Here is a 144179-nt window from a genome sequence, read left to right as displayed (position 1 = left end):
TTTTTACATAATCTTTACAAATGAAAGTGTCATTCAAAAAAATTAAAGGAAAAAAATGTAGCATGTAATACATAAAATGTAAGCAGCGCTGGCGGCGCGCTGGCGGGGACAGAGAAGCACGGGTGTGCCCGCGACCTGCGATATGGGTCGCGGGACCACCCGTGACAGTAGTAGAAAACACCCATAGTACAATCCACTAATGATCTTTATCAAAGTAAATAAAACTAATCATTTTAAGTCAATACTAATCAAATATCCTATTGATAATCTTAATCCAAGACATCTTGTTTTGGAGCACTTTGATATTGAGTACAAACCTAGTCAAGGACAACATGTTCTCCCTGTTTTTGTGGTGCCTACTCCTAGTACTATGCTTTGATTTCCTTCCAAAAGCTTACTGCTAATGTATAAGACTTAAGAAGAGAGATTATATTTTGAATTTCAATGCAGTCAGGTACATAAATAAATTGTGATATTACGATAGAGCTGTAGACTATTTCAGCAACACATAACCAACGGAAAAAGAGACATTTATTTCATGATAAATGTTCTAAGAAATTAAATAACTGCACAATAGCATCATCACTACAAAGTTTTCAATGATTGATTTCTTTATTTTAAATTAAATTAATTGGCGGTTATTGCTATGAAAACGTATTAAATGAATCTTACAGAAAAATTCTCATTAGCAAAGTGTAATCCATTAAAAATAAAAATAGAGATTGTAAAATGTATTAATCATGTGCACAATGTATTAGTTTACATGTATTTGTAATATGCGGGAAATAAAGATATGGAAATGGATTAAATTACTGCTACCACATCTGTGTTTTATAAGGAAGAATGTGAGATTTACAATTTTGAATTTGCTTGCAAACAAAAGTTTGAAATTTGAAATATCCGCATGATTTTTGTCTTTCACGCAGGGTGAACTAAATACTTAATATTAGTAAAGTCAAAATACAAATCTTCACCATGTATGGAGCAGTCAGAACAAGAGATAAAAACACTGTAGGTCTTTTCCTAGACCCTGCGTTAATAAATATTTTGAACAAGCCTGACATCACTGGTACAAATGAAGGGCACTAGTATATTGTTGTACTATGTATTAATATCACATTTTTTATTATAATGTATATAGTTTCTTTCTCTAATAGGCATAGCCTCAATGGCCCACATCTTAGGTAATGTTAACAAAGAATGACATACTTTATGTACCAAATCTTGACAAGACTTTCTTCACTGCACTGTCTTATTTTTGAGTTAAATAAAAACCATTTAAAAGTCATTGAAAGGATCAAGGTAACACACTGCCCCAGATTTCTTTACCCAGCACATTTACTTACCCGGTCCAGAGGAGTGCTCGAAAGTGCATTGGCCGACGACAATACACTGTGCCGCGATTCAATAAGATTGTGCGCCCAATTTCTTGAATGTGCCGCTTCCGCTGAAGTTCACCATCTTCCTCCTGGTGTATGTAAGGGCATGTCTTGCAACACAATTTTTAAGTTAAATCTTGCAATTTGTCCGAATCCGTCGGATCGTCCTACAGCCCACCCCCCGATTTGTGTCGCATGAAAGTTGGCGCGATTGCAGCAAAATCTGATTGCTTGCAACACAATCGCCTGCTAAATACCTGTCCCAGTGGCGCGATCCCTGAAAACTTCGGAAAAACCGGACGGAAATGCGATCCGCAAACCCGTAGTAAATATAGAAAATAAGACTGGAGCTCCCGATTCTCTTGCTTCCGTGTGTACTTCTTCTTCCAATTTGTCACTCACAAAATAGAATAGTTCACACTCCTCCAGCACAAATTCCTGAATCCTCTGATAAGAATATACCGTTATTCAGACCAACACTTCTGCGATTCTCCTGTGACCTCCTCCGTATGCAACATATGTTGTGGTAGATCGCTGGAAGAAATTCACCCGCATAGATAGTACAGTTTAACACTCACGATTTATTTAGATTGAAAACATACTCACAAAAGCGATAAAAATGTGCATGTAAAACTCCAACATGGGACCCCAGCTACACGTTCTCGCCCAACTCTGGGTTTCGACCTGTATAGCTTTTTCTGGGGCGTAGCAACGGAATGGACAGAAACTCCATTTTCTAAGGGACAACATGGTTACATTTATAGGAAATTATCTTAACACAGGTCATTCATTTCAAAAACAACCACTTGAATAAATATGTATTTATGACAGATGAATGAAATTACAGTAGGTACATATGTAGAATTTGGTATTAGTACTTATTTAAGTATTTAGACCCCTTTACATTTTTCACTTTTTGTTTCATTGCAGCTAATTTGTAAGATCAAGAAAGCTCTTTTTATCATTAAAGTAAACTCTACATATATTATTGACAAACCCCCCTCAAGAAATGTAGATATTTTTGCTAAATTATTAAAAAATAAAAACAAAATACTGAAATATCACATGGTAAGTATTCAGACTCTTTGCTGTGACACTCATTTTAACTCACATGCTTAACATTTCCCTCTGACCCCCCTTGAGATGGTTCTACTCCTTAATTGGAGTCCAGCTGTGTTTAATTAAACTGATTGGGCTTGATTAGGAAAGGCACACACCTGTCTATATATAACACCACACCGCTGAGGTCTAAGGGACTGTTCAAGGAGCTCAGAGACAGAATTGTGGTAAGGCACAGATCTGGCCAAGGCTACAAAAGAATTTCTGCAGCAATCAATGTTTGTAAAAGAAAAAGTTTGGGACAGCTATGACTCTTTTTCAACCTGGCCGTCTAGCCAAACTAAACAATTGTGGGAAAAGAGCCTTGGTAAGAGAAGTGTCTTGAACTGTGCATAGGTCTGCCACCTGTGGGTCATTCATCCTTATTATCAGGTGAGCCTTATAATCCAGTGCGCCTTATGTATGAAACTAGACGTTTTAGCAGGCATTTCTTGATGGTGCGCCTTATACTCCGGTACGCCTTAAAGTCCGAAAAATACTGTAAAAAAACCCACAAGATCACTTCAGAGATGCAGTAGGAAGATGGGAGAAAGTTCCTCAAAGTCAACTATTACTGCAGACTTCCTCCAGACAGGGCTTTATGGTTTCGGAAGCCTCTCCTCAGTGTAAGCTCAAAGCCCACATAAAGTTTGCAAAAAAAACACAGGAAGGATTTTCAATCTATAAAAAATAAGATTCTCTGGTCTGATTGAACTTTTTGGTGTTAATTCTAAGCAGTATATGTGATGAAAACAAGGCACTCCTCATTACCTGCCAAATACAATCCTAACAGAGAAACATAGTCGATGCAGCATCATTTTATGTGGGTGTTTTTCAGATGCAAGGACAGGACGACTGGTTGCAATTACAGGAAAGATGAATGCGGCCCGGTCCAACGTACTCGAGACCTAAGACTGGGCTGAAGAATCACCTTCCCACAAGACAATGACCTTACGCACACAGATAAAATAACAAAGGATTGGTTTAAGATCAACTCTGTGTCTATCCTTTACTGGCCAAGATAGGGCCTTGACCTAAACCCAATTGAGCAACTCTGGAGACACTTGAAAATGGCTGTAGGCCAGCGTTCAACTTCCAACCTGAGGGAACTGGAGAGGATCTGTAAGGCAGAATGGCAGAGGACCCCCAAATCCTGGTTTGAAAAACTGTTTGCATCATTCCCAGGAAGACTTATGGCTATACTAGCTCAAAACGGTGCCTGCACTTTATACAGAGCAAAGGGTCTGAATACTTTTAACCATGTAAAATTTCAGGTTTTCTTTTTTAAAATATTAGCAAAATATCTACAGTTCAGTTTTTTTTTCTACCAAGATGGGGTACAGAGTGTACATTAATGTGCAAAAAAAATGAACTTTTTTGATCTTACAATTGGCTACCAATACTTTCTGTAAACACTTCAAGCCCTGTAAACACAGATTTGTAAATAAGTTTCTTTTTTTTTTTACAATTTTTAACTTTTACCCACTGTATCTAGGATGGTCAACTGTGATGCCATTTGCTGAGAGAATAGGTGGATGATACTGTCTTAGCATCTAATACAGTATCTAAGATCATCAATTATTATCTCCCAACTGAACTCCTGTATCTATGCACATGGAGTGTTATACAAATGTAGACCAGTAAAGGGGAATAGACACAAAACCACAAAGCAAGAGTGCATTGGTTAGTGCACCATGAGAACCCATAAGCAGCCACACTACTGACATAGTGGTAGGGCGAGTTAAAACCATGTACGTAACCAATTTTTATATCATTTAACAGAATATTCACACATACAATTGATAATATGATTACAAAATGTTAATGTAGATAATATCCACTGGGTTTTCATAAATGTATAAACGTCATTACTCTGAAACATGAAATAAGAGCTTACATGTTACATGTACCCGAGTTACTATATGTTCTGTATCTGTATCTCTTAGTAACTGGACATCAGACTGCCATCTTGCCCCCATACTTACCTACAAGCCCTGCGTCGGCAATCCGCCCATCTTCTGTAGCTCCTGCACCGCACGGCCTATGTCACGTGACTGACGCGACAGAAGGTGGGCGGATCGCCATTAGGAGTGAAGGTACGCGGAAGAAGACATCAAGGGTAAGTATATAAGGTTATTATTTGTATAGGGAAGGCAGCTAGGGTCTTTTTTATTAGTAAAGGGAGGCTGGGGCTTTTTATTAGTTAAGGGAGGCCTCTGGGGCCTTTTAATTAGTAAAGGGGGGCCTCTAGGGCCTTTTAATTAATAAAGGGAGGCCTCTAGGGCCTTTTAATTAGTAAAGAGAGGCCTCTGGGGACTTTTAATTAATAAAGAGAGGCCTCTAGGGCCTTTTAATTAGTAAAGGGAGGCCGCTAGGGCCTTTTAATTAGTAAAGGGGGGCCTCTAGGGCCTTTTAATTAGTAAAGGGAGGCCGCTAGGGGCTCTTAATTAGTAAAGGGAGGCCGCTAGGGTCTCTTAATTAGTAAAGGGAGGCCGCTAGGGTCTTTTAATTAGTAAAGGGAGGCCGCTAGGGGCTCTTAATTACTAAAGGGAGGCCGCTAGGGGCTCTTAATTAGTAAAGGGAGGCCGCTAGGGTCTTTTAATTAGTAAAGGGAGGCCGCTAGGGGCTCTTAATTACTAAAGGGAGGGCACTAGGGGTTTTTATTAGTAAAGGGAGGCCTTTTATGACTGTTTTAGTGTCATTTTGTGCTATTTTGGTTGGTGGTGTGCCCCAGGATTTTCTAAGTATAAAAAGTGTGCCACGGCTCAAAAAAGGTTGAAAATCACTGCTCTAGATCTCTGCTTGCTGTCCTTCCATAGAAAGCATCTATGTTTACTTCCAGTGGACAGAAATCTGACCATGGTCACATAGCTTTAGGTTCCTTATATCACACAGCTCTGATTGCTTTCTGTGATATTATGAGCCGTGCACCTGTGTGACCATGGTCAGATTTCTGTCCACTGGAAGTAAGCAATGAAGCCTCCTATAGAATGACAGCAAGCAGAGATCTAGAAAACCATGAGGATTTGATACTTTTCATTATATAAACAATAACATTAATATACCAAAATGCTTAATACTCAAGCAATGCAAACAATTACATACTGTACATACCACTCCCAGAAGGTTCCTTTTAAATTGACAACTACTTCAGCTGTACAATAATAATAACAACATTATTTTCTTTAATATCAGAAACATTTTGTTTCCATTTTCTGTTCAACAGTAAAAACATTTAGGAAGAACACTTATGTTTAGTCATTTACATGCAGACAGAGTTTTTCTGGAAAGCACAATACTGAAGGATAAAACTTTTTGTGATATGACCCCATCCATGATAACGCTCACATCTTGCACACATTTACATTTGAAAGAACTCCTTGTGAAACTAAGTGAGAAAAAATTGTTTGATCATAACAATATCCATTTCTAAAAGGGTGAACTGAAATTTATAGCACTGCCACCAGAAAAAAACAAAGATAATCTTTACATACAGATGAAGCAAACATCTCTTTTCATGTCCACATCTTGCTAATGGAAATAGTTCATTCTCTTAATCCCTTATGAGAAAAAAAATTGTGCAAAGAGATTAACAATTTTTGATTTATTTTGTGTGGTTCTTTGCATTTAGCATTACTTAAAACATATTGGGGCTTATTTACTAAGGGCCATGGATCACACTTTCATCAGACTAAGCGCTGTGCTACACATCCAGATCACGGTCCCCATAGATGTCTACAGTGCCCCAGTAATTAATATGCAGCCCTCTCAGTAGTTAATAAATGTACAGACCCCAGTAATTGAGAAATGTACAACCTCCAGTAATTAATGTATACACCCCCCAGTATTTAATAAATATACAGTCGCCCATCAACTAAATATTAAGGTCAGTGTCAGTGCTTAACTCTTATCAAGGAATAGTAGTTCAAACAGAATGAGTGGTCTCACCACCTGTTCACAGGTTAAAAATAGAAGATTGCCCAGGCACGCTGCTTTACTTTCCATCTCCCTCCTATGGATCCAGTGAGGAACAATTAAGAGTTTAAATTTGCACCAAGACCGAAATTTAATAAATTCCAGACATACATAGACATCCATAAGTTCATCAGAAATATTGATCAAAAAAAATTTAGACCAACAGAACTTTGTGGACAGGACCCACAGCTTAGCAACACCCTGCATTCTAACCTGAGTGAAGCATCTTCTTTCATACCTAAGAACCACACAAATGAATGTATAGATGCCTTTAAGTGAATAGTCCTTAATGACTTGGATAAGATGAAAATTTACTACTTTAGGGATAATTTATCTAAAGAAGAAGGGGGGCTTTGAAAGAACTTAAGAATAACAAAAATATAATATTGAAACCAGCAGATAAAGGGGGGGGTATCCTAAATAGGGGGGATTATGATGAATAGACTGCTGAGTGATGAAAATACATATGCCAAATTAAGGACAAATCCCACCGAAAAAAATAAGGAAGAACTGCAGACACTCCTACAGGATGCTAAAAATTTGAATATTATTAATCAAAAAGAATATAACTATCTATGTAACAAATATCCCCGTATACCTGTAATATACTATCTGCCCAAAGTACATAATGTCACGGGTGCTCCCGCGAACCCTGTCTCGGATCGCGGGTGCACCCGTGCCTTCCCGAGGTCCGGTGGCCGGCTTCTCTCACCTTCCCCGGCTCCCGCGATATCCTCTGCTGCACCCACGGCTCGGCGAGCGTGTCCCCGTCTCCTAGGGTGCGCGCGCCGGCTTGCTAAGATTTAAAGGGCCATTGCGCCATTAAATGGCGCTGGCCATTTGACAAATTCTATATAAGCCTGCCTCTTCCTGCAAGCTCTTGCCGGATATTTGTGCCTCGCAGCCTGAGAGAAAGCTATACTGCGATTTGCCTGCGATTCCTGCGTTCCTGTGTCTTCTGCATTTTTGTGTCTCCTGTGTACCTGACCTCCTCCGTGTTCCAGTGTTACCTGACCTCCTCCGTGTTCCTGTGTTACCTGAGCTCCTCCGTTTTCCCGTGTACCAGTGTTCCTCCATGCTGCTGTCCTGTATGCTATGTTCCCGTACCCTTCTGCTTGGACCTCCTGTTGCTGACTCTGGATCGGACTCTGACGTTGCACCTCTGCCGCCTGCCCTGACTAGTGCCTGGACTTCGACCACGAGATTGTCTGCCATCTCTGTACTTCTACCTTGGCCGCCACTGCAGACAAGTCACACCTGAGGAACGACCTGGTGGTACCACGCCGCAGCTTGTCTAACCCGCCTTGCGGCGGGCTCTGGTGAAAACCGGGTACCACTTAGACTCTGTTCCCAGGTAGTGGCTTGCGTCATCGTCTGCAGTGGTCCAGAGGATCCACACCTGCAAGCCTGACACATAACTGTTTACAAAAACCCCCTGAACGACTTTTTATCTCGGGGATACGCTATCTTACGAGCCATTTGTCAGAATACATTGACCTCTTTCTGCAAAGACATGTAATTAGAATGTAGTCCTACTTGAGGGACTCACAACAGGTTATCGACCTTCTGAAGGACATAAATCTGAATGTCGAAATTTCCCTTTTATGCAGTTGCGATGTTGCATCGCTGTACACCTCCATCCCACAGGAGATGGGGGTGGAAGTGATGAGAAAACGATTAGAAAAGGATAGTGAACTTACTGAAGAACACAAGAGTTTTCTTATAAAATGTCTAGAGTTCTGTTTCTTTCTTTTGAGAGCTAACCCATACAAACACTACATACACGTCTTCAAGAGATATATAGATGACTGTATCATCTTGTGGTTAGGTACGGTCCAGGAATTAAATAAATTTATAGATTATCTAAACAATAATCAATATAATCTAGGTTTCAATTATGAATGTAATACTAACAAAATTAATTTCCTAGATTTAGAAATATTTATTGAAGGGAAGTAAATCTTGACCAGGACATATTTCAAGGCTACAGATGTCAACATTTATATTGAATTTAATAGCTGCCATCACCGTCCTTGGATTAGAAACATACCGAAGGGACAGTTGAAAAGAATTCAAAAAAATTGCAGCAGAAATGAGGATTTTAAAATACAGGCTGAAATAATATTGGACCGTTTTAAAGAAAGGAACTATACAGGGGAAATTCTGGATAAAGCATTAGATGAAGTCCTAAGGGATACACAAGATAAGGAGGGCGAGAATAAGAAAAGACACAATACGACAGACCCGATATTTGTCACTAACTGTTGCGAAGAGGCATTGACGGTGAAAAAAATTATAGAGAAACATTGGCATTTGATTAAGAATGACCCCATTTTGGGTAAAACCATTACGGATAAACTAATTACTGTATTTAAGAGAGCCAATAACATCAGGGATTTGGTCACCTCTAGCTATGTGAGGAACGATATTTCTGAGGGCAATAAAATGAAAGGCTTCTATAGTTGCAAGAAGTGTCAGGGCTGTAAATATAGAGACTGGGCAGATAGAGGGGTTGTTAAAGAATTTGGAGGAAAAAACACATCCCCATTATATAAAATAAATGACTTCATAAATTGCGACACGTGTGCCGTTATATATCTGATTATTTGTCCGTGTGGACTGAAGTATGTAGGGAGGACTGGAAGGAAACTAAAAATAAGATTGGGTGAACACACGAGGAACATAAAAAAAAAGGATTAAAGACCCATAGCTTATATGCCCATTTTCGGGAGATACACAATCACAATCCCAAAGGATTGCGTTTTTTTGGTCTTGAAGCAGTCAGGGCAAACTGGAGGGGTGAGGATCTAAACAAAAAACTCAACGTTAGGGAGGGATTTTGGATCTAGCATTTGGAAACCCTCCAGCCACAGGGCTTAAACATAGACTTTGAATTAAAGAGTTTTTTAAACTAAGAAATATTATCCTGTATGATACGTATATACTCAAGAATTCTCCCCATGTGTTTTTTCAGTTTTTAGAATTATCATGATTTAGTTGCTATTTGCCGTCGTATTTAGAATTAACCACAACATTCTTTCAACAGTTAAAAACCTGTTCACACTACTCAGGGTGTGGCAGCTTCTCTTGAACATGCGGGCTGTGCGAACATTAGGTTGGAGCCGCGCATGGGGAGTGGATGAAAGATGGGGGTAGGTCACCTAACTCCCTCCATGCTAGGCTGGTTAAACGGGCTCTGTGACACTAAAACAGCACAGTACTAGAACACTTTAGGATGTGGATCTCTGCACTTTAAAGCGATCATCACTATGAAGGAGTTTATATAAACTTTGTAAACTTTTTGTAAACTTTTTGTTTACTTTTAACAAAAACCTTTTAACAAAAACTCTTTAATAATGTCTATTTGAGAATGTCTATATCTAATTAGCATAAATAGATTTAAAAAACTCTTTTGCGGTCGACATCAGCTCACAACTTAGATATGTATGTGAGCAGGTGTCACTGGATATGCTTTATATAAACTTTGTTAACTTTTTGTAAACTTTTTGTTTACTTTTAACAAAAACTTTTTAACAAACTCTTTAATAATGTTTATTTGAGATTTTTACGATTTATGTGTGCCAGAATGTGAAACACATGCAATACTGAATATCTTTGCAATGTTTATAGGGCTATATGGGTGATTAATTTTATTTAGAAAACCTGGGCTGCGTTCTACAAATGTCTCTGTTCTATGCAAATTTGGTATTTAAACACCTGTTTCTGCGTCAAACACCATGCCCCGGAAGAAGCCTGAAAAGGTGAAACCTGGGTCGTTTGACGCTACATGCTTTTACTGATACACACGTTTTTACTGATACTTTCTGACTATACACAAATAAAAATCCTTTCTTTACCCTGGAGGTCTGCACTATCTTTCCATTTGCTCCCTGGTATAGGATCTACAGTACCCCACATTTACGGGGGTGATACGAGAACTGGTTCTGGATCCATAGGAGGGAGACGGAAAGTAAAGCAGCGTGCCTGGGCGATCACTCATTCTGTTTGAACTACTATTCCTTGATAAGAGTTGAGCACTGACACTGACTGACTGTGTTGTTTTTGGTTTTGTTTTTTTGGGGGGAGATTAGTAGTCAGTAGGTCCTCACATTTTATTCTCCAGCTTCAGAACAGTTAATTTTCTACATTTATAACTAAATATTAAGCCCTGCCGCAATTAATAAATATACAGCCCCCCAGTTATTAATAAATATACAGCCCTCCAGTAATATATGCAACCTCCCAGAAATTGAAGGGGTATTCTGAGAACATGAACGTCTGATACAAAAACCCAATGTCACAAACCTCAATGTCATTGGTCCCAAAATGGAGCTTAAAGTGTGACCGCCATTTCAAAAAACTTTTGATATGTTGTGGGGAAGGAAATGTTAAGCCCTTTTGCAATTGGCTTAGTTACCCGAATCCTGCTACCTCCTCTTGTATTCTGCAGACTTCCCCTAGATGGCAGTGACTGCTCAGATTGCTGTTACTATGGACATTCCGTCTTCATAAAGAAGCTTGAGACTACGCAACAGGAGACACTCCTCCATCCCCCTCCCTGCAGCCAGCTGATTACCTCATGTCTCCCTTCACACAGTTGAATACCTCATGTCTCAATGCTCACAGCTGATTACCTCATATGTCACTGCCCCAGCACTCAGCCATGTGCAGGAAGAAGCCCCCACTAATGTAGTGAGCAAGCACCTACATTCTTATCTCTCCTCAGCTTTCCCTTACACTTGTGTATATCAAATAATCCACACTGACAGAAACTGCAACCCCCCCCATCACATCACACAAGGAAGTGGCAAGAGACACGCCTGCAAGCTGTGCCCTCATGTGCTGTGCTGGGGTTTTCGTCATTAAACGTTTTTTATTCAATGGTTTTACAACAGCAAAACAGTCTACAATGACAGGAACATGTTTTCAAGAGGAGAATACAGGGTGTTACATAGAGAGAATGGGTGACCGTAATACAGTATTTAATAACAGTAACATCTCGTCTCCTCTTCCTGAAGGAGGTAGCAAAAAGGGTAAGGCAATTAAATTTCTATTAGGAACTGTATACCCATGGTTTTATAGCAGTATAGTCAGCTCGATAAGAGCTGCAAAGAAATATAAAGCAGAAATGTCATGTACTCTCGTGAAGAAAAGAACAAAGGGGTTACTCTACAAACTAATTGGAGCGTTGGGGAGGAATGAGGAGGAAAGAGGAAATGGTAGGGGCTAGGGATAGTGCAAGACAGTCGTTTGGTAGTCTCAGTTGATACATCCTTAAGGGGGAGAGCGCTTTCTCATTGAAAGGTGGAAAAGTTGGGGGACCGGTGGAAATCCATCCATGGCCCCCAAGTCTGGAGATGTTTTTCAACCGTGGAGTGCGAGTCAGCTGTGAGTTCCTCCATCCTCTGGAGGGACAGGATTTCCTGTAGGAGGTCATGTAGGAATCATGGAGAGGAGAAGCTGGGATGGATCATTTTGCAGTCTAACACCTGAGACTTTGTAGATCAGTCTAATGATCATCTTCCAGAAGGGTTGGAGTATCGGGAATTCCCAACAAATATGTGTCATGGTACCAGGTGCCTGTCTACATCTCCAGCACTCCGCTGGGCAAGATTGGTGAATTGCGTGGAGTCGGGTCGGGACCCAGTACCATCGTGAGATAATTTTATAGTTGGTCTCTTGTGCCTTATTGGAGATGGAAAGTTTGTGACATAGCTCAAAAGATTGGTCCCAGTCCTCTGCACTATAGGTCGTGTTTAGTTCTTTGTGCCACAAATGGTGGCATGTTATCTGCCCATTTGTCCAAATATAGGGCATAGATTGCAGATATTGGTCTTAGTGTGGGAGTAGAGGCTGTGCACATTTGTTCAAAGGGGGTGGTCTCTCTATGAAGCTGTACATCGGATTTAATGGTCTGATAGAAGTGTCGCAGTTGTGTGTACTCCCATCGGAAGCGAGTGGTCAATGGTTGGAGCGGAAACAGGACCTCTAAAGGGGGAAGATCTCAGCCCCGTAGTATAGTTTTGAAGGTGAGTGGGTGGTCTGATCTTAGAAGGTCTAGAAATGTGATGGCCTCCCCTGGGGGGGAAGTCTAGGTTGTCAGTAATAGGCGTGAGGGGGGCATTGCACTCAAATAGATGGTAGACATTGGGAGTTTTACGCAGGGTTCTTAAGATTTGTTCTGTGACAAGTGGAAGTTTCACAAGGTGATGTTCATGGGTGATGTAGGTTTTTGTCCAGGGAAGGGATTGTAGTGGGGTGTTCGATTGGGCTGCCTCTAAACCGATCCAGAGCTTACCTGTCTTATGGTGGAATAGGTCAAGAATATGAGCCAATACCAATGCGTAAAAATACCCCTTACAGTCCGGGAAACCTAGACCACCCTGCAGTTTTCTGCGAAAATGCGTGTTCTTTGCTATTCTTGGGGGAGAGGAGGACCAAAGAAAGCGGCTCAAGATGCTGGACAGACTGTGGAAGAAGGATGAATTGAGAGTCAGGGGGATAGTTTGAAAAAGATATAATAGCCTCGGGAGAACAGTCATCTTTATACAATTTAACCTGCCTATCCAGGAAATCTTTTTGGTTTTCCATTTTGAAAGGTCTGTCTGAAGCGTGCGAAGGAACTTACCATAATTAAGTGGGAAGGTGAGGTCAAAGTCTGCAGGAATGGAAGTGCCTAGATAGGTAATGGCTTCAGTCTGCCAGGGAAAGGGAAAGCTTTCCTTAAGTGATTGTACAAGGGCTGGTTGTAGACCTATACTCAATGCTACTGATTTTGACATGTTAATTTTGTGGTTGCAAAAATGTCCGAAGGTCGAGAGTCTGCCAGGGAAAGGGAAAGCTTTCCTTAAGTGATTGTACAAGGGCTGGTTGTAGACCTATACTCAATGCTACTGATTTTGACGTGTTAATTTTGTGGTTGCAAAAATGTCCGAAGGTCGAGAGTGAAGACATAATGCATGGGAGAGAAGAGGACAGGTCTGTGACATATAGTAAGACATCGTCTGCGAAGGCCGAGCATTTGTGGTGCCTATCTCCAATTTGAATGCCCTTAATGCCCGAATTGGACCTGATCGCTATAAGAAGATGCTCAATAACCAGTGCATAAAGAAGCGGGGAAAGGGAGGCAGGCAGCGGGCAGGGGACACCCCTGTCTTGTTCCGTTATTAATGGTGAATTGTGGGGAAAGTGTACCATTCACCCTTACCTGGGCTTGTGGATGATCATATAGGGCTTTGATTCGCGCTAACATTGAGGAGCCCAGTCCTAGTTGTGTTAAGGTAGCCTCGAGGAATCCCCAGTCCACCCGGTCAAAGGCCTTCTCTGCGTCAAGGGAGACAAGGAGTGTAGGGATATTGGCTTTTTTAGCGTAGATTATAAGGGAGAAGGTCTTCAGGGTACTGTCCCTGGCCTCTCTGGAGGGGACAAACCCCACCTGGTCCGGGTGGACTAAGGATACCAGGAGCAGCGCCAAGCGGTTTGCAATGAGTTTAGCATAGATCTTAGCGTCTACATTAATAAGGGAGATTGGCCTGTAGCTGGGACAAAGTTGGGGGTCCTTCCCTTATTTGGGTATGACCGTGATGTGGGCTCTAAGTAGGGGGGGAGGGAACAAGATGTTTTCGGAATTTGAGTTAAACGCTTTAAGTAAGCATGGGGAGATGGAGTCCTGTAGTGCTTTGTAGAACAGGGCAGTGTAGCCGTCCGGTCCCGGACTCTTTCCTGAGGAAAGTTGTTTAATGACTTGTGCTAGTTCTTCTGCAGTGAAAGGGGCTTCTAGGGCTGTGCTTTCTGCAGAGGATAGGGGCGGTAGGGTTGTTGCTTTAATATATTCAGATAGTGATTGGGTGGGGGTAGGAGCTGGGAATGTGGATGAGGGTGGGGGTAGGTTATAAAGGGACCTGTAGAAAGAGGTGAAGGCGTCCGCGATGTCTTCTGTAGTATGAACCTGTTCTCCCGCTAAGTTTTTTTATCGCGGCTATATATGAAGATGCCTTCTTATCCCTGAGAGCCCTGGCTAGGAGTCTGCCTGGTTTGTTACTCCACTCATAAAACGAGCATGAGAACAGCTGGCGGATCCTATGCTGCTTAGCCTCCAAGATAGAATTAATTTTGTGTCTAACTACAGTTAGTTCCCTTAAAGTTGTAAGTTGGATTGTTCGCTTGTGTTGCAGCTACAGGGAGTTGAGCTTGGAGAAAAGAGTATGTGCTGGAGTTTTACTTAGGTAGGTAGGTAAGTAGATAGACAGATAGACATGTATACCTACATAGATAGATATGATTTAGATAGGATATACATAAATAGATAGGAGATAGAAATATATGAGATAGATAGATAGGAGGGATAGATAAATAGGAGATATATATATGAGATAGATAGATATATAGATAGATAGATACACATGGAAAGTTCAAGTCCGCACAGTGAAAAACTCCTTCAAAGGAGGGGTGCAGAGCCCCCAAGGATCCTGGCCAGGTCCTTACTTGTATATGCGTTGGAAATGGTAGGCAGCACTCCAGAATTCAGGTCAAATAAAGGTGATTTTTATTAGAACAAGTGGCGACGTTTCGGTGCGATACACCTTTCTCAAGCATCAGGCTGCCTACCATTTCCAACGCATAGATAGATAGATATATAGATAGATAGATAGATAGATAGATAGATAGATGGATAGATAGCTCTGGTGTCATTGGTCAGCAGCAGGCGCTTGTGATGAGGGGACAGGAGGCAGGCTCCGCCCCTCCATCTTGCTGATTATAGTTTTTTGAGAAACCATGGTCGCTTTGGGCCAAAAAAGGTACTAAAGTGTAACCGAGGTGAAAATACTTTGAGGAATGATTTCCAGGGACTCCTGGAGCAGAATTATGTATTTTAGTTTTTTTTTTTGCTCAGAATGACGGTTACACTTTAAATAGTTTGATTTTATGATTTGCAAATGTTATGGGTTTTCTAAAGAATGCAGAGTTATCACCAAGATGACAGCCTCTGGAAACTACTAGTCCCATGATCCTTTAGTTCTCACTAACTCTTCCTCCCTCTTATGCTCTCCTCCCAGTGATTATGTAACAGACTTTATTGCTCTGTTACCATAGTAATGATGTGTGTAACTGCCATGTACATTGCTCCACTGAGATGATGTCTAACCACAACACTGGCCATACTGGATGCATTGCTCCCAACCGACTACAGCCAAACTTAGTGTTGATCACATGATCTACCCAGGCAGGTTCAGGACATGTGATGTGGACATGTGAACAGCGGCCATCTTCTGCCCTGTGTCTGCTCTGCACAGAGAAAATCAATGGACTAATTAAAGGGCCAGTAGCATTTAAATTCTTAATTAAAACAGCATTTTTCTGCTAAGGGGAGGTACATTTTAAATAAAAACAAATGACATATACGCTTATATTTTAATGACCCATTTGTATATGAATTATGCTTATTCCTGGAATACCCTTTAATATATTTAGCCCTTAAAATATAACTTTTATTGGTGTACACCAATTAAAGTTATATTTTAATTCCTAAAGAACTACATCAGTGAATCTTCGAATAAATAAGAGTAGTTGGGATACTTTACCATATACACTCTCCAGTGAACCCAATATATATATAGCCTCAAGTAATAAATATATACAGCCCACCAGTAATTAATATGTAGCACAAGGTAATTAATATATACAGCTCCCAGTAATAAATATATACAGCCCCCAGTACTAAATATTTACAGCCCCTCAGTGATATATACAGCCCCCAGTAATTAATCATTACAGTTCCCCAGTATTATAAACAGCCTCCCAGTAATATACACAGCCCCCCAGTAATTAGTATGCAGCCCACCCAGTAATTAATATTTACAGCCCCCCAGTAATATATATAGTCCCCAGTACTTAATATGTATCCCCCTAAAATGATTACGTACACCCCCAGTAATTAATATATACATGTTATAATATACAGCCCCGAAGTAATATATACTGCCCCCCAGTGTTTAATAAATATACAGCCCCCAATGTACAATATACCAGCCCCCCCAGTAACTAATGTACTATATACTAGTTACTAGGGGGCTGTATATTGTACACTGGGAGTTGTATACTGTCCCGTGTGCTATGTGCTTTGTAGCTATGCCATAGCCATAAGTGTACTGGCTACCATCTGGTTCTCTGAACCAGGCGGGGAGCCAAACTTCTACCCGAATACATATTGGGCGTTACGGCAGCCATTCGACCACCTGAATCGCCCACACTTGGGCCCCCATTTAAGGGCAAAGTGATGGAGGCCCCAGGGCGCTCACCCCGCACACACCCTATATTCCGGCCCTATCTCTAATTGCATTGATAATAATAATAATCTGCTGAGATATAACTGAAAGATATGAAAGATCTTCATAGTTATATCTCTATAGGCAAATATATTATGCCATCAATGAACAAAATTTGATGAGACTTAAATGACATTTTTCAAATACAAGGTGAGAATGCTGCCTCTGTTGCCAAATTCGGTGAACAAGTGCTGTGCAGCCAATGAAGCAGCTTGCAACACTTACCAAAGACATGTATGTCCTCGGTAGGCATATCTGCAGTTGGGCAGGTTATACATTTGACTATGCAGTATAAAAGCAGGGTCACATACCCAGATGCCATTCCACAAAGGATACAAAGTTAAAGAGAGGAAAGACTAGACAGGAATATTAGAATTTACTGCATCATCCAGTAAGATCTTGAAGGTCCTGTCTCTGTATAGTTTTCATCTCATAAATGTGCTTCTGTAAATGAATAGCGTACACTCATACCAAGATTGTGACGGTGCTCTTGTTGGTGAATAGGGTACATATATGCTAGATTTTAAAGGTGCTCCTGTCAGTGAATAGCATGTATTATTACTAAGAATGTATAGGTGCTCCTGTCAGTTAATAGTGTGCACTAATACCAAGAATGTATAAGTACTCCTGTTAGTGAATAGCGTGCACTAATACCTAGATTATAAAGGTGCTCCTATCAGTGATTAGTGAGCACTAGTACCTAGATTGTAAAGATGCTGTCTCTGTATTATTTGGTACTGCAGGATAGCAGGAATTAAGGCATGGGGACATGGCTGTGATCTGCCACTGCTGGTGGTGATGAAGCTAGTGCTGCAGAGAAAAGAGAAGTTTAGTCTTTGCCTGCTCCAAGTTCCTCTTCTGCTAGTAGGTGCCAAGATGTGCAACATGTACTCAACACAAAGTTGAGGCATTGGTCAATTACATGGCAGACAGTGCCTTAGGTTCCATAGGATTATCTTCACCACACTCATCCTTACTCAGAAGTGCAGAGCCTTCCACCTCACCCACCTTCAAAGTAACAAAGCCAATTGAGCCACAAATCATTGAACAGTCATTAATGCTGTACAATGATGATGACTCTCGTAGCTGGCATTCCACGGCCCATTCACCTGTCCAAGTAGCAGAAAAAGAGTCCAGAGATTCCCAAGAACTTTTATTTGAGGATGAGGGTGTTGGCGGTGGACAGAAGAGACCTATGATAACAATGAACACACAACTGGCAATGGCTTTGACTTTCTTGAATGTACGGACTTAGAAGGATGGCAGCAGTGAGGTCTCAGTGGTAGAAGAAGTGAGAGGTGTTGATAAGGTCCTGGACCCAACATGGGTGGTAGTCTTCAGAGGAAAAGGTGGTCAGGAGGTCAGGATGGCCTGGCAGCCAGCAGAACAAGCCTAGGCGGGCCAAGGTGCATGTTGTCGCCCGCTACTGCCAGGGAGCCAGCAAATGAGGCCTTCCCAAAGGGTGTCTACAGTGTGGCATTTTTTAATACAGAGTGCAGAACACAGAATTTGTGTTATTTTATTATTTTAAGTACTTTTCTTAACTCATTGTACATATACACAGAAATTTTAAAGCTTTGGAGGAGGCTTTGGATTAAGTTAGGGTAAGCCCTTTTTTACTGTTTTTATAGTCTTAATGCCATAAAGGTTAATGTAAACCAATTTGATGTTGAAGATGTTATCTGAGACATCAACAAAGGTCAAGCACGGCTCACTTATAACAAGCATTATTACCCACTGAGTCAATAATCCCTGATTAGAACTCATGTTCACATAATAATTTGTTCCCTTATGTTTGATTAGATATCTTGATTAAAAAGCATTATGTGATTAGAATAAATTGAAACAACAATACAAATAGCTTCAAGTATATAATTTAAAGTAGTACGTGCAATACACTGTAACCAGTATATTTCTTGAATAATAATTTTTGACAGCAAATTAATTATGATTGTTTGAATGGTGATTTTTTTTTTGTTTCCACTTTGAAATACCCTTTAACCAGCATGTTTTCACAACCATGTTACATATATGTATATATTTCAAGTATGAAAACATTATAAAACCTATACAAATTTGTTCAAAGAATAAAGTAGACATGTCATTTTGGGCACATCGTGAAAGCCGTAAAATCCAAGCCCACAAGAAAACGGTGCATATGCATTTTTTTCACCATTTTCACTGCATTTGGAATTTTTTTCCTGCTTCCCAGTACACCACATAGAAAATTCAATAACAACACTGTAAATGCATTTGGATACACAGAAAACAAGCTGTTACGAACTCTTTAGGTGTAGGAATAAAAAAGTTATAGATTTTTGAAGATGGGGAGGGAAAAATTGAAATGGAAAAAACAAAAAAGGGCCAGATCTTTAAGGGGTTAAAGCCAAACAGGCGTCTCTCTCCGTGCTTCAGGTTTATGTTTGGGGGAAACAAAATCTAGCTGCTTGATTGACTTCTGAGCAGCCAATTAACCAGCTTGCAGTCTTTAAGCAACCCCAGGCATGTCCTCTTTGGGAATGCCTGTTATTTGCCAGGTGGGGCATGTGACTCCAGATGTCATTACGCAGAGTTCTATTAATGATTATGTATCAATATAGGTTACAGTTACAAATTTTTTTAGGGTCAGTCAAAGTATAGTTTGCAATTTACATCAAAATCTTTAATCTTTAACAAATGCAGCCAGTTTATAGCTTAGGGCTCAGCCCTATTTGTTGTATTCTGACATGTGTCACTTTTATATGGTTATGACTTTTGAACACTGTTACTTATCAAAATGATTCTGAGTTTGTTTTTTTCCGCACATGTTGTACTTCATTTTAGTGGTAAATTTTGGCTGATAAGTTTTGTGTTTATTTACAAATAAAAGATAATTGCGTTTTCAGGCAGATAGATTTACCACTTAAATAAGTTTCTGAATAATATTTCCCATTTTCATAATTTTTTAAATCTCTGATTAATTTATTTTGATGTCACACGGCTTACAAATTGAATAACAGTTTTCCGTATCTATAGAATTGACTATTTTGGGGATAAATACTGTTTTGAATTAAATTTTAAATATTTTGCATTAAAAAACCACCTATATAATCAACCCATTGTCAAATCTGAACCCTCATCTATCAGAAACAGCTTTTAGGAAGATTGTTCCTAAAAACCCCTTGAGATCTTCATAGTAATGAAATCAAAATATAGGTGAAATTTATAATGAACAAATTTTGTCAGTTATGCATTAATTTTCCCTAAAATTTACTAATTTCCTAAAGGTAAAAAGAGAAAACAACCCATCTTATAATTTGTTCTGCAATTTCTCCCGAGTACAGAGACCGCCCACATATACTTGTTATATGGGCGAACAGTGAGTCGCAGAATTGAAGGAGTGCCCTGCAGCTGCCAGGATTTTAGTTTTCTCATTGGCCTCTTTTGTAGGTAATGAAATATAGCTTTTTTTTTAGCTTTTTTGGGCCATGTGACAACATTTTTTTGCAGGTTGAGATTCTTTTTCCAGTGTTACTATTTTGGGGTTGGTATCCCCTATTGTGGAAAATTTATGAACTTTTTTTATGAAAGCAAGAGTAGAAAAGCATCACTACTGTTTTTTTTGTTTTGTGTCAACTGTATAGCCCAATAATCATGTTATCTTTATTCAATAGTTCAATAGGATTACGGGAATACCATACTTGAATAATTTTTTTCTTACATTTTAATACATTTGCCAAAAAAAAACCCTAATGTGGGGAAAAATCATTTTTGCATTGTCGTCTTCCTAGTGGCATTACATTTGCCAATGGTGATGGCTTGTTTTTTGTGGCACATGTTGTACTTTGCAACAGTATCATTCTGGAGTACATATTTTTTTGATCACTTTTTATTGCATTTTTTTGTGGGATTCAATAGGTAGAAATCATAATCTTTGGTAGCTAGCTAGGACTCAAGGCTTTCTCCTGTGATCCAATACAGCCAAAGACGTGCCATGCTCAGCCCTATTTTAAAGCGACATCCTCTCAAGAAGGTGTGGATAGAGAAAGATTATTGTTGAAGCTCCTGCTCTGGCTCCCCTGATTCTTCCTTTTCAGGGGACCCTTTAGGTAAGCTACAATCCAAATTTCTACATCATCTTTCTATTGTATTGGTGAACTCCGGACACAAATACGATTAAAATCTGTGATACTATAGGAATCAATAAGTTACTACTTAAATTGTCATGTTGGCACTGTGTGACATATAAGTGGGCTTTGGTCGTAGCTGGGGCACTCTGTCTCCAAAAGGTTCGCCATCAATGCACTAGGATTTCAGCTGTTAGTTACAGCTAGGACCCCATGCATCAGCTCAGCAGTGGATATATTGGGTGCTGAGCGTTAAGTCACTGTGCTAAGCATCCAATATATCTGACGTAGAGCGCTAAGAGGTTAATCAGTACAGCAAAATCTTAAACGGGGTTGTACGGCTGCAGACATTGTCCTCCACTTTCCAGATAAACTAGAAACATTCCCTACACTAATTCAATGTTATCAGTTATAAGTGGGGGTTTTGCAGATAATTAGATTACAAGTTAGAAGGTCAGCGGGCGTTTCTATGCACCCATCTCCAGGCAATTTACAGGTACACAAACAAGGCATGATGTCTAGCAATATTCAGTAGTGGAAGTATATGCACGGCAGCAATTAATGTTTGGGGCATAGCCACCTCTCCATTAATCCCATGGCCAGTTGAAGAGTTGCCCAAGCTGTCCACATATCAGTTGGTGGGCTGCGTGGAAATTAGAAGTGGGAGAATTTGCTGAAATTTGGTTTGACCCGATTCGCCGATTTTTTTGTAAAAATGTGAATTGACCCGAATCGAATCATGATGAATCACGTAAAAAAACAGGTATTTTCTGGCTGCAGCGAACCTGTGGGGTGTTGTAGAATATTGTGCCATGCTTAAATATGCATAGGGAGCGTGGTTTGGTCTTCATATAATGCTGTGTTTTAGTATGACATGCACATGACAGCCACAACACTTAGAATCATTTTACTCTTCAATTCCATGTGCACTTACAGAGGTCAACTTCACCAAATAAGCAGAGCGGAGACGCAGCCTGACAAGGTAACGTCTGTGCCAGCTCAAAAGGACTGAGCTGAGGGCCAAGATCCAACTATAACATCAAAGAGCGCACTCTTTTTGCACTGACATCAGATGATTCCATAGATTACGACAGAACCTGTTCTGTTAAATGCAGATACATGTAGAAACTCCCATCTGTAATTCTGCATTGATGTCACTGATCATTTTGCCCTTCATTTCATCCATCATCAGTATTTGCATGTCCTCTGTGTTCTGTATCCACTCCTGTTTTTGCCTATCAATCCTGAGGCTTTTCTTTCCTTCTGACAGATGAAATATAGGTGAAAATTAAACATAGTGGTAACATCATAGAGCAATGTAGGGTGAAAACAGCATTATGGAAATCACAGGTTGTTCCAGGGAGACAGCGGTCAGTTGGCAGCAGCATAAGTAGGCCGCAGAGTGGCACAATGAGAGTGTAGAGGTGGCAGCAACATGGAAAGCCACAGAGTCGCACAATGATAGTGTGGAGGTGGAGGCAACCTGGTAAACCACAGAGTGGCACAATGATAGAGTGTGAAGGTGGCAGAAACCTGGTAGGCCACAAAATGGCACAATTCCAGACTCTGGTAAAGATTGTAGGAGGCAGATGGAGCAAACTGGCAGCAGATGTGTGGCATCAGGCGGGTGACAGCATCAGAATAGTGGCTAAGGCCAACGTTTGGGGGAGGCGTCATGACTGAACTAATCTGATGCATAAGGCATTGGCGAGTTGAAATCCGGCCCCTTGGGGTAACAATGGCCGTTGCTGCACTCTACACACGCTCTGATGCCAGAGCTTCTCTAGTGAAAACTCTGCAAGTTGCGCCCACGCATCAAGTTTGGCTTCCCACTAGTCCATGGGATCCTCTACCTGGGGTGGTAAAGTGCTGTCCAAGCACCACCTGCTGGGGCAGGGTCTGCTCCATGTTCTGCTGCTGCTGATGGTGGCGGCTACCCTCCTCACTAGGAGGGTGAAGGAAGTTGCTCATTAAAGACTCCAGACTTAAGCTGCTTCTGATGGAGCTGCTACTGCTCCTACCCTCCCATCTCGCCACAGCAGCCGTGGCAGTAATACGTGAGCAATCACTGCCAGGAATCCCTCAGTCAGACCTGACAGAGGATGGACAATGGCACAAAAAGGCAGTGGTCAACTGTCGTTTCAGTATTTCTCTATAGTGCGCCAGTTGTTCCTCCCTCTTGGCAGCTGGATGGGTAGCGAGGGTCCAAGAGGGTGGAGAGACAAAACTCATCCCTATGCCAGATGTTGACTATTCGGCTGTCACTAGGTAGGCAAAGCAGCATGCTGTGGACTTAGGATCTCCACACGCTCCACACTTAGGATCTCCCGGCCTCTATCTCCACTGTATACTGCCACAGTGCTTCTTCTCTATTGTCACCTGAATGGAAAAACCACTGATTTCACAAGACTCTCCTTGTAATCCAATGTCCTCCTCCTCCAGTTCAGCCCCCACCGGACTCATGTGGCCATGAGATGTAATCTCCACTTCTCCAGTGCCCTGACCAGACAGATTTTTGCAGCATGAGTTCCAGGACATGAAGCAGTGGAATGACGTTATTCATCCCGCAGTCCTGGTGACTGACAAATAACGTGGCCCCTTCAAAGGGCCTGAGCATAGGCAGGTGTCACGCATGAGCTGCCGGTGGCTGTCATCAAAGTTACACAGGGGAGTACTCCGGTCCGCTTGCATCATAAAAAAAATAATTAATTAATGGGTGGAAACATTGCATATCAGACTATGTTGGGGGAGGCCGTTCTGATGCTGCAACTCGGGGAGGGTGTGCTTGGCTTTGTAATAATAGAAGAAGTGCATGCACAGTTTTGTGGGCCATTTTTAGAATGTCTTGAAGATGGTTGGAAGACTTGAGGAACCTGATGACAACCAGATTGAACAAGTGCGCTATGCAGGGCACATGGTCCATCCCTCCTCGGTGCAGCGCGGACACCATGTTCCTCCCATTGTCTGTCACCATGGTTCCGATTTTCAGTTGTGGCAGAGAAAGCCACAGATTGATTTCTTGTTGCATGACGCAGAGCAGTTCTTCCCCTGTGTGACTTTGTTCACCCAAGGAAACCAGGTGTAGAACTGCGTGACACCGTTGTGTCCTGCACATGTGGTATGATGGAGCAAGACTTAGACTTGTGGAGGCTGAGGTGGTGGTGGAGAAGGAGGAGGAGACTGACAGTGGCACAGGAGAAGCAGTTTTACAACGTGAACGAGAAAGCAGCGTCTCTTGTTCAAGTTGTTGGTGTGGCTGGGTGGGAAGCACATTCACCCAGTGGGCCGTAAATGACATGTACTGGCCCTGACCATAGTTACAGCTCCACACGTCCTGGCCCACCTTCTGTTGTACATATTTGTGAAGGGCTGGTACTGCCTTTTTGGAAAAGGTGCCAACGTTAGCTCCCTGGCCATGCTTCACTTTCTGCCCACAGATTCTACATATACACACGCTCCGCTACTCTGGTGTCTTAACAAAAAACTGCCACACCACCGATGTGGTGATTTTACTGCCAACACTCTGCATTGAGTGGCTACTTAAACCACTGCCTTGCTGACCCCCTGTACCACTGCTTACTTGGACCTCCTAAGCGGGGTTTATACCCCATGGCCTTTTGGCTCCCGCCCTCGCACTCCTGCCACCCTCCTGACTCACGGCCACAACAGCGACTTGCTGCCTGCTCCACTGCCTGACGCACAAGCTGACACTCTCTTCGCTAAACGATGATGAATCCCTTATATGTTTCTGATGTTTTTACTTATTTTATATGTTTTCTAGGGAAATCAGTATTTTTTTACATTCTAAATAAAATTTTCACTTGCACAATATACTGAAATGCTACTGTACAGCAGTTCATTGTGAATATACTTTTACTATGAGAGGTTCCCAGTTGTCAATACCAACTGATTGTTGCCCCCCTTCCCCTTTACAATAACATCTGCAATTTTTAGGTGTCATAGTCAGCCCGGAGAGGGACAGTTTTAACAGATTGACAGATGTCCCAGTTACAGTAGAAAATGCAAATGAGGTGTGCAAAGTAAACTTATTCCTTATCCTAACCCAATGACAAATTACAAAATGTGGGGTTATTCAGCATGGAGACTTCCCTATATGCATAAATGTCTGAATTGGCAGTACAGAGGTATTTTCCAAAGATCTATACCTAGGCTTGTGACCAGGACAAGGAGGCATCCTCTACACCTAGAGGAGAGGAGGTTGTACCATTGCCATTGAGATTCTTCTATGAGAGAGCGGTGAGACAGTGGATCTTTCTGCCACAAGATGTTGTGATAGCTGATACTTTCTATTTGTTCACGGGAAAAAAAATTGTTAATCTTATAGATTGGACTAGATGCTAACTAAGAGCCATGACTAAGACCACCTAACGCTTGAAACGTGTAGGAAAAACCTCTGCTATGTCCCCTACAATTTTAACATGAAGATAAAAAGAATACATTGTTTTTTAAGAAGTGCTGCAACCCTTTGTTACATTGGACTAGATCGTCTGCATCATTTTTGCATCCACTATGATATTATGATACTATGAGCCAAATGGGAATTTTGTTCATATAGATTCAGACAAAGGCTGTATTAGGACGCAATTAAAAATGTAACTTTTTATGTTAAACATTTCCTAAATAAGCATTGTTTTATTAAAGACTTAATTAATATAATAAAGACTAAAGTCTTGTAGCTGATATGTATGTATAATAAGGAAGTCAATGCTTGCTGCTTCCATCTGTCAGGGGACATTTTGACAGTCTTTTGAAGATAAACTCATTAAAACTTTATCAAAGAATATATATATTTAAGGTCAAAGAACTCCCACACACATAGTGGTAAAAGACACGCTGCTATCGGCAAATTTACAGCATCAAACAACAAAGCATTGCTAATTCTTTTGGCATCTGTTGAGACGCCATTAATCCTAATGCTCTTATCTGCTATTTGTGTGGATGTAATATAAAATTCCATGGGAGTCCTTGTGTAATGCACCATTTCCTCATTCTTGAATTGATTTGCAATAGACTATTGCACGTCACAGCAGCAGTTGGAAGTTAAAAGCCAAGTACTTGCAAGGACATGAAAAAGATGGAGATGTTTGGCTGATGACAAACTGAGATGGCTGTGCAGTTGACATTTTCCAGAGCATGCTGACATCAATCTTTATAAAGCTGTAAACACATAAAAAGATACTGTATTTTTTAATAAAAGGAAAATATAAAATGAAATATTAGTATCTTAAAATCTGCAATGAAAGGTAATATTAACTGTATATTCATTCTTATAGCAGTCTATTTGTACGTGTACTAGATCTAAACTTTTTTCTAGTAAAGGTTTACCTTAAGTGTTATGGAAAATTATATATGCTGCACCTACAGTTAAGGAGAATTAAAAAAACAATAAAGGTAAGATAGTGTTTTGGCATAAAAAAAAAATCAATACTAAATGTATATTTCTTGTAATTAGGTTATGTGTATATGAAGCTTTTTTCATACATTGCGGAAAGTTCCATGTGAAAGTCAGCTGTTCAATAAATAATTTTATTAAATAATTGCCACCTTTTTGATTTTATGTTTCTAGCTTTTTTGTGACCTATTAACATATATGTGTCCACAATCCAGGTGGGATAAGGAATGCAATTTCTTGTGAAACCACTTCACACAATGGGGGGAAATTTAATGAAGTGTGGCTGAACAGACCAATGCAGAGTCAGACTTCACAGTTTTTTTCTGCGCCTGATAATCTATGTTGGAGTTGTACCTTAGCTATTAGTTGATATAGTTACATACTTACCAGGTGCCCAGGCGAGGCCGTGATCCTTTTCCACAAGTCCATGCCCCCTTTTCTAAAAGTCAGGAAAACTGCCTAAAATGGTATAAAACCCTCAGTTAATTTGGTGGATGGCATTTGACAATAATGCAAATGACTCCATAATTCTGGAGTAGACAGATTGCTAAATCTCCCCTAATTATCTTGAAAAAAACCCTTAAGATTACACTTCCGACTTTCCTAAGAGAGTCCATACAGATTGTTAACGTGTGTTCAGATTCAAATTAAGGATGGCTACATCTGTATATAAAAATACTATTATTACTTTTATATATTTTTAGATCCAGAGAAGAGAAACAGCGGATGTGTAGAAAATATCAATTTATTAATTCATAAACAAGACAATAAAAACATTTAAAAACCCAATGAAGGGAATGACAAACATAAAGGACTTTTATAAAATGATATGCAACTTCATTAATTAAAAATAAATACATGCAATGATGGGTTTTTTTTAAACTAATGTAAAGAAAAAAATATATAAAAACAAGAATACAAAGACTCCTACTCGCTTACCCTCCCCTCTTTGTTTTCTTGTTTTTATATATTTTTTTCTTTACATTAGTTAAAAAAAACCCCCATCATTGCATGTATTTATTTTTAATTAATGAAGTTGCATATCATTTTATAAAAGTCCTTAAAATGTATTCATATTATTTTCAGTGGACATGCGTTCCCTGCCAGATAAGATTACAGCCTTTTCTCTTTCTGTTTTTAAATGTGCAGTTGTGATTTTGGACACTCAGGGGCATATGTAGCAGAACCTCAATTGCGATTATTTCTCCCAATCACCAGTGGGACATGAAGGGGCGTGAAGGGGGCACAGCAGGCCGGGAGTGGGACGACACGGGGCATTACTGTCCACATGTGAAAAGTCACCTGCTGCGCTTTCTTTTTAGCATTTCTATTGCTAGCACCGATTGCACGTGCCGTTGGCACCATTTATAAGATTACGACAAGTGAGCGCCACAATTTTCATTTTAATCATTGCTCCTCGTGATGCCATCAGGGAATGGCAATCTGTTGCCATGACATCCTACAAAGACCTGAGGCTATCTCGTTTTAGCTTATCTATTGCAATGTGCTATTTTCACATTGGAATAGATGATGTGGAAAAATCCCTTTAGACTGCCATACTGTACTATGGCAGTATATGGTTGGATCAATAAGACAACCTAGAGTTAAAATGCCCTAGGGCAGTGATGGCTAACCTATGGCACTGGTGCCGGAGGTGGCACTCGGAGCCCTTTCTGTGGGCACTCAGGCCATCACCAGAGATGACTCCGGGTATCTTCCTGCAGTCCCAGACAGCCCAGGACTTGCTGTGCACAGCGCTATTTTAAAGTGACAGCTGTACCTGGGACTATTTTCTGCTTTATTTGTGTCATCAGGGTGCTGGTATCAATGAAAACTGTGACAGAGCAGTATAAATCATAAATTAAATTTCTCTATTGGCACTTTGCGATAAATAAGTGGGTCTTGGTTGTAGTTTGGGCACTCGGTCTCTAAAAGGTTCGCCATCACTGCCCTAGGGGGACTTAAAAATATTAAAAGATAATAATAAAACTAAAAAGTTCAAATCACTCCCCTTTCCCTCAAACTGATAAAAATAAAGAAGTTAAATCATAAACATATAAGGCATCACCACGTCCCAAAATGTCCAATCTATCAAAATATAATAATGATTATTCCCGTTGTTGAACCCTGTAACACAAAATAGATCTCAAATGTCCAAAATGCCACTTTTTTGCCATTTTGCAAACATTAAAAAAAAATTACAAAATGGTTGTAGTCCTGAAAATGGTTGAAATGAATACATCAACTTATCTAGCAAAAAATGACACTTTATACCATATAGTATGAAATTATTAGCTTCAGAAAATATCAAAATGATTTTTTTTTTTTTGTATACAAGGTTTTACTTTTTTTAATTGTATTAAAATACAATAGAACCGGTATGAATTTAGTATCCCCATGATTATACTGAACCAAAGAATAAAGTAGAGGTGTTATTTAGAGCATACTGTGAAATTTGTAAAAACCCAAAGAGCCCAAAGAAAGTGGTGCTAATGCGTTTTTTTCACCAAATTCGCCGCATTTGGAATTTTTTTCCCGCTTTCCAGTACAAACCATGAAATAATAAATACCATCACTGCAAAGTGTAATTTGTTATGCAAAAATGAGTCCTCATACAAGTCTGTACACCGAAAGATTAAAAAGTTATAGGATTTTTGAACGTGAGGAAAAATTTACTAAAAAAGGCTACATCCTTAAAAGGAAGAAATGTGGCATCTAGGATAGAGGATATTACATGTATAGTACATATATTTTGTAGGGGTTCAGCTCAAACGTGGGGGTCAGCAATGACAAAGCTCTCAGCAGGATTCAAGTTGAAAGTGTGCATTTATTCCAGAAAAACGCGAGAATCAAACAAAACATCAAACAAAATCCTTGCCTGTCCGGCTCTAACTATACTATACTATGGAGGGCTTCTCCCCACCAGCATGAAAAATACTTTCAGCAACTCTGTGTCACTCACGTGTGGCTCTTACACAGTCCAGCTTCTGTGTCTCCAGGTTGAGAGCCACTTCTGACTGCTCCACACCCTTCTTTAAGGGATTGCACACCTGGTGCATTGTTAGACCCATTAGAATCTGGATCCTTTGGTCTGGAGTGGTGATTACATTTGTCTCCACTCCAGCAATTAGAGTCCCGTACCAGGTCTTCTAATAGACCAACACATGGAAAATAGCTTCCAGTGTGACCTAAGGCCCCTTCCACACTTGTGAGTGTGATGCAATGAACTCGCATCATACTCGCAACGCATCGCACGGCCTGAACGCTGCACATTGGGACTGAACTCAGAATGTCAGTTCAGTTCCAATTTGCAGCATTCGGGCCGTGCGAATCTGAGCGACACTCGTTGCAATTGTGATGCATTTAATTGCATCTCACTCACTGGTGTGGAAGGGGCCTAATTCACATTCTGGTTCGCTGTGATACACATGAACATTCATTTTCTCTCCAATTCAATAGTGACCTTGTCACAATATATATATATACACTCACCGGCCACTTTATTAGGTACACCTGTCCAACTGCTCGTTAACACTTAATTTCTAATCAGCCAATCACATGGCGGCAACTCGGTGCATTTAGGCATGTAGACATGGTCAAGACAATCTCCTGCAGTTCAAACCGAGCATCAGTATGGGGAATAAAGGGGATTTGAGTGCCTTTGAACGTGGCATGGTTGTTGGTGCCAGAAGGGCTGGTCTGAGTATTTCAGAAACTGCTGATCTACTGGGATTTTCACGCACAACCATCTCTAGGGTTTACAGAGAATGGTCCGAAAAAGAAAAAACATCCAGTGAGCAGCAGTCTGTGGGCGGAAATGCCTTGTTGATGCCTGAGGTCAGAGGAGAATGGGCAGACTGGTTCGAGCTGATAGAAAGGCAACAGTGACTCGAATCACCACCCGTTACAACCAAGGTAGGCAGAAGAGCATCTCTGAACGCATAGTACGTCGAACTTTGAGGCAGATGGGCTACAGCAGCAGAAGACCACACCGGGTGACACTCCTTTCAGCTAAGAACAAGAAACTGAGTCTACAATTTGCACAAGCTCATCGAAATTGGACAGTAGAAGATTGGAAAAACGTTGCCTGGTTTGATGAGTCTCGATTTCTGCTGCAACATTCAGATGGTAGGGTCAGAATTTGGCATCAACAACATGAAAGCAGGGATCCATCCTGCCTTGAATCAATGGTTCAGGCTGATGGTGGTGGTGTCATGGTGTGGGGAATATTTTCTTTGCACTCATTGGGCCCCTTGGTACCAATTGAGCATCGTTGCAACGCCACAGCCTACCTGAGTATTGTTGCTGACCATGTCCATCCCTTTATGAACACAATGTACCCAACATCTGATGGCTACTTTCAGCAGGATAATGCGCCATGTCATAAAGCTGGAATCATCTCAGACTGGTTTCTTGAACATGACAATGAGTTCACTGTGCTCAAATGGCCTCCACAGTCACCAGATCTCTATCCAAAAGAGCATCTTTGGGATGTGGTGGAACGGGAGATTCGCATCATGGATGTGCAGCCGTCAAATCTGTGGCAACTGTGTGATGCCATCATGTCAATATGAACCAAAATCTCTGAGGAATGCTTCCAGCACCTTGTTGAATCTATGCCACGAAGAATTGAGGCAGTTCTGAAGGCAAAAGGAGGTCCAACCTGTTGCTAGCATGGTGTACCTAATAAAGTGGTTGGTGAGTGTATATAATTCCAAGAAAACGAGCAGCACCCTATTGCACCCTATAAGCACCCTATTGTTAGGGTGCTTATATTGTTAGGACTATATATTGGTGATGCCAGGATGACCTATATTTTGTCACAATAAATAAATACATTTTTCTGTCATCCATTGGTACCTCTAGTCGGGGACATATACAAGTTATTAGATGTATTATTATACGTGTGACTATATAGGGAGAGAGTAAACGCAAACGTTTACCCCGTTTATTACGAGGGGTCTATATGGATGCGATAACTCTCTTAAGGTGATGGTTTCCCCGGGAGGGGTTATTCATTATACACCTGTCCCCGGTCACTGCTGTCTATTACAGCTGTCGTCCCGTTTGATGACTGAGGAGCCGTACATTAATGGTTAATTCTAATAGGTGCTGATTGTATTGTCGTGGTCATCACCTTTTATATGATCTAACAGCAAATGTCCCATTCAATTCATACATCGCTCATTGCAGCTAGTTTGTTACATTGTAACTGCCTGTGGCACACATGTTACATTGTATTTTGTTGCTATGACGCCGGACACGGCATTCGGCGGAAGCCACGCATGCTGAGTACGCACAAACAGTATGCATGTCAACACTGCGTTCCAAACAAGCCGCACTGCTATTTTTTGCGGCTCTCCTCCGGACGATCGGGGTATGGATTCCACACGGGGACACATCCTGGGACTGCACATCACGATTTGGGCTTGACACAAGAATCACTTTTTAGCACGAGGTTAGTGGCGAAGATCCACAAACACATGCAAATGAATGTTTTTTATAGTTATGCATCAAGTATCTTTATTTATTATGTATTTATTATGCACCTTAATTGTCTATGTATATATGTATTTTTTTTAATACAAAAGATATTGTATCACAAATATGTAAATTTGGTGGGCTGCTTCTAGCAGGTCATGTGACCACACTTTTATGTATATATATCCACCATTTTCACTATGTAATTGGCTTGAAAAAGGCTCTCTTGAGCTGAAACGTTGCTACTGTTGTTACCAATGATGGAATAAAGAAGACAAACACTTTTTTCACTTTACATGGAGTGCTGCTCCTTTTCTTGGAATTATTTACAAAGGATTTGTGGCCCGGTCCTGTGAAGCCTGCACCCACCCGCTAATATTTTCTTGTGTGCTGCTTGAACTTTCTGGTGTGCGCCAGCGTATGATCGCCCCGCCGCTGCAAATTCGTAGCACAGCGTTTATCCTACGCCAGGCAGGGCCTGGCATAAAAAAAAACACAGCCGGCGACTTTTCACGTATGAAAAGTCGCCGGCAGCAGCGAGTGCGCACCGGCCCACTCCCACTCCCGTCCGCCCGCGCCCCCCGCTTGGCCGGCCGCGCCCCCCCCCCCCTTCACGCCCCTTCACGCCCCACTGGCGTGAAGGTGGCGGATTGGGGAAAATAATCGCAAAAGCTAGCAATAAGCTAGCATTTGCTGTTATTTCAGGGCCTCTGCGCCACTGGCGGTGCGCAGAGGTCCTGATAAATATCCCCCTCTATCTGTATGTATATATATATGTAAATTTATCAAGATATATGGATGGGTAGATGCTGTATATATTCACAGACTATATAAAACAGTGTCCTCAATTTTGCAAGCGGTCAAAATATTTTGGTAGGATGCTTTTCTTCTAGTGGAAAAGTGCTTTTATTATTTATTGAATAAGAAAATAATCTTTACAATATTACTGAATTATGACTAGGCTGAAACGTTCACCTTATAAATTTAGTGATAACCACAAAGGACTCATAAAATGCAACAGATTATATCTTTGTGTTTACCATCAATTCTTTTGTGAAATATGAACCATGGGCTTTGGGAAACATCTAAAATGCCATTAGGAATAGGAAACACTTGTCTACCAAAATCAGATTTTCACATTCTAAGCTGCATTGATATTGTTGATAGATAAATCAAGTGGTAAAATTACTGGAACCAATTCAAATCCAATTTCATGGCCATTCCTTGGGGAGCATCAGTGTTACACAGAGATAACCAGCATGTTTCTTTTAACTCTTTCAACATACACAGTTTATAATAAATAAGAAATATGTATTTTATTACAAAATGTACAAAATAAAGTCTATGTTAAATAAAGAATATTTATTTTATTACACATATAAATAAAATACATATTTTAAAACAGCGCTAAGGCTGCTACCATGTAAGATCTCTTATTCTTTTCACTCTACTTTACCTGTTTCAGTTATCTTCATAAACTTTATATGGGGTTTCCATTTCCATTTTCCATTTCTAAACATGAGAATCATTCAAAACCTTTTATATAATTAACCAAATTGCATCTGCCTTTATATGTAATCTATTTAACCACTGGCGCACGGCAGGTTAAGACACAGATCACAAATAAATCAAAAGGTCTATGCTGGTGTGGGTTGGGTATGCCGACCCCAGTCATTTATATCTTGCAAATAAATGCAAGGGTTTATCAGAAAAAACACAACATACTGTATAAATGACACCTGTGCTGACTGGTTAAGGGCAATACCTGATAAAGAGAAATTTAAGGGAAACACCAGTAACCAATTGTCACGTCTGTGCCTGCTTCCTCCTCTATCCATGTTAATAGGTTTAGGAGACATTAAGTTTTACTCTAGTTGTCTCATCTAAACTGGTCTCTAGTGGCTTACTGACTTCATATATGTCACACCCGTCACTTTGCCCTCTGCCTTTGTCTTGTGTTCCTCTGATTGCTTGCTCTTTCCACCTGCAGGAGGGCCTAGTCTTCCAGTAAGTATCTACCTAAGCCTACACGCCTTGCTGGTCAAACTACTGTCAAGCCTTATTCAAACTCGCTCTGCTCTTGCATTTACTATCATGTTGGTATTTGATCTCTGCCTGCATTTCTGACCCCTCTATTTGGATTGCGATTTTGTCATTGTTTGTTCCCAATGTTGCCAACTCTGATTGTCTACCTTGCCTTATTGTTTTCTTATTCATGTGTGGACTGAGACATAAGGAGGGATCATCTTCTAGTTGTCTACTTACTATCTAGGTGAGGCCGGACAATTGGAAGGGACAGCTGGGGACTGGGGGGTTCACCGTCTTTGTCATAAGTCTCTCCCCAGGCCCTGTATTACATTTTGACCAGCCCAAAAAATAATATTAGACTAATTGACTTGGTATCATGGAGGCTACTAGCATCCAAATACCATGCTCCTTCTGTTGGGTCTCTGTTTGAACCCAAAGTTAAACTGCCTGATCTCTTCAGCGGAGATAGAAAGCATTATTTTTCCTTCAGGGAGAGTTGCAAGAAGTATTTCCATCATAAAGATGTTTAAAGATTAGGCATCATTATTTCACTCCTTAAAGTTAGGCCTCAGGAGTGGGCTTTTTCCTTATTCTCTGATGCTCCTTAGTTGAAATCTGTAGATATATTTTTCTTAACCTTAGGATTATTATATGAGGAACCAGACAAATCCAGTTATGCTGAAGAACAGTTGCCTGCCTTACGTCAGGGCGAACATGGGGCAAAGGATTATTGCTTTGAATTCAGGAGGTGGTCTATTGCAGCTGGCTGGGATGAATGGGTTCTTCAATATCGGTTTATATAGGGTCTGTCAGAAGCCAATATTAATGGGGCATCCTGAATTTAAGACATTAGAAAAGGCCATGGCTATGGCAATCAGGGTAGACATGCGCTTTACAGAAAATATGCTTGAACGTGTGTTTACTCTACCTGTTCCCTCCACCCTGCCTTCTCCTTCTGTCAATCCTTCTCCATCTAAAGACTCTGGGGAATACTGAAGAACCTAAGCTGGATTCATGTCCCGCAAGATCATATGAAACCATCTTAAAAGGAATTTGCTTTGTTTCTACTGTGGGAGTTCTGGTCATCTGATAAGATCATGCCCCACAAGACCTGCGACAGAAAATCAGGCACTTCCTGATACAATCTTGAAAAATCTATTACCTCTAACCCTCTTAGTCAGTGAGAGGTCAGTTTCTTGCAAGGCTTTTGTGGATTCAGGGGCCACAGCAAATTTTGTTAATTTGAATCTTGTGATGGATGGTGTTAATTTGATTAAACAATTTTTTAAACTCCTCAAATTTCTTTGCTGGTTGGCTTCATTCACGCTGAGTTGCTGCAGTTTTTTGTGTTCAATAATCTGTCTTTTGATGTTATTTTGGGTCTTCCATGACTAGCTCTGCATCCAGCTTTGACTGGACCTATGAGGAATTGTCTAAGTGGGTTCAAACGTTATCCTCTTGTTGTGCTTCCTAGCTTTTTACTGAAACCCAGTCTGAAAAAGTAATTCTGCCATTACAGTTTTGCTGATGTTTTTAATAAAGGTTATTCTGAATGTTTACCTCCAAATAGACCTTACAACTGTGGAACTGATATCCTCCCCGGGTCTATATACCCCAAATAAAGGATTTTCAATTTGCCTACCCAGAATCTGAGGCTATGCGCAAGTACATCCAAGACAATTTATTAAATTATTTATTAAATTCTGTCACTACGAAGTGCAATTTGTTAGGGTACATTTACACAGGCATACGCCCGTCCGGCCAGGCGGGCATATTATTCCATCTAACACTCCTATGGTGGCAGGAAATTTTTTTGTTGGTTAGACAGGCTGTGGTCTCAGGCCTTGTATACACAAATAATGTTACTGTAAATAATCAATACCCTCTCCTGTTGATCACTGAATTTTTCAATTAGATAATGGGAGCCCATTGATCTAATTTATCTGCATGGGGCCTAAAATCTGATTCGTATCAGGGAAAGGGATGAATAGAAGATTGTTTTAAATACTCCAGAGGGGCAACTTTGAATACCTGGTTATGCCTTTTGGCTTGTGTAATTGCCCTGCTGTTTTCCAACATATAAACAATATCTTCCAAGATCTTCTGGGTCAATATGTTGTGCTTTATATAGATCATATTCTCTCCCCAGATTTGGCCACTCATTCATCAGAAATGGGTTATGTAAACTATTTGAGAATCAGTTGTTTGCAAAACTTTCCAAATATTTGTTTGGAATCCCAAAAATATCCTTCCTTGGTTATAACATCACTCCTGAGTCTTTTGGTATGAATCCCATCAAGGTCCCGGCTATAGAAAATTAGGAATGGCCTACTAGTTTAAAGCCTTGCAGCTATTTTTCAGGCTTTTCTAACTACCCTGTTTCCCCAAAAATAAGACAGTGTCTTATATTGATTTTTGCTCCTAAACCGGCGCAAGGTCTTATTTTCAGGGGATGTCTTGTATTTCCATAAAAAATAATTCACATTTATTGTTGGACAAAAGAATCAACTTCTCTAATCTCCTTATGACTCTTCAAACTCTGAATTTCATGCAGAATTTCTTGTGACTCCATTACTATTGGAATTATTGGCCACAATAGCAATTGCACTTTTCTTCAATGATCCCCTTTTTGTAAGCCCTTCTTGTCCAGGTGGCTGCTTGTATCACATTTTCAGCACAACAGTCAGAGATTTTATCCCATGATTTATTCCCACATGTCACAACCTCTTGTGGTATCTAAATGATCTATATAGGGAGCATAAGAGTCCTTAATTTTGGGATTTCTGTAGTGTATTTTTATTCTTTATTAAACAATTGACCCAGCCACCATCACATCTTCTAGAACACTTGCCCTATAGACCTCTCTCCATCACAGATACCTCATCTCATTAATGAGTAAATGACTACAATAGCACCCCAGTCTAGGTGTTTATGTAATCTCTCAAATGGGTATAATCTACTATTGCACACCTGTCCTCTGAAAATACATCAACTATTTCCTATTGTTCCCTCCACATTTACACTCTCCTCAGATGTCCTGCCTAACCTCTTCTCATTATATACTCAGTCCTATGCATTTTGCCAGAAATTATGCTGGCTCATAAGAGCCTAAGCTAATGACTAAAGCTGTGACATTCATCATGTTACAACAATAACGACAATGGTGCTAGACACTGCAACTGAGTGTCCTTATAAGCCCTTCAGCTCCTAACCTTCCCAACACACCTCCAACTGGCTTCCAATCAGCTTCAGGGGATTGGTTAAGAAACCTGATGCTCCACCCTGTAGAGCTGCAGCATCCTTGAGGATGGAAGAGGTTGCACCACACAGTCATGGAGACCTTACCGCACATCCTTGGCTTATCCTCTCTTCTGACACTGAACGCCAGAATGTCATATTCATAAAGCCTCTCATGCAACAAAGTAAGATACAATTCTGTCTCATGCCCTTCATATCATATATTGGGGCAGATTTATCAAGTGTCTGAATGTCAGAATATTTCTAGTTGCCCATGACAACCAATCACAGCTCCCCTTTAAAATATTCATGAGCACTGGTAAAATGAAAGCTGAGCTGTGACTGGTTGCCATGGGCAACTGGAAATATTCTGACTTTCAGACACTTGATAAATCTGCCCCATTGTGCCTTTCATGCATCATATTGCATGTTGTGCCTTTCCTGCAGGTAATCCCAATATTAGGTCTCTTACCCAGGATACTATTAATTAAACAGTCAAAAACCATATATTAATTAAACTAGCAACTTCTATATACAATGCTTCATCCTTATTTAATTTTGAGAGGTGCAATAGTGACCAAGAAAGAGGCTGCGTGCACCTACTCTCTAAGAATTTAAAGGACCCGTGTCCTTCTTATTGGCGCTGGCATTTGCAGCTCTGCTATATAGCCTGGTGACTCCCAGCATCTCCGGCCGGATCTTCAGGTCATTCTGCTGAAGAGAAAGCCTTCCTGAGCGTTTCCAGACGCCTCCGTGATCCCTGAGCATTTCTAGATGCCTCCGAGTTTCCTGAGAGTTTCCAGACGCCTCCGTGTTCCTGTGGTGTTCCCATGTTCCTGTGGTGTTCCCTTGTTCCAATCCTGTGGTGGTCCTGTACTCCTGTGGAGGTCCTGTAATCTTGTGGCGGTCCTGTAAGCCTGTGGCGGTCTGGTTATCCTGTGGCGGTCCGGTATCCTAGTGGCCTGCCGAGGCCCTGCCAGCCGTCCATCCAAGGTCCTGCCAGCCGTCCATCCGAGGTCCTGCCAGCCGTCCATCCGAGGTCCTGCCAACCGTTCATCTGAGGTCCTGCCATCCCGAGGTCCTGCCACCTCAAGGTCTGGACTTTCCGTGGTGCAGCCTTCCCATGGTCCTGCCTACCCTGCTTTGCGGCGGGCTCTGGCGAAGACCAGGAGTCCACTTAGACTCCGCTCCCCGGTTGTGGCTGGCGTCTTTATCTCCCGCAGTGGTCCAGGGAGTCCACAGACTTTAGTCCCAAGGGACTATTCCCATATACTGTGACAATATGACTCATTTAGTTGGGTGAAGGATGTACAGCTCTTCACCAGAAAACTCCATTGTCACAAATATCTTGGGATAGGAGAGTGTGTGCAGAGAATTAAATAGAGATGGCCCTAATATTTCTGAGGACCTTGACATATTTGTTAGAAAATGAATATAACTAAAGATCACAAAGATGCCTCCAGAGGCAGAGGCCATTATCTATTCACTCAAAAAAAAATCACTTGAGCCTTTAAAAGGCAGTGATAGGGAGAGATAAGTTTGTGTCAGAAAGAAGGAGTAATGGTGGGTAGTTTTGTAAAGGGTCCTGGATTGGGAGTGATATCACCAGTGGCAAGAAGTATTAAAGGTAGTGATAGCTGGTAAGAAAAAGATAGAGAATGAGGTGGTTGCTACCACTTACAAAGCCAGTGTTATACTCAGGTAAGCATCTGCAGAGACCATACATTCAGGTCATTAGCAGGTGATGGTATATTGGGATAACGGTGAAGATGTAAGAATAGGGGGAAACCTATTGTTATTGCTACAAATAACTTTATTTTGGGCAGGATTAGTGATGGGTTAGTACTTACATATAGTTTGTTTTGATCAACTTGGTTTTATTCTGGTACAATTCAGATGTGCACTTAATAACTGTACTGAAACGGCTGCACTGAAAACCTAGGGAAAGTTTGGAATATTTGAACACCCATCCTTAAAAAACAGTTATAGGTGATGTCTGGTATACCCCTTGCAAAACATCCTTCTTTAATAAATCAAGCAAAATGTATATGTTGTATTATATTTATAGAAACAACCTAATGACATCCTGCTGAATAAAGTAGTCTAGTGCCATTAAATATTCTATTCATATAGTTGAAAGGTAAGGCAATCATGTTAATTAACGAAGAAACATGATAGAACTGCTAAAGGGCAATTTTACTCTAGTATTCCATTTAAATAGCTCTACTGCTCTAAGATGTAAGGCAAGTGGCCTGAAATATCAAGATTATACTTTGTTATTACCTTATATGTTTCTCAAATCCCAATAAATGTTTTTCACTTTTTTGATTTGTGCATACATGTTATTCAAATTTCATTATCATGCAGTTCATTCATTTTCTCACAGCAGTTTATAGAATGAAAGCTGAGCAAAGCTCCATTCAGCAGCAACTCACCGGGAGAAATTATACCCCATTGATCACCCAGTGTGAGCCTCACCCTCCGGTACCATGGGGAATACAACCACACCCAGGATGGCAAACATGGCACACGCATTGATACAGCCTCCCAGCACGTACCCTTTCCAGCCCCGTCCTCTCATTCCTCAGTAGAGTACTCCCCAGTTCTCAGCAACCAAGCTCTATTGCACTCCTTTATTCCCACGGAGGCCATATCTCTGGCTAGCAACCGGAAGCTGCAGGTAGCATTACAGACAGGAGCCACTCCGGTTCATGTAATCCAACAAGGGACATCTAATACCACAGCCACGTTTTCCCCTAAGGGACATTCTTGTCAGAGGACTTGCTTAAATCTTTATTAAGTGAACTACACTCATCGCTCCAGCGAGACATACAGTCTGCTTTATCTGTTTTTCAAAAGGAGTGTAATGAACTGGGCGAGCGCACAGCACATGTGGAGGCAAAGATGGCAGAATTTACAGGGGCACATAATGAGCTAGTGGATGCAAATAATGCATTAGAAGAGGTGAGAGACATGCACCTGAAAATGGCAGATATAGAAGCTTGTTCCAGGAGGAACAACGTAAGATTCAGGGTTATCAATACAACAAGAGATGCTGGAAGAATTCCTAACAGATTTTTTTGTGGCTCACCCCAGTCAGATTTGCTAATTGATGGAGTACACCGCTTACCTAAAGTAAAGTATCTTCTGCAATTGGTGCCTAGAGATGTCATTGTAATACGAATGAGTATTACAAAATACATGCTGACTAGAGATGAGCGAACACTAAAATGCTCGGGTACTCGTTATTCGAGACGAACTTTTCCCGATGCTCGAGTGCTCGTCTCGAATAACGAACCCCATTGAAGTCAATGGGAGACTCGAGCATTTTTCAAGGGGACCAAGGCTCTGCACAGGGAAGCTTGGCCAAACACCTGGGAACCTCAGAAAAGGATGGAAACACCACGGAAATGGACAGGAAACAGCAGGGGCAGCATGCATGGATGCCTCTGAGGCTGCATAATCGCACCATTATGCCAAAATTATGGGCAACAGCATGGCCATGACAGAGTGACAGAATGAAGCTAGATAGCATCTAAAACATCCAATAATTGACCCTGACACTATAGGGGACGGCATGCAGAGGCAGCGGCAGCAGGCTAGAGAGTGTCATGGCGACATACCCTAAATGGACTCAGGCTTCAAACCAATGGGTGGCAGAGAGGAACCAAAGGAGGTGAGCAAGAAGCGCTCAAATAATATCGGTACATGATAAAAGTTTGCCAGTATATTTTGTGGATTACACAGCAGGGTGGCGACAAAGTTAACATGGAAGCCATGAAAACAACCCAAAATTCTGCCTGACACAGCTCGTTTGATAAGGGGACGATGTATGGAGGCAGTGAACTAGTAGTAGATTAAAGGTGCTGCAGTTAAAACTATGTTAGTTGGATCTTGGCATGGAGCTGGCGCTCCGCTGCCAGGCGAGCTTTCGCCAATCCAAGCCCCTGTCTCTAGGCTACTCCCCAAACAGCACTTCTAAGAACCTTTTGTATAAGATCAAGTGTAGTAGCGTTCTTATAAGTTTAGGATATGCCGGGTGAGGGGAATGTAAACAGATGCGCAAGAAGCGCTGAAATAATATCCCTAAATGGTAAAAGTTTGCAAGTATATTTTGGGGATTACACAGCAGGGTGGCGACAAAGTTAACAACTTTGATGTGGAATGCCCTGTAATAGCTCTTGGGCGGTGTGCCTTTTATCGCCTAGGCTCAGCAGTTTCAGCACCGCCTGCTGTCGCTTAGCGACGGCACTGCTGCTGTGCCTAGAGCTACCGACTGATGGCGCCATGCCCACGGATGGTAATTCGGAGGAGGAGGAGGTGGAGGAGGGGTGGGAGGAGGTATAGTAGGCCTTTGAGACCTGGACCGAGGTAGGCCCCGCAATTCTCTGCGTCGGCAGTATATGACCAGCCCCAGGGTCAGACTCGGTCCCAGCCTGCACCAAGTTAAGTGTAGTAGCGTTCTTATAAGTTTGGGATATGGCGGGTGAGGGGAATGTAAACAGATGCGCAAGAAGCGCATGATGCGCATGGAGCTGGCGTTCCGCTGCCAGGCGAGCTTTCGCCAATCCAAGCCCCTGTCTCTAGGCTACTCCCCAAACAGCACTTCTAAGAACCTTTTGTATAAGATCAAGTGTAGTAGCGTTCTTATAAGTTTAGGATATGCCGGGTGAGGGGAATGTAAACAGATGCGCAAGAAGCGCTGAAATAATATCCCTAAATGGTAAAAGTTTGCCAGTATATTTTGGGGATTACACAGCAGGGTGGCGACAAAGTTAACAACTTTGATGTGGAATCCATGAAAACAACCCAAATTTCTGCCTGACACACCTCGTTTGATAAAGGGACGATGTATGGAGGCAGCTATATGGACGACTTTTGGAGGTAGCAATGGAGACAACGTGTGGAGGCTGCTATGGAGACAATTTAATTTGGATAGTGCCTGTATGTGGCAGTCCCAAACATTTTTCAAACCAGAGGAGCAGGTAGGTGGCCCTCCAGTAAAATGGGATAGATTGAGTGCCTGTATGTGGCAGTCCCAAAAATGTTTCAAACCAGAGGAGCAGGTAGGTGGCCCTCCAGTAAAATGGAATAGATTGAGTGCCTGTATGTGGCAGTCCCAAAAATTGTTCAAACCAGAGGAGCAGGTAGGTGGCCCTGCAGTAAAATGGAATAGATTGAGTGCCTGTATGTGGCAGTCCCAAAAATTGTTCAAACCAGAGGAGCAGGTAGGTGGCCCTGCAGTAAAATGGAATAGATTGAGTGCCTGTATGTGGCAGTCCCAAAAATTGTTCAAACCAGAGGAGCAGGTAGGTGGCCCTCCAGTAAAATGGAATAGATTGAGTGCCTGTATGTGCCAGTCCCAAAAATTGTTCAAACCAGAGGAGCAGGTAGGTGGCCCTGCAGTAAAATGGAATAGATTGAGTGCCTGTATGTGGCAGTCCCAAAAATTGTTCAAACCAGAGGAGCAGGTAGGTGGCCCTGCAGTAAAATGGAATAGATTGAGTGCCTGTATGTGGCAGTCCCAAAAATTGTTCAAACCAGAGGAGCAGGTAGGTGGCCCTGCAGTAAAATGGAATAGATTGAGTGCCTGTATGTGGCAGTCCCAAAAATTGTTCAAACCAGAGGAGCAGGTAGGTGGCCCTGCAATAAAATGGAATAGATTGAGTGCCTGTATGTGGCAGTCCCAAAAATTGTTCAAACCAGAGGAGCAGGTAGGTGGCCCTGCAGTAAAATGGAATAGATTGAGTGCCTGTATGTGGCAGTCCCAAAAATTGTTCAAACCAGAGGAGCAGGTAGGTGGCCCTGCAGTAAAATGGAATAGATTGAGTGCCTGTATGTGGCAGTCCCAAAAATGTTTCAAACCAGAGGAGCAGGTAGGTGGCCCTCCAGTAAAATGGAATAGATTGAGTGCCTGTATGTGGCAGTCCCAAAAATTGTTCAAACCAGAGGAGCAGGTAGGTGGCCCTCCAGTAAAATGGAATAGATTGAGTGCCTGTATGTGGCAGTCCCAAAAATTTTTTAAAACAGAGGACCGGGTAGGTGGCCCTCCAGAAAAATGGAATAGATTGAGTGCCTGTATGTGGCACTCACAAAAATTGTTTCAAACAGAGGACCGGGTAGGTGGCCCTCCAGAAAAATTAAATGCATAAAGTACTATAGGTAGAGCCAGTGGGCCCTGTCAAAAAATAGCCAGTTTCCTCTGCTTTACTGTACAAAGAGCAGGAGAAGGAGGAAAATGAGGAGGAGGAGGAGGAGTGGATAAATTATTCAGGTTGAGCTTCCTTCACCTGCTGGAGATTGGAAATTAGGAGAAATCCATGCTTTATTCATCTTGATAAGCGTCAGCCTGTCAGCGCTGTCAGTCGACAGGCGTGTACGCTTATCGGTGATGATGCCACCAGCTGCACTGAAAACCCGCTCGGACAAGACGCTAGCGGCAGGGCAGGCAAGAACCTCCAAGGCGTAGAGCGCCAGTTCGTGCCACATGTCCAGCTTTGAAACCCAGTAGTTGTAGGGAGCTGTGTGATCATTTAGGACGATGGTATGGTCAGCTACGTACTCCCTCACCATCTTTCTGTAAAGATCAGCCCTACTCTGCCGAGACTGGGGACAGGTGACAGTGTCTTGCTGGGGTGACATAAAGCTGGCAAAAGCCTTGTAAAGCGTACCCTTGCCAGTGCTGGACAAGCTGCCTGCTCGCCTACTCTCCCTCGCTACTTGTCCCGCAGAACTACGCACTCTGCCGCTAGCGCTGTCAGAAGGGAAATACTGTTTCAGCTTGTGCACCAGGGCCTGCTGGTATTCATGCATTCTCACACTCCTTTCCTCTGCAGGGATGAGAGTGGGAAGATTTTGCTTGTACCGTGGGTCCAGGAGAGTGAACACCCAGTAATCGGTGCTGGAATAAATTCTTTGAACGCGAGGGTCACGGGATAGGCAGCCTAGCATGAAATCTGCCATATGCGCCAGAGTACCAACGCGTAAGAATTCACTCCCCTCACTGGCCTGACTGTCCATTTCCTCCTCCTCCAACTCCTCCAACTCCTCTTCTTCTGCCCATACACGCTGAACAGTGAAGGACTCAACAATGGTCCCCTCTTGTGTCTCGCCAACATTCTCCTCCTCTTCCTCCTCCACCTCCACCTCCTCCGATATGCGCTGAGAAACAGACCTCAGGGTGCTTTGGCTATCAACAAGGGAATATTCTTCCCCCGTCTCTTGTGACGAGCGCAAAGCTTCCGACTTCATGCTGACCAGAGAGTTTTTCAACAGGCCAAGCAGCGGGATGGTGAGGCTGATGATGGCGGCATCGCCACTGACCATCTGTGTTGACTCCTCAAAGTTACTCAGCACCTGACAGATATCAGACATCCACGTCCACTCCTCATTGTAGACTTGAGGAAGCTGACTGACCTGACTACCAGTTCTGGTGGAAGTTGACATCTGGCAGTCTACAATCGCTCTGCGCTGCTGGTAAACTCTGGATAACATGGTCAGTGTTGAATTCCACCTCGTGGGCACGTCGCACAACAGTCGGTGAGCGGGCAGTTGGAGGCGGCGCTGCGCTGCCCTGAGAGTGGCAGCATCTGGGCTGGACTTCCTGAAATGCGCACAGATGCGGCGCACCTTCGTGAGCAAATCAGACAGATTGGGGTATGTCTTGAGGAAACGCTGCACTATCAGATTTAACACATGGGCCAGGCATGGCACATGTGTCAGTCTGCCGAGTTGCAGAGCCGCCACCAGGTTACGGCCGTTGTCACACACAACCATTCCCGGCTTGAGGTTCAGCGGTGCCAGCCACAGATCAGTCTGCGCCGTGATGCCCTGTAATAGCTCTTGGGCGGTGTGCCTTTTGTCGCCTAGGCTCAGCAGTTTGAGCACCGCCTGCTGTCGCTTAGCGACGGCACTGCTGCTGTGCCTAGAGCTACCGACTGATGGCGCCGTGCCCACGGATGGTAGTTCGGAGGAGGAGGTGGAGGAGGGGTGGGAGGAGGAGGAGGCATAGTAGGCCTGAAACACCTGGACCGAGGTAGGCCCCGCAATCCTCGGCGTCGGCAGTATATGAGCAGCCCCAGGGTCAGACTCGGTCCCAGCCTCCACCAAGTTAACCCAATGTGCCGTCAGCGATATATAGTGGCCCTGCCCGGCAGCACTCGTCCACGTGTCCGTGGTCAGGTGGACCTTGTCAGAAACGGCGTTGGTCAGGGCACGGATGATGTTGTCTGACACGTGCTGGTGCAGGGCTGGGACGGCACATCGGGAAAAGTAGTGGCGGCTGGGGACCGAATACCGAGGGGCGGCCGCTGCCATGAGGTTGCGAAAGGCCTCGGTCTCTACTAGCCTATAGGGCAGCATCTCCAGGCTAAGCAATCTGGAGATGTGCACATTAAGGGCTTGGGCGTGCGGGTGGGTTGCACTATATTTGCGTTTCCGCTCCAGCGTCTGGGGTATGGAGAGCTGAACGCTGGTGGATGCTGTGGAGGATCGTGGAGGCGACGATGGGGTTTTTGTGGCAGGGTCCTGGGCAGGGGGCTGACTAGCAGCTGACACAGGGGAAGGAGCAGTGGTGTGCACGGCCGGAGGTGAACGGGCTTGTTGCCACTGAGTGGGGTGCTTAGCATTCATATGCCTGCGCATACTGGTGGTAGTTAAGCTAGTAGTGGTGGAACCCCTGCTGAGCCTGGTTTGGCAAATGTTGCACACCACAGTCCGTCGGTCATCCGGTGTTTCCTTAAAGAACCTCCACACTTCTGAAGATCTAGCCCTCGCCGCAAGAGCCCTCACCACGGGAGCTTCACTAGTTGACAGTGGCGCTGATGCACCAGCTCTGGCCCTGCCTCTCCGTCTGGCCCCACCACTGCCTCTTCCAACCTGTTCAGGTCGAGGACTCTCCTCCGTCTCAGAAGCACTGTGTTCACCCGGCCTCTCAACCCAGCTTGGGTCTGTCACCTCATCATCCTCCGATCCCTCAGTCTGCTCCCCCCTCGGACTTCCTGCCCTGACAACAACTTCCCCACTGTCTGACAACCGTGTCTCCTCATCGTCGGACACCTCTTTACACACTTCCACTACGTCAAGAAGGTCATCATCACCCACAGACTGTGACTGGTGGAAAACCTGGGCATCGGAAAATTGCTCAGCAGCAACCGGACAAGTGGTTTGTGACTGTGGGAAGGGTCCAGAAAACAGTTCCTCAGAGTATGCCGGTTCAAATGCCAAATTTTCCTGGGAGGGGGCAGACTGGGGGGGGAGGAGGCTGAGGTGCAGGAGCTGGAGGAGTGGCGATTTCGGTGACATGGGTGGACTGCGTGGAAGACTGACTGGTGGTGGACAAATTGCTCGAAGCATTGTCAGCAATCCACGACATCACCTGTTCGCACTGTTCTGGCCTCAACAGTGCTCTACCACGAGTCCCAGTAACTTCAGACATGAACCTAGGGAGTGTAGCTCTGCGGCGTTCCCCTGCTCCCTCATCAGCAGGTGGTGTCTCACCCCGCCCAGGACCACGGCCTCTGACCCCTGCAGTAGTTGGACGCCCACGTCCCCGCCCTCGTCCTCTACCCCTAGCCCTCGGGTTAAACATTTTTAAAATGAGAGTTATAACTTTATTTTTTTTTTTACTTTTTTTTGTTTTTTTTTTTTTTTTTTTGTGTTTTTTGTTTTTTTTTGAGTTTTTAAAACCAAACAATGCTATCCTATTGCTATGGCTATTTTCTAGCCAAGTATCAAAGGAAGCACAGTACTATGCCAGATGAGATGACACTGAGTTATTGCCTAATAGAAATCCAACCCCTACTGAATTTTGCCACTTCGGCCTTTGCTATGGATATGTGCGCCACTAAGCGCAGAACACAGCGGTCGCAAGTCCCACTACAAATTGCTCAGAATTGGCAAGTACATGCACTGCAGAAACTACAGCCACCAGCAGATCAACCAGAAATCAAATATATAGAACGCTACTGTAGGCTTCAAGATCAAGAAGCTGTTTGTATTCTCCTATGGCTATTTTCTAGCCAAGTATCAAAGGAAGCACAGTACTATGCCGGATGAGATGACACTGAGTTATTGCCTAATAGAAATCCAACCCCTACTGAATTTTGCCACTTCGGCCTTTGCTATGGATATGTGCGCCACTAAGCGCAGAACACAGCGGTCGCAAGTCCCACTACAAATTGCTCAGAATTGGCAAGTACATGCACTGCAGAAACTACAGCCACCAGCAGATCAACCAGAAATCAAATATATAGAACGCTACTGTAGGCTTCAAGAAGCTGTTTGTATTCTCCTATGGCTATTTTCTAGCCAAGTATCAAAGGAAGCACAGTACTATGCCAGATGAGATGACACTGAGTTATTGCCTAATAGAAATCCAACCCCTACTGAATTTTGCCACTTCGGCCTTTGCTATGGATATGTGCGCCACTAAGCGCAGAACACAGCGGTCGCAAGTCTCACTACAAATTGCTCAGAATTGGCAAGTACATGCACTGCAGAAACTACAGCCACCAGCAGATCAACCAGAAATCAAATATATAGAACGCTACTGTAGGCTTCAAGATCAAGAAGCTGTTTGTATTCTCCTATGGCTATTTTCTAGCCAAGTATCAAAGGAAGCACAGTACTATGCCGGATGAGATGACACTGAGTTATTGCCTAATAGAAATCCAACCCCTACTGAATTTTGCCACTTCGGCCTTTGCTATGGATATGTGCGCCACTAAGCGCAGAACACAGCGGTCGCAAGTCCCACTACAAATTGCTCAGAATTGGCAAGTACATGCACTGCAGAAACTACAGCCACCAGCAGATCAACCAGAAATCAAATATATAGAACGCTACTGTAGGCTTCAAGAAGCTGTTTGTATTCTCCTATGGCTATTTTCTAGCCAAGTATCAAAGGAAGCACAGTACTATGCCAGATGAGATGACACTGAGTTATTGCCTAATAGAAATCCAACCCCTACTGAATTTTGCCACTTCGGCCTTTGCTATGGATATGTGCGCCACTAAGCGCAGAACACAGCGGTCGCAAGTCTCACTACAAATTGCTCAGAATTGGCAAGTACATGCACTGCAGAAACTACAGCCACCAGCAGATCAACCAGAAATCAAATATATAGAACGCTACTGTAGGCTTCAAGAAGCTGTTTGTATTCTCCTATGGCTATTTTCTAGCCAAGTATCAAAGGAAGCACAGTACTATGCCAGATGAGATGACACTGAGTTATTGCCTAATAGAAATCCAACCCCTACTTAATTTTGCCACTTCAGCCTTTGCTATGGATATGTGCGCCACTAAGCGCAGAACACAGCGGTCGCAAGTCTCACTACAAATTGCTCAGAATTGGCAAGTACATGCACTGCAGAAACTACAGCCACCAGCAGATCAACCAGAAATCAAATATATAGAACGCTACTGTAGGCTTCAAGAAGCTGTTTGTATTCTCCTATGGCTATTTTCTAGCCAAGTATCAAAGGAAGCACAGTACTATGCCAGATGAGATGACACTGAGTTATTGCCTAATAGAAATCCAACCCCTACTGAATTTTGCCACTTCAGCCTTTGCTATGGATATGTGCGCCACTAAGCGCAGAACACAGCGGTCGCAAGTCTCACTACAAATTGCTCAGAATTGGCAAGTACATGCACTGCAGAAACTACAGCCACCAGCAGATCAACCAGAAATCAAATATATAGAACGCTACTGTAGGCTTCAAGAAGCTGTTTGTATTCTCCTATGGCTATTTTCTAGCCAAGTATCAAAGGAAGCACAGTACTATGCCAGATGAGATGACACTGAGTTATTGCCTAATAGAAATCCAACCCCTACTGAATTTTCCCACTTCGGTCTTTGCTATGGATATGTGTGCCACTAAGAGCTAAACACAACGGTAGCAAGTCCCCCTGCTAATTCCTCACAAAATGGTAAAAGATGCAAATTAAAATAAAAAAAGTAGAACGTTATTGTAGCCCTAAGAAGGGCTGTTGGGTTCTTTGAGAATCACTCCTGCCTAACAGTAAGCTAATAGAACACCCTAACGCTTTCCCTGAGCGGCAGCAGCTCTCTCCCTAGCGGCATCCAGAGACAGAATGATCCGAGCAGCGCGGCCAGCGGCTAGTCTATCCCAGGGTCACCTGATCTGGCCAGCCAACCACTGCTATCGACGTGTAAGGGTACCACGTCATGCTGGGTGGAGTGCAGAGTCTCCTGGCTTGTGATTGGCTCTGTTTCTGGCCGCCAAAAAGCAAAACGGCGGGAGCTGCCATTTTCTCGAGCGGGCGAAGTATTCGTCCGAGTAACGAGCAGTTTCGAGTACCCTAATGCTCGACCGAGCATCAAGCTCGGACGAGCATGTTCGCTCATCTCTAATGCTGACATCATAGTATCACATCTATCAAAGTTATTAAAATCCATTCAATGTTGGGGCACAATTCCTAAAGAGATGCAGTTGGCAGCCATCTCAACTTTACCTAACCTGGGGAAAACTTCCACCCCATTTCATTGCTTAATACTGATCTTCAATTATATTCAAAGATATTAGCTAAGAGGCCGGTCCTTCTCCTGCTGAGGCTCTTACACCAAGATCAGGTGAGTTTCGTCAGGGGAAGGGTTTCGTCAGATGGCACTAGGTGATTTATAGATTTGATGAACTGTATAGAGAAGGTTCGGACGCCTTCCTTCATTGGATGCAGTGAAGGCATTCGATCGAGTGCATTGGGGATATTTAAAAGAAGCTTTGCTAAGGTCTGGGTTCATGCCTAAGGCACTAAAAAGTATTATGGCTTTATTTACTGTACCTACTGCATATGTCACTATGTCTGGGTATTCCTCTACCCCCTTTGGCATCACAAATGGAACCCGTCAAGTGTGCCCCTTGTCACCATTGATCTTCACGTTAATGATGAAACCACTAGCAAAGACCATTAGGGCATCAACAGAAATAAAGAGAATCAAAATAGGGACAGTAAACCATAAAATAGGTCTATTTGCTGATGACATTATAGTGCTACTCACACACCTCAAAGAATCAATCATCCTAGGAATGAATTTAGATAAGAAATTAATAGAGGAGCTCAAATCAAGTTACCCATTTGCTTGGGCTGATGACCATATTCCATACCTGGACATACAGTTGACATACCCTGCTCATAGATTATATCAACATAATTAAACTCCCCTTATAGACCAGATAAAGTTAGACATGTCACATTAAGCAAAAGCATATGTATCCTGGGTGGGCAGGCTATAGCCCTTTTATCCCAGTACAAGCAGGAGGTCATCAATGGGAATGATACTCCCAAAACTCACGGTTAATTCTAATAAAAGTGGGGGATCTTACATGCGAAGTGGCATTTCAGTTATTAGGTGATTTAGACCTTCAAAATTGGATAAGAAATGGAATCCATGGGATAACAGATATCTGGGATAAGGGCCACTTAATGGCGTTTGTAGATATTCGCAAAAAAAAAAACATCCTTAGACATGATTTTTAGTACTTTAGAACTTAAGACTAAGATATTTTCATTTAGAAATTCCTTCTAACACAAAAGAGACTAAGACAGCCTTTGAGAATGCGTTCTTAAATCCCGAAAAAATCTCCAAAAGTAGTACATTAGCATATGGGACCATTGAAGACGGTTTACTGTCTCCCTCATTCCAATGTCTGGAGAAATGGCAAAAAGACTTAGGGATAACAATTCATGAGGCATGGAATGGAATATTCAGGTTAACATCCTCTCTCACTAAATGCACACTTCATATGGAAAATAGAAGGGAAATATTGTATACATGCTTTTATACCCCTAGTAAATTAGCAAAAATATTCTCAAATTAATTCAACACTAGCAGGAGATGGAGATGTCTAGCAGGATGTGGAGATATGCTTCATATATTTTGGAAATGTACTGTGATTCAGAGGCTATGGCAACAGCTTGAAAACTTATTTACGGATATCCTACAATCCCCTATCACATTAACACCGGCCTTAGCCCTTCTGGGGCTTTCACAGGTATTTAAGAAGTATCTGCACTGGTATTTTGGCGCACATGATCCATTTGTGACGCAGCTGTGCCAGCTTCCATGTGACACAAATTAAGAGACGTGCCGTCGGACTGTCCGACTGATTCGGACTGAGCGTGGGATTTAACTTTCAAATTGTGTTGCAAGCCCAAGCACTTTGATGCACCACTAAAAAGATGGTAAATTCTGTCAGACCGGAGCAGGGAAGCGACACATGCTTGATATCGGGCACATAATCTTCGTGAATCGTGCCACAGTGCATTACAGTGTGTGAATTCCAGAAGCTCTGTAAGTAAAAGGCCCCGATATGCCTGCCCTGGACTGGGTTGGTATAAGTATTATTTTTAAAGGGAAAGCATCTATACGATCCATTAACCATAAGTAATTATCTGCTGTGTTATCTCAACAGTGGTGTGATTGATCTAGGACTGAAGAAAGATAATAATCTCTCATGTTAGTGACCCAAAACCTCCCAGCTTCTTTGGTTTCATTATGGAATGCCACCCTGAGTTTACGGTCTTGCCATATAAAGTGTGTAAGTTGGCTATAAACTTTAGTAAAAAAGGTATTTTGGACAGGAATAGGTATTGTTCTAAATATATAAAGGTAATTTGGCAGCATCATCATATTATATGTCGCCACTCTGAAAGGATCAGTTTATTATAGTCAAACATCTCTTTTCTTCTTTTGTTTATTAGTGGAAGATGATTGTTGCAATATACTGTAGTTCTAAGTAAGATCTATGTTATGGCTGCCAGTCAAGGTGGGATATTGTTTTTATGCTCTCCAATGCATATAAAATGGAAGCTTTAATTTGAGTTTGTTCACACTATAAAAGGAAATTTCCCTGTTCGTGTTTAAAATATAAAATGTAGTGACCATCAAAATTATGTCATCTGGAAAGAGTGACATTTTCTGCTCTTGACTGCCTATATTCCCTAAATGTCTGTATTTTGTATGATAGTTTTTCATAAGGGCTCAATCGAGAGCATGAAAATGTCATGATTCCTGCGACGGAACGCACAGGGAAACGGAGCCTATGCCATAGCATCAGTGTATAGAAGAGGACCTGCCGGGGGCTGTCGGAAGGTGAGTACACTTTTTGTTTTTTTCTTGACTCGATTATAAGCCAAGTTAGGGGTTTTCAGTTAATTTTTTGTGCTGAAAAACTTGGCTTATACTCGAGAATATATACGGTATGTGAAATACTTTTCTGATGTGTGTTGTAAGCGCCAGATGTCAAACAGCTCATTTTCCCACAAAAAAGAGTTTAGTGTCAGTGATCTATTGACTGTGCTAGAAATAGAATGAAATTGCTTGTGGGTAATGGCATTACAATATCTGCATAGAAAAAAAAAAAACTAAACCGACTTTTTTGAGCATAACATCCTGAGAAGGAGATGATGATCCACAGTATTAAATGCTGCTGAGAGATACAGAAAAATGAGATGAGGATAGTGCCCTTCAGTAAGGAGATCATTGGAGACTTTAGAAAGAGCAGTTTCAGCAGTGGAGTGCATAGAGTGGAAACCAGATTGTAGGGGATCAAGGAGGGAGTTAGCTGAGAGATAGCGGGATAGTTGAGAATAGACCAGGCGTTCCAGGAGTTTGAAGATGAAAGGGAGATTAAAGACTGGTCGGTAGTTAGCAGCACCGGATGGGTCCAGGGGTGTTAATAGGAATGTTAAAGTCTCCCATGATAAGCGTTGGACTCTCACAGGATAGAAAATGCAAAGAAGCAAAGAAGCGAAGTGGTCGAGAAACTGGTAAGGGGAGCCAGGAGCACAATATATTAGCCACACAAAGGGAGAATGGACTGAATATCCTGAGGATGTGGACATCAAAAGAAGGGAAAATGAGAGAGGGTACAGGAGGAATGACCGGAAGGTGCACCATGGATAGAGGGTTATGCCCACCTATGCTGCCTGCCTATTTTCAGGTCTAGATCAGTGAGAGAATTGCAAGCACTTAAAGCACACAGCAGCAGTCGATGGAATGTCATCCTGCTCGATACATGTTGCAATGATGGCCAAATGGTCAAATGACTTAGAAAGAAACCGATCATTAATTAATTTTATTGCACACAGAGCATGCCATCCAGAGGCCAAATTTGCTTGTTACTTGCATCTTTTTAGCCTCTCTCTTCTTACTGGAGTATGCAGGTATCAGGGCTGCTTGTTTGCTTGGCATTTTGCTCTCTAATTGCTTTGGCTGCTGCTCTGTGAGAGGTGTACAGGCCAAAACTCCTTCCTCATGCGGCCATCTTACTCAGCAGCCAGACCACAGCCCGCTATCAGACCCTTCTGATAAATGTTCCCCATTGTGTGAATGCAACCTGAGTCCATATTTGTAAGATGCACTTGAATTGTGTTTTGAAGTGCACTTCAAGCGCATATGTAATAACTCTTCACTGAATTATATTTTTATAGATCTAAAAGCTTGCATTCAGTAAGTAGCAACAATGTAAAAAAAACTTGTTACTACCCAAGCATTTAAGTCTAAACACATTTTTGTTTGAAGAGGAGTAACTGCAAGAAATGCTCTTGAAGTGCATTTTAAAATGCAAATTAAGTGTATTATGTGAGCATGGACTTAGGGTCCATTGTTATTACCTCCTAAGCTCCCCTCGTATTGTTTCCACCTCACATTATGGCCCCATTCATATTACCCTCATCTTGTCCCCATCACATTGGTGCCTCATATTGTGGCACCTTTCATCTCCCCTTCATATTGTGGTGCCGCCTCTCATTTTACCCTCACACTGAAACCCTATTCTCAGTAGCTAGAAGTGTTCATTTTTTGCCTTCTTTCCCCTTTCCTTACCTCTATGTTGTGTAGACAAGACTTCAAAAACAATGCTCAATGCAGAGGAAAGAAGAATCAGAAAATAGGAGAAACTGCTTTACCAAATGAAGAATACTACAATGATAATCACCTTCCCTTAATTTCCAAACATAATTCTGGTGGTTTGAGGGGTTGAATAATAATTGACCCATACTTTTATGTTTAAAATTTATTAAAATTTAACTAAGCAACATAACTTTTTGGTTTGTAAGATTTATGCATCTGTTAATAAATCCTGCTCTTGTTTGAAGTTTGAAGGCTCTAACTTATTTGCTTCTTATCAAACCTGCTAAATCTGCAGGCACTGTATACAGAAAGCTTTTTGTTTGATAGGTCAGCAGGGAATATGTGTTCACACAGTGCTATTGGAGTGCTGGAGGGCTTCTGGGACAGCCTCCAGCCACTCCAAGTATACTTGCTTGTTCATTTTTCCAGGTCTTATAATGTAGTATACCTTATTATTTGTCAACAGTGTCCAACCACAGGCCTTTATGTTGGGGAAGCATGCCAGAGATTCCATCAGCGCATGAACTGATATTAAAAATGAAAGAAAAGATATCCCAGTAGCTGCACATTTCTCCAGTGAGGTACACACAATGGAAAATTTGCAGATTACTATTTGAATGCGACATTTTAAGACACAGGGGGAAAGCAAAGAATGGGAGTAAAAATTTGTAAAAATGGGAGTAAAAATGTGTAAAAATGCAGAGATTCAACGCCTTTACAAAGGGGTCTTAACATTCAATGGCAGCTTCATGACCTCTTGTCAGGCTCAGTGGATCCTCTGAACCACCACGGATGCTGACACAATCCGACAACTGGGACCGGAGTCTAAGTGGTATCTGTTTTTTTTTGCCTAAGCCTGCCGCAAACCAGGTTGGGTTTGTTGCGGTGTGGTACCACTAGGTCGTTCCACAGGGTGGCAGCAAAGGTCGAGGTACAGGAACGGAAGGCAATCTCGTAGTCTGGGACAGGCAGAAGGTCAGGACGGACAGCACAGGATCAGAGTCGGATCAGAGTCGGGGACTTAGCAATAGGCGGCAGAGGAGTTTAGTCAGGAACGGAACCGGAAATCTCAATAACAGCGCAAGGCATAAGACACAGCTTTCTCTAAGGCACGAGGCACGTAGATCCAGCAGGAGTGTGTGGGGAGAAGGTGGGTTAAATAGACTTCTGGGTAAGGCCAGCACCAGTGAACGGTGCGCTGGTCCTTTAAATCTTGAGAAGCCGGTGCCCGCGATCCATAGGACACGGGGCCGGGCGCACACGCTCAAGGACTCTGGAGCAAGAGCGGGGATGGGTAAGAGGCTCTTTCCTTTGATAAGACTTTATGACATATTTTTGTTGAAAGCTCCATTTTAAAAGTCCATACAAAGTTTGTTTTGTATATATCTCAATGCACATCTATTTTTAAGGTTTTATCTGCAGATTCAATTCAACTTCTTGTGTGAAAGAATATCACATGACTCAAAGAATAACACAAGTCAAAGATAACACAATCACAATCATTAATTTCCATGCGATCAGTTACTATGGTAAACTGTTAGCATTAAATCTTTACATTTCCTGATTATAAATAGTTACTTCCACCACTCACGTTGCCTAGATCCAATTAAAACATGATTGTAATTAGATTTATGCCTACAGTACTTTTCATTTGTATTCCTATGTCTAAGTAAAATGATTAAATGCGAAATCTAGATGTTAACAATAGTAAAAGGAACATTTCAAATATATTTTTTGACTCATTCCAAGCTATATAGCCAAGAGTAACATTTAGTTGCAATCAAGTCCCTTATTAGACACTGAATGCAGTCTAAAGGAGTGAGCGATCAGCATGTTGGAAATGCAGCACCTACTTTATCCTGAGTGGTAGGTGCTGCATTTCCACTGCACTACTGTAGTCTTCACTTTCTGCCTCATGGTTTTAGACAGCAGCAGCAGATAACGGCTCCTCTATATGGTGGTCAATAAATGTATTTTGGAAAGTGTGGGGTGAAAATTTCGACTCAAAACATAGGCTGTGCAAAATTTGGTGATTGTAAACGGGACAGTGAAAATTAGCGGACATGCATACAAACACACACACACACACATACACTCAGCTTTATATATTAGATATGAGGGTTTGTTATCTGCAGGAAAAATAATATTTTATATTATACAATATATTGATTTTATTTAATATTCTGAGCCATTTACTGTGATGCTGAACTAAAAAAAATAACAAATTTTAAATTGGCAAAACATTGGGCAATGTGGTCATGGAGATATCAAATATAAATAGTTTTGTTATTTTTGAATAACTTTAAAAAAAATACAAGAACATTGAGTCTTCCATAGCTGTATGGTATAAATGGAGATAACTTATCATTGTTCTTTTGGTCTATGTTTGGCGGTACAAATGTTACTTTCCATTGCACTTTCCATTGCACTGAATGAACATAGGACAGTGCAGAGTCATAGACTCTGCTTGTACCAAATGCATTATTTGCATAGACAACTTTTCACAGTTGGGCTGAATTTATGATTTGCTGTTGCAAACAACTCACATAGCATTAGACACTGCCAGCAGGTTTATCAAGGACTAAAGCCTTTATAATACTGACTTATTTGACTGCAGCTGAACTCCAAAGACATAGAACTGTCGTAAAGGACTGCCAAATGATAAATTATCCCCAGTGTGTTTATATTTTGAGATTAGAAAGAATGTCAGTGCTCTACTCTGTATCAAAGACAGTCGGCATTCAATCTCACCTATCCTTCTGGGGTTAAAGACTCGAGGATCCCCTCGGCTGCACACCTCTCCCTGTGTTGTATTCCACCTTCTTATTTCAACATGAACCCTGTTACACTTCTTGCTCATGGTGTACTGCTGATCCTAATAAGGAGACAACGGGTATATAGTGCAGATAACCGAGGTAGAGAGGAAATAATACTCACAGAGTCATAGTTAAAACACGCGTGTAACAAATCTTTAAAACTCCAAACACCGCCTGACCTAGGTTTCGCCTACTCAGGCTTCTACCGGCACATATCGGCATATATTTGACATAATGGGCATTTTAGGATGCATGAATATCTAACTTTTTTTTGTTTGTTTATATAGATTTGCTTTCTAGGAAAAGAAGGCAGATTTAAATATTTGGGGTTTTGATTTTTATTTTGTCATATTTTTTCAAGTTTTATTTATAATTATTTCAGGCTCTGTGTAGGTGTGCCACTGGGCACCGGATTTGGCAGTTAGCTGTTGTAAAACACAGTGGACACCAATCCTGTACATCTGTTACCCCTCTCCATACATCCCTCGACAACCATTTTCAGATTGAACTTTCTAAAGGGGTTAAGATTTCCCATCTCACTTTCACGATCATAATTTTAACATCTGGCTCCAGGTGATAACACTGAAAACTAGGCAATGGAAAACTTTTAAGGGGGTTGTGTTATTCTTATTATGAGGGAATAAGGAAGCAACATGATGCCAAATGTTAAAAGCTGGTGTAATTTGACATTAAAAAATCAAGCAATTTGAAAAAATAGAAGCAGAATGTAAAGACAACATTGTGAAATGGACCAAAATATAGGGAAATTGACATAGAAAGATAGATATGTCTATTAAAGGTATATGTTTTTTTTTCTTTTCTCTTCTCTGGTCAGTTGGGAGGGAGTGGGTGGATGCATAGGGTTTAATATTGTTTAATAATGTTGTGTTAAATAAGGACCGGCTCCAGGTTTCAGTGGGCCCTTGGGCAACAGAGCCTCAGTGGGCCCTTTTGCAGTAAATTCGCGTAACAGCATGTATACATTATATACAGCCTCTTGACCCCCACAAATTAATTATTTGCACCCCCATGGATTAATTATATAAAGTGCAGGCCCCCTCACCACCCATAGTTTAATTAAATGTAGCCTCCTTCCCCTACATGGATTATATGCAGTCTTCCTCCTTTCCCCCCAAACATTATATGCAGCTCCCTCCTCACCCTCAAAACATTATATGCAGCATCCTCCTCACCCCCAATACATTATATGCAGCCCGCTCCTCATCCCCCATTCATTAAATACAGCCCCCTCATCACCCCACAAGCATTATATGCAGCCCCGCTTCCCACATGGGGTATATGCCGCCCATCCTCCCCCACATGGATTATATGCAGCCACCTCCTCTCCCACCAAACATTATATGCAACCCCCACCTCTACCCATTCATTATATACAGTGTATAGCCCCTTCTCACACCCCATTCATTATATACAGCCCTTTCCTCATCTCCCATTCATTATTAACAGCCACCTCCTAACCCTCCCATTCATTATATACACCCCCCTCCTCACCTCCTATTCATTATATGCACCCCCATGGACTAGTAAATGTGACCATTCCAAATAAATGTATAATATTTACCTCAGTATTCTGCTCAGGTCTGGAGCTTCCCCTTCTCCAACTTCCTACTCCTGCTGTCAGCCACACAGCGCTTCACATGCAGAGACGCACTGCAGAGTCCTGTAGCACACGGCACCAGCACCTGGCATGAGAGGGCCCTCCCAGCAGCTGTGGGCCCTCGACATTCGCCCTGGTTTGCCAGGTGCTGGCGCTGGCCCTGTCGAAAATGTATTATAATGTGTTTGGATACTGTGAATTTTTCTTTCTGTCAGCTATATATTTTTAATAAAAAAAACTTAGACAAAAATTATATATTAAAAAAGGGGGGTTGTCTTAGGTGCAAAACAAGTTGCAAAAGTGCATATGTGGCACAAAAAGTCACAAACAAAGCTAAGCCAAAGCAAAATACATGTGCCCCTTTGACAAATAAAATTCCCAGGAGCATAAAAACATTTTTTTATCTTGCAAAGCATACACCCAGCTGCGCTTCACTACTCCCGTCTCCATAGGGAACTATACAGCCACGCTATTTGTAAGGCAAAATATACAGCATGCACTTTATCCAACAACAGCCCTGTATGGTAACATACACGTGTGCTCACTGTACTGTACCGTGCACAATGAACTTCTGTGGTAGCCCTCCATATACGATTGTGGGTATGGGGCCTTAGATTTATTTACCTATTCACCACAAGAATACATTATTTTCAAATTACAGTGCAATCATTTCAAAATGTTTTTAAAACTAGTAATTGGCTTCTCTGGAGCAAAATTCTTGTGGTACACAATTTTCTTTTGATATGAAATCTCAGAGTTCAGAGAGCTTACTGCTTTACTGTAAATGTCTAGTGGTGATTAATATTAAATGAATTACCGTCTATTGTGCATGTTCTGCTGCCTGCCAACCAAATTAAAGTTTAATTCTATTATGAAAAAGGAATGAAAACACTAAGAACTTGAGTATGTATTTTAATTGCTTTGAACCTGATGAGAAGATTCATTCAGGTTGTGTACTAAATATTCCTAGTGAAAAGCCTATTATTTTCTATATTTTAAAATAAAAATGTGTTTCTTACTAATTTAGTGGAGAACTTGTATATTAATCAATATGGGTAATGTAAAATGTGTTTTTCTTGTGTGAAGTATTAGGTATACAGCAAATTTTCCAAGCTAAAAACTATAAACTTTCAGATAACATTTGTGAAGGGTGTCAGGATTCTTGAAAACAGTAGCACTTTCAATTTAACCCCTCAAAAGACTTTTTAACCATCTGAAAAGGGTCTAGTGACCTGGCATTTATAGAGAATGTTTGCATGTGGCGGTTTAAGGGCCGTAACTTTTTTTTGCATGCTACCTCAAAAATTTTTGTGGTTTTTATTTCAGGACACATAGAGCTGGCTAAAACATAATAAAAGTTTAAACATTTTCTTTAAATTTTTAGTTTTATTTAGGGTTACAAATGGAAATTTAAAGTACATTTTTTAAAGTACATTTTTTTAAATGTAAAATTAACTCAAAATTTGCATTTGAATGTGAACAGCAGCACACAATTGTTGAATTCCACCACCAATAACCAATAACTGGGCTGCACTGAACAGCATTTTTTCAGTGCTACCCTGTTTCCAATATGCCACTAATATGATCAGCGCTGTTGATGTCATTGTCAGCGCTACCATCTTCATCTTTGTATGAGACAGTCAGGTTGAATTTTGCACCACCTATGATTTGATCTAATTTATGACAAAAAATTTTGCCACACCAACTTTTTGCCATGAGTCCACACCCTTTTGTAAATTCCACTACTCTTGCTGCAATTATGTTGTTCTTCAACATTGTTTATGAACATTGTTATCTTTCCAATAAAACGCAGCTTTAGCGTCAAAATTTTCATTTTCATGAGGGGTCAAATGCAAACTTATACCTCATTGTTTGTGTCCCAACTCCTCCTAAATATGGCAACAACCCACACGCAGTCAGAAACTGCTGTAAAAGCATATGCTGGGGTTCAGGAGAGAATAAGTACAGGAGGTCCCCTACTTAAAAACACCTGACTTATAGACGACCCCTAGTTAAAGAGGGACCCCTCTGCCCACTGTGACCTTTGGTGAAGCTCTCTGAATGCTTTACTATAGGCCCAGACTGCAATAGTCAGTTGTAAAGTTTCTGTAATGAAGTTTTTTTGATAATCCTTGGTTCAGTTACAACAAAAAATTTTGAAACTACAATTGTCACTGGGGCAAAAAAAAATGTATAATTATAAAATATACAGCTTCGACTTACATACAAATTCAACTTAAGAACAAACCTACTGCCTGTACAACTAGGCCTTGGGAGAGCAAATTTTAGTGTAATAGTTTTTATGCAAACACTTGCAGAACCATTGAAATACCAGGATAGTTTAAAAAATCCCCGTAGAGCGGTTCAATATTGTAAACCAAGCTCCTCAACTCCTCATCAGGAACACAGTGGGCATTTTAACTCCACAGGTGTTTTCAGAAAATTAGTGAGCAATGGATGATGTATTGTGAAAATAGCATTTTAGCAATTTCTTTTCTTTTCCATGCCCACTATGTCATGCTTAGCTCTTGCTAGTCAACTCACTAGTTATAATGATGTGTTTCCCAATTTTAGAAACTCCCCACATGTCTAGCCAAAAAATTTGTATCTGGAAATATAAGAAGACAGTAAAAATTAGTGTGTAAGGTGTAGCACTCAGATGTGAATAACTATGCTATGGGTTATCACTATTACACATTAACACAAACTGGGTACACATATTATGCTATGAAATGAAATACTTTTTTGAAAAACTTTTAACTTACTTCTCAGCATCATGACCATTTCTGGAAAATAACTATAGCACCCAGGGGAAGGGGTCAAAATGCTTACTGAACCTACCTGTTAATTGTGCAGTTTCCAAAATAGTGTTATGTTTCAACAAATAACTATAACAGTCTGTGACCCAGAAGCCATACTGTGCTCCTTCCCTTCTGACCATTGTTCTGTGGCCAAACAGCAGTTTAAGCTCACATATGAGACAATGGGGGTTATTTATCATTGGTTTTGCTGGTGTAAAAATGCTAAGCCAGATAGTCCCTTCAATCCCCTGCTGGCGTATGTGCAGGGACTTTTTATGTGCAAACAGGTGTGGCCCAGCTTCAATCTAGACGAGACTTGTCTTATTTGTTAAAACTTTTTCATTTTATTTAGGGTCACGGGTCACGTGAAGTGATGACGAAAACAAAGATGCGCATCTGACATGCCAGACTGACGTGCAATAAAAGTTTCCTTCCTTTATGTGCAAATAACTTAAAGGACCCGATCACAAGAGCAGCAGGTATGCAGCCTAATGATAAATATATACATTGGTTGAATCACAATGGTTAAAAGCAAAAACAATAGCATCATGCAAGTCAGAGATGAGGAAAAACCATAGGATCATGCTACAAAAGAGAGGAGGTAAAACCCATTCTAAGAAAGGAGCAAAGGACTGAAAAGGGAAAGGAAAAAGAGAGAATGCAATAACAGGGGAAGACATGTAACAAAGGTTAAATGAGTATTAATGATAATGTAACATCAATTCGTTCCTAACATTCATACCTATAGGTGTCATGGTATTTAAAGACATGATCCAGAATGCCTCCCTATCTAGTAAAAGTCTCCTTATATCACCCCCCCTTTTTAGGTATATTGACTTTTTCTATGACAAATGCAGTTAGATTGTTAATTTGTTTGTTATGTGCATCCCGGAAATGTGCGGATGCACCACTGATGTTTCGTGTGCCAGTGCTGGTAATGTCATTGATATGTTCAAGTAGTCTGACTTAAAATTTTCTAGTGGTACAACCCACATAAAACAGGTTGCATTCAGTGCATTGAATGACATACACTACATTTTGGCTATTGCAAGTCACGTGCTGTTTGATTTGATAAATTTTACTGCAAGAAGTATTAAAAAATTGTTTGGTGGGGGTGATGAAGCTACAAGTGCGGCATTGCCGTGAGCCACATCTGAAAAAACCTATGCTATATAGCCATGTTTTTTGTTGCTTCTGATCTGTTACCATGGAAGGGGAAAGGATACTGCCAAGGGTACTACCCCTGCGTGCTACCACCTTACAACCGTGCTTCAGTATGTGCTCCAGTTTATCATCATCAAAGAGTAAAGGGAGATATTTTAAGACAATATTTTTTATGTCATGAAACTGTGAGCTAAATTGCAAAGAAAGTACTGGTATGTTCTGATTCACACTGGTATTGGAATTATGCGTTTTGTGTCTCTTTGGTTTTTTTTAAAGTAATTTTTTACGGTCCTTTTGTGCAGCAATATGGCTGGCTCTTAACAGAGACCATTTAGAATAACCCCTATGTGTAAGTCTAGTTGAGATTTCTGAGGTTTCTTTCTGAAAATCAACATCCTGGCTGCAATTTTTTCTGCTTCTTATCATTTCACCTACGGGTATGGATTTATTTACATGTTTAGGATGTTGGCTGTTGTGATGTAAAATTGTATTCCCAGCCGCAGGTTTTCTAAAGGTACTAGTAACAATTTCTAGTCCAGTTTCACCTCGCAATTTGAGGTCCAAGAAGGTAACTTCAGAAGTGTGGGAATAGCTGGTGAAACTTAGATTACAGTCATTATGATTAATGTACTGTATAAATGAGGGTATGGAAGATACATCGCCCCTCCAAATACGGAGGAGATTTTCGATGTATCTGCCATACCACTCAATGTGTTTCAAAAAGGGATTCTCTTCACTATAGATAAATTGTAATTCCCACCATGACATGACCAGGTTTGCCTCCATTGGCACCCTCTGGACCTGGAGAAAAAATCTGTCTGAAAACATAAAATAATTATGTGACATGAGGTGATATGTTACTTGTAAAATGTATTCCTTGAGTTCATTGGAATAATTACTGTATGTTTGTAAGTGAAACTCCAGGGCTTTCATGGCTATGGTATAAGGGATGGAAGTATAAAGTGAGACAACATCGCAACCCAACCAGCTAAGATTGTCAGACCAAACATAATTATTCAAAATTCTTAATACATCTGAGGAATCTTGTAAAAAGCCAGGAACTCTTACCACCAAAGGTTGGAGAAGACTATGTAGCCATTCACTTAAATTATCATGAATTGAACCTATTCCCGAGATAATGGGTCTCATGGGTGAGGGGGGGGATGTTTTTATGTGTTTTTGGAAGATCGTGAATGATGGGAATACGGGGTTCATGAACCTCCAGAAAAGCTCTTTGTTTGGAGGTTAGTGCACCCAGCGAATGTTACACATTAACACAAACTGGGTACACATATTATGCTATGAAATGAAATACTTTTTTGAAAAACGTTTAATTTACTTCTCAGCATCATGTCCATTTCTGGAAAATAACTATAGCACCCAGGGGAAGGGGTCAAAATGCTTACTGAACCTACCTGTTAATTGTGCAGTTTCCAAAATAGTGTTATGTTTCAACAAATAACTATAACAGTCTGTGACCCAGAAGCCATACTGTGCTCCTTCCCTTCTGACCATCGTTGTGTGGCCAAACAGCAGTTTAAGCTCACATATGAGACAATGGGGTTTATTTATCATTGGCTTTGCTGGTGTAAAAATGCTAAGCCAGATAGTCCCTTCAATCCCCTGCTGGTGTATGTGCAGGGACTTTTTATGCATTTTGTGACTTTTTTGCAACTTTTTAAATAAATATTCCAGATAGCATGTAGAGCATAAGAACATTTATTATAGGGCCAAAGACACTCTAACCCCTTCCGACATTAGACGTAGTAGTACGAAAATGTTGAATTTCGAAAATCACGAATTTTTCCAAATTTTCCCCAAATATCTGCTTTTTCATAAATAAACGCAATACCACCAAATTTTTCAACTAACATGAAGTACAAAGTGTCCAGAGAAAACAAAAATTTAACACTTGTATGTGTTAAAGTTCTGAAGTTACAACCACTGATAGTGACGCATGTCAGATTTGAAAAAATGGTCCATGTCAGGAAGGTGAAAAGTTGCTTTGGCTGTAAGGGGTTAATGAATCTGACAGTGGAGCTCCAAAGACAGACATAAAAGTGTCCTAGTGTTAAATAACCCCAATTAAGTTGATTATTGTGATGTTGTTTTAGCTGTTAATGTATTTGCTACAGTGGGGTACAGAGTAAGAGGAGGATGATTTGTTAAAGACAGGGCCAGGAGGTGCATGGAATAAAGTTGTCTCTAAACCTGCAGTCCAGTGATCCAGTGTGGGTTCTTTATACATCACAAGGGTTCCAGTTATTACATTACAGTTAAGATATTACAGTCATCACTGTCATATATGTGGGCAGCCACTGATAAATGGGCATCTAGCAGATCTAACAAAAAAAGTGGAGAGCAGCACAGATTTAGACTCAATCAGACTATATGGTTTTTGGATGTTACTTTTGCCTGACTTCTTGCCAGTAAAGCAGAATCCCCAGAATTTGACATGATTTTATAACTTTACCTTTCAAGGGATTTATCAAGGGGTGTAAGGAGCATTTTAACCAACAACTAAATAATGAAGTTGGTCAACAAAGCTGGGGACTTTACAAGGGGATCTTCTCTCCAATTCCGGAGATAGATTACAAGTAATTAGTAGACAAAAAAGAGGGGAACAAGCTCTCCAGATTCAAGGCTATTCTCTTTTTAAAAACAACAGATTTACAAGGTAAGTATTATGCTCACCTTGTAGAGAGATCGCGTAGGCATAAGTATGAAGTGATCCCGGAATGCTGTCAACCGTCGGCTCCATCCTCCAGTAAAAGCAGGTCCCACTGTTTTTTTACTCAGGATAATATGGAATGCAAAGCACAAGAATACATCCGGAGTCCAGGATAAAAGGCGCTGCATATGTGTATCCTGATGTATGTTTTTATGCATGAGGAAGATCTCTGTACGAGATTGAAACATGTAGCATTGAATAGAAGACATTCTTTTTACTTACCCGACACGTATGCAGCAGCTTTTATCCAGGACTCCGGATGTATTCTTGTGCTTTGCATTCCCTAATGAAGTTGGTGAAATTTGAACACGAAAGCTGTGCAAAGCAAATTGGGTATACCAAGTCTTGTACTATTGCCTCTAAATCCAAGTGGGAGTGAGAAGGGTAATACCTAACTCCCTTTCCTTGTAAACATTCAAGATGGGGTGTACCCTGATGTAGCCTCAAATGACTTATACATCTAATGCACAGCCAATTTTGTCCTAAAAGATGTTACAAGAAGTTACAGAAACACGGTGTTCGAACTGTATGAAATATGCACTGGTCTTTTTTGTTCTTCATAAGACCATAGTCTGTGAGAAAAAAAGGAGCAGGAATATACAACGGGGCTCATTTACTTACATACCCGCTGTAGTTCACCAAAAGTGCATTTTGGCAGTGTTAAATCCGTCTGCAAGCCGTGTAATCCCCGAAAAAGGAGCACACTCCAACGAAAGTGAGCAGTGCGACTCTTAGTAAATGAGCTCAAATTGCTCAGTTTTTTTTTAGTTTGTGTTCTTGTTGTCTCATTACGTTTTCTACTACTGAGCAGTGATCCATATATAAAGTGTATATAAAATATACTAAAATAATATTGAGTAAATTTGTTTGTAAATTAAGTGGATGTAAGTTACATGTGCAAGTTTTATTTCCATATGGGTAGTAAGGAAGCTCTAAATTATGAAAAACATTATGGGGCACATTTACTTGCCCGGTCCAGTCGCGATCCAGCGGCGCATTCTCTGACAAGGATACGGGTCTACCGGGATTCACTAAGGTCCGTGCGCCTGATATCCACCAGTTGTCGCTGCTGGTCCGCTAGAGTTCACCTTCTATGTCCCGGTGCATGAAAGTGCTGATCTTACGACAAAAATTATTTTTTAAATTACGCGGTTTCTCCGAATCCGTCGGGTTATCCGACAGCCATGCCCTCGTTTTCTGTCATGTGAAAGCCGGCACGGATGCGCCAAAATCCGATCGCGTGTGCCAAAATCCCAGGGCAATTTGGTGCAAATCGGAAATCGTCAGGAAACCCGACAAAAGTGCGCTATTCAAGCCCTTAGTAAATGAGCCCCAATGTGCCATAAAGTTTTAACCCAAATTAGTTCAATATTCTTCAAAATGGAATTTCTTATAACAGGGCACCTTATTTTCTTCTTCCAGCATTGTTCACTTATTTTGCAAACATTTCTGGATTGTTTCTATGTCATAAAACCCTGGCACATAAAGGCTGAAAATTTTCTGAATGACTGGTTTTCCGTTGTTTATAGCTGCAAACATATTTATTCAATGTCCATTTTACTATTGTATAGTCATTGTAACACTTGTGAAGGGAACTGGTGTTAAGAGATATTGCAATTTATACTTCCAATCTGTTCTGAGTTCAGCAGCTGAGATCGAGCGTTTGACAGCACTTGCTTTGGAGATGAACAGATTGTGACATAATATAAATTAAGCTATCACTTTCTACCTTATTGTACTGAAAATGGAAGCATCCAAGGAGGCATAAAAGTAGAACAATAATACAAAACACAGTCTAGCAGAAATGTATTAACAGATTTGTTTTCACAAGTCAGTGAGTGTCACACTTTATTAATGACTGACTCATTAGAAGTAATCCAGCGGTACAATCACCAGATTACAGCAGTATTTGAACTCTAAACCTGACTACTTGCAACACATTTTTGTTTTGTGTTATTTGTATTTTTTACAACTTTTAAAAATAAAAATGTAATTTATGCTCCCCTCATATATCCATCCATCGTGAGTGAAATAAGTATTGAACACATAAACAATGTTATATTTAAATATATTTCTAAAAGTGCTATTAACATTGTGGTTGTTCATATTAAAGGACACCTGTCATCAGGTCTGTGTCACTAGTCCTGTCACCTCTACCTGTTGGAGCAGCTCACAAGGATCCCATCCCAGCCTTTATCTAGTCAATTCATACATTAATCATTGCAAAATCCTCTTTTCTTTATTATGTAAATGAGGCTGGTCACATGGTCAGAGGCAGTGATGTCACTCCTGTTCCCCCTCCCTTCTCCTCCCCCTGCTCATGTCTGTGTGTAATGCATAGTAAAGCATTGCTAGTGTGTGTGCTGCATCTGCTGACTTGCTGCATCCTCCTAATACACAGAGACACAGACATCAGCTACACAAGTACCTGACATGTTCTGCTATAACATGGCTGCCTGGAGCTGTTGTATCTCTCCTATACAGACACAGGCTGCAGGGGGCGTGGCCTCCAGCACCAGGAAGCACATGGAGAAGCATTTACACCATTATACCTCACATCATTATACAGGCTGTCAGTCATGCACTGGGGGGTGTGACTGTGCCTCCCACTCATGAATAAGCCGGGCAGCTTGAATATGCTAATGACTCATTGGGCATCTCACAGGTCATTTGCATACAGCTTTAGGACCTCATTCCTTAGGTTTACAGGCATGTAGAGGGACAATGAAGGGATAGAGGCAATGCTTTCTATTGGCTGTTTATGAAAATATATTTAGTTTAGGAGGGTTATTTTGCCTGACGGGTTCTCTTTAAGTGATATGTAATAATGAGGAAAAAGGGAATAAGGGAAGAATAGGGAAAAAGTATTGAGGGAATGAAGAAAGACAGGTGCAAAAAGCTATGAAATGTCATGACACCAGCGGAAATCAGTTATTAAAAAAGCTATCCTGCCAATATTACCTGATTCAACTTATGGTCTATGAAAAGGTATGCTTAGTTGCCTCAAGACCTTTGTAACCTTATTGTTGCAAAACATACTGAAGTAACTGATTACAGAAGAATATTAAAACTACTGGGTATAACTATACTGGCCATAACTACTATATTACTGTCCTCTATGTATAAAAATATAAATATTATAATACTGCCGCCAATGTTAACTTCTATAATACTGCACCCTGTGTACAAGAATTTAACTACTATATTACTGCCCACTATGTACAAGAATATAACTGCTATAATACTGCCCCCTATGTACAAGAATATAACTACAATAAAATGTCTTCCTATATACAAGAATATAACTTCTATAATACTTCCCCCTTTTTTTTCAAGAATATCCAGGGGCAGCACGCATAAATGGATTTTAACCCTCTAGATTCAATCAGATAGTGACAGGTTATCAATTAGTAAATTAACTAGTTTAGGTGCTCTATAAGAGGGCTAAGGAAGTAGGTGACCGTGTATTTTTATAAAGTAATAGAAAGATATATAACAGGGGAGAGAAGAACATGCTGACCCTGAACTCCGAGAAAAGAAAACTTTGTTAAAGGGGTATTTTCATCTGGGCATTCAGATTCAGTTTCACTAATGTTCCATCTATAAACATTTCTTCAATTGGATGTGTGAGACACTGAGGGGGTTAACTGTGTATGGGCGGTATGTTTCCCCTGGGTTTTCCTACTATGCAAGGCCTTAGTGCTGAGGTTGTGTTGTCCAGCACCTTGGACACAGGTGGTGGGAGCAGCCTAATCAGCCTGCATAAAGCTGCTGAGCAGAGCTGAGAGCGGTGGCTCTGAAAGGAGGCTGGAGAGCACACACAGCCCTGACTGTGCTGGGAGCAGCGACTTATTTTATGTTCTAGTGGTGAGTTAGAATAACTCTGTTTAGTTAGCACCCTGACGAGTAGGATTTTGTTTATGTTTTATGCCTGAATGTAAAGGCTGTTTTATTTTGTACCTGCTCCTGGAATAAACGCAGATGAGACCTGTTTTGGACTAAACTTTGGTCTTGGACTGCATCACGAATCACCGCTACCACGGTCTCTACTGGGCCAAATCCTCCACAGATGTTATTAAAAAAATGTTCCTGTGTGAAGATAATTTCCCATAAACATAGCCATGTTGTCCCTTAGAAACGAGATGGCTTCCTCGGTTACGACCACCTCACATTTTGGCAGCAGTGGCCAGACATGCGGTACTGAGTCCTGCCTGACCTCCTGGATTCAGCGATCATTACCGCAGGACAGCTTTGGGACATGCAGTAACTCCCGAATATTTCATATACAAAAACTTTTTGTTTATTCGTGCAATCCCTCCAGCAGAGGTGACCGTATCCGAGGAAGCCATCTCGTTTCTAAGGGACCATATGATTACATTTATGAGAAATTATCTTCACACAGGAACATTTTTTTTAATAACATCTAATTGAAGAAATGTATATACATGGCAGATTTATCAAACTGAATGTGAATACCCAAACGAGAATACCCCTTTAAGTAAATTTTGGTTTTACTGATCGTCACAGGGGAAGCACCCACAAATGGGATATGTAAAGTAGTAGAGAAACCTTAAATGGGGGAGATTGATGTTGCCAACTGGAGCAGTCTCCTTCCAAAAGGAGTGCCCTCTGCTATGATATTGTCCAACCTATACTTGAAGATATTGGGGCACATTTACTTACCCGGTCCCGTGGTGATCACGCTGTGCGTTGTCCGATGAGGATTCGGGTCTGCTAGAATTCACTAAGATTGTGCATCTGAGTTCCTGCAGGTGTTGCTGCTGCACCGAGGTCCGCCGGAATTCACCGTCTTCTTCCTGCATGTAAGTGCTTGATCTTGTGACACAATTCGTTTTTAAAATTTCGCGTTTTTACGAATCCATCAGGTTGTCCAACAGCCACGCCCCCCCATTTCTGTTGCGTGCAAGCCGACGCTGATGCACCACAATCCGATCACGTGCGCCAAAAACCTGGGGCAATTCGCCACAAAATGGAAATATTTGGGAAACCCAACGATAGTGCAGCGTTCGTACCCTTAGTAAATGAGCCCCATTGTCTAACTATAGGTTGAAGATGATAAACACCTTGCAGTCCCTTCAGATTTTATCCACTTGGCCAGGGACATGGCCTATCTTGGCCCAGTATGTGGCTATAGATCATGTAGAATGAGCTCTCATTTTAAAAGGAGATTGGAAACCATTAAACTGTAGCACTTTTCTATAGTGGCTTTGATCTACCTAGCTGGTTTGGCTCGACTTGCTATTTGCCCTTTATTAGGGCCTTGGAATTGTAGGAATAGATTTTTTGCTTTCCTAATGGGGACTTTTTGGAGATAGAAAAGAAAAGCTCTTCTCACATTCAGGGTATGGAGCTCTTCCTGTTCCTGACTTAGAGGCTGTGATTATAAGACTGGGAGCATAATTTCTTGGCATGAATTATTGGCATGATTTTAAAAGAAGGCACGTTAGGTAGAAACCTTTGCATAGTCCTTAGGATGAGGCAGTTGCCTCGATCTCTGAAGTATGGCTCTTTAGAAGACAAGGCCTGCAACTCACTTACCCAAGTAACTAAAGGGATGGCAGAAACAAGACTTCAAAGGTGAGGATCCTTAAAAGATGCTGAGTAAGTGGTAAAATTGTGCCCTGGACAGGACTGAGAGGACAATTGACAGATCCCAAGAATGGGCAGGAGAATAAACCTAAGGACTTATGTTTTTCAGGGCTTTAAAAAAAGTGTGAACTAGATGTTGCTTAGAATTTTGAGGTTGGTAATTTATTGCCTTGAATTGCAAGGCAATAAAGCCAGCGTCAGCATGGGTTTATGAGAGATCGGTCCTGTCAGACTAATCTGATTGGTTTCTACGAGGAGCTAAGTTCAAGACTGGATCTGGGAGACGCTGTGGATGTTGTATATCTGGACTTTTCAAAGGCATTTGACACCGTGCCACATAAAAGGTTGGTATATAAAATGAGACTGCTGGGAATAGGAGAAAATCTGTGTATTTGGGTAAGTAATTGGCTTAGTGATAGAAAACAAAGGGTCGTCATTAATGGCACATTCTCAGATTGGGTTGATGTTACCAGTGGAGTGCCACAGGGGTCAGTATTGGGGCCACTTCTTTTTAATATTTTTATTAATGACCTTGTAGTGGGTTTACACAGTCAAGTTTCAATATTTGCAGATGATGCTAAGCTGTGTAAAGTAATAAATACTGAGGTCGATAGTTTAGCATTACAGAGGGATTTGTGGAAGCTTGAGGAGTGGGCAGAGAAATGGTTGATGAGGTTTAATGTAGATAAATGTAAAGTTATGCACTTTGGCCATGGAAACAAAAAGTATAATTATGTTCTAAACGGTCAATTACTTAGTAAAACTGGAGCTGAAAGAGACTTGGGGGTATTGGTGGATGGTAAACTTGTGCTGCTAAAGCAAATAAAATTATGGGATGTATCAAGAGAGGAATAGATTCTCATGATAAAGACATAGTTTTGCCGTTATACAAATCCCTGGTCAGACCACACATGGAATATTGTGTACAGTTTTGGGCACCAGTGTATAAAAAGGATATAGTAGAGTTGGAATGGGTGCAGAGGAGAGCAACCAGGATTATTAGGGGAATGGGGGAACTAGAATACACTGACAGATTACAAAATTTGGGATTATTCAGTTTAGAAAAAAGACAATGAGGGGAGACCTCATTACAATGTACAAATACCTGAACGGACAGTACAAGGATCTCTCCAAAGATCTTTTTATACCTGTCACCAGGACAAGGGGGCATCCTCTACGCCTAGAGGAGAGGCGATTTTACCATCAACATAGACAAAGGTTCTTTACTTTAAGAGCAGTGAGACTATGGAACTCTCTGCCGCAGGAGGTTGTTATGGCGGACTCTATGTACATGTTCAAGAGAGGCCTGGATGCCTTTTTGGAGAGAAAAAATATCACGGGTTATGGGGATAAAACATTTAATTCTTAAAGGTTGGACTTGCATCTTTTTCCAGCCTTATATACTATGATACTATGATCTTTAAAGTGTTAAGTTAAAGAGCCTTTTTGGCCATGAGACCATGAATAAGGCTTTGTGCTGAAATGCATAGGTTGAGACGCTGCTTTCTTTTCAGATGCATGTATTTTTATATTTACAAATAAAGGAAGATTTTTTGCACCATGCTTGGCTGTGGATCTGTGCCGGGATCGTTACCTATCCCTGTTTGTGCCGTTTAACTTCTGAGCAGATCTACGTGCACCTACGGCTTGTTGAGGGTGTAATCCAGAGAGCTGGATGAGCTGACTGCCATGTTTTCTGTTTCTACAACAAAGGTATAACCATCCATTCTATATAAGCAACACAGCTAAATGCAGTAACAGCCTATACAAACCAGTACAGGAGCTGAGACACCATGAAAACTGATGCAAGGCTCAAACAGCAGTAATCAAGTACAGTGTGCATACCACCAGGAGAGCATTTGCATAGCAATAACCGTCCATAGCTTACCTCAGTAAGCAGAGGGCAAAGGTCGCTGGTGGGCGCAGTCTGCACATTGTGGCAGCAAATTTTGACTCCAGACACCAGCTGCCCAGCCAAACCTCCTTCTGCGCCAGCAAGGGAAAGAAACAATTGGTGCTGTTGATATGGTATGCCATATGTCCAGCCTGCTGACCTGAATTGCAACCATAGAACAGGCACAATGTCACCTCCCTGAGATCTGTTCCCCTATTCACACAGAACACCCCCTTAAAGGAAACCTACCACTTCATAAGGTAGGTATGAGATACAAACACCGGGCACCAGCTCAGGGTGAGCTGGTGCCGGTGCTTAGTCTCGTTAGTGTTAAAACCGCGGTATCGCGGTTTTAACACTTTTGAAACTTTCTAGCAGGCACTGCTTCGGCGCTTCGTGCACACGATCGTGCGCGCGCCTACATTGGAAACGCCGCAGGCGTTGCGCGCGCACGGTCGCGCGCAGCGCCGAAGCAGTGCCTGCTAGAAAGTTTCAAAAGTGTTAAAACCGCGATACCGCGGTTTTAACACTAACGAGACTAAGCACCGGCACCAGCTCACCCTGAGCTGGTGCCCGGTGTTTGTATCTCATACCTACCTTATGAAGTGGTAGGTTTCCTTTAAGATCTGGACCCCCTACTTACACAGCAGCCCCACCCCCCATATAGGTCTGACCACATATAGAAATCCCCATACAGTTCTGGTCTTCCCTCCTTACAGTCAGCAGCACCTTTTGACTGGTGGAGATGCTGGCTGGTGGATGATGTGATGATAACATTATCACAGGTCCTTTAGGAAGCAGGCTATCAAGATGTATTTCAGTATATGTCATAGTACATAAGGCTGGACCCAAGTCCATCAAAGACCCAAATCCATCAATTCCAACCTTTAAGAATAAAACGAATATCTTTTCCCCATAACCCGTGATATTTTTTCTCTCCAGAAAAGCATCCAGGCCCCTCTTGAACACGTACATAGAGTCCGCCATATTAACCACCTGCTGCAGAGAGCTCCACAGACTCACTACTCTTACATTAATGAACCTTTGTCTATGTTGATGATGAAATCGCCTCTCCTCTAGGCGCAGAGGATGCCCCCTTGTCCTGGTCACAGGCCTAGGTATAAAAAGATCTTTGGAGAGATCCTTGTACTGTCCGTTCAGGTATTTGTACATTGTAATGCTGTCTCCACTCATCGTCTTTTTTCTAAACTGAATAATCCCAAATTTTGTAATCTGTGCTGGATTCCGAGACTTTCAGAAATCCAGGTGATATTGCCATCTGTCTGCACATTAGCGGAGGAACAAGGGGGGTGGGGGTGGATAATGAGTGGGGCTTAGAGAAAATGAACCATTAGAAAAAATGTAAAAAAAAAAAAATAGAAATACTTACCTCCACTCCTCTTGATTTTAATCCTGGTGCTGTCCTCTGCTAGTCTTGACATGGCGGGATCACCAAAAAAAGAAACTTATAATTAGCACATAGTGTGGGCGTTCAAGATGTCTGGTGCTCCAGGCTGCTATTTATGCATGGGAGAGGCAGTTGTTGTCATGAGTGAGGCGTGAATTCACGCCGCTCGCGTGAGATCACCTCCCTCTCCCAGCATGAATACATTCTGTGCTATAAGGGTTAAATCCAAAATGGGCCTGTGCTTCACATCCAAGTCTGCTGTAGGTGGAGATTGCATAGAAAAGATACAGCCCATCTGGTGGGTTAGTGACTTCATCTGGTACCATGGTGACAGGACACAAACCTGTGCTTTATGTTATAGAAGTGTAGTCCGTGTTTAATAGAAGATTATAGAAGACTTTTTGAACAGTGACCAACCCCTTTAAATATTGACTACATTTTTAACAATAAAACTAAAAATTTAAGTAACAGTAAATTACATTTTATGGTGAATATTACCTGTCTCATTTTACTGATTTGTCGAAGCACTAGTGAAATATTTCATATTAGATAGATAAGACAATATTAAATCGAAACATGTTCTTAGATTTTTCTCCTGTTTATAAAATTGGCAGCTTGTGCAGCTCAGGTCAGGTTGATCTGGCAAAGCTCTTGACAAAGAACAAAAATACTAAATGTCATTTTAAAAATGCCATTTCCTAGAGAGGAGGTTTATATAGCATTGCTCAATCAACTAAGGATGTAGAATTGAACTAGGAAATGTAAATATTCCTGAAAATTGTATTTTATTGGCATTGTAGATTATGTAAAGCATAAAGGAAACTTTTTATATATTTAATTTATGAATCAGTAATTTAATAAGTTGCTGTCTATGATAAAATATAGGGTAAACGTATTGCTTCTTGCTATAGGGTAAAGTCTTGCTTCTAATTTAGATGATCATTGCATTGGTTGGTATTATGGTTCTTTTCTGTACAGAGCCAGAACAAATTTTCAATGTGTCAATGTGTGAGTCTTTTCATATGCTTCCCTATGTTTCTGATTTGATATAATATGACTTTCCTTTTGTTCCCCAGGATTGGGTTGTAGATTATACACAAAATTATGGAGTACAGTGGAATCTGCTCCTTTTGGAATAGATATACGTACTGGTTTCGCTTTTACCCCATATGATGTAATTAAACTTTCTTCTTTTTTATCAAATAAATTTTTATTAAACAATAATAAACCCCCTTTTCCATTTGAAGAAGCCTAAGCATTTTGTCCTTATATTCTTTTAAGGTAGGTGGGTCTGGGCTCAACCATTTCTGAGCTATCAGCTTCCTAGCCTGGTATAGTGATCTTTTGAGCGCTAATCCGAGACTCTCATTACCCAGTAATTCCTCAACATATCCCAGGACACATTGTAGAGGATTCTTGGGAATAGTCAACTGAAATATGCTTTCCAGATATGTGAGCACTCTACTCCAGAAGCGACCCAGGAATGCACAGCCCCAAAACATGTGCATGTGATCAGTTGGGCCCTGGGCACATCTGGGGCAAGTGTAATCCTGCCTAACTCCAATGCGGCATAGGAAGGCAGGAGTTCTATATACCCTGTGAATGAGGTAAACATGTGAAATTCTTAGGGCTTCAGACGTGGACACCTGAGGAACAGATGATAAAATTCCCTCCCATTGGTCATCTGAGATGGGACCTAAATCCACCTCCCATTTTTGTTTTAAATTAAGAGGGAAGTTCTTTAGATAAGCTTCCAACAGATGGCTATACAGTAAAGAAATCAGACTAGAAGTTTCCCCCTTAGCTGCTGTTATTGTGATCACAGGAGCAGTGCCAGTGGTAAGTTTTGTTGTGGTCACTTGTGTATCCCACGCATAGCGTATCTGCAAAAATTTGTAAAACTGAAACTGCTCCTGCAAATCAGAGAAGGCCTTGAATGTGCCCTCGGAGTGCAGTTGATGGACGAACTTCATGCCCGCCTGTTCCAAGGGAGTAAAGCCCTCCAACCTAAAAAATTCTGGTAATCTTGGATTCTTCCAGATAGGGGTGAAAGGGGTGCAACCATCAACCTCCAACAATTGCTTGATTTTCCCCCAGACCTTTACCATAAGTGTCAGAGTGGGGATCCCAGCTCCTCCCTGTCCCGGGAACCCAGCTTCGATGGCAGCCAACAAAGGCCTGTGGGGTGCCATTTCCCCAATTAGTGCCGCAACTGCCCCACCTCCCACCTCCCTCCTCCGCTCCCCAACCCCTTAGATGTTGTAATTGGGAGGCCAAAAAATAGATCCAGGGGTTTGGGGCCGCCAGACCTCCAGCCTCTTTAGACCTCTGCAACGTCTTATATTTAATCCACGCTACCCCTTTTTTCCAGATTAGCTCTCTAAACAAAGACTGAAGTTTATGGAAGAATCTAAGGGGAATCCATATAGGAGTGTTGTGTACAATGTACAACAATTGGGGCATCAAAATCATCTTAGTCAAATTGACTCTACCAATTACTGAGAGCGGGAGCTTGCACCATGTTGTGATTTTAGCAGCAAATCTCGCAATGAGAGGGGTCAAATTAAGCTGCAAGTAATCTTGGACTCTAGCTGAGATCTGAACTCCAAGGTACTTGAATGTATTAACTACCTGAATGGGTGTGTTAGCTACCGTGGAATCTTCTGAGAGGGGATCAATAGGCAATAGTACTGACTTATTCCAGTTTATCCGGAGTCCAGAAAAATCTCCAAATTGTCCTATAGTAGCGATAGCACTCTCTAGCGATACTCCTGTGTCACCGAGGAAAAGAAGCAGATCGTCTGCATACAGAGCTACTTTCTCCGTATGCAGGTTATACTTGAGCCCTGTAATCGACTGACTGTCCCTCAGCTTTTGCGCCAGCGGCTCGATTGCCAAAGCAAACAGCAAGGGTGACAGAGGGCACCCCTGCCTTGTCCCCCTGGTTAGATCAAAAGGCTGGGACAGTATCCCGTTAGCCCTCACTCTTGCTTTGGGGCTAGTATATAAAAGCTGTACCCATTTCCTAAAGTTGGGGCCTAATCCTACTTTTTCCAAGACCACCCACAAGTACTCCCACTCGACGCTATCGAAAGCCTTCGCAGCGTCAAGTGAGAGCACCGCTCGGCCCCCCACATTATCCGACTTTGACTGGATGTTAAGGAAAAGCCTGCGTAAGTTAATCGCTGCGAAGCGATTGGGCATAAAGCCGGACTGATCACGATGGATCAACCCATCTATAACAGCTATCAAACGTCGCGCCATAATCTTGGCCAGGATTTTAATGTCAACTGTCAATAACGAAATGGACCTATAGGATTCAGTCAGTTGTGTATCCTTCCCTGGCTTAGGTATAACTGTAATCACTGCTTCCCTCATGGACTCTGGAAGCCGCCCGGTCTCAAATGCTGCCTGATAGACTTCTAGCAATTTTGGGATAAGCAACTCCCTTAGTTCTTTAAAGGCTTCCATCGGTAAACCGTCCAACCCTGGCGCTTTATTATTCTGGAATGTGTCCAGTGCCTCTTCTAATTCCTCCACTGATATCGGCTGATCCAATGCCTCTCTTTGTTCCACTGTAAGTGTAGGTAAGTGAATCTTACCTAGGTATGCCCTAATTTGTGACCCATCCTTAGCCAGTCTCGATGTATAAAGGTCACCATGGAATCTCTGAAACTCTGTTACAATTTCTACCATCAGAGCGCCAGTATCAGATCTCAAAGAAGGAATATGCGCAACCTCATTTTGAGCATTGACAATTGTGGCCAACAGATGGCCCGCACATTTCCCCCTCAATAAAGTAATGCTGTTTTAAAAAGAAGCGCTTGTTGGCCGCCTGCTGAAGCAAGTGTTCAGTAAGGAGTTTTTGTGCCTCCAGCCACTCTACATATTGTGGCATCTCTACATATTCCATTTCGGTGGTATCTACTCTCTTATTCAACGTATTTGTGAGGTTAGAGCTGCGCTTTTTAACTCTCGAAATATGTTTGTAGTATAGACCTCTAAGATGCAATTTAGCTGCATCCCAAATGCTAGCATTCCTGTCCCTAGGTGCATTATCCATATAAAATTCCTCCATTTCTGCTACAATCTTGGGTACATTATTTAGAATGGGAAGCCAATAAGGGTTCAATTTCCACATGGGCCTTTGAGGGTGTTCAGGAACTCCTATATTAAGACTGAGCTGAATTGGGGCATGGTCTGATAGTGTCCGTGTGCCATATGAGACCTGGGTGACTAGTCTCATTAGCCTATCATTCCCTATAGCCAAATCTATGTGGGAGAGCAACATATATGAGGCCGAAAAACATGAGTATCTCTTTTCCTGAGGGTTGCGAACCCTCCAGATATCCATCAGTTGCACTTCCCGCAACAAACGTGCCAACAAGGAGGGCTGTCTGCGGGTATCGTCCCAGTGTGGAACTTATCAAGGTGTGCCTGCAACCAACAGTTATAGTCCCCTATCAGGAGAATCGGTACATTTGGGTCAGTCATCACAAATGATAACACTGTATTAATAATCCCTGCATTATACGGGGGGGGGGGGACATATATTGCTGCTATACAAATATCAGTCTGATAAAATGTACCCGCTAAGCACACAAAACGCCCTTCTGAGACAATTAGGGTTTTAGAGCACCTAAATGGCACACTTTTATGGATAAGCACGCTTACCCCCTAGAATTGGCCGTAAAATAAGAATGATACGCCATCCCAATCCAAGACCTATTGAGGAGGTGCACCATTTCAGGGGTCATGTGGGTCTCCTGTAGGCACATAAAAGAATCAGGGACAACTTTCAGGGCTCTCATGTAATTAAACTTTCTAAAGTCATGCTTGATGTTAAGGGTGCTGCCTTACAAGGTTGCCAAGAGGCATTGTTTGCCTGCAGGGGATGATGTGCTGCATATCCTCTCGTGCTCCAGCGTCTGGGGTATAGAGAGTTGAAATGAGACATTGGTGGACGCTGTGGAGGATCGTGGAGGCAAAATGGACAGGAAACAGCAGGGGCAGCATGCATGGATGCCTCTGAGGCTGCCTAATCTTGGGATGGAGCTGGCGGTCCACTGCCAGGCGAGCTTTCGCCTGTACAAGCCCCTGTCTCTCGGCTCCTCCCCACCCAAAATGGGCCTGGGGGCCAGAAGCGTTTACTTTGAAAAAATTATAATTTTCAAAGCAGGCCGGGTCGTTTGAATATTTCACCTAGGAATAATGGAATAGCATAGTGGTTCTATTTTTAATTGTTTTTACGGAAATGGTTCCATGATTAACCCCTTAACGCTGAAGCCACTTTTCACCTTCCTGACAATGCCCATTTTTTCAAATCTGCCCTGTGTCACTATAAGTGGTTATAACTTCGGAACGCTTTAACATATCCAAGTGATTTTAAAATTGTTTTCTCGTGACACATCGTACTTCAGGTTATTTGAAAAATTTTGGTGGTATGTTTTGCATTTATTTATGAGAAAATCAGATATTTGGTGAAAATTTGGAAAAATTTTTGATTTTTGAACTTCAAAATGTTCTACTTTTTCCATACATAGTCATAACCGCAAAATAACGTAATAACTAACATTCACTAAATGTCTAATTTATGTGGACATGGTTTTTTATGCATACTCTTATTTTTGTAGGATGTTATGGGCCTTTGAACGTTAGGTGCGATTTTTCACATTTTCATAAAAAATGCAAAATCCTGCTATTGAGGGACCTGCTCAGGTTTCAAATCACTTTGAGAGACCTAAATAAAAGTAAACCCCATAAATTACCCCATTATAGAAACTATGCCCCTCAACGTACGTGAAACAACTTTTATGAAGTTTGTTAACCCTTTAATTGTTTTACAGGGGTTAAAACAAAATCGGATGCAATTTTGAAAGTAAAATTTTTTTGGCTAAATTTTTCAAAAAATTTACAAATTCTCAGTGGATAAAATACCAAAACGCTCCACAAAATTTGATACCCAATCTCTTCTGTGTATAATAATACCCCATATGTGGTGGTAACCTGCTGTATGGGCACACGCCAGGGCATCGAAGGGAAGCTGCGCCATTCAGAGCAGATTATGCATTGTCAAATTTATTGGCTATACAATCTTTATTTTTTTGGCAATTTGGACATATAAGGGCATATTTTCTGCGACATGAGATGCACTTTACAAATACTTCATTTTAGTGGGTCATTAGCTTATTGATGAGATTTTATTAACTCTTGAATGTATGGGTGAAAAGAAAATTGTCAATTTTGGTTTACTTTCTTTTCGTATTTTTTGGGGGTCGTACACCGTACACTAAAAATATTATATTATCTTCATTCTATAGGTCACTACGATTACGGTGATACCTCATTTATATAGTTTTTCATTTATTTTTACAATTTTACTGGATAAAAACTAATATAGAGGAAATCTCATTTGTTTTTGCATCGCCATCTTTTCGGAGACGTAACTTTAATATTTTTTGGTTGACAGAGCTAGTTTAGGGCTTATTTTTTACGTGTTGAGTTGTTCTTTTCAGTGGTACCATTTTTGCACACATAACTTTTTTTGATCACTTTTTAGAGCATTTTTGTGTAGAGATTTTATGAAAAATGTACACTTTTGGCGTGTTTTTCGGATTTTGTTTTTACGGCGTTCACCAAGCAGATTGTTACGGACGCGGCGATACCAAATATGTGGGGTTTTTGGGCGATTTTGTGTTTTTTTCGCTTTATTGCATGTGTATAGGGAATATTTGTGTTTAGGGGACTCTAACTTATTAATTATTTTTATTAAAAAATTATTTTATGTAATGCTTTTAACATTTTTATTAACTTTTACAGGTTAGCTTGAACAAGTGATCCACTATATATTATTTGTATAAGATCAAGTGTAGTAGCGTTCTTATAAGTTTAGGATATGGCGGGTGAGGGGAATGTAAACAGATGCGCAAGAAGCGCTGAAATAATATTGGTAAATGATAAAAGTTTGCCAGTATATTTTGTGGATTACACAGCAGGGTGGTGACAAAGTTAACAAGTTTGATGTGGAAGCCATGAAAACAACCCAAAATTCTGCCTGACACAGTTCGTTTGATAAGGAGACCATGTATGGAGGCAGCTATATGGACGACTTTTGGAGGCAGCTATGAGGATGACGTGTGGAGGTAGCAATGGAGACAACGTGTGGAGCCAGCTAAAAAGACGACATGTGGAGGTTGCTATGGAGACAATTTAATTTGGATAGTGCCTGTATGTGGCAGTCCAAAAAAGTTTTCAAACCAGAGGAGCAGGTAGGTGGTCCTCCAGAAATATTAAATAAATTGAGTGCCTGTATGTGGCAGTCCAAAAAAGTTTTCAAACCAGAGGAGCAGGTAGGTGGTCCTCCAGAAAAATTAAATAGATTGAGTGCCTGTATGTGGCACTCCCAAAAATTGCTTAAAACAGAGGACCGGGTAGGTGGCCCTCCAGAAAAATTAAATACATAGAGTACTATAGATAGAGCCAGTTGGCCCTGGCAAAAAATAGCCAGTTTCCTATGCTTTAGTGTACAAAGAGGAGGAGAAGGAGGATAATGAGGAGGAGGAGTGCATACATTATTCAGGTTGAGCTTCTTTCACCTGGTGGAGAATGAAAATCCGGAGAAATCCAGGCTTTATTCATCTTGATAAGCGTCAGCCTGTCAGCGCTGTCAGTCGACAGGCGTGTACGCTTATCGGTGATGATGCCACCAGCTGCACTGAAAACCCGCTCGGACAACACGCTAGCGGCAGGGCAAGCAAGAACCTCCAAGGCGTTCAGCGCCAGTTCGTGCCACATGTCCAGCTTTGAAACCCAGTAGTTGTAGGGAGCTGTGTGATCATTTAGGACGATGGTATGGTCAGCTACGTACTCCCTCACCATCTTTCTGTAAAGATCAGCCCTACTCTGCCGAGACTGGGGACAGGTGACAGTGTCTTGCTGGGGTGACATAAAACTGGCAAAGGCCTTGTAAAGCGTACCCCTGCCAGTGCTGGAAAAGCTGCCTGCTCACCTACTCTCCCTTGCTACTTGTCCCGCAGAAGTACGGGAGAGTGAATACCCAGTAATCGGTGCTGGAATAAATTCTTTGAACGTGAGGGTCACGGGATAGGCAGCCTAGCATGAAATCTGCCATATGTGCCAGAGTCCCAACGCGCAAGAATTCACTCCTCTCACTGGCCTGACTGCCCATTTCCTCCTCCTCCAACTCCTCTTCTTCTGCCCATACACGCTGAACAGTGAAGGACTGAACAATGGTCCCCTCTTCTGTCTCGCCAACATTCTCCTCCTCTTCCTCCTCATCCTCCTCCACCTCCTCCGATATGCGCTGAGAAACAGACCTAAGGGTGCTTTGGCTATCAACAAGGGAATCCTCTTCCCCCGTCTCTTGTGACGAGCGCAAAGCTTCCGACTTCATGCTGACCAGAGAGTTTTTCAACAGGCCAAGCAGCGGGATGGTGAGGCTGATGATGGCGGCATCGCCACTGACCATCTGTGTTGACTCCTCAAAGTTACTCAGCACCTGACAGATATAAGACATCCACGTCCACTCCTCATTGTAGACTTGAGGAAGCTGACTGACTACCAGTTCTGTTGGAAGTTGACATCTGGCAGTCTACAATCGCTCTGCGCTGCTGGTAAACTCTGGATAACATGGTTAATGTTGAATTCCACCTCGTGGGCACGTCGCACAACAGTCGATGAGCGGGCAGTTGGAGGCGGCGCTGCGCTGCCCTGAGAGTCGCAGCATCTGTGCTGGACTTCCTGAAATGTGCACAGATGCGGCGCACTTTCGTTAGCAAATCAGACAGATTGGGGTATGTCTTGAGGAAACGCTGAACTATGAGATTTAACACTTGGGCCAGGCATGGCACATGTGTCAGTCTGCCGAGTTGCAGAGCTGCCACCAGGTTACAGCCGTTGTCACACACAACCATGCCTGGCTTCAGGTTCAGTGGTGCCAGCCACAGATCAGTCTGCGCCGTGATGCCTTGTAATAGCTCTTGGGCGGTGTGCCTTTTATCGCCTAGGCTCAGCAGTTTGAGCACCGCCTGCTGTCGCTTAGCGATGGCACTGCTGCTGTGCCTAGAGCTACCGACTGATGGCGCCATGCCCACGGATGGTAATTCGGAGGAGGAGGAGGTGGAGGAGGGGTGAGAGGAGGAGGAGGCATAGTAGGCCTTTGAGACCTGGACCGAGGTAGGCCCCGCAATCCTCGGCGTCGGCAGTATATGACCAGCCCCAGGGTCAGACTCGGTCCCAGCCTCCACCAAGTTAACAAAATGTGCCGTCAGCGATATATAGTGGCCCTGCCCGGCAGCACTCGTCCACGTGTCCGTGGTCAGGTGGACCTTGTCAGAAACGGCGTTGGTCAGTGCACGGATGATGTTCTCTGACACGTGCTTGTGCAGGGCTGGGACGGCACATCGGGAAAAGTAGTGGCGGCTGGGGACCGAATACCGAGGGGCCGCCGCCGCCATGAGGTATCGAAAGGCCTCGGTCTCTACTAGCCTATAGGGCAGCATCTCCAGGCTAAACAACTTGGAGATGTGGAAGTTGAGGGCTTGAGCGTGTGGGTGGGTTGCGCTATACTTCCTTTTGCGCTCCAGCGTCTGGGGTATGGAATGCTGAACGCTGGTGGATGCTGTGGAGGATCGTGGAGGCGAAGATGGGGTTTTCGCACGGGAGGTGTTTGGGCCGTGGTCCTGGGCAGGGGGCTGACTAGCAGATGACACAGGGGAAGGAGCAGTGGTGTGCCCGGCCGGAGGTGAACGGGCTTGGTGCCATTGAGTGGGGTGTTTAGCATTCATATGCCTGCGCATACTGGTGGTAGTTAAGCTAGTAGTGGTGGAACCCCTGCTGATCCTGGTTTGGCAAAGGTTGCACATCACAGTCCGTCGGTCATCCGGTGTTTCTTTAAAGAACCTCCAGACTTCTGAAAATCTAGCCCTCGCCACGGGAGCTTGACTACGGGCAACATTTGGCGCTGATGCACCAGCTCTGGCCCTGCCTCTCCGTCTGGCCCCACCACTGCCTCTTCCAACCTGTTCTGCTATAGGACTCGCCTCCGTCTCAGAAGCACTGTGTTCACCCGGCCTATCAACCCAGCTTGGGTCTGTCACCTCATCATCCTCCGATCCCTCAGTCTGCTCCCCCCTTGGACTTCCTGCCCTGACAACAACTTCACCACTGTCTGACAACCGTGTCTCCTCATCGTCGGACACCTCTTTACACACTGCTTCCACTACGTCAATAATGTCATCATCACCCACAGACTGCGACTGGTGGAAAACCTGGGCATCGGAAAATTGCTCAGCAGCAACCGGACAATTGGTTTGTGACTGTGGGAAGGGTCCAGAAAACAGTTCCTCAGAGTATGCCGGTTCAAATGCCAAATTTTGCTGGGAGGGGGCAGACTGGGGGGAAGGAGGCTGAGGTGGAGGAGCTGGAGGAGTGCTGATTTCGGTGACATGGGTGGACTGTGTGGAAGACTGACTGGTGGACAAATGGCTAGAAGCATTGTCCGCAATCCACGACAACACCTCTTCACACTGTTCTGGCCTCAACAGTGCTCTACCACGAGTCCCAGTAACCTGAGACATGATGAACCTAGGGAGTGTAGCTCTGCGGCGTTCCCCTGCTCCCTCATCAGCAGGTGGTGTCTCACCCCGCCCAGGACCACGGCCTCTGACCCCTGCAGTAGTTGGACGCCCACGTCCACGCCCTCGTCCTCTACCCCTAGCCCTCGGGTTAAACATTTTCAAAATTAAAGTGTAAACTTCAAATTTTTTTTTTTGTAGTTTTTTGTGTTTTTTTTTTTAAACAAAATGATGCTATCCTATTGCTATGGCTAGTTTCTAACCTACACTGACAGCACACAACTGGATTTTGTGCTGTGCCAGATGACTTTGAGTTATAAGAGAAATAAACGTAAAAAAAAAATAAATCAGCAGACTCGGCGTAATTCAAATCAAACCCCTAATAAATTGTCCCACTTCAGTGTTTGAGGTGGATATGTGTGTCACTAAGAGCTAAACACAACGGTCGCAAGTCTCCCTGCAAATTCCTCACAATATGGTACTAGTTGCACTACTAATGCCAGCAAGCCCAGCCACAAGCAAACCAAAAAAAAAAGGAAAATATAACGCTATTGTAGGCCTAAATAAGCCGTTGGGGTTCTCCTATGGCTATTTTCTAGCCCACACTCAAAGCACACTGCTTTGGCAGATTAATGTGAGTTCTAAAAAGAAATAAACGTAAAAAAAAATTAATCAGCAGACTCGGCGTAATTCAAATCAAACCCCTAATACATTGTCCCACTTCGGTGTTTGAGGTGGATATGTGTGTCACTAAGAGCTAAACACAACGGTCGCAAGTCCCCCTGCAAATTCCTCACAATATGGTACTAGCTGCATTACTAATGCCAGCAAGCCCAGCCACAAGCAAACCAAAAAAAAAAGGAAAATATAACGCTATTGTAGGCCTAAATAAGCCGTTGGGGTTCTCCTATGGCTATTTTCTAGCCCACACTCAAAGCACACTGCTTTGGCAGATTAATGTGAGTTCTAAAAAGAAATAAACGTAAAAAAAAATTAATCAGCAGACTCGGCGCAATTCAAATCAAACCCCTAATACATTGTCCCACTTCGGTGTTTGAGGTGGATATGTGTGTCACTAAGAGCTAAACACAACGGTCGCAAGTCCCCCTGCAAATTCCTCACAATATGGTACTAGCTGCATTACTAATGCCAGCAAGCCCAGCCACAAGCAAACAAAAAAAAAAGGAAAATATAACGCTATTGTAGGCCTAAATAAGCCGTTGGGGTTCTCCTATGGCTATTTTCTAGCCCACACTCAAAGCACACTGCTTTGGCAGATTTATGCGAGTTCTAAAAAGAAATAAACGTAAAAAAAAATAAATCAGCAGACTCAGCGTAATTCAAATCAAACCCCTAATAAATTGTCCCACTTCGGTGTTTGAGGTGGATATGTGTGTCACAAAGAGCTAAACACAACGGTCGCAAGTCCCCCTGCAAATTCCTCACAATATGGTACTAGCTGCACTACTAATGCCAGCAAGCCCAGCCACAAGCAAACCAAAAAAAAAGGAAAATATAACGCTATTGTATTGTATTGAGGTGGATATGTGTGTCACTAAGAGCTAAACACAAGTCTCCCTGCAAATTCCTCACAATATGGTACTAGCTGCACTACTAATGCCAGCAAGCCCAGCCACAAGCAAACCAAAAAAAAAAGGAAAATATAACGCTATTGTATTGTATTGAGGTGGATATGTGTGTCACTAAGAGCTAAACACAAGTCTCCCTGCAAATTACTCACAATATGGTACTAGCTGCACTACTAATGCCAGCAAGCTCAGCCACAAGCAAACCAAAAAAAAGGAAAATATAACGCTATTGTATTGTATTGAGGTGGATATAAAACGTTATTGTAGCCCTAAGAAGGACTGTTGGGTTCTTGTAGAATCACTCCTGCCTAACACTATTCTAATAGAACACCCTAACGCTTTCCCTGACCAGCAGCAGCTCTCCCCCTAGCGGCATCCAGACAGAGAATGACGCGAGCAGTGCAGGCAGGGGCTAGTCTATTCCAGGGTCACCTGATCTGGCCAGCCAACCACTGCTATCGACGTGTAAGGGTACCACGTCATGGGTGGAGTGCAGAGTCTCCTGGCTTGTGATTGGCTCTGTTTCTGGCCGCCAAAAAGCAAAATGGCGGGAGATGCCATTTTCTCGAGCGACGAGCAGTTTCGAGTACGCTAATGCTCGAACGAGCATCAAGCTCGGACGAGTATATTCGCTCATCTTTAATCATGTTTAAAAATATCATTGGAATTATTACAAGTATTTTTTTTACATTACTCTAAACTTATTGATTATTTTACAGTGAAATATTTGAAACTTCTTCTTTTCACAGTTAATGTATTTAGTGTTTTAAGTAGAGATGAGCGAGCATACTCGTCCGAGCTTGATGCTCGTTCGAGCATTAACGTACTCACAACTGCTCAGTGCTCGGACGAATATTTCGCCAGCTCGAGAAAATGGCATCTCCCGCCAGAAACAGAGCCAATCATAAGCCAGGAGACTCTGCAGTACACCCAGCATCACGTGTTACACTTACATGTCGATAGCAGTGGTTGGCTGGCCTGATCAGGTGACCCTGGAATATACTAGCCACTGCCCGCGGTGCTCGGATCATTCTCTGCCTGGATGCCGTTAGGGATAGAGCTGCTGCTGGTCATGGATAGCGTTAGGGTGTTCTATTAGATTACTGTTAGGCAGGAGTGATTATACAAGAACCCAACATTCCTTGTTAGGTCTACAATAGTGCTTTTTTTTTTTATTTGCTTGTGGCTGGGCTTGCTGGCACTAGTAGTGCAGCTACTACCATATTGTGACGAATTTGCAGGAAGACTTGCAAACGTTATTTTTGGCTCTTAGTGACACACAAATCCATTTCAGACAGCTAACTGGGGCAATTTATTGGGGGTTTGATTGAATTAAAATTATTTTTTTTTAAAGTGAAAGTGAAAGTCACAGCACAAAATCCTTTTGTGTGCTGTCAGTGGTGCAAATGCAATTTCATCTAGCTTAGTGTGTCTGCTACTGTTTAGCAAGCTAGTCTCCAGAAATCCCAATCCACATTCTCTCTGCCAGTGAAGCGTACTGTACGTCACGTGTGGTGTAATCCAATATGGTTTTTTGTTCACATTAGTACCGGGACATTCAGCAATCCGCATTTCAGTTTGCTTTCTGATTTCTTCTGCATGTTTCGTTCATAAAGAAATTAAAAAAAAAAAAATCTATAAAAAAAAATTCTCTTTTAATTTTTTTTTGAGGTGGGAAATCTCCGTTATAGCAATCAAAACCGTAAATGCCATAACCGTCCCCACTGCCTCTACACGTCGTCTACATAGCAGCCTCCACAGGTCATCCTGAAAGCTGCCATCACACGTCGTCTTGATAGCTGCCTTCACATATCGTCCCCTTAGCAACAAGCTGTGTCAGGCTACATTTTCGGGTGTTTTACCGGCTGTGATTTTTTGGTGTTTTATATGGGTCACTCATTTTGACAATGGATGCAAAGCTGTATGACTGAGTGTGCGTTCCCTCCCCCCACATGCCTCCACACTTCGTCTGCATAGCAGCCTCCACAAGTCGCCTCGATAGCTGCCTCAACACGTCATCTCCATAGCAGCCTCCAGACGCCGTCTCCATAGCAGCCTCCACACGACATCTCCATAGCTGCCTCCACAAGTTGTCTCCATAGCAGAATCTACATGTCGACCCCATAGCTGCCTACACACGTTGTCTCCATAGCAGCCTCCACATGTCGTCTCCATAGCTGCCTCCACATGTCATCTCTATAGCTGCCTCCACATGTCATCTCCATAGCTGCCTCCACATGTCATCTCCATAGCTGCCTCCACATGTTGTCCCCCTAGCAAACGAGCTGTGTCAGGCTCATTTTTCGGGTGTTTCACCAGATACGTTATGGAACTTGATCAGTCTGTCGCCACCATGCTGTGTTATCGACTAAATATACCATAAACCTTTTGTTCACATAGGAAATCATTTCAGTGCTTCTTGCTCACCTCCTTTGGTTCCTCTCTGCCACCATAACAAGGCCAAATACTTATACGTACAGTGCTACACGTTATCCCCACCAAAAGGAATTTTTTAAATGGGTTTGAAGCCTGAGTCCATTTGTGGTATGTTGCCATGCCACTCTCTAGCCTGCCCCTGTTGCCGCTGCCTCTGCATGCCATGAGATTTCCAGGTGTTTGGCCCAGCTTCCCTATGCAGAGCCTTGCTCCCCTTGAAAAATGCTCAAGTCTTCCATTGACTTCAATGGGGTTTGTTATTCGAAACGAGTACTCGAGCAATTTGACTCGAATAATAAGCACTCAAGCATTTTAGTGCTCGCTCATCTCTAGTTTTAATACATCAATGTATCAGTGGTGAATATATTCTGGCCATTTTCACAGAACCCAATCTCAATCTTAAAGAAATACAATATGATAGATTGGCTTTAACCGGGGTCTGTTCACAGTTGCAAAAATGTTTATAAACTGCATTTTTGCTTAATTTATTTACTATTTGATAAGAAATTAACCCAATGTACTTTCTCATGAACTTACTTTGTTGTCAATGTGATGAAAAAATCATATCATCACTGCGGGGTAAAAATATATATATTTCAACCTATAGAACCATGTATTATACAAGCCAGCTACTGCAACACCTCTTTACCAAACAACAAAAAAAAGGGAGTTTGATTGGCACTCACCAGCTCCGTTAAAAATAGCACAGCTTTATTCATCCAAAATGAGACAATACAAAGTGCAAGGATAAGGTGCAAAAACGAATAACAATCTTACGCGTTTCAGACACTGAGATCCTTAATCATAGATATCCCTGAATGTTTGAGAGTAGTCTAATATGCTGGGCAGACCGGAAGTGGAAGTTTCTACACAGGTGCCGGGCAATTAGTGCATCTCAATACTATCAAAATCAGGGTTCCACAAGAGATATAATAAACATACATGAAAACAAAAAAATGTGAAAATATGTGAATATGTACAAACAGGTTCATATAAAAACAAATCAATAATTTAAAATCAAGTCATTTCTAACATTAAGACCTTTAGGGTAAATGCTGTCTCTCATTAAGATCCAGTATCCTTCTCTGTTTAGCAGCTTTCTTCTTAGATTACCTCCCCTTTTGTTAGGCTTAACCCTTTCAATGCCGCTGAAGGAAAAACTAGCAAGGTCTCCATGATGTTGGATGGAAAAATGTCATGCGGCATTGGAAGGGTTTCTGGCATCTGGATTAACCCCATTAAGATGTTCCCAGATTCTCTCTTTGAGACTGCGACTAGTGCAACCTACATAATCCACATTGCATGCATTACAGGTTATACAGTAAATTACATTGTGAGTATTACAGTTTATAAATTCCCTAATTGGGTGCTGTGTATTATCAATTTTGCTTGCTATCTCTTTCCTCGGTTGTGCAAAGGCACAACATCTGCATATTTTAGCCCCGCACTTAAAAAAACCTTTAGCAGATAGCCATGTGTTGGAAGGTGCTGTATTGGCAACATTGATAACACTAGGGGACAGTAAGTTTGCCTGGGTTGGTGCCCTCCTGGTAGAAAAACTAGAAAACTACATCCTTCAGCTAGAATCTTTTGTAAGTCGTCATCCTGAAATAGCATGGGTAAATATTTTTTGATTAAACTTTGTATCTTATTATATTCCATGCTAAAAGTGGTGACAAAAGTCGGTATAGTCTGAAATTTTTTTTGTCTATTAACAATTTTGCGTGTGGATAAGAGGTCTCTTCTAGATTTAGTGGAGCTAATGTAATCAGCTCTGTGTAAAATCCATGAAGGGTATCCCCGGGCAGAAAGTCTATTAGTGATCTGAGATTTTTCAATTTGAAACGAAGTGTCAGTGGAGCAATTGCACTTTGCTCTGAGCATTTCTCCAACGGGGATGCCTTTTATAGTGTGGGTAGGGTGGCATGAGGAACCATGTAAAATGGTATTTCTAGCTGTATCTTTCCGAAATGTGGAAGTGAATATGCAGCCAAGCACCACGTCTGAATTGAGTTCTAGATCTAAGAACGTTACACTGGTGGGATGCCAATAATGTGTAAAAAATTAATTGAAGTGATTACTGTTGAGGTAAGACATAAACTCGGAAATAGATGATTTATCAGAATCCCATATTATGATGACATCATCAATGATACGGCCATATCTGGCCACCTGAGTCATGAATGGGTTAGAATCAGTAAAAAGGTAGACTCCCTCCCACCAGGCGACAAAAAGATTGGCTAGCGATGGGGAAAATTTAGCCCCCATCGCCGTGCCTGACCTCTGTAGGAAGAAGTCTCCTTCATATTGAAAATAATTAGACGTAAGTAAAAAATGTGTTACTTGTTGGATGTAATTTTTTAGATCAGGAGAGTATTCTGAATATTTGTCTAGATAGTAAGTCAAGGCTATAGGTACCAGCGAGTGAGGGATATTAGTGTACAAAGCCTCTATGTCACAAGTAAGCCATGAAAAATTATGGTGCCATACAGTATGTTCAAGTATAGACAGTACATGTTTGCTATCTCTCAAATAGCCAAAACATCTCGTGACCAGGGGTTGAAGCAGTGAGTCAAGCCAGGCTCCGAGATGTTCAAACACGGACCCGATGCCAGTCACAATGGGGCGCATCGGAGGGGAAAATCTATTTTTGTGCAGTTTGGGTACTATGTGGAATATTGGAATCCCTGGATCAGACACATAGAGAAACTCTGCTTCTTTTTGTGATAGAATACCCAAAGATAGCCCATCTTGTAGCACTGCGGACATTTGTGTTTTATATAGTTGGATTGGAGCTCAATGGTATATAGTTAGATGTGTCAGACAAAAGAATTCTCGTCATTTTATCATAAAGGCCACAATCCAAAAGCACTATTGCCCCACCCTTATCCGCCTTGCGGATTACCAAGTCTGAATTGGTTCTAAGTGATGCGATGGCCATTTTTTCACTGTGCGTCAGGTTTTGGATAATATTACGATTTGTACGAGTGTGCAATTCAATTAGCTCTGTCTGTATGATTTCTTGAAATTTATCCAGAACCTGAGGCTTTGAGTTTATTGGATAGAAACTCGAGTTAGTGGTATTAAAGTTCTCTGCATGAGTTACTGGGGGATGGGGTACTGACTGGCCTTCATTAGATAAATCACATAAGCTATCTAATACTACAACATCTTGAACAGAAGGAAAATCAAGATTAGTAGCTTTGCATGCATTGTCAGTATAATCTTTAGAATCATCTCCATTTCTATCAGGTTGATCAGCATTGAAAAAATGTCATTTTACCGTAAGTGTCCTGACAAATCGATTAATGTCCAGAATAGCGTTATACAGATCAAAATGATGAGTAGGTGAGAAACTAAGTCCTTTGGAGAGTAAAGATGTTTGGGCTTCAGAAATAATATATGAAGACAAGTTGAAAATGCTTACTTGCTCTGTTGCGGTTTTTGGGCTCTTTTTGGATACTGACGCGTGACGTTTTCTTTTACCTCTCCTCCCCCGTGTTTTGATTTATTAGAACGTCTGGGTTTTTTTTAGTATGAAGACTGTGTGGGTTTATCCATAGTTGTATCTGAAGTTGCCGACTCATCAGATAATCCCTCTGAGCTGTCAGCCTCAGTAGAACTGAAGCTGACTGATTTTTTTTACGTCTTTGTTTGTATTATGATAATGCTTTTTCTTCAATATTGATCTTGGAGTATGTTGTTGTCGTCTACCCCATTCATACACTGTATTTGTCTGGTAATCTAGAAGGTCTCGTTGAAATTTGTTCTTTTTAGTTGCTGCAATGGAATTCTCCAGCTCCATAATGCGGTCTTTTAATTTATTGTCAAAGTCCTTAAAGTCCCTGTTTCTTTGCGTAGAATCTGTAAAATCTTGTAATGCATGAGCCTCTTCTTGAGGAAACACATTAGTATTGTCCATCATAAAATAAAACTGATGAGTTTGAGCAAAGAAATAATCGACTGGATGATATCTTTAATACATCTTCTGGAGAAACAGCTCGTAACATGGATTTACAAAAATTAGCTGGAAAAATCCCTAACTAAAGAAACCCGCATTTGGTGGGATTATTCCACGTTACAGCAATACAAGGATAACGATATGATTCCTTGTGGCCTCCGATTGAAAAAAAATTCCTACCACAGTGTATTCAGAGGACTTTGTAACCACCTGGAATTCTATTTTAACAACCTGCTCTCTCAGACTTATGGATTTAATTCTAAAACATGAGAAAGCTGTGTTGGATGCAATACGGATTGAAAGAAACACAGAAACAACTATAACCACATCTTTCTAACAGGGACTTTAAGGACATTGACAATAAATTAAAAGACCGCATTATGGAGCTGGAGAATTCCATTGCAGCAACTAAAAAGAACAAATTCCAACGAGATCTTCTAGATTACCAGACAAATACAGTGTATGAATGGGGTAGACGACAACAACATACTCCAAGATCAATATTGAAGAAAAAGCATTATCATAATACAAACAAAGACGTAAAAAAATCAGTCAGCTTCAGTTCTACTGAGGCTGACAGCTCAGAGGGATTATCTGATGAGTCGGCAACTTCAGATACAACTATGGATAAACCCACACAGTCTTCATACTAAAAAAAACCCAGACGTTCTAATAAATCAAAAAACGGGGGAGGAGAGGAAAAAGAAAACGTCACGCGTCAGTATCCGAAGAGAGCCCAAAAAACGCAACAGAGCAAGTAAGCATTTTCAACTTGTCTTCATGTATTATTTCTGAAGCCCAAACATCTTTACTCTCCAAAGGACTTAGTTTCTCACCTACTCATCATTTTGATCTGTATAACACTATTCTGGACATTAATCGATTTGTCAGGACACTTAAGGTAAAAAGACATTTTTTCAATGCTGATCAACCTGATAGAAATGGAGATGATTCTAAAGATTATACTGACAATGCATCCAAAGCTACTAATCTTGATTTTCCTTCTGTCCAAGATGTTGTAGTATTAGATAGCTTATGTGATTTATCTAATGATGGCCAGTCAGTACCCCATCCCCCAGTAACTCATGCAGAGAACTTTAATACCACTAACTCGAGTTTCTATCCAATAAACTCAAAGCCTCAGGTTCTGGATAAATTTCAAGAAATCATACAGACAGAGCTAATTGAATTGCACACTCGTACAGATCGTAATATTATGCAAAACCTGACGCACAGTGAAAAAAATGGCCATCGCATCACTTAGAGCCAGACTTGGTAATCCGCAAGGCGGATAAGGGTGGGGCAATAGTGCTTTCGGATTGTGGCCTTTATGATAAAATGATGAGAATTCTTTTGTCTGACACATCTAACTATATACCATTGAGCTCCAATCCAACGGCACTATATAAAACACAATTGTCCACAGTGCTACAAGATGGGCTATTACAAAAAGAAGCAGAGTTTCTCTATGTGTCTGATCCAGTGATTACGATATTCCACACAGTACCCAAACTGCACAAAAATAGATTTTCCCCTCCGATGCGCCCCATTGTGACTGGCATCGGGTCCGTGTTTGAACATCTCGGAGCCTGGCTTGACTCACTGCTTCAACCCCTGGTCACGAGATGTTTTGGCTATTTGAGAGATAGCAAACATGTACTGTCTATACTTGAACAAACTGTATCGCACCATAATTTTTCATGGCTTACTTGTGACATAGAGGCTTTGTACACTAGTATCCCTCACTTCCTGGTACCTATAGCCTTGACTTACCATCTAGACAAATATTCAGAATACTCTCCTGATCTAAAAAATTACATCCAACAAGTAACACATTTTTTACTTACGTCTAATTATTTTCAGTATGAAGGAGACTTCTTCCTACAAAAGTCAGGCGCAGCGATGGGGGCTAAATTTTCCCCATCGCTAGCCAATCTTTTTGTCGCCTGGTGGGAGGAAGTCTACCTTTTTACTGATTCTAACCCATTCATGACTCAGGTGGCCAGATATGGCCGTTTCATTGATCATTGCATCTTCTCTAAGAACATGCACCAGCTGATATCTCCATAGATACGGTTCTTCTCTCGTCCACTATCCTTACTTCACCATGAGTTTTAAATATTGTGATACAGAGTGTCCTGATTCTTTACTTTTTTTGACCTTTTGAGTCCCAAAATTATATAACTTATATTGTTCATTATTGTTGATTATTATGAATACTATTGGCCCATCTTAGCCAACTCCAACATATTGTGTTTAACCATTATTAACGTAAGCTTATTGTGTTGATAGGATTTGTACATGGTATTCACTTCATATTTCTTACTCACCCTCAGAGTCTTACCCTCCCTCTCTTTTGCAGCCCTCCCTATAATATTACACTTTAATTCTTTGTAACTATTATCTTCCTAATTATTATTCATTATTTTTTATTTTGTACATTTTTTCTTTCAGCCCAAGTGTCCTGTAGGGCTGATAATTATTTTTTCGGCGCTTTTGACATACCGTTATACCTCTTACCGCCGGTGCATGCGCTTTGTATTTGTGTGAATGTGTTGATTTTGTGGCGCAGCAGCGCCTAATGTTTCGCAGCAGCGCCTAACATCGTGAATCACAATTTCTGGAAGTGACGTATCGCCACTTCCGGTTTTCCGAATATGGATTACTGACTGGGTGGAACGCATTGCGTCACATCCGGCCAGCTGAAACGCACGCCGCACTTAGGCATTTACTGGACACAGCTGCTGAGTGTCAGACTCTGGGGGTTAGTACCCTATATAATTCCCTAACTCCCTACTTGCACATTACCCCTGAGGAAGCCTGCCCAGACAGGCGGAACGCGTGGGGACTGCTTCTTGCCCCTTCCATCCCCAGTTGGATGTTTTAGACATTGAGGTAATTATGACTATCTTCAGACTATATGCTTGATTTTTACCTTTATCTTGAATACTTACTTGTGACTATTTCAGCTATAGCCTTAATGATCTATATTTCCACATACCTGTTATACTTCTAGCAGATTCATTTACTATTTTTGATAGTGGGGCTTGCTCAGCACAGAATTGTGCTTTTTAAATATTTTTAAAATACATTTGTTCTTGTGATTAAATAAAATTGTTATCTGTAATGAGAAACATATAATAGACATCCGTCTCTTTCTTTATCTAACTCATTATATGATCTTGGGTGTCTTATAGTTTCCTTCAAAGATAGACCCTACTATACAAAAATATTGTCTAACGTTTCATTGATGATGTCATCATAATATGGGATTCTGATGAGTCATCTATTTCAGAGTTTATGTCTTACCTCAACAGTAATCACTTCAATTAATTTTCTACACATTATTGGCACCCCACCAGTGTAACGTTCTTAGATCTAGAACTCAATTCAGATGTGGTGCGTGGCTGCATATACACTTCCACATTTCAGAAAGATACAGCTAGAAATACAATTTTACATGGTTCCTCATGCCACCCTACCCACACTATAAAAGGCATTCCCGTTGGAGAAATGCTCAGAGCGAAGCGCAATTGCTCCACTGATACTTTGTTTCAAATTGAAAAATCTCAGATCACTGATAGACTTTGTCACCACGTTTAGCATGGAATATAATAAAATACAAAGTTTAATCAAAAAATATTTACCCATGCTATTTCAGGATGACGACTTACGAAAGATTCTAGCTGAAGGATGTAGTTTTCTAGTTTTTCTACAAGGAGGGCACCAACCCAGGCAAACTTACTGTCCCCTAGTGTTATCAATGTTGCCAATACAGCACCTTCCAACACATGGCTATCTGCTAAAGGTTTTTTTAAGTGCGGGGCCAAAATATGCAGATGTTGTGCCTTTGCACAACCGAGGAAAGAGATAGCAAGCAAGATTGATAATACACAGCACCCAATTAGGGAATTTATAAACTGTAATACTCACAATGTAATTTACTGTATAACCTGTAATGCATGCAATGTGGATTATGTAGGTTGCACTAGTCGCAGTCTCAAAGAGAGAATCCGGGAAAATGTTAATGGGGTTAATCCAGATGCCAGAAACCCTTCCAATGCCGAATGACATTTTTCCATCCAACATTATGGAGACCTTGCTAGTTTTTCCTTCAGCAGCATTGAAAGGGTTATGTCTAACAAAAGGGGAGGTAATCTAAGAACAAAGCTGCTAAACAGAGAAGGATACTGGAATTACTGTAATAAAGATGGACAATTACTGTAATAAAGATGGACATTGGACGATATACAGTATAGTACATACAGTACTGTACGTCCAGCTCCTGGCACTGGCTCACGTTTGTCAGCTCTATATTACAACTGCCATTCTGCTTTAACACCCACGACCGCTGCATGTATACCCCAATGAATGGTTTCTGCTTTGCACAAAAACACTCATGCTAAGCTTTGTCTAATTTAACCCCTTAAGGACACAGGGTTTTTCTGCTCATTTCTCGCTCTCCAACTTCAAAAATCCATAACTTTTTCATTTTTACGTGTACAGACCTGTGCAAAGGCTTATTTTGTGCGTAACAAATTTTACTTTCCCGTAATGTTATTTATTTTAACATGGCGTGTACTGCGAAGCTGAAAAAAAATTCCAAATGTGGAAAAATTGAAAAAAAACTGTCACATTCTTGTGGGCTCAGTTTTACGACTTTCACTCTTCGCTCCAAATAACATGGCTACTTTATTCATTGGTTCGGTGCGATCACGGTGATACCAAATTTATAAAGGTTTTATTGTGTTTTAATACATTTTCAAAATTAAACGAATGTATACAAAAAAGAAAAAAAAAATTTTGTCATCTATCTTCTGAAGCTAATAACTTTTTCATACTTTGGCGCACGGAGCTGTTTGAGATGTCAATTTTTGCAAAATGAGCCTTCGTTTTCATTGCTACCATTTTGAGGTCTGTGCGACATTTTGATAATTTTTTATTTCATTTTTTATGTGATGTAAAAAGGTGTAAAAGTCGCATTTCGGACATTTGGGCGCCATTTCCCGTCTCGGAGGCCACCGCCGGCCATAACCGTTTTTATATTTTGATAGATCGGGCATTTTGGGACGCGGCGATGCCTAATATGTTTGTGATTTTTACTGTTTATTATGTTTTATATCAGTTCTAGGGAAAGGGGGGTGATTTGAATTTTTAATATTTTATTAATTTTTTTTATATTTTAAACTTTTTTTTTCTTTTTTTTTCCACTATTTTTAGACCAACTAGGGTACATTAACCCTAGATGGTCAGATCGCTCCTACCATATACTGCAATACTTCTGTATTGCAATATATGGCATTTTTGCAGCACATTCATTACAATGAGCCACTGGCTCATTGTAACGAATCTACAGAAGCCATGTAGCCTCGTGTCAAAAGAAGACCTGAGGCTACCATGGCAACTGATCGCCGCCCACGCGTCGCCGTCTCTTAAACGCCGCCGGCAACTTTGCCGGCGGCGTTGAGAGGGTTAATAGCCGCGATCGGTGAAAGCACCGACCACGGTTATTAGCGGTGGGGGTTTTCTGCAAAATGCAAAAACCCCCACCTTTGTATGAAGAGGACTCAGCCCGTGAGCCCTCTTCATACACTCCTTATACCTCTGCGCCGTAGAGCTACGGCGCAGAGCGTTAAGGGGTTAAATCAACACATTGCTACCACAGATTATTTGTTGTCTTTGGGGGATTTATCATGGCTGGTTTGTTGTATTACTTTATTTGTCTCAGTTTAGATTTTTGTGTCAAATGAGAGAAATTAAATCTCACCTGAGACAATAGTATTGTATAGTAAAAAAAATTATGGAACACTACTGCCATATTATATAAAAAAAGAAAACAGGACATAGACTTGAAAAATGTAGTGTGAAACAATGAGAACAGTATAAGGATAGCACTTGTTAAATTGGTCCTCCAGTGTCAGCAAATAAATGTGATTTTTGGGCATGATGAAAAGATTACATTTTCTAATAAACTTTTATATCATTTCAACATGCTTTTCTAAATCTATGCTGTCTGCCAACATGCAATCGAAATCTTATGCCCTTATCACAAGCTACAAACATCTGTGCGTTCCTGTCTCTCATTAAACATTTCACTTTAGGTGCAATTCAAGTGCAACATAGGCGCATTCTTAGATTTGTCCGCTTACGGTACATGTAATCCTCCTACAAGCTCCTCTTGGCTTCTCTCCTACATCCCAGCATGAGAATAACACTCACATCAGAGCCCAGGTGTGTGACAAGCTGCTCCCAGTGATCTCCACAGCAGGGAGTTCTCCTGGAGGGGATCCTCCAATGCTGATCTTCTGCTGCCCTCCTGCAATTCTGGTCAGTATTCCGCCTCCAATGCCAGTGTGATCATCTTGCTACTTCTCTGTACTATTTGTAGCTCCTACTCACATCTCTTCTCTCCTGTTCTGAGCTGCTGCTTTTCAGATCGTTTGTAAATAGAACATTAACTATAAACAGCGGCTGTATGTAGTGTCTGCTGAGACCTGAGTGAAGTTGGCCCCCCCCACGTTGTTCAAATCAAACAAAATTGGTGTCAAACGTTTGTGCTACGTTTGTGCTGGTTTGTGCAGCAGAAATTTTCGTTTGTGCCGCTATCGTTTTTAAGATATTAATGAGAGTTTCCAGAGGTCATCAGAGGTCAACCAGCCCCCCCCCCCCACCTTGCCCAAACCAAACCAAACTGGTGCTGAACAAGTCTGCTACGTTTGTGCTGCTTACATTTTTGTTTGTGCTGCTTTTGTTTTGAATAAATGAAAAAAAAATTCAAGTTCAAAAATTCAAGCAGCCCCCCCCCCACTTTAACTGAATCAAACAAAACTGGTGTCAAACGTTAGTGCTGGTTTGTGCAGCAAAAATTTTCGTTTGTGCCGCTATCATTTTTACGGTATGTTCAGGTGTTTACATAGGTTAAAGGTGTTTAGGCGGAACTGGTAAAAAACAAACTTAGTGACACTTCCCTAGTTTGATCACCAGGGGGAGCTAGCAAACACATTGTACTTTGGAAGAAATGAACTCTGATGACCTCTGGAAAAAAGTATGAATATATTAAAAATGATAGCAGCACAAACGAAAATTTTTGCTGCACAAACCAGCACAAACGTAGCACTAACGTTTGACACCAGTTTTGTTCGATTTGGTTAATGTGGGGGGCTGCTTGAACTTTTGACCTTTCATTTTTTGTTCATATATTCAAAACAAAAGCAGCACAAACAAAAATTTGAGCAGCACAAACCAGCACAAACGTAGCAGAATTGTTAGGCACCAGTTTTGTTTGGTTTGGACAATGTGGGGGGGCTGGTTGACCTCTGCTGACCACTGGAAACTCTCATTAATATCTTAAAAACGAAAGCGGCACAAACTAGCACAAACATAGCACAAACGTTTGACACCAATTTTGTTTGATTTGAACAAGGTGGGGGGGCCAACTTCACTCAGGTTCTGCTGAGCTCTGTTGCTGGGGATAAACTGCTCTGCAAAACAGCTCAGTGCTGGCTTCTTAGTCTTAGTCCACATTCGGACTGGAGTGTTTTTGTGCTTAAATTACACCTAAATTAAAAAGTTACTAATGATGAATGATAGGTAGGCACAGCAAAACATCCAGATTGATAGGATAAATGAGGAAAACATCCTTATTATTGCTGTGTGGCTAGTTTGGTGTATAGGTGCAAAAACAGTGTGGCAATATGAAAAGGTACAAAAACAACAGAAAAAACAAGGGCTACATCTGGTCCAATATTGTTTTTTTTTGCATTTGTTGCAAAATGTTTTGCACACGTGTCCATCTGAGAAATTGGTATTGGTAAATTTGATAGTGGTTTTTATCCTATTATCATGCCAGCCTGTGACTGGAGTCATTTTGCGCCAAAACATGCGCATAAATGAAAATTTGCACCAAAACAAAAACCATGAATTCAGTTCAGTATAGTGAAAACTAGTCTATACAAATAATGAATTTTTAGCACATGCAGGGTCTATTTTAAAGTGACTTTGCATTGTCCTATTTTCATTTGGTGCATTTGAAAGTCACAAAACAGCATTTCTTGTGCCAGAACAACGCCAGACATAGACAAAAAAATACAATGATAAATTCCGCCCACAGACTTTAACAATACATATTTTTCCTCAAATTGGACAACCTCTTTAAATGTGAGCAGTAGCAGGCTTTGGATAATATGTTGCCTTAAGTTTAAGGATTTGCTATCAAATACTATAAAATCATTGTCAGTAGAAACAGCTTTTTAACAGTAGATATTGATTGACATAACTCACTAGACTCATAAAACTATTTGATTAAGTCATAATTTTATAAGAATCTATTTTGAGATGTTATTCTTCCCACTCCTGGTACTTCTATTGTATTTTCAATTTGTTGTAAAGCACATTGATCCTAAGGCAATCATAGTGGAAATGAAATATCACTTAGTCATTGTATATAGTTTATTAGTTTGACAATTATCTGAACTGAGAAAAGCAAAGCAAATTATGAGATCTAAATACAGTAATTGTGTTATCAAGAATCATTGTTTAAAAAATGTTTCCATCTGTTTTTTTGATCACATACAGCATGTATGTTACTAAAGATTGCGACATACACGCTAAACATATCCATAGGCAAAATCCACCTTTCGGCCTCCATCTGAGGCACGCTATGAAAAAGCATAGAAGACTGTTCTTATATATTCTTATATATATCTTATATATGCTTACATTAAATAAGCATGCATTCAGTCAATGCCATAATAGCTTATGGTAGGGGCTGAACAAGAGGACGTATCCCAAAGCACAAACATACAATGATTTATTTTGCAACCGTCCATTGTCAGTTAATGTTGGAAATTTCAAATGAGATGTGAACCTTTAATTCTGTTAAATCAAAGGTGCGTCTTATAGTCCGGTGCACCTTGTATATGAATTATACTACAGACAAGATGTACTGTACATTTAACAGTGTTTAAGAGCTCCACCCCTAGCAATATCCTGCTACTGCCCACAATGTACACATGGTCCCTGGCTCCTGAAGTGCCCTGGCACCACAACCAACATTGTGCCCATCCTGCCCTCCCCTAACATGGAGAGACCGGAGCTGCCATAGTGCTGACCACGAGGCAATCCTCAGCACCAGTGAGCAATCCCCCATACTTGCCAGCCCTGTAACAGGGGAAAGTGAGGGAGCCATAGGGAGCCCCACAGGAATAACACCCTGCCTGAGGAGGGAAAGAGAAGGGGCAGAGGGAGAAAGCTTAACCCCTGCTGCATCACCCTTGCAACATTTACCCCCAGCAGCCAATACCTCTGAGATCTGAGCTCTGTGACACGCTGGAGACAAGTTTCCTTGTCAAAAAAGTGATCAAACAATTATATATTTCCCAAAAAGGAATCAATAAAAGCTAAGACCAGCTAAGAGGGTTGCGTGACGGGATGACGTAGCTGACGTCGTTCCCGCCTCCCGCCGTGCCTTCGCTGCTCACGGAACATCGCAAGCTGAGCGCCGACACCGACTCTATGCCGGACGCGGACACCAGCCCCATGGAGCCCTGAAGACCAGCACTTAGGCAGCGCCAACTCGCGGCTCATCCCGCACGCCACGAAAAGCCGGCCGGTGACGAATCCGTAAGCGCAGTGGAGCGCGTTAGGAGGTACCCAGTGTTTGTGGAGAATCCTCAGAGAGGCCGGACCAGAGGCTCTGGGAGAGACACAAAACAGGCACAATACAGGCACCACAGGGGGATATAAGGGGCGAAAGGATGGGTCTGAGTGGATAGGGCCATCCCACGTGTGGTGTGGGGGGTGCAGCTTACTGCCCCCGGCTTGCGGCTCACCACTGCCGCTTGGTGGGAGCAGAGCGGACGTGGTGGGAGGCATGCTGTGGGGGTAGGGCTGTGCCGGGCACATCCGGGTGGTCCCTTCCCCAGCCCTTCTGATCGCTGCCACTACCGTTCCCTTTTTTTTTTTTTTTGGTAGCCTGACTGTAGCCTGATGCTTTAGACGTTTGACGTGCCAAGCCGGCCAGCTTTGTTTCATTAGGTGTACCTTTTTAGCTCGATATACTAACCCGTTCATCCGTTGAACAACTTGCTGGAAGGGGACTGTGACCATTTTTTCTTTTTGCCGCTATATTTTCTTTGCTGCTAATTCAACTAACTCTTGCTTGCTCATGGGACAGAGCGTTTAATTTGTCTACATTAACAACATACTAACAAGCTTGGCAGAGGATTAAGTGCGAACTGTGCTCTATTGCAGTACCGTTGATTTTACTGTTTACAACAGCAGTGGACTAAATGTGAACTGTGACCTATAGCAACATCACAGAAGCTGTAGCTTCACTACCCAGCACTAACTAAGTTCCTCCACTAACGGTACCTGAGACTCATCCTTATGTGTGAAATGGCGTTCTTAACTCGGCTGCACTAACAATACACTAACAAAGTAGAGGTTTGAATGTGAGCTGAGACATATAGTAACACTATAGGAATCACTATCCAACATTGCAGAGGACTAAGTGTGAACTATGACCTATAATAACATTACTGTGACTACGTCCACAGAATAGTATTTAGTGAATTGTGTCGGAGTTGGGAATCGTGTTTTGAGCTGGAACTTTTTTTTTTTTTCCCTCAATTTATTGTCTTCTTCCCTGTATGCACAGGATTCTGTCTTTCACATTTCTGCGCCAATAACAAGCCTGGCGTGGGACTGAGTGTGAACTCTGCCCTACAGTAACACTGCTGGAAATATTGTGTAAACACTGCAGAGAGCCAAAGTGTGAACTATAGTAATTTTACTGTAATCAATATCGGATATCGTAGAGGCTCAAAGGTGAACTGTGGTCAATGCTTATTTAACTTTGTATATATATGTCTGCACCGATGGTTTAAGGAATATAAAGATACAAGGGAGAACTGAGACACATTAGCTTTAAAGCAGGCTCTTCTTAGTAAAGTAGGGCTGAGGGAACAGTTGAACAAGTGGCAGATATGGCCCCTAAGAAACCAGAAAGAAAATCAACTGGTCTGGACAAGATGTGGAAGGCATCACCATCTAAAACGAGACAAAATAACAGAGAAGAGGGACAACCCGCAGGGCCAACTAGTGAGAAGGCGGGAGACGGAGATACTAATCCCGAAGGTATCTTAGCTCAAATATTAGCTACAACACAGGAAACCAAAGAATACATAATAGAGCTTAAAAAAGAGCTAGGCAGTGTAAGAGCTGACACTTCCACTATAAAAGACGATCTTAATTCAATGAAGGGAAAATTCAAAATGGTAGAGAAAAATGTAAAGAAAACAGCAGACGAGGTAAAAGGCATACAGGAGGAGGTAAAGAGATTAAGGGAAGAAAATGTTAATATTAGAGAAAAACTGATTGATCTCGAGAACCGAACTCGGAGATCTAATCTGAGAATAGTCGGCTATCCTGAAGAGAGTGGGGAAAATGTATCCTCAGATACCATACAGAAATGGTTATGGGGTATATTCGGGCCAGAAGGCCTTTCTCCTAGCTTTATCATAGAAAGAGCTCATAGAGTCCCCTCCCGCAAACCAGTCCCAGGAGCTCCACCCAGAACAATTCTGGCGAAATGTTTAAATTCGCAAGATAGGGACTATATAATTAGAAATTCAAGAAGAAAAGAGAAAGAGTTAATGATAAATAGTAATAGAGTTGCAATATTCTCAGATTACGCAAGGGAAACGCAGAAAGCCAGAGCTAGCTTCGGGGCAGTAAAGAAAAGACTTTATGAAGCAAAAATCCAATTCTCCCTTTTATTTCCCTCCAAGCTGAGGGTTATAACAGATAACAAAACATGGTTCTTTAACATGCCAGAAGAAGCATCAGAATGGCTGGAAAGAAAGGGAATTTGAATCAATTGAGGTGTTAAGGCAAACATTAAGAAAAATTTTCTGCCATGATTTGTAGTGGGCTGCGAGGGGATGGTGAGAGGGCGACGGCGGAAAGAAGGGATCTGCTTGATTGAAGGTAGAGCGGATCAGGTTGGGGGACAGGGGATAGGGGGAGGTACTGGCAGGAGGATGTTTTTTGTTTTGTTTTATATTGTGTTTTTTTGGGGTTGTTGTTGGTTCTAGGTCTTAAAGTCGAAGGATGATAAAAGAAACCAGGGTTCTATGCTGGAACGTTAGAGGTTTAAGTGAAAGAAGGAAACGGTGTATGATATTTGATGTGATCAATAAGCACTTACCATCAATTATTGTTTTACTAGAGACACATCTGACACAGGAGTTTGTATATCGGGTAAAGAAGCGCTCGGTGGGTTGGGAATATCACTCCTATGGGGACATATACTCAAGAGGGGTGTCAGTACTAATACACTCAAACATAGACTACAGAATGATGGGGGAAAGTATTGACAAGTGTGGAAGGTTCGTTTTTTTGCACTGTATTTTAGGAGATTCGGAATGTATCTTGGCGTTTCTGTATGCCCCCCCCCCTTTCTCTTTAAAGGTAATATACGAATTAGTTAAATTCATCGAGAGCAGGGAATGAAAGAAAATTCTAGTTATGGGTGATGCCAAACTGGATCGTCTGAATATTCTAGGGGAACAAAAATCAAAGATAATGAAGGCCTTAAATGTAGTAATTTCTGTGACGATATAGGACTATATGATATCTGGAGGGCCAAATATGGCATAAAGCGGGCTTTCTCCTGTTATAGTAAAACACATAACACCATGTCCAGGATAGATCACGGCTTGGCTAGCCAAGATATGCTGGGGGAAGTTTCGACTATGCGGTATGAACAAATCCTGATCTCGGATTACGCCCCGGTTTTGGTGACACTCGGTAACACTCCAAGGAGAGAGAGAGCTTTCAAACTCAATCCCCATTGGTTGACTATAATAGGGTCTATAGGGGACATTGAACAGAAAATAAAGGAATATTGGGAAAGGAATGTTAATTCTACAAATAACTTGATTGTGTGGGACTCTCTCAAAATGTTTATTAGAAGTACATTGTCACACACCATCAACTTAGCTAAAAAGGAATATAAAAGGAAAGAAGAAGCCCTGAGGAGTGCAGTTGAACAGACTTTCAAAAAAATGGTAGAGGGTGGAGGGGGGGGGGCAGAAAATAAGAACAGCTATATAGAAGCAAAAGAAAAATATAAAGGGTTCCTGGTGGAGAAATCCCAACATCAGATCTTCTTTGCCGGACAATCAAATTTTACAGAAGGAGGAAAGCCAGGGAAACTGCTGGCTAAAATGATACAAAATACGCGGAGCGGTAACAAGACGGTAACAGCTATTAGAGGTCAAGATGGGAAACTATACAACGACCATGATCAGATCCAGTTACAATTTAGAAACTTTTATAAGGCCCTATATGAGAGCTCATGTAATAAAGATGACGGGGAGATTGAGAGATATCTGGGAGAAATTAATTTCCCACGGCTATCTCAAGAACAGGCAGACATGTTAGAAGCACCAATTACCCTTACAGAATTGGAGGAAACAATTGACTCATGCACTAAAGATACAGCCCCAGGACCGGACGGTCTTCCGTTCGGATTCTATAGAAGATATAAAACGGCACTGTTGCCAATGATGCTAGAGATGATGGAAGAAACTTATAAGAGAGGGAGGGTCTCCGAAACCATGGCAGAAGCACGCATAATCTTGATCCCTAAAAAGGAGAATGACCCGCTTGATATGGGGTCATATAGACCAATCTCCTTAATAAACACAGATGCTAAAATATTAGCGAAAGTACTTGCTCGAAGGCTTCAGAAGGTAATTACCAACATTATTCACGAGGACCAAAAGGGGTTTATCCCAGGAAGAAACGTGAACGACTGTCTGAATAGATTATTTGCATCCATGGAGGAAGGAGAGGGGGGCCTCCGCTCGATCCTGTCATTAGACGCGGTTAAGGCGTTTGACAGGGTCGAGTGGAGGTTCCTGTGGGAAGCCCTGCGTAGATTTGGCTTTGGCCCCATTTTTATGAAATGGGTTAAAAGCCTCTATAGTTCACCAAAAGCTAGGGTTACTGTAAACGGGACAGAGTCGGAATCTTTTTTTCTGAACAGAGGCACTAGACAGGGTTGCCCCCTCTCCCCTCTCCTTTTTGCTCTTTTCATCGAACCGTTGGCCATCTGGATCAGATCAGATGGGAGAGTTAGGGGAGGGGGCAGCCAAGGAATGGAGGATAAACTGTGTTTATACGCAGATGATGTATTGTTTTGAGTACAGGAATCCCCGAAGTCAATACCCAGGATAGTTGAGATTGTTAGTGAGTTTGGTCAATATTCTGGGTTTGAAATAAATTGGAAAAAAAACCTGTCTGTTACCTCTAGACGGGTACAGGGGAGAACAGTTGGATATGAGTGAAATTGTCTTGTGCAGGGAGTACCTTAAATACCTTGGGGTTAAAATTTCCGCGAAGATAGAGGAATACGATACCCTAAATTTAAGACCTTTGATTAAGGCAACGAGAGGAAGAATACAGTTATGAGATAAGCTGCCACTCTCATTTGCAGACAGAGCTGCGCTGATTAAAATGGTTCTTTTACCACAAATCCTCTTTTTCCTGGCAGCCTGCCCCATATGGATAGACAGCTCATTTTTTAAGGCCATGGAATCCTTGTTCAATGAACTAATTTGGGGCAGGAAAAGAGTAAGAATCAAGCTTAGGTACTGGCACAAGCCCATTTCAGAAGGAGGGATAGGGATGCCTTTTCTCTTTGGATACTATCTTGCAGCTCAGCTATCGAGGATAGTGGGCTGGAAGGATGAGAGGGATCCAGTTAAAGCGCTTATAATGAGAGAAAATCACTCGAGCTCGGTATTAGAGGCACTGGAAAAGAATATAGAACGTAAGGAGAATAAGTTAGTATGAAAAGGGCTATGTTTAAGGGTTGGCAAGAGGTCAAAAAAATGTTGCACATTAACGGAATATTAGATTGCACTCCACTATGGCACAACCAAGAATTTCCCGAATTAGGGAGAATACCGGACTCAATTTTTTGGGAGAGGAAGGGTATTAGATATTTTTCAAAGATAATAGAAAATGGAAGAATAGTAAACTTTAACTTTTTGAAAGACAAATACACAATAGGGGAAAAGGATTTCTTGAGATATTTTCAATTAGCCCACGCGATTAACGCAATTAGAATAAGAAAACACTTAGAAATTAGCTCACATGACTGTCTAGAATTTGTGCAAAACACAGGGAAAAGAAAGGGATTGATAGCGGGTATTTATACATTTTTGGTTAAGGGGTACTCTGTGGGGCCCTTTCATAAATCACAAGAGAGGTCGGAAAGATGGGTAGGAGCCGTATCGAGGGAGGAGTGGGTTGGGATTTGCAGAAACGCCGGGATAGGGTCGATAAATGAAAACCACAGATTAATACAGATTAAGATTCTCTATATGTTGTATTACTCTCCCAGTGACCTGCAAAGGATGAAAATTAGGGGGTCGTCCACTTGTTATAAATGCGGAGAAGATGGAGCTGATTTTATTCATATAATCTGGTTTTGCCCAGTAATCTTTGAGTTCTGGAGTAAAGTATTCCAGCGGTTGAATAATATTTTAGAACTAACCCTGTGCCCGTCCATCTCGTTAGCTATCGTTGGTAGAATTAGCTCCGTTGAGATTGGACCCATTCACTGTGCAATTATTCTCAAATTATTGATGTTGGCGAAAGTACTTATTGTAAGAGAATGGGGAAGTAACAGCAGTGCGAAACTAACAATATGGAGGTGGATAAATTTATCTTTTAAGGTAAAAGAATACGAAATAATCCAAGCGGAAAAGAGAGGTACAATGATGAAATGGGCTAGAACCTGGGAAAAATGGAAATAGATAAACTGGTATATGGAAAAATTTACATCTCTAAGAACCACCCAAAAAGTTAAGTGAAATTAATATACATCCTTCTTTGTTTTTTTTTGTTTTTTTCCTCCTGCCAGGGGGGGGGGGGGGAGAGGGAGGGAAGGGGGCTATGGAGATAATAGAAACCGGTCTATATTCACTGGTAGATTATACTAGGTAAAGATGCCATATCTCTGTCTTTGCGTGTACTGTGCATAAAATGTTATATGGGTTCAGACTGGAATGTAAACTAACTTACAGTAAAGACATTTTTGTATGGAACTTTTATATGTAAGAGACGCAAGAAATTTTGGGATAGACATATGGTATGTGTTCAATTTTATGTGAAAAATTAATAAAACTTTTCTAATTAAAAAAAAAAAAAAGCTAAGACCACTTACCGTATTTTTCGGACTATAAGACGCTTCTTACTATAGGACGCACCCCAGATTTAGGCTTCCAAAAAAAGGAAAAATATATTTTACACCAATTAAAATATTCCTGTTGGTCGCATTAAAGCACAGCACACACAGACATATATTTACACACTCAGCTCACCTGTACACACTCACTCAGCTCACCTATACACACTCGCTCAGCTCACCTATACACACTCACTCAGCTCACCTATATACACACACACACACAGAAGCACACACATACACTCTCACTCAGCTCACCTATACACACTCACTCAGCTCACCTATACACACACACACACACACAGCTCACCTATACACACTCACTCAGCTCACCTATACACACACACACAGACATACTTCCCCCATTCCTCTTCTTCTCACCCTGTCCCAGCGCAGCATGACAGTATGAGACCTGCGGTGATGTAAGAAGCATGTGATCATTCACATGATTCTGACATCACCGCAGGTCCTGTACCAGTAGGACATCAGGGAGAGGTGAAAGCAGTCCAGAGGCTCCTCTCTGGGAGATCGGGTGCAGCTCTGTATCAGGGAATCACCCGATCTCTCTTACATCGGTCAGGAGGGTCTGGCAGTGCTGGATCCTCCTGACCTCCGGACTATAAGACACAGGCACTTTTAAGCAAGATTTTTTCTTGCTAAAAAGTGCGTCTTATAGTCCAGAAAATATGGTATATTGCTGACCCACAAATTAAAGATTAAGTATAATTTTGACCAGTTTTATTTTTTTAATTCCAAGGTTATAACCATCATTTTAGGTTCTTAGTAAAATGGAAGGGATATTAAATGGTACGAAATGGAAGTACAATTTGTCCAACTGAATATACAGCTCTGTAAATAAAAAAAGGTTGAGACATTTGGAAGGTGGATTGTAAAAAACATATCCTCAATGGGTAATGTATGTGCTAGAATAAAGAAATACTAGTATTTTAATGAAAGAATATGAAGATCTAATAATGTATTATTCTAGAGAGGATATGTTTTGCCTTTAAAGGTTGATTTAAAGGGTAAGGCCTCTTTCACACTTGCGTAGCAGATCCCATCAGAGCACAACACGTGAAAAAGCAATGTTTTTATCTGCATTTTTAGTCAGTTTTTGCTAGGGGTCAGTATCATTTTTGCATTTTTCATTCGTTTACAACTCATTTTCAAGACTCATGATTGCATTTTATCTTTTCTTTGGCAATTGGCTGGTGAAAAACGCATTGCACTTGCATGTGTCTCATAGTGCATTGTGCAGGTCTACATTGCACCTAAAAGAGAGTATGCATAAAGATCCTGCCAAAATAAAGCAGACATTCAAGAAAAACCTCAGGTATGCTCTACAAAAGTAAAGAACAGCTCATGAAGCAAGGAATTCTTTCTTTCAGTGCCCAATGTTTTGGTCATTGAACATACACAAATACATCAACTGCTATGTGGGTCATCTCTTGTGAACAGTGGGGCAGATTTACTTACCCGGGCCATTCGCGATCCAGCTGCGCATTCTCTGCAGTGGATTAGGGTCTGGCCGGGATTCAATAAGGTAGTTCTTCCGACGTCCACCAGGTGGCGCTGCTGCGCTGAAGAGCATCGGAATGCACTCAAGTTCACCGGCCTATTCCTAGTGAAGGTAAGTGCAAGCCCCGCGACACATAATTTTTTAAAAATGCGGCGTTTTTTTCGAATCCGTCGGGTTTTCGTCCGATTTCCATCGCGTGCATGCCAGCGCCGATGCGCCACAGTCCGATCGCGTGCGCCAAAATCCTGGGACAATTCAGGGAGAATTGGCGGAAATATTCGGGTAACGCGTCGGGAAAACGCGAATCGGGCCCTTAGTAAATGACCCTCAGTGTGTCTCTCTATTGATTCCAGCAGGATACATTTTGGGCACTAAAAAAATCTTAATTTACTTTTCACTGTACATATAACATTGTAAAGTGTACTGGAAATACCCATTGGGGCTCTAAATGCTAAACAACCCTTGATACATTCCTTTTTAAGAATGTTGTTTCCAAAATGAGGTAAGATATCCTCAAATGTGGTTCCACTATATGGCCACATCACTGGCTCTCTAAAAGTAGAGGGTTGTCCCTTGCATACCATACTGTAATATATGTGGGCATACAAAGCTGGCCAGCAAGAAGTTCTGTTGGTAAAGCAGATTTAGATGTTTTTGCTTTTTTCCCCATTATGGACACTAGACCATTAAAAGAATCCACAAAGAAGTGTACTGAACATATTACACCAGCTTAACTTCCATTAGTATTCAATGGAAAATTTTGACACTTACTCCAGGATTAGGGATTAGGGAGTATTCAGGAGATGGGGGCAGTTTTTGGCCCTTTGCCATTGTTATACTTATGGATTACCCTTATACATTTCTCTCTATGCTGTTGACATTCTTTCAGTAAAAGATGAGATGGTTTTAAAGTTTTGCAGTGTCACATGTTACAGGCTATAAAATGCTTTATTTTTGTTAATGTGGACATATAATGACTTACTTTTTGCAGAATATGGTGCATTTCACAGATAAATCATATTGGGGAGTTTATAGATTATTGATTGGATTGTATTACTTCTTTCTAGGTGGAGGAATATAACATCATAATTTTTTGTTTTGCATTTTTTCTTTAGGCTGTTCACCATACGTCATTAGTTTCAAGCACACGCTTGTTTTGATAACTTGAAATATCAAGTTATATTATTTTGGACAACTTTTACCATATCGATCCAGCAATGATTAAGCTTTATTACACAGATTGTTATGGACAGAAGAATGTTAAATAGGTGAGGGTTCTTTTGTGGTTAGGTGTTTTTTTCCCAACTTCGTCTTTTATATGTAAAGGGATATCTAATATTATTAATTATACAGTGGGTATAGAAAGTATTCAGAACCCTTTACATTTTTTCCCCTTTTTTGTTTCATTTCAGACAATAGATAAGGTCAATTATTAATGATAAGGTCAATTTACTTTAATGTAAACTCTGTATTCTATCTTGACAGAAAATAAGAAGAAGAAGAAAAACTGAAATATCACATGGTCATTTAGACCCTTTGCACAGTATTGAGTAGAAGCACATTTTGAGATAATACAGCCACGAGTCTTGTGAATGATGCAACAAGATTTTTACACCAGGATTTGGGGATCCTCTGCCATTCTTCCTTGCAGATCCTCTCCATTTCCTTCAGGTTGGATAGTAAACGTTGGTGGACAGATATTTTTTAGGTCAGGGCTCTGGCTGGGCCAGTCAAGAATAGACACAGAGTTGTTCTGAAGCCACTGCTTTGATACTTTAGCTTTGTGCTTAGGGTCATTGTCTTGTTGAAAAGTGAACCTTTGGACCAGTCTGAGGTGCAGAGCACTCTGGAAGAGATTTGCATCCAGGATATCTCTGTTCTTTGCCACATTAATCTTTCTATCAATTGTAACTGTCCCTGCAGCTAAAAAACACTCCCATTGCATGATGCTGCCACCACCATGTTTAACTGTTGGGATTGTATTTGGCAGTTGATAAGCAATGCCTGTTTTTTTACTGCTTAGAATTAACACCAAAAAAAAAATCTTCGTCTTGTCAGAACAGAGAATCTTATTTCTCATAGTCTGGGAGTCCATCATGTGTTTTTTGCAAACTGTATGCAATTCCCCATATGTCTTGCACTGGGCCGAGGCTTCCATCAGCACACTTTGCCATAAAGCTCAACTGTTGGAGGGATGCGGTTATAGTTGTCTTTGCGGAACTTTTTCCCATCTGCGTACTGCATCTCTGGAGCTCAGCCACTGTGATCTTGGGGTTTTTCTTTAACTATCTCTTTACAAGGCTCTTCTCCCACGATTTCTTAGTTTGGCTGGATGGCCTGGTCGAGGAAGAGTTGTGGTCATTCCAAACTTCCTCCATTTAAGTATTATCGAGACCACTCTTAGAAACTTTGAGTGCTGCAGAAATTTTGTAACTTTGGCCAGAGATGTGCCTTGCCAAAATACTGTATCTGTGCTCCATGGGCAGCTTTACAGGCAGTTACATTTTACAGGCAGTGAATTTGAAGCACAGAGGGTCTCTGATAACACCCAGGAGCCCATCAGGCTCACTAGCAAAATTTTAAAAGTTAATTTTAGAAGGGAATAGGCCATGGATTACAAGTATAAGAAGATTACCACAGTAGATTTCCTTTAATACAGCCTTGGATAATATATGCATAATATGACAGGGTAATGTAGCAGCTATAGTAGATTCAATTTTACTGCATTCTTCCAAAGCTTTTTTCTAAACAACTATACTTTTTCCAATTTATATATGATTGTTTTACATGTTAATCTATTTGTTGCGATGCCACAATATCTTCCCTGTTATATTTATGCATACAACTCTGTGAACTTGACAGGTCGTCTTCCACAGCAACTAATAAAATTCCACCCAATAGTGATATAAATCCTTTAACATCTTAAATCACTAGATTTTCTTTCAGATTGTTTTATTTTGAAGGGAATTTCAGTGTAACCCATGAGAGTTCTCTTGGAATTTATATTCCTACAAAAAACTGAAATGTTTATAACCTCTTTCAACTTTTAAGTGTACATCATTTAAAGCACAGACTATAGGGGTTCAATTAAAGCCTTCTCTTGCTGAAGTACTTGGATTTATAAAAATGTTATGTTATATGTTGTTGATGAGAACAAAATGCTTTTTGTAAGAATAAAGACATTCTGTACTTATGAATATATAAAGACAAAACATATTTTTCAAAGGAGTCTGACAACCATTTCAATTACTGTAAATTATTAGGCTATTTTTTATCATTTAATTATGCCGCTAATGCTGCCGGATATCTGATGTACGGTACAAACCTATTTAACAAATTGTTGCATTGCCTTATTATTCTAATTAAGCATATTTAAAACATTGTAAATGTGAGGACCTCAGATTTATTAAACTTTCTTTGTTATATTATATTCTATGTATATACATATATCTGGAGTTCCACTTGAGGATGATGCAAATAAGATAAGATAGATAAGCCGATAATCTTAGGTGGAGATTTACTTTTACAGAGGCAACCAAATAGATATCTATAAACATTCTTAGGCCTTATGTACATGACCTATAGTGAGTCCAGGTTAGTTTCCCACTTCAAATATGGCCACCACATATTTGGCAAAGGTGTGCCATGCACCGGAAGTGATGTGGGCTACTTCCTCTGGTTTAGTGTCCAGAGTAGCTCCCATACTGCAATGTGCATGTACAGTGTTGGAGCAAGGACACCGGCCTGAGGAGATGTGTGTGTTTTCAGGGTGGGCCATTTATATGGATTCTCCTAAATAAAATGGGAATGGTTGGTGATATCAACTTCCTGTTTGTGACACATTAGTGTATGGGAGGGGGAAAACTATTCAGGTTGTTGATCATGGCGGTCATTTTGAAGTTGGCTACAACTTTTTCTTTTCCAATAAAAAGAAGGTCATGGTACACATCAAACTTATTGATATTTTCACAAGAAAAAATAATGGTGTACTTGGTTTTAATGTAATTTATTATTTTATGAGTAGAGATGAGCGAGTATACTCGTCCGAGCTTGATGCTCGTTCGAGTATTAAGGTACTCGAGACGGCTCGTTGCTCGGACGAGTATTTCCCCTGCTCGAGATCGAGCATTTAATTAAAAAAACACAGTGAAGAACAATGAAGAATAGAATAAAAACAGTGAACACAGTGAACACAGGATCATTTAAGTGAAAAACACAGTGAAGAACACAGTGAAGAATAGATTACAGATGTTCGGCACATCTGCTTACTTGTCGGAAGATACGCGCGGAACGGTGCGAACAAAATAGTATGTGAAGAACAATATATATGTGTGAAGAACACGGTGAGCAGCACAGAGACATGGGGCAGCGGCAGCACGGAGACATCGAGGGGCACGGGGAGACATCGAGGGGCACGGAGACATCGAGGGGCACGGAGACATCGAGGGGCACGGAGACATCGAGGGGCACGGAGACATCGAGGGGCACGGAGACATCGAGGGGCACGGAGACATCGAGGGGCACGGAGACATCGAGGGGCACGGAGACATCGAGGGGCACGGAGACATCGAGGGACACGGAGACATCGAGGGGCACGGAGACATCGAGGGGCACGGAGACATCGAGGGACACGGAGACATCGAGGGGCACGGAGACATCGAGGGGCACGGGGAGACATCGAGGGGCACGGGGAGACATCGAGGGGCACGGAGACATCGAGGGGCACGGAGACATCGAGGGGCACAGAGACATCGAGGGGCACGGGGAGACATCGAGGGGCACGGGGAGACATCGAGGGGCACGGAGACATCGAGGGGCACGGAGACATCGAGGGGCACGGAGACATCGAGGGGCACGGAGACATCGAGGGGCACGGAGACATCGAGGGGCACGGAGACATCGAGGGGCACGGGGAGACATCGAGGGGCACGGGGAGACATCGAGGGGCACGGAGACATCGAGGGGCACGGGGAGACATCGAGGGGCACGGAGACATCGAGGGGCACGGAGACATCGAGGGGCACGGAGACATCGAGGGGCACGGAGACATCGAGGGGCACGGGGAGACATCGAGGGGCACGGAGACATCGAGGGGCACGGAGACATCGAGGGGCACGGAGACATCGAGGGGCACGGAGACATCGAGGGGCACGGAGACATCGAGGGGCACGGAGACATCGAGGGGCACGGAGACATCGAGGGGCACGGGGAGACATCGAGGGGCACGGAGACATCGAGGGGCACGGAGACATCGAGGGGCACGGAGACATCGAGGGGCACGGAGACATCGAGGGGCACGGAGACATCGGGGAGACTTCAGTGGAAGAAGAGCAGCGGATCCCGGGACAGCGTATCTCCCGACAAGTAAGCAGATGTGCCGAACATCTGCAATCTATTCTTCACTGTGTTTTTCACTTAAATGATCCTGTGGTCACTGTTTTTATTCTATTCTTCACTGTGTTTTTCACTTCTGATCCTGTGTTCACTGTTTTTATTCTATTCTTCACTGTTCTTCACATCTGCTAACTTGTCGGGAGATAATATACACGCGGAACAGTGAAGAATAGATTGCAGATGTTTGCATACATCTGCTAACTTATCAGAAGACATTCTTTTTCAATTAATTAACACATTTTATTCCCGAACCATGGTCCCTTTGAAAAATGCTCGAGTCTCCCATTGACTTCAATGGGGCTCGTTATTCGAGACGAGCACTCGAGCATCTGGAAAAGTTTGTCTCGAATAACGAGCACTCGAGCATTTTAGTGCTCGCTCATCTCTATTTATGAGTTATTTACAAGTTATGCTCATTTTGTTGGGTTGTCAATGCAACCCTCTACTCCCACTCTTGACACACTGATCAACACCGCAGAAATGCTGGCACAAGCTTTCAGTATTCATTGTTTAAGATTCTGCACATCTTGTATCTTCACAGCATAGACAATTGTCTTCAGATGACCCCAAAGATCTGAGAATTCCTACATGAACAGTTTCCTGGAAAGAGGATCTGTTGTCATGGGCCAGTTGAATGGCCACCAAGGTCTCCCAATCTGACCCCCTTAGACTTTTATTTTTGGAGTCATCTGACGGCAATTGTTTATGCTGTAAAGATACAAGATGTGCAGCATCTGAAACAACAGATACTGGAAGCTCGAGCTAGCATTTCTTCTGCGGTATTGCTATTAGTGTATCAAGAGTGGGAGAATAGGGTTGCATTGACAATCCAGCACAATGGCCACAGCTTTGAAAACATTTTATAAGTCGTCATAAACTTTTCATTGCAATTCTCAATTAGTTTGATGTCTTACATTGACCCTCTTCCCATTGAAAAAAAAGTTGGATCCAAAATGGTCCATCTTGAAAAGTTTTCCCTCTCCCATATGCCAAGGTGCCACAAACAGGATATTAATATCACCAACCATTACAGTGGGTACAGAAAGTATTCTAGCCCTGGCAATGAGACAAAACTATAGCAATATATTATACGCAACATTATGTAGTTCTAAAGACTATGCCAATTTCCTGCTAATGCCATGACTCGGAATTTGAACTAATTAAAAGTTACTAAAAAATGGTGCAAAAACGGTTCCAATATATGGGATAAGAAATCTGTACATATATGAAAGGATTGTCACTGGCAAAAATTCCAGTTCTGCGGTTTTAATAAATGCCCTCTGTTTTGCCCTGTCCAGGAACTAGTTTCTGTAGTAAACCATGAGATGGCAAAGAATGGCTAGCCTCAGCATTTGGCAAATGAAGTATAAGCTGTTAAACATACTGAAGTCAACTGTATAAGCTTAGTGACTTAATCAGCCAGTATTAATCTGATACAAATACTCTGATATGAGGTTTGCATTAGAAAAATAGTATCATTATGACTTTTTATTGAATATTAAATGGTGATCTGAAAAAAGAACTACCTGTAGTTTAAAAGACACGTGCAGCATAAAACTAGCAGCACTGATATATTTCGTTTTATGAATATAAATTTTCATCACTTTATTATATAAATGAAATGTTAACAAATCTTTCATTTCAATCAGTTTTCATTTTCTTTGGTTTTACATATTTTGCACACAGTGGAATTCGATATACAGCATAAATGTTAATGAGGGTTAATATTTCTCATACTTTACAGGTCAAAAACTAATTGTTTTGCATACACATTACAAAGGCACTGGATTTGGTTTGATGATTCTGAAATAGCGAAACAATTTTCTAAATGTTTATTTTCTTTTTTTGTGAAATAAAAGCCTTGATCCAGACTCAGTCCATCCCCGAGAACATTGTATTGTGGTTGATGTTGTTCATTTGGGATTAAAAATGCCTTTATACTCCATGTTCTCTATTTAAAAGGTCCAATTACTTAAAACAATAGTACTTCAATTCTCATTCTTTTGTCATGCTCTGTCAAAATGTGTTTGTTCTGTTCTGCAATAAAAAGAAAAGTAAAAACACACAGGAATAAAAATCTGAAAGATTAGCACAATATTGTTTATTTTATCTCTTATTTATTCTACCCAATATTGTACATTTAGTGAAATTTTATATTTTGACATTTAAAGGAAACCCGTCACCATATTTTTAAAAAATACAGCAGGTTCCCATAGAGCCTTAGAAAACTAACTGACTCCCATATTTTCGACTTCATAATGTTACCTGGTATCCAGGGATATCAATAGCGAGTCGAGGTGGGTGTTGAATCCAGCAGCTCCTCCCCATGCTTTCTCTGCAAGCAGCAGCAATGGAATTTGGCCAGCGTGACATCATCACAGGTCGTTTAGAATCCTAACATTAGAAAACTGTACACCAAGCATACATCTCATGAAATCACAGCATATCATATAACATGAAATTACAGCAGCCTGCATGGAGAGGAGTAGAAGTTCATACAGGGATGCATTGATTTTTTTTCTGTGGTCAGATATGTGCATGGGGTATAGTTTTCTTATGTTAGGAGGTTAAAGGACCTGTGATGAGGTCACCCCGGTCACATGACATTAGGCCAAGCCCCTCAACCTGCTCTATAGATCCCTAGATACCAGGCAAGTTTACAAGGAAAGAATTTTTAGCTAAAAGAAGGGTGGCAGATAGTTACTAGGGCTCTATAGAAACCTGCCACTAGCTGTATTTGTGACAAATGTGGTGACAGGTTCCCTATAATTTAAAAAATGTATTACTTTTTTAAAATGCTAATTTAAGTAATTCCATAATTTATAAAGTGCACATTATTACAATTTATTGAAAGAAGAACTTGTTCTGATGGATTTTTAAAAAGGTTCTAAAAAACCTCATTATACAAAAGGTAGTCAGTATGGCTTAAAGGAAATCTACCATTTAATTTCATGCATTATGAACCAAAGATACCTTGAGAATGCTGTAGCCACACTGATGCAGAAACATATCTTGTTTAATCCCTGAGTGGTTTTGCTGAAAAAAAAAATTATAAAATTCTGATAATGAGGCTTTGTCGCTTTTGTTCCTGGTCCCTGCACTTCTTCTCTTGCACTGCTCCAGATAATGATGTAATCACTGTATTGTGCCTGAAAGGCAGAAGTAATCAATCACTGCACCATCCCCCCACTGCTGTGTAGGAGTGATCCAGCTCAGGTTGATTAGTCCTGTCTGGACAGATTAGGAAGCTCAGTGTAATTTGTTTATGCATGGCAGGCTGAATGCATTCCATCTTCCCCAAGGTCCTGAATGTTATAATTGTTTTTTTTAGCAAAACCCCTCAACTCAGGGATAAAGAAGATATGTTTCTACACCAGTGTAGCTACAGCATTTTCAAGGTATGTTTGGTTCTTAATGTATGAAATCAAATGGTAGATTATGGTGGTAGGCTATATCATTGGCTATGGCTATATCATGTCCACTAAAATCTGTATTAGTACAATTTCTTTTGCCACTTTGGATGCTTCGATGACCCATTGGGTATGAAGATAGGGCCTAACTTGTTTAGTGGGAAAACCTCTTTAAGGGAGTATTGAACTGCATTTCCCTCACCATACAGCCTGGGTGTTTGCTGCATATTCCAACAAACACTTAATCCTTTCTCTGAAACCCTTGCTGGTACTTATTGCAGACCAATCCAGATCATCTGGCAAACTACCATATACTGAAATACAGTACTATTTCAGTATATATTAGGAGAAGTAACACCCCATAGGGTTCTAGTACCTCAGGAGGCCTAAGAACATAAAAACGCACCAAAAAAATGAAAAAGCTGAAGAAAAAAAATTATCAAAAAATTCTAAATTTAAATCACTATCCTTTCCTTAGAACTGATATAAAAATAAATCACCAAATAAAATATGAAACATGTTAGTTATTGACGTGTCCTAAAAGTCCCAATCTATCCAAATATCAAAATTATTATTTCCAGCAGTGAACCCCCTATTTGGAAAATAGTGGGAAAATATCCAAATCACCACTATTTTGCTTTTATGGGACTGAAAATTGTTTAAAAGTTCGTAAAAGTCCCTGAAATGGTATCAATGAAAATATCACCGCATCCAGCAAAAAAATTACAACTTACACTCAGTACAGCATAGTACAAAAAAGCTATTGGCATCAAAATATAGCAAAATAAGGACATTTTAAAACACATTAAAACCTACATAAATTGGTATCTCCATGATCATACCAACTCAAAGAAGCCAGAAGTAAATGCAGCTTGCAGAATTATTTAATTTATTACTTCTTTCTTTGTCTTAATAGAATCATACTGTATTATACTATAATAAATATGGGCATTTACAAAATGCATTTAAAGAAAACATTTGTCTATTTTCATTTATTATGGCATACCGACTACATGTGGTTATATTTAACCAAATTATAGTTAAACCCTTCCTGTCAATGGTCCTATTCTGTTTCTGTACATCACATTGCATGAATGTGTTAAGGGCTAGTCCAGTTATGGACAGCTACTATGACTATACAGAGATAAATTATTTGTTCAAGATATTCTATAGTCGAGAGCAGTCACAACATGCATTTCTTTCTCTCCTTTATGGACCTGTACTTGCCTATATGCATTTACACAAATAGTTTGAATGTGTGGAATGCTTAATTCTACTTTTGGTGTCACTGAAGAAAATACCTCCATATGACAGCTGAACACTTATAGTTACTGCAGTTCTGATGTTGGTATCTCCTAGTGCCTCTACTACTGTGAACCTAGTCTAATGTCAAGTCTGTTCCCGGGGGCTCCTAAAATTTATATATCTTATTTCTTGATTACTTTGAAGGAATCCAGAAGTTCCTTTCTAACTAGTTATATTCAATGTGTGTTGTTCCAATTCCTGTAACCAAACTGTATGTCCTAACAACAGAACTGAACTAATTAATTAATAGGAAAGAGTTTAATTAGAGATGAGCGAACATGCTCGTCCGAGCTTGATGCTCGGTCGAGCATTAGGGTACTCGAAACTGCTCGTTACTCGGACGAATACTTCGCCCGCTCGAGAAAATGGCAGCTCCCGCCGTTTTGCTTTTTGGCGGCCAGAAACAGAGCCAATCACAAGCCAGGAGACTCTGCACTCCACCCAGCATGACGTGGTACCCTTACACGTCGATAGCAGTGGTTGGCTGGCCAGATCAGGTGACCCTGGGATAGACTAGCCGCTGGCCGCGCTGCTCGGATCATTCTGTCTCTGGATGCCGCTAGGGAGAGAGCTGCTGCTGGTCAGGGAAAGCGTTAGGGTGTTCTATTAGCTTACTGTTAGGCAGGAGTGATTCTCAAAGAACCCAACAGCCCTTCTTAGGGCTACAATAACGTTCTACTTTTTTTATTTTAATTTGCATCTTTTACCATTTTGTGAGGAATTAGCAGGGGGACTTGCTACCGTTGTGTTTAGCTCTTAGTGGCACACATATCCATAGCAAAGACCGAAGTGGCAAAATTCAGTAGGGGTTGGATTTCTATTAGGCAATAACTCAGTGTCATCTCATCTGGCATAGTAGTGTGCTTCCTTTGATACTTGGCTAGAAAATAGCCATAGGAGAATACAAACAGCTTCTTGAAGCCTACAGTAGCGTTCTATATATTTGATTTCTGGTTGATCTGCTGGTGGCTGTAGTTTCTGCAGTGCATGTACTTGCCAATTCTGAGCAATTTGTAGTGAGACTTGCGACCGCTGTGTTCTGCGCTTAGTGGCGCACATATCCATAGCAAAGGCCGAAGTGGCAAAATTCAGTAGGGGTTGGATTTCTATTAGGCAATAACTCAGTGTCATCTCATCTGGCATAGTAGTGTGCTTCCTTTGATACTTGGCTAGAAAATAGCCATAGGAGAATACAAACAGCTTCTTGAAGCCTACAGTAGCGTTCTATATATTTGATTTCTGGTTGATCTGCTGGTGGCTGTAGTTTCTGCAGTGCATGTACTTGCCAATTCTGAGCAATTTGTAGTGAGACTTGCGACCGCTGTGTTCTGCGCTTAGTGGCGCACATATCCATAGCAAAGGCCGAAGTGGCAAAATTCAGTAGGGGTTGGATTTCTATTAGGCAATAACTCAGTGTCATCTCATCTGGCATAGTAGTGTGCTTCCTTTGATACTTGGCTAGAAAATAGCCATAGGAGAATACAAACAGCTTCTTGAAGCCTACAGTAGCGTTCTATATATTTGATTTCTGGTTGATCTGCTGGTGGCTGTAGTTTCTGCAGTGCATGTACTTGCCAATTCTGAGCAATTTGTAGTGAGACTTGCGACCGCTGTGTTCTGCGCTTAGTGGCGCACATATCCATAGCAAAGGCCGAAGTGGCAAAATTCAGTAGGGGTTGGATTTCTATTAGGCAATAACTCAGTGTCATCTCATCTGGCATAGTAGTGTGCTTCCTTTGATACTTGGCTAGAAAATAGCCATAGGAGAATACAAACAGCTTCTTGAAGCCTACAGTAGCGTTCTATATATTTGATTTCTGGTTGATCTGCTGGTGGCTGTAGTTTCTGCAGTGCATGTACTTGCCAATTCTGAGCAATTTGTAGTGAGACTTGCGACCGCTGTGTTCTGCGCTTAGTGGCGCACATATCCATAGCAAAGGCCGAAGTGGCAAAATTCAGTAGGGGTTGGATTTCTATTAGGCAATAACTCAGTGTCATCTCATCTGGCATAGTAGTGTGCTTCCTTTGATACTTGGCTAGAAAATAGCCATAGGAGAATACAAACAGCTTCTTGAAGCCTACAGTAGCGTTCTATATATTTGATTTCTGGTTGATCTGCTGGTGGCTGTAGTTTCTGCAGTGCATGTACTTGCCAATTCTGAGCAATTTGTAGTGAGACTTGCGACCGCTGTGTTCTGCGCTTAGTGGCGCACATATCCATAGCAAAGGCCGAAGTGGCAAAATTCAGTAGGGGTTGGATTTCTATTAGGCAATAACTCAGTGTCATCTCATCTGTCATAGTAGTGTGCTTCCTTTGATACTTGGCTAGAAAATAGCCATAGCAATAGGATAGGATTGTTTGGTTTTAAAAACTCAAAAAAAAACAAAAAACACAAAAAAAAAAAAACCACACAAAAAAACACCAAAAAAAACAAAAAGAAGTAAAAAAAAAAAAAAAGTTATAACTCTCATTTTAAAAATGTTTAACCCGAGGGCTAGGGGTAGAGGACGAGGGCGGGGACGTGGGCGTCCAACTACTGCAGGGGTCAGAGGCCGTGGTCCTGGGCGGGGTGAGACACCACCTGCTGATGAGGGAGCAGGGGAACGCCGCAGAGCTACACTCCCTAGGTTCATGTCTGAAGTTACTGGGACTCGTGGTAGAGCACTGTTGAGGCCAGAACAGTGCGAACAGGTGATGTCGTGGATTGCTGACAATGCTTCGAGCAATTTGTCCACCACCAGTCAGTCTTCCACGCAGTCCACCCATGCCACCGAAATCCCCACTCCTCCAGCTCCTGCACCTCAGCCTCCTCCCCCCCAGTCTGCCCCCTCCCAGGAAAATTTGGCATTTGAACCGGCATACTCTGAGGAACTGTTTTCTGGACCCTTCCCACAGTCACAAACCACTTGTCCGGTTGCTGCTGAGCAATTTTCCGATGCCCAGGTTTTCCACCAGTCACAGTCTGTGGGTGATGATGACCTTCTTGACGTAGTGGAAGTGTGTAAAGAGGTGTCCGACGATGAGGAGACACGGTTGTCAGACAGTGGGGAAGTTGTTGTCAGGGCAGGAAGTCCGAGGGGGGAGCAGACTGAGGGATCGGAGGATGATGAGGTGACAGACCCAAGCTGGGTTGAGAGGCCGGGTGAACACAGTGCTTCTGAGACGGAGGAGAGTCCTCGACCTGAACAGGTTGGAAGAGGCAGTGGTGGGGCCAGACGGAGAGGCAGGGCCAGAGCTGGTGCATCAGCGCCACTGTCAACTAGTGAAGCTCCCGTGGTGAGGGCTCTTGCGGCGAGGGCTAGATCTTCAGAAGTGTGGAGGTTCTTTAAGGAAACACCGGATGACCGACGGACTGTGGTGTGCAACATTTGCCAAACCAGGCTCAGCAGGGGTTCCACCACTACTAGCTTAACTACCACCAGTATGCGCAGGCATATGAATGCTAAGCACCCCACTCAGTGGCAACAAGCCCGTTCACCTCCGGCCGTGCACACCACTGCTCCTTCCCCTGTGTCAGCTGCTAGTCAGCCCCCTGCCCAGGACCCTGGCACAAAAACCCCATCGTCGCCTCCACGATCCTCCACAGCATCCACCAGCGTTCAGCTCTCCATACCCCAGACGCTGGAGCGGAAACGCAAATATAGTGCAACCCACCCGCACGCCCAAGCCCTTAATGTGCACATCTCCAGATTGCTTAGCCTGGAGATGCTGCCCTATAGGCTAGTAGAGACCGAGGCCTTTCGCAACCTCATGGCGGCGGCCGCCCCTCGGTATTCGGTCCCCAGCCGCCACTACTTTTCCCGATTTGCCGTCCCAGCCCTGCACCAGCACGTGTCAGACAACATCATCCGTGCCCTGACCAACGCCGTTTCTGACAAGGTCCACCTGACCACGGACACGTGGACGAGTGCTGCCGGGCAGGGCCACTATATATCGCTGACGGCACATTGGGTTAACTTGGTGGAGGCTGGGACCGAGTCTGACCCTGGGGCTGCTCATATACTGCCGACGCCGAGGATTGCGGGGCCTACCTCGGTCCAGGTGTTTCAGGCCTACTATGCCTCCTCCTCCTCCCACCCCTCCTCCACCTCCTCCTCCGAACTACCATCCGTGGGCACGGCGCCATCAGTCGGTAGCTCTAGGCACAGCAGCAGTGCCATCGCTAAGCGACAGCAGGCGGTGCTCAAACTGCTGAGCCTAGGCGACAAAAGGCACACCGCCCAAGAGCTATTACAGGGCATCACGGCGCAGACTGATCTGTGGCTGGCACTGCTGAACCTCAAGCCGGGAATGGTTGTGTGTGACAACGGCCGTAACCTGGTGGCGGCTCTGCAACTCGGCAGACTGACACATGTGCCATGCCTGGCCCATGTGTTAAATCTGATAGTGCAGCGTTTCCTCAAGACATACCCCAATCTGTCTGATTTGCTCACGAAGGTGCGCCGCATCTGTGCGCATTTCAGGAAGTCCAGCCCAGATGCTGCCACTCTCAGGGCAGCGCAGCGCCGCCTCCAACTGCCCGCTCACCGACTGTTGTGCGACGTGCCCACGAGGTGGAATTCAACACTGACCATGTTATCCAGAGTTTACCAGCAGCGCAGAGCGATTGTAGACTGCCAGATGTCAACTTCCACCAGAACTGGTAGTCAGGTCAGTCAGCTTCCTCAAGTCTACAATGAGGAGTGGACGTGGATGTCTGATATCTGTCAGGTGCTGAGTAACTTTGAGGAGTCAACACAGATGGTCAGTGGCGATGCCGCCATCATCAGCCTCACCATCCCGCTGCTTGGCCTGTTGAAAAACTCTCTGGTCAGCATGAAGTCGGAAGCTTTGCGCTCGTCACAAGAGACGGGGGAAGAATATTCCCTTGTTGATAGCCAAAGCACCCTGAGGTCTGTTTCTCAGCGCATATCGGAGGAGGTGGAGGTGGAGGAGGATGAGGAGGAAGAGGAGGAGAATGTTGGCGAGACACAAGAGGGGACCATTGTTGAGTCCTTCACTGTTCAGCGTGTATGGGCAGAAGAAGAGGAGTTGGAGGAGTTGGAGGAGGAGGAAATGGACAGTCAGGCCAGTGAGGGGAGTGAATTCTTACGCGTTGGTACTCTGGCGCATATGGCAGATTTCATGCTAGGCTGCCTATCCCGTGACCCTCGCGTTCAAAGAATTTATTCCAGCACCGATTACTGGGTGTTCACTCTCCTGGACCCACGGTACAAGCAAAATCTTCCCACTCTCATCCCTGGAGAGGAAAGGAGTGTGAGAATGCATGAATACCAGCAGGCCCTGGTGCACAAGCTGAAACAGTATTTCCCTTCTGACAGCGCTAGCGGCAGAGTGCGTAGTTCTGCGGGACAAGTAGCGAGGGAGAGTAGGCGAGCAGGCAGCTTGTCCAGCACTGGCAAGGGTACGCTTTACAAGGCTTTTGCCAGCTTTATGTCACCCCAGCAAGACACTGTCACCTGTCCCCAGTCTCGGCAGAGTAGGGCTGATCTTTACAGAAAGATGGTGAGGGAGTACGTAGCTGACCATACCATCGTCCTAAATGATCACACAGCTCCCTACAACTACTGGGTTTCAAAGCTGGACATGTGGCACGAACTGGCGCTGTACGCCTTGGAGGTTCTTGCCTGCCCTGCCGCTAGCGTCTTGTCCGAGCGGGTTTTCAGTGCAGCTGGTGGCATCATCACCGATAAGCGTACACGCCTGTCGACTGACAGCGCTGACAGGCTGACGCTTATTAAAATGAATAAAGGCTGGATTTCTCAGAATTTCCAATCTCCACCAGGTGAAGGAAGCTCAACCTGAATAATTGATCCACTCCTCCTCCTCCTCCTCATTTTCCTCCTTCTCCTCCTCTTTGTACAGTAAAGCAGAGGAAAATGGCTATTTTTTGACAGGGCCCACTGGCTCTTGCTATAGTACTTCATGCATTTAATTTTTCTGGAGGGCCACCTACCCGGTCCTCTGTTTGAAACAATTTTTGTGAGTGCCACATACAGGCACTCAATCTATTCCATTTTTCTGGAGGGCCACCTACCCGGTCCTCTGTTTTAAAAAATTTTTGGGACTGCCACATACAGGCACTCAATCTATTCCATTTTACTGGAGGGCCACCTACCTGCTCCTCTGGTTTGAAACATTTTTGGGACTGCCACATACAGGCACTCAATCTATTCCATTTTACTGCAGGGCCACCTACCTGCTCCTCTGGTTTGAACAATTTTTGGGACTGCCACATACAGGCACTCAATCTATTCCATTTTACTGCAGGGCCACCTACCTGCTCCTCTGGTTTGAACAATTTTTGGGACTGCCACATACAGGCACTCAATCTATTCCATTTTACTGGAGGGCCACCTACCTGCTCCTCTGGTTTGAAACATTTTTGGGACTGCCACATACAGGCACTCAATCTATTCCATTTTACTGCAGGGCCACCTACCTGCTCCTCTGGTTTGAACAATTTTTGGGACTGCCACATACAGGCACTCAATCTATTCCATTTTACTGCAGGGCCACCTACCTGCTCCTCTGGTTTGAACAATTTTTGGGACTGCCACATACAGGCACTCAATCTATTCCATTTTACTGGAGGGCCACCTACCTGCTCCTCTGGTTTGAAACATTTTTGGGACTGCCACATACAGGCACTCAATCTATTCCATTTTACTGCAGGGCCACCTACCTGCTCCTCTGGTTTGAACAATTTTTGGGACTGCCACATACAGGCACTCAATCTATTCCATTTTACTGCAGGGCCACCTACCTGCTCCTCTGGTTTGAACAATTTTTGGGACTGCCACATACAGGCACTCAATCTATTCCATTTTACTGGAGGGCCACCTACCTGCTCCTCTGGTTTGAAACATTTTTGGGACTGCCACATACAGGCACTCAATCTATCCCATTTTACTGGAGGGCCACCTACCTGCTCCTCTGGTTTGAAAAATGTTTGGGACTGCCACATACAGGCACTATCCAAATTAAATTGTCTCCATAGCAGCCTCCACACGTTGTCTCCATTGCTACCTCCAAAAGTCGTCCATATAGCTGCCTCCATACATCGTCCCTTTATCAAACGAGGTGTGTCAGGCAGAAATTTGGGTTGTTTTCATGGATTCCACATCAAAGTTGTTAACTTTGTCGCCACCCTGCTGTGTTATCCACAAAATATACTGGCAAACTTTTACCATTTAGGGATATTATTTCAGCGCTTCTTGCGCATCTGTTTACATTCCCCTCACCCGGCATATCCTAAACTTATAAGAACGCTACTACACTTGATCTTATACAAAAGGTTCTTAGAAGTGCTGTTTGGGGAGTAGCCTAGAGACAGGGGCTTGGATTGGCGAAAGCTCGCCTGGCAGCGGAACGCCAGCTCCATGCGCATCATGCGCTTCTTGCGCATCTGTTTACATTCCCCTCACCCGCCATATCCCAAACTTATAAGAACGCTACTACACTTAACTTGGTGCAGGCTGGGACCGAGTCTGACCCTGGGGCTGGTCATATACTGCCGACGCAGAGAATTGCGGGGCCTACCTCGGTCCAGGTCTCAAAGGCCTACTATACCTCCTCCCACCCCTCCTCCACCTCCTCCTCCTCCGAATTACCATCCGTGGGCATGGCGCCATCAGTCGGTAGCTCTAGGCACAGCAGCAGTGCCGTCGCTAAGCGACAGCAGGCGGTGCTGAAACTGCTGAGCCTAGGCGATAAAAGGCACACCGCCCAAGAGCTATTACAGGGCATTCCACATCAAAGTTGTTAACTTTGTCGCCACCCTGCTGTGTAATCCCCAAAATATACTTGCAAACTTTTACCATTTAGGGATATTATTTCAGCGCTTCTTGCGCATCTGTTTACATTCCCCTCACCCGCCATATCCTAAACTTATAAGAACGCTACTACACTTGATCTTATACAAAAGGTTCTTAGAAGTGCTGTTTGGGGAGTAGCCTATAGACAGGGGCTTGGATTGGCGAAAGCTCGCCTGGCAGCGGAGCGCCAGCTCCATGCCAAGATCCAACTAACATAGTTTTAACTGCAGCACCTTTAATCTACTACTAGTTCACTGCCTCCATACATGGTCCCCTTATCAAACGAGCTGTGTCAGGCAGAATTTTGGGTTGTTTTCATGGCTTCCATGTTAACTTTGTCGCCACCCTGCTGTGTAATCCACAAAATATACTGGCAAACTTTTATCATGTACCGATATTATTTGAGCGCTTCTTGCTCACCTCCTTTGGTTCCTCTCTGCCACCCATTGGTTTGAAGCCTGAGTCCATTTAGGGTATGTCGCCATGCCACTCTCTAGCCTGCCGCTGCTGCCGCTGCCTCTGCATGCCGTCCCCTATAGTGTCAGGGTCAATTATTGGATGTTTTAGATGCTATCTAGCTTCATTCTGTCACTCTGTCATGGCCATGCTGTTGGCCATAATTTTGGCATAATGGTGCGATTATGCAGCCTCAGAGGCATCCATGCATGCTGCCCCTGCTGTTTCCTGTCCATTTCCGTGGTGTTTCCATCCTTTTCTGAGGTTCCCAGGTGTTTGGCCAAGCTTCCCTGTGCAGAGCCTTGGTCCCCTTGAAAAATGCTCGAGTCTCCCATTGACTTCAATGGGGTTCGTTATTCGAGACGAGCACTCGAGCATCGGGAAAAGTTCGTCTCGAATAACGAGTACCCGAGCATTTTAGTGTTCGCTCATCTCTAAGTTTAATGTATTTTTTGTTTAAATACTATATGACCAAAAAGACTAAACTTTGCCATCAAAATGTTTTGTGTGCTCTTCCCTATTCCCATGTTATTCTAGTACTAACCTGTGACACTATAAAGGTTTGATGCTATGAAGTATTAAATGAGGTGAACCAGGGAAAATACAATTCCTCAATGGGGTCAGTCTGGTAAACTTTCTCTGTAATCCAAAACAGTCCCAGATCATGTGATCTTGTGACATCCTGTGATAGTCATTCCTAGAGTGAAGCAGAAAGGCTTGTGAGGAACAAAGATTATGGGGCACATCTACTTACCCGTCCTGCGCAATCCCCAAAAGTGCATTGTCCGATAGGAATGCACATCTGCCACGATTCACAAAGATCATGCGCCCGATATCCTGTCGGGAAGTCAGATGGAAATGCAATTCGTGGAGCCTTAGTAAATAAGCCCCAATGTGTGAGACAGTATTGGCTGATTTGTTCAGAGATATATGGAGGGGACAGGTGGTGGACAGTTTTGGTTAGTATTTTCAACTGTATTTACTATGCAATGGGTAACCAGTGGAGACAGTGGCAGAAAGGAGAGAGATGGATTGAGCAGGCACCAAAGATAATGATAGATTGGAGGGGCATAAGAGAGTAAGCTGGGAAACCTCAGAGAAGAATATTGCAGTATTCCAAGCAGGATGGCATGGATTAACAATTTTGTCTGGGTTAAGGAAGCATCAGATGCAAGATATGTTCTAGAAGTGGAGGTGGCAGGTTGTAGTATGGGCTTGGACGTGAGCCTTACAGTGTGATGCAGAGGGTTAGGTCTGCCAGGAGGGAGATCATAGGTGGAGGAAGAATTATTTTCATTTTGTATATGTTAAGATTTAGAAAATGGGAAAGGAAGAAGTGGGAAATGGCTTGAATTCTGGCTAGAAGAGAGGTGATATCTGGGCCAGAGATATAGATCTGTGTGTCATCCGCATAGAGACTGGGTCAAAAGGCTTTCATCCACCATACAACTTATGTGTTTGTTTTCCGAATTCATAATGGATTACACTAATGGACAACAGTGTGGTGGTAATAACAAAATCCATAGAGTTTTTTCAGTTGTAAGTTGATGAACCTGATAAAATCCTAACTGTATGCGCAAATGCCTACGTTCATCAATTTTCAAAGATTTAAATACTAAAAATCAAAGAGCAGATGAACATGGGATGGATATAACCAAGTTTTTTTTTCATATGTTATTGGTAAAACCCACTATTTGTAATCTATAGCTTTTAGATTTAATACAGGGCATAATAATGAAAAGTCATAATTTCTTTGGCATTTAAGGACCAATCACAATTCTGTACATTGCTTTACCATAAGCCATTCCAATTAAATTCTGTTCTAAGTTATTTAATTTTTTTTTTTTTGTAAATTGTATTTAATTTTGTGTATAATAAGGGAATATAGGTGAAAATCATTAGAAGTAAAAAATAACCCATTTCAGAAGTTAATAGAGGTTTGTAAAGTTTATATTTTTAACTGTGATGGGATATAATGTATAATACAATCATGAAATTGAGAGAAAGAAAAAAAGTATTATGGAGTTCTTTTTTATGTTTGTGTTTCAAAAGGATTCCTGTTACAGGAAATGTGAAAAGAAAACATTGTTGACTATTGTGTGACTGAGTAAGCTGTTGGAAGTCAGTTAAGCAGTTAATGACCCTTTTAGCATACAATAATAGAACACGACCACAAAAGTGCTTTATGTATGGTTTGCTGTTATATTGACAGTAATTGATATAGAAGGATACACAAGCATGGGAGCTGGCTGAGATGTTCAAATATATAAATGGAAGAACTATCAGACCTATTTACAACATTTTACTGTTTAAGGAGTACTAATTTTGTTTATTTCTCATTTTCAGTTGTAGAACTATGAAGCACTAGTGAAAAAGTTTGTATTAGCCTGTAAGAGGTTTGCACCAACTATTACTAAAGTTAATAACCGGGATCGCCAGAAATCTGGAAAATGATGGTCTCAGTCTTACTTATTGATGGAATAGAAGTTTGAGAATGTGTCCGGTCACTCCATTTAATTGTATGATATTGTTGAAAATTGCAGAGGATGGCATATTGTATCCCCTGCATGCCCTAAATGGAAGTGCCAGATACAACCATATCAATGAAGGATGCATGTTAGTCTTACCACTCAAATCTTTATTGAGAATTTCCAAATTTCCTGAATTGAATGGTTCGTGATTTGTGAGCAGTGTATGTCCTAGCCATATAAACAGCATTTTGGGGTTTCTGATCAGTGCCATTCATTGCTTTGTCTTCCCTGGAGTCTGATGTAGAATCATGGCTACTTTCAGTGAATACCAGTTATATCCTGCCTCAAGCAAGATCTAGCAGTCTCTGTGCAAATGTACTGCAATGCATCAGTACCCATAAAAAGATCTCTTCAGCATCTAGAAGCATTGTGTCAACTTGAACATACAAATCTTTAGCTCAAACCCAACCCATGACATATATTTTTGGTTTTGTTTGAATGCTTTGGAAGAATACTAAAGATGTGCCATGTGGGAAGCTGGTGTTTCACAATAAATCGCCACTGGAGGTTTTTTGTATATTTTTCACTGTAAAACAGGTTGTTTTGAGTACATAGGACATCCTAACATTCAAAGCAACCATGACTTTAAAAGCACAACATGTTCGTCATGCTGTATATGAAGCTGTAGGGAATTGCCGAAAAAATCTGATGTCCTTTGTGTGAATATTTTAATAAACATTAAAAGCACTTTATAAATGTTTCACAAGTTTAAACGACATAATTATGAAAATCTTCGTAAACAATAACTGAATGTACATGCTCTGAATCCAATGTGAATCATTTAGATTCTAGCTAAAGCAATACCGTCTTGACATTTTTAAATAATATATAGCACCTGAGATGAAAGGAATTCAAACATGCTTCACAGCACACTACACTGAACAGCCTGTGACAGATCAAGTCAATAGAACCCTCAGCTCGGGAATCAATGTCATTCTCAGTGTCCCCGCTAGAAATATCATTTAAAATTGATAAAGCTTTCTGACCGGTTACTATTTTAGGTTAGTATTTTACAGTTATATGTAATATCGTGTTTTGACTTTTGAACTGACTAAACGGCAACATGGAATGTTATGTATAAGGTTAAATAACAAATTCGTACATTTACTGCATTATGAGCTGCTTTCGATGTTCTCCATTTCATTAAACATTTGGTGTCAGAGAGACACTGATTGGGGCTTATTTACAAGGGGCCCTGCGGACCACACTTTCCCCGGACATCACGACGATTTCCATTTTGTGCCCCTGGGACAGGGATTTAAATGGGGTTTTTGGTGCATGCAATCGGATTTTGGCGCAATCGCTCTGGCTTTCATGTGACACAAATTGGGGGGTGGGCCTTCTGACTAACTGACGGATTTGGACAAACCGCAGGATTTAACTTAAAAATTGTGTCGCAAGCCATGCGCTTACATACACTGGGAAGAAGAAGGCGGACCTGATCATGGAAATGACACATGAATGATACCTGGCACATGAATCTTCATGAATTGTGCCAGAGTTCATCCTCTTCGGATAGTCCGGATTGGGGATTGCGCAGAAATCGGGTAAGTAAATGTGCCCCTTTGTGTTTTACTTATCTTATTTCCCTTTGTTTCAGTAATCTGATTCTTATCTCTGCATTGGTAAACTTTTCCCTAAATAGCCTATTTCAAGCTGTAATTCTATAATATTGCATTGCTCACTTTCATTTTGGTCAAGCATTTCTTCTTCCACGTTAGTAATTTGAATATTTACAAACATTTAAGAGTTTATTTGAGACTAAACTACTGATGACTTACCTGTGTGGTCTCATTCCTAACTCTATGGGTTCCATATGTTACAGCAATTGGACCATTGACTAAGGAAAACCTGTTACTATTATATTAAGAAAAAAAATCTATGTAAGCACTAAAGAAGTTAGCTGACCATGATGCCAGAGGCATTAAAATGGTAATTTTTGCTATCATTAAACCTGCATGATCATAGCCCCAAGTACATTTACACTGTTCTTCCTTGCTCTCTGAACATTTACTTCAGTTTTGAGGGGTTAAAAATGCTAACACCCTTTATAGTTCCAAAAAGTGACCAACTAATTTTTAGATCTGTCAGAACTCAAAATACCTTGGCACTGTTCATTGAGGCAAATATGGAGCCTATTGTCTTGCACTTAGTAGAATTACTGTAATGTGTCCATAGAACCTTGAGGCTTTATGGTTCTAGCCTTTGATAATAAAAAGGTATTTCCAATGGGACTTCCTGTTGCTGTGATTATGTAGTTAGTGGTTCTGGTGCTGTAATTATGTACAGACCTTGGTTCTAGTGTTGTACGTATACACAGATCTAGATTCAGGTGCTGCATTTATGCACTGAGCCTGGTTCTTGTGTTGTTTTTATGCACAGAACTTGGTTCTGGTACTGTTTTTAAGCTGTCTTAAGCTTGGATTTGGTACTGTATTTATGTACTTTGTGCTTTATGCTCTAAAAAAATGTCTGAATGTCTTACAGTTCAATTAAGAATGGTCTAGTATCCTCTTTAGTTAGTTGATGGGAGGGATAGAAAATATTTATCTGGTGACTGCAAGGTTCTCCAATCTGATACTGTCCCCAATGGTTGATCATCAGAGGTCAGGAGAGTTTCCTCCTTGTTGGCAAGCAGATAACAAGTGGCACAAAACCAGTCCTGCTGTTAAGCCACTCATGACATACAAGTATATGACCAAGGCATCATACAGTTTTTTCTCCTGTGAAGGCCCTTAAGGGGCAGATTGCAGGTATTGAATGGACAATGGAACCAAAAGCAAGAAGTGAAAAGAAATACCATCTGTGCAGGAGGCAACAGCTATAGGTTTGTGGAGACATTCACCGCACATAAACAGTATTATAGCAGGAGGAGCAAGGTTAATTCAGTAATTGTCTCTGCTGGTAGCTGTTCCCTTCCACACTATAATATGATCGCAAAATCCATTTTCGTGAAATCAGAAGCCATAACCTGCTGCTCCTGCCCACTAGATGACAGGAGGTGGAGGGTTATATGACCCTCCACTCCAATGAGTAGTGTTGAGTGGACCCAAACTGCAAAGTTCTTGGACTGATTGTGGGTGTTATCTCTTTAAATGCCACTGAAAAAGATGCTGTTGGCATTTAAATCATTGTATCGCCACCATTTTGGGGAGGATTGTTACAATGAAATGTTAGAACTACTGCACAAGTGGCCTCATTTAGTGGCTTCAATGGTTTGCCAGTTGCATTTAAACAGTTAAAACCCATTCTCAGTGCTAGCATCGATTGCAGGCGTACTGGTGGGGGTGAGGGTCTGGGTTCGGAAAGTTGTATAACATCCTCAATGTTCCTAATATATAACAAAAAATTTACATAAAGTGTTCAACATAATGCCCCATAGCACGTTAATTAAACTCCAGCATTCTTATTGTAGATCTCAAAATCTAGTTGTCAATGGATTGTTTGTTTGAAAGCTTGATTCCCTTAAATGTAAAATTGATAACCTTTCTATGGGTTACAGACAAATCTATAGCATCATGCAGTAAATATATGTTGATTTTAAAAACGGTTATCAAGAATATAAGTATTTCCATTCCAAATACAGGAAATGGTTGAAAAAAGCTGTTTAACTGATCTTGCTGACTCTCCTGCAGTGTCTGTATGTAGTATATGGACTCATGGACACATCACTCCTGCAGCTATTGCCTGTGGGAATGTATATTAACTGACTGTGTAAAAGTGCCAAAAGTGTACACTTCTATATTAGCAAGGTTTTCAAAAATTATTTAAATCCTTTAATTCATTTAATTCCTCCGGTGCTTCAGATGTAAAGTGTTAATGAAACTAATGGCACCACATTAATGTTAAAAACTACATGATCACAGTATCAACTGAAACACGTTTCCTAGGAAATATATATTGTTGGTATTTCCTTCAAGTCTTATGTACTTTAAGCAACATGATAATATGCTTATTTTCTTGGAATTGTTTTCATATGTAATAGCTGAAGTGGACACCACCATGATATCCAGTTCATTTTTTAACAGAATTGAAAAACTATTCAATTTAGAAATTGTAAATGAAACTGGAAAATCGAATTTGAATGCTTCATAAATATCCCCATCATTATACTCCTTGCTTGCTATAATGATCTTGTTGCTAAGATATTACAACATGTACCAAGGCTGTGATAAAACTGAGAATCTAAATGTACATTCACTCTTAAATTTAATTTACCCTTCTAAGCTTACGGCAATGTTTTTAACCATAGGGAAACTAATAATTCTCTATCAAAAATGACCTCTTCACATACATAACTAGCACTTGTGAGGCCTGATGAGCAGAATGACCATACAAGTATTGCATAAAAAGATCCATTAGATGTGATTGCCAAAAACTGAATTAGGGCAAAAGCATTTTCCATTAATGTGGAGGGCCTAGCAATATCCAAGCACAAATCACTATATTCCACAAAGTAATATTACATTATCATGTCTTTCTTTGTAGGAAATAATGAAAAAATATGCATGTTAAAATGCACTGCCTGTTCTCTAGATATTTATTTACCAATGCCTTTTAATTAAATGTATCATATACTTGTGAATTCAGCCTTTATCATATGGCATGTTTGCAACTATCATTTAGGAAACAAACATTATTTGTTAATTGTGCATTATGTGTTAATTTGCTAAATACATATCTTAATTATGTTGCCCAATGTAGTAAATATGTAGAATTTTTTTTAGGAAAAATGTATTTCAAACCAATTTTGTGTAAAGTAAAAAATATAATAATTTCATTGGCACCAGCTAGAATTACATCCATGAACTTATTCTATCAATTGAAGTAATTGAAGTTACAAACAAAATAAAATATTTATGTTTATTGCTTCTCATAAAAATAAATTATAATACAGGCGGTAATGCTTAAGGACACCCAACTTACAGACGACCCCTAGTTAAAGACTGACCCCTCTGCCCACAGTGATCTCTGTGGGCAGAGTGATCTCTGTGGATGCTTTACTTTAGACCCAGACTGCAATAATCAGCTGTAAAGTGCCTGCAATGAAGGTTTATTGATAATCCTCAGCCCCTTTACAGCAAAAAAATGTAAAAATCCAATTGGCACTCGGAAATTTTTTTTTTTGTGTGAAGCTACAATTATAAAATATACAGTTCCAACTTACCGTATATACTCAAGTATAAGCCGACCCGAGTATAAGCCGAGACCCCTAATTTTACCATCAAAAACTGGGAAACCCTATTGACTCGAGTATAAGCTGAGGATGGGAAATGCATTAGTCACAGACCCCCCCCCCCAGTATGTATACAGCCTGCCCCCAGTAGTATACAGCCTGCCCCCAGTAGTATACAGCCAGTCCCCAGTAGTATACAGCACTGCCCCAGTAGTATACAGCACTGCCGCCAGTAGTATACAGCCTGCCCCCAGTAGTATACAGCACTGCCCCCAATAGTATACAGCACTGCCCCCAGTAGTATACAGCACTGCCCCCAGTAGTATACAGCCTGCCCCCAGTAGTATACAGCACTGCCCCCAGTAGCATACAGCATTGCTCCCAGTAGTATACAGCACTGCCCCCAGTAATATACAGCCAGCCCAGCATTAAAAGAAAATAATAAACTTATATACTCACCCTCTGGTGGCCCCGACCTGCAGCGCTGCTCCCCCGATGTCCGCGCGGGTCCTCTTCTGGCTTCGGCACCCGTCTTCTGTCTTCACTAACTTCGTGCCAGGCGCCGCCATTTTTCACCCCTGGACGGCGCCTAGTATGACGCGCCGCTGCTGACGTCATACTAGGCGCCGCCTGGAGGAAAACTATGGCGGCGCCCGGCACGAAGTTAGTGAAGACAGAAGACGGGCGCTGAGGCCAGAAGAGGACCCGCGCGGACATCGGGGGAGCAGCGCTGCTATGACATCTTGCAGATGAATGGATAACAACTAATGGAACACTATAAAAATACTTTTACCTAAATATAAGCTGGATTAAGTATATATGTATATATATTTTTATACATTTATCATAAGGTCTTGGGCTATTGCTCAGTCTCCCTCCCTTCTTCCCTAATATTTGCCCTGTTAGGAACCTCTGGCAGTCTTGTGTTCCCTGGTAGTCTTCCATGGAAGAGGATGCCTAAAGTAGCCCACAGGCACTGGTGAAATTACCAGAAACCCACAAAGAGAGGGGGTTCCAGTCAGAACATTGAGTGGCTGTCACTCTCTCTCTCCATCCACAGGACACAGCGATAACTTCAGTGGTAAAGACAGAAGACACTGGCTATGCAGCTGATACAAGACTAAACATAACTGTCTGGCTTCTTGTAGAGCCCCTGCATGCTCTACACACACTCAAAACAGCCCCCCCGACATGTTTCGCCTTAATATGGCATCTTCAGGGGGTAACGGGGCTGAACTGTTACCCCCTGAAGACGCCATATTATGGTGAAACATGTCGGGGGGGCTCTTTTGAGTGTGTGAATTTTAATATGAGTGGTGTTATGGATGAGAAATGGGGATTAATGCCGAACTGCAACAGCATTTAATACCAAACATTATACAAAAAAGTGAGAGTTGTTAATGGTGTATTATCACAGAGAGTGTACTGAGTGTCTACAAATGACGATCAACTAAAAATAGCAAGCCAGTGTCACTGTGCGAGTGTGCATGTTCCTAGCAACCTCTGATATAAGTGCACTAGCGATATATGGGTTTGACTGACAGTGAATCACTCTAGAGGCAGCCATTTACAAATGAATGAAAATGTGCATGATGAACGAGAATGTGCATAATGATTACAAAATCGACAACAGAAAGTGACTGACCTCTTAGAGACTGTCACCCTACAACAAGTGATCAACAAATTGTTAAAGAGCTTTATTAGGGTTGAGGAATAGAGTTATATTTAATAAATAGCTCTTTTGAGCCAGTGGTTGAAATAACCAGACGTGAACACATACCAACTTTACAGTACTCCCTCTCAAACTTAACCGAATAAATCAGAGCTCTTATCTCACCACTCCAATTTTCCATTTCTTGTTTTCATATATGTAGTAGAAATAGGACTCATATCCTGTTTTTAAAAATTGATAACAATAAAAGATACATTTTAAAAAGTTTTTGCTTTTGGTCTAAGAACCTCTTGTTTGCAGAAATGCAAATTTTGTAAATATATATTAACCACTATGGGTCCAGACCACACAAGTGGCCTTAGGTGTATCGATTCAATTTGTGTATATGCTGGAGTGGACACTACTGTTAATTTGGGATTTGAGGCTGTGTCCTGCATTTTTAAGCACTCTAGTCACACCCCAGGGAGATGACGACATAAGAGGCTACAGTCACATGTGGTGTTAAGGGTGCGGTCACACATTGCATTTTGATTGCATTTTGAACCCTATTATGACAGCTGAGGAGAGGTGATTTGCCTAATTATATTACTGTTAACATTTACATTTACAAAACGCATAGTAAATGCGATATGAACACATGCATTAACGTTACGTTTATATTGCGTTTTGTAATCGCAAATGTTAACAGTAATGTAATTAGGCAAATTACCTCTCCTCAGCTGTTGTAATAGGGTTCAAAATGCAATTAAAGTGCAAATAAAATGCTACCTCTGACCTCATTCTGAGGATGCAGTCGCACATCGCGTTTAACGCATGCATTTAAAAATGCATTGCAACAGCTAAAGAGAGATTTGCCTAATTAAACAGCTGTTAACACTTGTGTTTACAACATGCAACCATTAACACATTTTTAATGCATGCGGGATACCACATTAATACATGTGTTTGTCAACACAATATTAACATATATGTTAACAAAAGTGTTAACATTCATATTTTGTAAATACAAGTGTTAACAGTTGTCTAATTAGGAAAATCTCTATTCATCTGTGGCAATGCATTTTTAAACACATGCGTTAAATGCAACGTGTGACTGAACCCTCAGAAGTAACCAATACATTAAAAAAACAATGTAAATGCAAAAATTTCTAAATTTTCAAAAAACAGGTTACTGTGCAAAATTTTAAACATTTAAAGCATATGAAATAATTCCAATTTACATGTTAAAATAGGGTCCATGAAAAAAATCCTTCCTTTGCATCTGCCCTAGACCAGGTGTAGATTTGCACCTGAAAAGTCGCAAAAAATGTGATACATAAGTGAAAAGGCACACTGAACATCTGGGAAACGATACATAAGACACTCTGCACAAGATGCAGACCAAGTTGTACTTGAAAAACGACAGAAAAAGTTGCAGTGAAAAGTCGCAAAAAAGTCACAAAAACGACAAAAGGGAGACCATTTAACTAGAAGAAATAATGATACATGTCCCCCATAAAATCTATAATTTCACCATCACAAACTTATAGTTCAACATGCATATTTTGGTTCATACTTTCCTCAATATGTATTTAATGTGGTTTTCTTATCATTGTATAGGAATTACCTTTCTTTAAAAACAGAAATTTTTTTATGTAATTTACATTTTCTAGTTGTCCACTAGATGGCATATTATTGTAAAACAAAAGGATCAACAGAGCAGCATCTAAAGCATCAGAAAGATAATAATATACAATAGTAAAATAAAGTGAAGAAAATAATGAAAAAATATTTACATTTTGCATTAGTAAAATATATGCCAATGATCATTGAAAGTTATTTTTTTTAAGAATTAAAAAATGTATTTAGGAGGATACTGATATATTTCATGCAATGTGATAATTTCTTCTGCATATAACACAAACTTGCAGTAGTTTACTTCCAAAGAAAGCTTGTTATGAGCCTAACCTTCCAAGTCTTCTTCTTGAGGAGAAACATAAGGTTTTTTTAAAATTTTAATAATAATAATATTTATTTATATAGAGCTACAAAATTCTGTATCATTTACAAATCACATATACAAATAAATTCAAAATAAGACTTTGCAGAGTACAAACAAATTTGTATGAAACAATAGTGAGGGCCCACAAGAGCTTACAGTCTATGAGGATGAAAGGGTTTCACAAGAGGTTTAAGAGTTAGTATAATGGTCCAGCAATTCTTATAAGGGAACAGAATAAATAATGTAGCTCATCTGTTTTTTTTCCAGATAACAAAAGGGAGGAGAACATAGGATGGGTTAGTAAAGCGAGAGTTAGAGTTTCATGCAGTTAGGGAATGTAAAAGGTATGCCAGAAGAGATGGGTTTTAAGAGCATGTTTGAAGCTTTAGAGGTTGGGTATTACCCTGAAGGGCATGCCAGAGAATTGGTGCAGTTTGGGAGAAGTCCAGCAACCAGTGCAGTGACTGGCACAGATTAGAGGCATTTGTGTAATGTTTGGTCTGAAAAACAAGCTTAGCTGAGGATAGAGTTTAGTAAGCAGAAGAATGATTAGTAGAGATTTACAGTAGTTGAGACAACAGTGAATCTGAATGACAATAAGGTTTTAGAAGTTTCCATGTTCAAGAAAAGATGGATTCTAGAAACTTGTTTAGGTGCAGGCAGTGGGGTGTGGAAATGATTGTATATAATGCACAAATGACTCAACAGCCTGAGACAGCAGGTCTTGTGAAACCGCAGACAGAGATGGAGAGGTCAGGGTAAGGTTCTGTCTCATCATACAGTGGGGCACATTTATTAAGGTCCTTGCCCATGTATTTTTTTTTTTAAAGAAAACCAGTATATGAAAATATTGCATAAAAAATAAAGCTTACCATATTACCACAATGTTGTACATAATCATTACATATTCATAAATATATATGATATGAACAAGCGATAGGATGAATGCTTGTTCAAGCCCAAGTCTGGAAAATGTGAAAAATGTTAAAAAAATGTAAGAATCATTTTATAATAATTAAATAAAATCAAATCCAAATAAAGTATATAAAACACAAAAAAGTACATATTTGGTATAACTGCATCCGTATCAATCTGTACAACAAATACAAAACAATATTGAACCCGCTTTCAAAATGTCCCCAAAAAGACACAAAAATTGCAATGCGCCAAAAAATGTCTCAAAAAAGACAGAAACAAAAGGAAGAAAAATAAAGATAAATGATGCTCTAGCTTTGCTAATTTACCTAATCAAATAAACAACGTCAGCTCTGCTCCCTCACCTTATCAATAAAACACACAGGTTGCTCTGCTCAAAGGCCTTATTTGTCTGAAGCTTGAAGAGTAAGTCTGCATACTGCTGCTTGCTGACAGGAAGTCCCTGTGTCTGAGTTGGTATTTTTATGCAGGGAGAGGGGTAGGAGGCAGAGAGCACTGCAGTGTGCAGACAAGAGAAGCTATTCATGAGAAAAATCGGACCACAGTCAGAAGATTTTCAGTGGTATCCAGGAACAACCAAAATTGTAAACACCAGGACTGATAAAGACAGGTCAGAAATATATATGGAATGCTGAATTTTTATTACTAACAGTGAATTAGAGAATGTGTTATTTTGTTATCCTGAGTATGTTTAAGTATGTCTTCATAAGGATATCCCTTTAAGTATATACTTAATGTACAGACAATATTTCCAATGTATTATATGTAGAAATAATACTGTGACATTTATTATTGCTTAATGCACACTGAAATCTAATATCAATGATAAATGGTAGGGTTTAAGTTTCATCTTTAGCCTTAAGCTCTCTATGTTTAGATGATCATTAACTATCATGGAAATTGCTTGCCCTTAGCTATCTTTTATAAATGAGTAAATCATTAAGCTTTCTATTATCAGACATTTAAATTTAAATTTGTTTCTATGTAAATGTGTTTAATTGAATTAATATTTTACAATTACTGGGCATAGCTAATATTAGGCTTATTGAACTCTCAAGTAAATTATAATACTATATCTATTTATTTATCAATCTGTCTATTGAAAGAGAAAACAACAGCACCTACTTTATGTGTAGTGATTGAAAAAAATAATTAAACAAGCAGTTGGATGCTATTATTGCTAAAAGCAAAACACAGCAGATTTTGAGACACATTAGACAATGAATATGGATTTTTTTATACCATGCTTCTGTACTTACAACAGAGTACATAGATACAAAATTGACAATACATGTAGTGACGCAAATTATGTATCAATACATGGAAGCAAAACTACAACTATAATGCAGATGCTAGGCATGGAGAGGTGACTTAGACAGTGGGCCCCAAGGCTAAACCCGCTTCCTAGTTGTACCTTTATACTGCCCAACCCATCCTAGGCAAATGTAGAAAACTACCTACACCAAGAGGAAAACATGGATACAAAGACCAAACAGACAAGAATAGTCACTAAAGCCAGGTCAAAACAAGATAGCAAGGAATGTACAAAGTTACAAAAACGGAAAAGTTGTCTAAATAGGATTCGAGGTCAAGACAGCAAATAAACAATGACCAGAGTCATTTTTAGATGGATTTAGCAATGAAATTTCTATAACCAGCAGCCCAGGAAGGGTGGCCAGGACTCTTATGAGATCTCAGTGCCCAGCCTCAATAGTGATTGAGGAAGAACTCAGAGATCCACACAACAAAGGAAACAGGTGACTAGTGTGAATAGATGTCAACTACAATGGGTTAACCAACTGTGAATCAGAGCTAATGCTGTAGGAAAGAGCAACAAACCACATGGCTGGCTAAACCTGTGTTCACACTGCAGTAGTTCAGAAAAGCACAAATATGCAGTCAGTGCCTCCTCAACCGCTTAGGTTAAGACACTGACACAGATGTTACAACACTCAAACATTTTTAACCTCAGTTAATGGCATCCTAACTTAAACATTTACAGACACCTTAGCTTTGGATAATTGTTTTTAATAGTTTTTATCTATCTCTTATGATTGTACATAAAATAAATATGAATTACTAAGGCACAATAAACAATAATAAAGGAGATGCGTACATAGAACAATTGTATTAAATCCAAATGATAGGAACAGACTAGAGGGGGAGGGACAGCAAAGAGTTCTAATAGTATTATGTCATAGTAACAAGCTATTTTAGTAAGCGCACCTAGTCTAATGCCTCAAAAAGCTAAACATATACATATCAAATTGTACCCCTCAGGATGAGGGGAAGGAGGACAAGACTATGCTCATGAGAGAATTGCAATAAAAAATATAAATCTTTATTAATACAAAGCTGACATTAAAACCTGCATTATTTCACAACAATGGCACAGTGGGTAATGTACCCAAAAGATACAGTACAATCAATGATGATGAAGCACAGAGGAGAAACAGTCAAACAGTCAAAGGTTAAAAAGAAACTGAATATGAAGTATAATGGGGGCCTATTAGATAACATATAAATATTGGGCATATAGTGCACGGACGAAACTGTGATGTAACAATAGTGGGTAGGCCACCGAGCAAAAGGTTCCAGTTCCAGTTAAAAATACTAAAAAGCACACACAATGTGTGTGTGAAACAACCCTGGGCTATGAATCAGAGTGTAAATGCGACCAGGACAGCAGCTACGGAAGCGGGAGGACGTGACTTTCTCAGGGGCGGCATTTATGCTCTGATTCATGGACCATTCTTGGGTATAAGAGCTCTTTTTAGTGTTTTCAATGATTGTCCTGTGTGATGATGTTTTGTACATTTTTGAATAAACTGTGTTGTTTTACAATTGTCCTATCTACGCGTCTCCTTTCTTGTTGTTTGATGCATATCTTTTAGATGCGTGGAGATGTTTATTTTAGTTGTGCCTACCTACACCTTGGAGCCTGTTACTAAGGCACAATGCTGACTGTGGGTTATAAATTAGAGCTTGCATTATAGACAGAATGAAATGAAAAAAAATTGCCCTTGACCCTGAAAAAGCTTGTTTTTAAGAGCTCCTAAGGGATTAAAAGTTCACATATTACACATCTGAGATCCTAAGGATTCAACTTCACATTAACCTAATCTACAGCAAAGGCCAGTGTCAAGTATTAATTGCCCTGCTTGCAGAAACAGTCCAT

The 144179-nt window shown here is 41.5% G+C and overlaps 1 long non-coding RNA gene across 1 annotated transcript; it reads right to left on the bottom strand.

Moving 5' to 3' along the window:
- Positions 1 to 25640: 25640 nt before the first annotated feature.
- LOC140086263 (uncharacterized) lies at positions 25641 to 108871 on the bottom strand. Its single transcript, XR_011849961.1, has 3 exons — positions 108783 to 108871; positions 72548 to 72713; positions 25641 to 26061 (listed from the first exon to the last, which is right to left on the bottom strand). It is a non-coding gene; the product is annotated as an uncharacterized lncRNA (long non-coding RNA).
- Between the last annotated feature and the right edge of the window lie 35308 nt (positions 108872 to 144179).

The sequence above is a fragment of the Engystomops pustulosus genome, chromosome 1, assembly GCF_040894005.1.
Source record: "Engystomops pustulosus chromosome 1, aEngPut4.maternal, whole genome shotgun sequence".
NCBI lineage: Eukaryota > Metazoa > Chordata > Amphibia > Anura > Leptodactylidae > Engystomops > Engystomops pustulosus.
The sequence above is the reverse complement of the archived record's forward strand: the minus strand, read 5'-3'. Positions and strand labels throughout refer to the sequence as shown.